At 38.2% G+C, this 143,721-nt stretch overlaps 7 protein-coding genes and 1 long non-coding RNA gene across 12 annotated transcripts; 7 read left to right on the forward strand and 1 right to left on the reverse strand.

The window, feature by feature from the left end:
- Positions 1 to 8,050: 8,050 nt before the first annotated feature.
- Positions 8,051 to 13,579, forward strand: LOC116709415 (Krueppel-like factor 11). Its single transcript, XM_032547928.1, has 4 exons — positions 8,051 to 8,228; positions 8,900 to 9,199; positions 10,495 to 11,431; positions 12,026 to 13,579. Exons 1-4 carry the CDS (start codon positions 8,214 to 8,216, stop codon positions 12,325 to 12,327), a joined length of 1,554 nt encoding a protein of 517 aa, XP_032403819.1. The 5' UTR covers positions 8,051 to 8,213; the 3' UTR covers positions 12,328 to 13,579.
- A 1,355-nt stretch (positions 13,580 to 14,934) lies between these two features.
- On the forward strand, positions 14,935 to 19,039 carry LOC116709413 (protein kintoun). The gene is made up of 2 exons (XM_032547925.1): positions 14,935 to 16,953; positions 17,604 to 19,039. The coding sequence occupies exons 1-2, from the start codon at positions 15,313 to 15,315 to the stop codon at positions 17,955 to 17,957; spliced, it is 1,995 nt and encodes a 664-aa protein (XP_032403816.1). The 5' UTR covers positions 14,935 to 15,312; the 3' UTR covers positions 17,958 to 19,039.
- A 423-nt stretch (positions 19,040 to 19,462) lies between these two features.
- Positions 19,463 to 25,948, reverse strand: lrr1 (leucine rich repeat protein 1). The gene is made up of 5 exons (XM_032547929.1): positions 25,766 to 25,948; positions 24,641 to 24,739; positions 23,101 to 23,353; positions 22,035 to 22,509; positions 19,463 to 20,476 (listed from the first exon to the last, which is right to left on the reverse strand). Exons 1-5 carry the CDS (start codon positions 25,946 to 25,948, stop codon positions 20,221 to 20,223), a joined length of 1,266 nt encoding a protein of 421 aa, XP_032403820.1. The 3' UTR covers positions 19,463 to 20,220.
- A 4,478-nt stretch (positions 25,949 to 30,426) lies between these two features.
- Positions 30,427 to 41,082, forward strand: ywhaqb (tyrosine 3-monooxygenase/tryptophan 5-monooxygenase activation protein, theta polypeptide b). 3 transcript variants are annotated; one of them, XM_032547940.1, is made up of 7 exons: positions 30,427 to 30,562; positions 30,971 to 31,354; positions 35,057 to 35,131; positions 37,791 to 37,914; positions 38,032 to 38,195; positions 38,287 to 38,382; positions 40,177 to 41,082. In XM_032547940.1, exons 2-7 carry the CDS (start codon positions 31,061 to 31,063, stop codon positions 40,246 to 40,248), a joined length of 825 nt encoding a protein of 274 aa, XP_032403831.1. In that variant the 5' UTR covers positions 30,427 to 30,562; positions 30,971 to 31,060; the 3' UTR covers positions 40,249 to 41,082. The 3 variants fall into 3 exon arrangements, with proteins under 3 accessions (XP_032403831.1, XP_032403833.1, XP_032403832.1); XM_032547941.1 differs by having other exon boundaries at positions 30,454 to 30,562; positions 31,038 to 31,354; XM_032547942.1 differs by lacking the exon at positions 35,057 to 35,131 and having other exon boundaries at positions 30,428 to 30,562.
- A 2,611-nt stretch (positions 41,083 to 43,693) lies between these two features.
- On the forward strand, positions 43,694 to 67,705 carry LOC116709412 (disintegrin and metalloproteinase domain-containing protein 17-like). Of its 2 annotated transcripts, XM_032547923.1 has the most exons (20): positions 43,694 to 43,918; positions 44,170 to 44,302; positions 45,541 to 45,674; positions 45,807 to 45,895; positions 46,521 to 46,707; positions 49,582 to 49,712; positions 55,954 to 56,040; positions 57,089 to 57,211; positions 58,122 to 58,266; positions 58,356 to 58,447; positions 59,260 to 59,409; positions 60,715 to 60,914; positions 60,984 to 61,087; positions 61,197 to 61,331; positions 61,689 to 61,816; positions 63,071 to 63,149; positions 63,252 to 63,340; positions 63,435 to 63,491; positions 64,701 to 64,737; positions 66,373 to 67,705. In XM_032547923.1, the coding sequence occupies exons 1-20, from the start codon at positions 43,813 to 43,815 to the stop codon at positions 66,771 to 66,773; spliced, it is 2,607 nt and encodes an 868-aa protein (XP_032403814.1). In that variant the 5' UTR covers positions 43,694 to 43,812; the 3' UTR covers positions 66,774 to 67,705. The 2 variants fall into 2 exon arrangements, with proteins under 2 accessions (XP_032403814.1, XP_032403815.1); XM_032547924.1 differs by lacking the exon at positions 64,701 to 64,737.
- A 2,565-nt stretch (positions 67,706 to 70,270) lies between these two features.
- Positions 70,271 to 73,915, forward strand: LOC116708639 (uncharacterized). The gene is made up of 2 exons (XR_004336729.1): positions 70,271 to 73,747; positions 73,828 to 73,915. It is a non-coding gene; the product is annotated as an uncharacterized LOC116708639 (long non-coding RNA).
- A 7,400-nt stretch (positions 73,916 to 81,315) lies between these two features.
- Positions 81,316 to 107,795, forward strand: rpap1 (RNA polymerase II associated protein 1). Of its 2 annotated transcripts, none has more exons than XM_032547882.1 (27): positions 81,316 to 81,409; positions 82,327 to 82,526; positions 82,605 to 82,753; positions 83,064 to 83,156; positions 83,735 to 83,867; positions 85,649 to 85,795; positions 85,898 to 86,122; positions 86,752 to 86,867; positions 87,694 to 87,792; positions 87,867 to 87,968; positions 88,047 to 88,214; positions 89,063 to 89,242; positions 89,321 to 89,455; positions 89,535 to 89,705; positions 90,325 to 90,482; positions 91,459 to 91,620; positions 91,707 to 91,902; positions 92,829 to 92,938; positions 93,017 to 93,212; positions 94,276 to 94,422; positions 94,573 to 94,715; positions 95,364 to 95,790; positions 96,245 to 96,363; positions 97,134 to 97,365; positions 97,455 to 97,631; positions 101,934 to 101,990; positions 107,173 to 107,795. In XM_032547882.1, exons 2-27 carry the CDS (start codon positions 82,331 to 82,333, stop codon positions 107,311 to 107,313), a joined length of 4,179 nt encoding a protein of 1,392 aa, XP_032403773.1. In that variant the 5' UTR covers positions 81,316 to 81,409; positions 82,327 to 82,330; the 3' UTR covers positions 107,314 to 107,795. The 2 variants fall into 2 exon arrangements, with proteins under 2 accessions (XP_032403773.1, XP_032403774.1); XM_032547883.1 differs by having other exon boundaries at positions 81,357 to 81,409; positions 82,330 to 82,526.
- Positions 107,796 to 122,293: 14,498 nt separating this feature from the next.
- On the forward strand, positions 122,294 to 126,710 carry LOC116709134 (uncharacterized). Its single transcript, XM_032547487.1, has one exon. The coding sequence runs from the start codon at positions 122,412 to 122,414 to the stop codon at positions 126,471 to 126,473; it is 4,062 nt and encodes a 1,353-aa protein (XP_032403378.1). The 5' UTR covers positions 122,294 to 122,411; the 3' UTR covers positions 126,474 to 126,710.
- The last annotated feature ends 17,011 nt before the right edge of the window (positions 126,711 to 143,721 follow it).

Consider the following 143,721-nt stretch of genomic DNA (forward strand, 5'->3'; position numbering starts at 1 on the left):
TCGTTACTTATATAAATTATTGTCATTTTGGTCCTTAAAAAGTACCAACATTCCCACTTAATTCTGTATTTTGGTCCATTAGATGATGCAATTTTTAAATATTAAATGGTTGATAATTTGGTCAGTCACTCAGTACTTTAGTAGACTTTTTACCCAATAGTATTTTACTCTTGGATGGCTACTTCTTACTTTTACTTTGGTAGAAGTACGTTGAAGTAGTACTACTCTTACTTGAGCATAATTTTTAGGTATTCCGCATATTAATCAAAGGTAGGTTTCAGTCGCAATAAACATTTTTTATGTGATTTGAATGTCAAACACCCTGTTATCTCTGTACAGCCATAATCCTAAACAATCACTGTTCATTGATCAGGAGATAATCTCTTTCGGTTACAATTTAACTAACTCTCCGTCGTCGTTGCCATGCAGCCGTGCTTCAGTGTGGCATCTGCTTTATTTTATTGTCTTGTTTTTTTGTTTATCTGAGTATTTTTGATTCCTCAGATGTATTCGTTGCTCTCCAACACATCACAGTCAACCTTTCACCTACAAGACCTGCTGTTATCTTTTAACTCAAAATAACCTTGTAGAACCACAGGTTGGGCCAAAACAAACTCTTTTTTTTCATCCCAGTGACGTCCAGAGGTCTTAGATGTCTGCAGACCAACATGAAGGCTTAAACACGGGTCTAAACTGAGCATAAAATAAAAAAATTAACACTTGAAGGTCAATTAGCTTAGCATAACAAATGCACTGATAAAAAGGTTTCTCTGTGGCATCGGAAAGGTCACAAATAAAACGTTTTTCCTTTCTAACTTGTATGAGTTGCTTTACACATTAAAGATACTTTAAAAACTTGAAACTATTTAACATGATAAAATCTTACTGTTTCAAATGTCAAAAGTGTTATACAATTTTTATCTTTAAACAAAATGACAAAAATAACACAAAAACATATTTTTTCTGACATGAAGGTTATATTTTAGCCAGTTTCTGAGTAAAAACATGTAATTAAAGTAGTTTCACACACAAAATGTTAAACACTAAAGCTAATATGCAATATTCTTTATTAAAAATAATTAATGTTTTGCTTTGTCTGTTATAAGAAAGTCCAATAAACTTCCAGGTTGAATTGCTGTACATCAACACAGGTAACCATTATGAGACTTAGCTTAATTCACAGAGAAAGACTGTTTATTTATCTATTCGCCAAAGTTTTTCAAACTGCTAGCGAGTTGGTTCTGAATCCAGAAAGGTCAACCATGTGGACATCCAGATTGCGCCAAACGTCCAGCGACCTTTGAACCTCAGAGTCACCTCCCCACACAGACAGCCGCTGCGTGAGCCCAGCCTGAAAGTCTGGACCGGACCCAACTGGAGAGATGCCTTCCTGTTCCACGTTTTTAGGGACCAGGATGTGCCAGACCAATTCCTCTGAATTCCTCTGTGTTTATTTTGCAATCTTTCTTTAAAGATAAGTCAAGCATTTAGAGAATCTCCATTATGCGCCAAAAGGTCCCCGAGTTTCGCTTTCCAGAGGATAGAAAAACAATTTGATGAAGTTAAAGCCTTTGATCAGTTAAAGATTAATCTAACCGATCAAGTTCAGTTACAAGAAATAAGTGTGTTTTTGTGTTTGTTTGTACTAACTTAATCAATCATTAAATATTTTATATTTGATAACTAATAGGTTTGATATTGATTCTTTTTAGTGATTAGGTACATTGGAGTTATTCAATTTACATTTGAAGAGTTAGTATAATGATTATAAGAAGAAAATATGGTAAGGTTTGAGGCGATTAAAATAATAATTTTTATATAAATTTTGGGAGGTGCCCCAAAGATTTTTATCTTTTTTATGAATGCATGTTTACAGATATTGTACTTTAATTAGCCCACATCAGGTGAGTTGCAGTAAGATTTTGGGATTTTTATTAATATATGCAACAATCAAGTATTTGAAAATTATGACATTATAATAATTTTGGGTTTAACAACAAGGAATTATTGACCAATGGATGTATTAAACCTAACACTATTAGTTCTTTATGTGAAGAACTACAGTACCTATTAATGTACTGTCATTTGCATTAGTGAAATATTGTTTTCTTTAGTGGACAGGGCATCAGGAACATTTTCCATCATTATAAATTCAGCCTCGATTGGACTGATATAATTTTGTTATAATTAAAAAGCCAATCATTTCCTACAGCTATTGACCCACCGTTAACGAGGTTTATTAGTTCACTACATATTGACGAGCCATTTCCATTTCTCCACAGATTTAGGTGACCAGACAAGATGCGATTCAAAGTGTAGATTTTATTAACCACCATCAGACCGCATCCTGGGAAGCTCATGCAGGGTGCGCTCAAAACCTGCCTCCTGCGTCTCCTGTTGACAAGACAACAGATTCACAGTCCACGCTCTCATGGCAACAGATTGGTTTCACTATCTGACCAATCAGAAGCTGCATACTTGAAGAGAAATCCCTGTTGTCTCTCCATTTGGGTGTGTAGGAGGAGAGGGGGTGGAATCACGTGTGGCGTTGTGCACAAAGCATCCTTCAGCAAAGTGCTGGACTTATGAGAAGGCTTGCACATGATATGAAATTATAAAATTATGAATTAAAATAGCTTTTCAGTGAAAAAACAGCTCAAGCACGCTGCTGAATACGCAGAACATTATGTTGGTTGCTGTCAAGCTTGACTAATACTGATGTTAAGAGGTTTATTTTTCCAGAAATGTTGTTGATTGGCACTAATAGAAACATTTAATACACATTTCCCCTCCAAAATCATAACTGAATTTCTCTTTGTAATTGTAAGAAAATAAAGCAAGATTATTATTTTAATTCTTAAGCAACACAAGAACTATACAGTTTGCAAATGCAGTAGGGAAACATAAGTTCAAGTGTAACATTTATGTTTTCAACCATAATGAAACTGGTTGTATTTGGAGGAAATAGGGGGAAGCTTGAAAGCCTGATAACATCATTATTTCTGTAAAGTGCAGTGGCAGCAGCATCATGTTGTCTTGGTGTTTTGCTTCAGGAGGGACTGGTGCACTTCACAAAATAAATGGCATCATAAGGAAATAATGAAGCAAGATAAGAAATAAGTCAAACAGGAAGTTAAAGCTGGAGCTCTAATGGATAAAGCCCCTAAACATACCACCAATTCAGTAACCTGTGCACAAAGCCTTGGACAAAGTATAATAGAAAGTTTCGGGGCAGAGGCACACAAGCAGGACGACCTAAAGAATCCGACCCAGTTATTAAAGTTCTGTCAGGAGAAATGAGCCAAACTTCCAGCAAACTGTTGTGAGCTTTCTAAGAAAACCTGAACTGTTTGTCCAAAGTCATTCAGCTTAAAGGCAATTCAGTTTGTAAACTGGTCTAAAGAAAAACAACTAAAAATGATGTTCCTCGTTATTCTGACATTCAGCAAACTGACATAAATGAGCTATATAATGTTAGAGGGAGAATAAAGGATTCTCATACAGTGTATGTAAATATTTGGTTCACCTGCATTTGGACAAATATTCAAGACTCTCTTTTCACAAACAAAAACGTATTTGGGTGTCACCATATGTTGCCCCCAAAAAGTGTATAAATCATTAAGAATCATTGGTGGCTTGGGAGATTAAGTTATTAAAGCCATGTAAACATCCTGCATCCTGTCACGCAACTGTGCACTGATAACCAGCTGGACGCTTTCAGTCTCTGTTAGCATGCTGGACGCAGCATCCTTTTCCAAAAACGGATTTAGTTTTACTCTTGGAAAACAAGGCAGTTTTCAGTCATTTCTCTATATCTCAGTGATAAATTCATAGACAGCAGTGTAGCTTTAAAAATTTGTTAAAGCTCATGCTAGATAAGCACACTTATTATTAGATCAAGCTTAAGTTAACCGACTCTTTTGTGTTTTCTTTTTATCAGTAATTTACTGAACTGTTGCCAGTTAAGCTGTCACATCGTCTTGAATTTCAAACAATTTTCATGATTTTTTTTAAACTGATGTTTAGCAAAGTTACAATAATACAACAAACAAGGTCAATGAATCTTAAAAGCAAGAATTTGATGCATAAATTTGAAGTTCTTGTGTGTTTTTCTCTCATTCAATCAATTAATTATACATAAAGTCTCATATACATTCACACTTCCCTGACAGTGTTGTGTTTTTTAAAATGAGGTGTCTCTATGGGGCGCTATGATGGCGGCCTCAGAAAATTTAAGGGAAGATGAGTAAAAAATGCAAAAATAAAAAAAATCTAATAAATTTTTATCATTATCATTTCAGCAACTTACTGAAATGTTTTTTGCTCATTTTTCTAATTGGCTGATTAGCAAATTTATCAAGCTGCCTTGCTCCTCAAGCTAGGGTAGGAAGCGCAATTTGACAAGTTTCTGACCAGAAAAATGGTTTTAAAAAAAACTCCCTGCTGCAGATAAAAACAAAAAGTTTATTTAAATATTGGAAAGGGTATCCCATTCCAGAAGCTAATGCTATCCATGGTGTGGAAAAGTTTGGGAACCTTTGATGTAAATAATAAATATTGGCCACATGCATTTTGTAGCCTTTACAAGGGAATGAGTATTAATCCAGCAGAGTATTTGACCACTGGTAGAGTTCCTTTTATTGGTTTGTTTACTACATAAATGTTGCTTTTGTTACAGTAGACTGAAAGTTTAATGTCAGCCTGCTTTATCCATTATACACTAGTTCAGATGTGTAATAGAAAGGTTTGATGGTGAGACAAAGATTGAGATGTTTGTTCATAGTGACAAAAGAATGTCAGGAGGAGTCAAAGTGACCCAGGGAACCAACTGTCAAGCACAGTGGCGGGAGGTTCAGGCTGGTGGGATGATTTTCTGTCAGTGGGACTATTACACAAATAGAGAAGAACAAAAATGTTTTTAAAGATGCATTTCAGGTGGATTAAACAATAAAAAAATTTAATTCGTTAATGTTACCTCAATTTAACAGCTGTCAAATGCAGTTAAAACATTGAAGGATTGTGCATAAAAGTTAAATTTGTGAAAGGCAAATCAACCAATTTCAATGATTCTGTGACAAACAGTGGCCAAATATCCAGACAGAAAGCTGCCAGGAGGTTGTTGATGGCTACAAAAACAGTGCAGTCATGGTGCAACTTGCTGAAAAAGATTGAACCAAATACTAGTATGGGTGTATGTTCTCTATATAGAGCCTGTTAATTTAAAAAACCGAAATAAATCCAAACTTGTTCACTTTCCAAAATCCATAAAGTTTCATATTGGGTAATAATTAAATCCTGGAAGCAGAATAGTTCAGATGTAAAATTAAAAAGCTAAAATTATTACAAATCTGACCATGATAAGTGGGTGGAAACTTCTGAGGAGAGCTGTAACCCAAATCAAAAGAAGTATGTACGCAAGCTTTTCATGACCTTTCACCTTAATTGTAACAGAGGCTGCTTTCTCAATCATCTTATATACTTTCAACACTTTATGTTTAATATCTGTGAAAAAACATTGATACAGAATAAGGTTAGGCAGTAAGAACAAAATAAAAAGAACAATATGATGGACAATAATGACCATGATGACTCTTCATTTTAAAATTGTAAACCCATTACATTTTATCATAAAATGTGCCTGATAATCTGTGAGAAAGGTATCAGATAAGTCCATGTATTGATCCTGTTGGAACAAGTGAAATGTGATGCTGGACATTTGTGCCTTTGTGGTCACTGTTTGTCTGTCTGGACTCTGATATATTTAACCACTCACGTCCCACTGAGCCTTTTCTAGGTCCTGGAGTTCCTGAACTGGGGGTGTGGACCAGATGGGGGAGGTGTCCACGCAGAGGCCCACATTAGGGCCGGTGTAACCTTTCCTCCAGATTCCCCGGCTCGTCTAAATGGCCTGCCCCACTTATATGACAAACAGACTGCTGTACTCAGTCCCAACTTCTTGTCATTCCTCTGAGCTAACTGGTTTTCTCCGTAGCTCCTCCCTCAACTGCTCACTAACAGCTGGCACTGAAACCGTCCCCAATGCTAACTGAGGTCATGCTTATGTGAGTCATACCTGGGTATGGCCTTCCTTCGTATCCGGCGCTGCCAGAGCTGGGAAAACACACCCACTGAACTCCCCTTTTTTGTTGCAGGCAAGCTGCTAACAAAACAACAGGTCAACAACAAAACGGACACGAGAAGCAATCAGGTTTCTCTCTGAAAAATAACAAAAACAGCACAAGTCTGCGCTCATAAAGTCCACACAAGGGTTGTTGAGCTCTTTGTTACGTTCAGATACAGACGTTATTTTCTTTAGTTACACATGAAGAGTTCATTTTGGATGTATAATGATTCATTTTCCACCAGTTTGGCATTTTAAGGAACATATGACCAGGGCCAGATTTACAGGCTTTTGGCTCCTGGAGCCAGTGTTGGTGCCCTCTCCACTGCAGAAAAATAACTCTACTGATACAAATTACAATACATTAATAGTCCTCAATGAACTGGTACAAGCCAGGTTTAATATGTTCCCTGAGCATCTTAAAAAATTACAATATCTTCATAATTTTCAAATACGTTAGTATTGTTTGTATTTGGAAAAATTGGGGTTGATGTCGATATCCGATGCTGTTATGGCCGATAAACGATATTTACCAATATTGTATATATTATATTTTAAATATTTATCTGCTATTTCTTTGTTGGACTGATACCTACATGTTTAAAAAAAATTACTAATATTGCCCGATACCAACTTTAGTATCAATATATTATGCATATATCGTAATATTGTGGGATTTTGTATTGAAATAATCAATAGAGAAAAACATATATATATGAATAATAGTATGTGATGTCATATTTGTATATGTACCCATGATTGAGCTATAGTTACACTATAAGAACAGGACAGCCAAAGGATTTACACTAAAGAAATAATTAAAAGAAAGAAAAATTATGACAAGAAATTATTAAAATTATGACGAACGAGAAACAAAACATTATGTTTTTATGTTTTCTGCAGAAAACATAAAAGATGTGTGTCTGCTCTGTCTTCTCAAACCCTCAACATATGTATCCCATTTTTATTCTAACAGAAATTAAAAACAATGTAAAATATTAAGACTTGTACAGTTTGTAACGTACATGCTTCAACAATATCTCATATGTGGTGGTGCAATTAACTGCAAACCAGCTGATTTTCTGCTTTTCGCTGTTACAGAGCTGCACAAACATCAAAACGTGACAGAAACCCGCGCTTTGCTTCGCTGTCAGTGTTGCGTTCAAGGGCAATTTGAACGTTCAAGAATCTCTTTCATAACAACACTTTCAATAGATCTTTTGGTAACAAGGGAAAGTCATGTTCAAGTTATATGTGTTTTAAATATTTATTTAAACAAATTGCATGTATTTTTTACATTTTCTTATTTATTTATGTACTCATTTATTTTGTCATTTAGTTATTTATTTATCTGTTGTCAATTTTGACAAAATTCCTAAGGACATATTGGCAGCTAGTGGCCAAATACACTTTAGGTTGGTTTGGATCATTTATTTTCCTCATTCCTTATCCATATCTTCCTTTTGAAATAAAATCATTATTTCAAAACCTATATCCTAAGTTAGTCAGGTAATGTTTGACTGAAAGCAAAATTTGTTTTTCACCTTTACAGAGTGAAAAATCATTAAGGGTGCAAATACTTGTTCACAGCTCTGAAAATAGTTCAGCTAAATTAATAAACTTCGCCTGAGAATGAAACTAATTCATTTCCAGATTTATTCCAACTGTCCTCAAACGCAGCATAGACCGGGCCGACCTTTCGCCCACTTCAGCGACTGCCAGTTCACTGGGTTCACCCTGACACTGCTGACTCTGTGGCCACGCCCACCAACGGCCACGCACCCTATTTCCTCCAACCGTCCAGCGAGCACGCACTGTTCACGCGCCCTCCGCTCTCCCATTGGTCAGCGCGCCGCACTCGCTGTGCGGCGATTGGCTGAGTGTTGCCACCGTTGAGTACGTGTTGTGAGTTTTGTTTTTCTGTCCCTGCCCATGTTTTACACACACGGCTCAGCTGAGAGGAAAAAAGAGAGACGATCTGAAGTCCATCCTGGACCAGGCTGAAGCTCCCTTTGTTCCACACTGGCATCAACAAAATTAACGGGACATTTTTTCTCTGTTTGCTTCAGAGGCGTCAGGAAATATTAATGACATGGACTTACAGGAGGTGAGATCATTTTAAAAATCTTTGTTATTTTGTTTTCCAAACAGTCACATAATGTTCTCTTGCTTACTCCCTGCTATTAAACCATTGTCAGGAGCTAATTTACACACATTGTCAAAGTTTTTAATGATATATTTTATACTGATCATAGTTGAAATATGTATTTATTTAAGAAACTTTTTTTCAGTCTTTAATACAAAATGTATTATTTCATGAATTTAAAAAATAAAAATAAAAAAAACAACCAGAAGGCAGTCTGATCAAAGTGGTTGGTGACTCAATAAAATAATTAGTGTTTTATGAGAAATGATAAGACAAAGTTGTTTCACTGCCAAGACTACTTCCTGATGCGAACCGCTTTATGGGGATTTCACATGGCTGATCTGGCAGCACGTCACTGTTGGGTCTATATTTGGGAAGGGGAGGCGTCCTGGCTTCAATCCAGAGGGAGTGCATGCAGGGTTAGGGTGTAGTCACCAACAACCCCCCTCTCTCCCACAGTGGTAGCATCATTCAGTTTGGCCCCGGGAAATTCAGCCACACCGAGCAGATACAGCTGCTGTATTTTACAGTACAAGACTCAGTTTCCTTTAGTCAGTCATAACTGATTGAACTCAACCACCATGGCATTTTAGAGGGTTAAAAACACAGCTTTGTTTCTTTGTTCCTCCTAGGCTGTACATATGGATCAGTGTGGGCCGTGCCTGAAGAGAAGAAGGCACGACAGCGAACAATCTGTCTCCAGTGGAACCAGCAGCTGTTCTTCTGCTTTGGAGTACACCGATCTGGAGGCGGCTGAAGCTCTGGTGTGTATGAGCTCCTGGGGTCAACCTGTGTTCCTCGGTGGCGGCGGCGGCAACAAGCTGAACACCTGCAAGCCCCGGCCCCTCACTCCGGCTTCTGATTCCTGCGACTCCCTCCTGCCGCTGGAGCTCCAGGAGTCCCCAAGGGACTTTGTGTCCCTCTCCTCTCTGGTAAGAGCTGGTCAAACAGTGCGATGCAAACCCATAAAATCACACTTCAGCTACATCAGTTATGCACCTGGATATCTTATGTGATACTTACAGTGTTGCAAAAAAGTACAAAGTTCCTTGATTTTTGGTTTTTGTCATGCCTAAGCAACTTGAAAAAGTACAAGAAACACTTTACAAACATATTTTATTTATAAAGTTCAAGAAAAAAGATTAGAATAGGGGTGGGCAATATGGACTTAAAGTTTTATTGCAATATTTTGTGGTACTATTTTGATATTGATAAAAGTGACAGTAAGAACTATTTATAACTTCTTTTTGAGGTAATTGTATGGCAATCAAAGACCCACAAACACAAATACTGCTGTTGAAAAGCATTCCAATTTGTAATACTCTTCTTTAGGACAAAAAAGTGTGATTTGTACTTTTCAAATGTATTGGTATTCATTGATGCTCGCATTTAACAAGCAGTAGAGAAACTGACAATAGTTTAGGTTTTTTTAAACATCATTAATTGGAATTTATTGCAAAAACCATAAATCTAAATTCTTATCATAATAAAAATGTATCACAATAAATGAGAAACAATACAATAAATGCACAGTCCTATTTTCAAGCCATCCAGGGAAAATTTTCATGAAGTGAAAACTCTAGAAACACTTACATTGGACCTGCCTGACAGCAGTAAATTGGCTACAAAATCTCTGTTCTTTCCACATTTTGGGACTCCAGTTAATGATGGTGATGGAAAAAAATACTGTGCAGTGGTGAACTCTCCCAGAAATGGTCGGCCTACCAAAATTACGACTCATCCAGGGTAGTACTCATGATTTAATAACTAAATTAAACCCATGGGAGAGTTCTAAGAACACAAAGGCTCTCTTACGTTTTTGCAGAAAACTTCTTTTTTGGGAAAATATTCTGTGCAATGCCAGGTGGAAGGTGAAAACTAGATCTGTTGTTTGGAAAATCATCATGCATACTCTGGATGCACCACATGGTATTGGCAGTATGATATATTGGGCTGTTTTGTTGCTTCATGACTGTGAAACTATAAATTCTCATCCAAACTTGGATTAAGCACCAAGAAAATGACCCAACAAGTCCACGTCTGAGTGGTTAAAAAGAATAAAAATCTAAATAGTCTCCTTTAATTGGTGTGGCATTAGCTTAAATAGGGTCTTCAAACTCTAAACACCTTTAGTTTGGCTATCTTTGTCTGATAGTCCAGCGAAACCAATTGTATTATGTTTCTGTGAAGTGTTTTTATAGCATTATCCTTCCTCATTTCTTTCCAGTGCATGACACCTCCCCACAGCCCCAGCTTTGTTGAGACCTCTTCAAGCGGCACGGTCCAGTCTTCCCCGACACCCACCGTGTCCACGGCATTCTCTGGACCTGAGCTCCATCAACCCAAGCTGGCCCACACTCCTGAAAGGACCCTGTCCCTGCCTGCTCCGCCGCACCCCTGCAGAGCCATGGCGACCAGCGTCATCAGGCACACTGCGGACAGAGACCTGTGCCAGCAGCGCCACATTCCAGTCACCTCCATTTCACAGAAAACTGTGAGCACAGTGACTGCAACAGGAACAATAGTGTGCATGCAGCAGCAACAGGAATGCATCACAAACACACCTCAGGCTCCTCCTGCAGCAGCAACAACACAGCACCCTATCAGTCCCTCTAAACCTTCCTTGGACATTGTCTCCACCTCCACAGTCAACACCCAACCACAAAACCCACCCACAGGCCCCCCACCCATCCTCTCTCCTACTTCAGTGACCAGTCCACAAATCATCTGCCAGATGTTTCCCATCTGCAGCCAATCGGGAATAATCTCAGCGTTCATCCCCAGTCCAGGTCAGACCTCCAGTACTGGAATTCGGACTGCCACAACACCCATCCTCCCCCACCCCACGTCGGCCAACAGCCCCTCCCTCCAGCAGCCCCTTATTGTGGGCTCAGCAGTGCCACAGGCCACGGTAATGTTGGTCCTCCCTCATTCCTCGGTCCCCCAGGCCCCTCAGGGCCAACAGACTGTCATGACCCTGGGCAACACCAAACTGCTACCTCTAGCCCCAGCCCCCTTGTACATGCCGACTGGGCCCTGCAGCAACACGGCAGCCACAAAAATAGACTTTTCTCGCAGGAGAAACTATATCTGCAGCTTTACAGGTTGCAGAAAAACTTACTTCAAGAGCTCACACCTCAAGGCTCATTTACGGACGCACACAGGTGAGGCCCTTTCTTGATTGGTGGCTGGCATAAGCTGCGTTTCCATTACAAATGTGTGCAAAACTTTGTTGATATTCCAGCAAAGTCAAAAAAACACAATTTCTCAATTATGGTTTTTCCATTAAATAAGAAACGCAATTGATATAACACGTGAATAAGTTTGTTCCCCCTATAAGTTGTTTAAAAATATACCAGGCCATCATCCTCTTGTCTTCTTCATCTTATCCGCCAGTAGTAACATCTGGTTATTGATCTCATGATCAATAACCAGATGTTCATGTGAAAAAAAAGTGTCTCCTTTTGTTTTCGATACAGCTAAAACACCACCAAACTCTAATGCTAAAACTTTTTTTCATTATTTAAAAACAGGATTTATTTTTTTAAATTGCCTTATTTCCATTAAGCAAGTTTATTTTTATAATTCCAATTTGCACAACTTTATTGTTCATGGAAACATAGCTTGTATGTCCGGGTATTTCATAAAGAACCAAGATTGAGTTCATTGTCCTATATTAGAATCGACGTGTTGAGTTTTGATGACAACATCGTGACTCATTTGTTTTTCCTGACTGTCCTTCTGTTTCCCTCCCGAAGGTGAGAAACCATTCAGCTGCAGCTGGGACGGGTGTGATAAGAGGTTTGCCCGCTCCGATGAGCTGTCCCGACATCGGCGCACGCACACCGGCGAGAAGAAATTCGTCTGTCCGGTGTGCGATCGGCGATTCATGCGCAGCGACCACCTGACCAAACATGCTCGCCGTCACATGACCACAAAGAAGATCCCCTCCTGGCAGGCGGATGTTCGCAATCTGAGCAAAATGGCTGCAGACAAAACTCCTCCCTCTAAAGCTGCCATTGGCATGCTGAGCATGCTAGTACCTGCCAGCTCCAAGTAGACACTGAACAAATGCGATCTTTCTCAGTCTGTGTATACTTTGGTATGTGGATGCTCTCATTGGAAACAAGTAATGAAAACCAAGTAATATTTTGATTTCAAAGTATTAGATTGAATCATGAGCCATTCTGCCTTTTTGAGGTCAAAAACAGGCGAGTTGACCAATTAGTTTGATATACTTTCATGTCTAAGATTTCAAAAAAATCACTTGACCCATTTTTATATCCTAGTCCAGAAGGTACTGGCCTAACTAGGCATAGCTCTGACCACTAGGTGGCAGAAAAGTGCTTCTAGTAAGATCCTCAGTATGTGTGAAACATGCATCAACTGACATTATTGGGATAGGAAGTGGTTTGAGGCCAAATCGCAAAAGTAATCTACATGGAGTTAAGTTTTTTTTGTGCTCAAATTTGTTACAAGTAAGCATTATTTCTCCCCACAGATATTTAGTTCCACATCTCACCACAATTGCTAATCCAGAGAAACAGGATTACATGCTGATATATGTGTAAGACATATATCAGCCTACTTCAACAGGCTGACCCATACCATATATGGGCATTGATGTCACAGGATGAGGCACGTACTCTAAAACACTCAACCCTTACCATATATGGGCAGTGATGTCACAGGGTGAATCGTGTCAGAATATGAGAAAAATGTTTCTTTCAGATAGTTTTTGACTACAAAATCAGAAAAAATGGCTTTATTTCAATTGAATATATTTTAAAATACTTTTTAAAATTATTACTGGTTTCTGATAAGAAAATCAATTTACCTAAAATAATATGCATGGACCTTTCTCACTCCTGAGACACCAGAGGGTCAAAGTGAGCAGCAAACATGGCTGCTTGCGTTTTACCTATAAAAGACTGAACATGCACTGGACTCTTCCTTCTCTACTGCTCATTTTGTACATGGATTTTCTCTAAAAGATACTTAGTTTACTTTTTTTATTATTGATCATTTGTATGCATCCTTGCCAAAGCTTTTGTATTGACTCAGTTGTTGACGTTTCATTTTGTCCACCTCTCCTACAAGACATTATCTCTGTCGTAATACTGATGTCAGTGTGAATGTATTGAGTATAAAATGCATTTTCTTTGTCTTATTTGAGGGGTAAAACATGACAAAAAGTGTACATTTGAAAGCTAATCACGAAAACTTTGACTCTACGTCAAATATATCTGCCCACCTAACTTTTCATATTATTTAATATCATGTTTGTAATTAAAAAAAAACACTTAAATGAGCTTTATTTTTGTGTTATTTCTGAGTGGAAACGAGGCGTAGTCAGCAGCGTTTTCCAGCCGAATGATTCAGAAACAGACTGAGTGGTGTCAGCCCACATCCTCTGTGTGTCACACTGCCTCCTTCTTTACCACGGCCTTTTTTGGTCAGCTGAGCCTCACTCATGTTCTTCCAAATGAGCTTACTACCCCGTGGGTAGCTTCCTGTTGGCCTAAACTGATTTCTGTGCGAGTGTGTTGTAAAAGCTCTGCAAGCAGTTCTGTCGGGAACATTGTGTTCTCCTGATTATCTCCGGGCCAGAATGGTTGAGTCAGAACAGACTGACGAGAAGTTTGCTTTTTATTAACCAATCTTTTGGGACTTTTTGGTTCAGTCTGGAAGAAAGAAGGAGATGAGGCTGCTATTTGAGTTTAAAAGACTCAAGCTTTCTTAAATCGAGACATTTTTTCACATTTTAGCCACACAAACTGGTAGAATTTAAACACTATCCTTTCATGAGACTTTATAATTATTAAGTATTGACAGATTTTTTTCCACATTTTTTATGAATGCTATTATAAGCAACATACAATCATGTAATGTGTGACTTTTTAACCCCGTAACACCAGTGTGATGTTTCAAGGAAAAGAACATTTTATTTTTCTGGACCTTTAGACATTCAGCATTGATTCTGATCCAAAAAAAGTCATTTTAAGTGTTTTTGTAATGAAAAGAACAAAAAGTAAGGAACACAGACCACTCAATTCATTTTAAAAGGCAGATTGTAAGAGTTTGGAAAAAAAAAAAAAGATAGATAAATTTAAACTAAATACACAAGCTGGTCAAATTTGATTCCGTTTGAATAAACACAGCTAAAATTATGCAAAAAGAAAGTTAAAAACACACCAAACAAACGTTCCCAGGGTCCCAGTAGAGATAAGATACAACAAAACTAGGATGGCTTCAGATAAACGTCAGATCTTCCTTTGTTTCCGCGTTTCTAACGCACATTTATCAGCAGTCGAACCACAAACGTTAACAGCATCTTCCTCCAATCACACCCTGGAAAATATGGACTGCTGGGGGCGCGACCAATCAGCGCTCTTCCCTGCAACCCCGCCCACCTGCCTCACTGACCGACTTACTTACTGGCCGAATGCCACAAGAAGTGTGATCCACAGCGACACCTGCTGCTCTGAGCAACTCATCACTGTAGCCACTATCGAAGAAAATGTAAGACGTGATTGATGAAAATTAATTTAAAAAAAGAAATGAATCAATAAATAACCAACCATTACAGTAGATTTGGTATTTACTGTTATTAATTTGATTAAACGACAGAAAAAAACACTTTTTTTCCCCCTCAGTGGCCCTAAACCTCTTCCGTAATTAATGGACACATTTATTTAATTTTTTTCTAAGGCTTAAACCTTTGATTAACTGTTTATTTGAGCTGAATAAACGGACTTAAAGAACTGGTTAGTGTAGCTTTTAAGACCTGCTTCAACTAAAAATGCCTCGTACAATATGGCGGCGACGTTGACGTACGACCCGGACGTTCTTTGCCCTCCCTTCGACTCCGTGTTACCATGGTGACATCAACAACACTAACGCCCGTTTTCTAAGGACTTCTACTGGGCCTGAAACGACAGCAACCCGCTTTCATAGATTGTGTGAGTTGATGTGTTTAAACTGAGGTAATTTTTCAGAACATTTAAAGTTTATTCCAACTAGTCGGTTTCTCGAAATATTCAAAATGGACATCAGCGATAAACTCGAAGAGCTAAACTTGTCGTCGGAGGAGATGGGCAGATTTACCAAAGCCTTTAAAGACTGTAAATTTAGGGAGATGTTCTGCGAATACGTCCAAGAACTATCCGAACCTGAAAACAGGGAAAAGTACGAAGAAGAAATCCGACAGTTGGAGCAGCAGAGAGGAAACAATGTGGATTTCATCCAGCCGACACCGTTCAGGGTGATCAGAACGAGCGGAGCTGGAAAACAGAAATGCTACATCAACATATGTACCAATGATAAAATCCAAAAACCTGAAGTAAAGATTGGAGTGTCAGATGATGGCCGCAGGGGGCAGTATTGGACTCTGCCTTACAGTCTTTATCCTGGGAGGACAGAGAAAGACCCTAAAGGCAACACATTCATGATATATGATGTTATTTTCCACCCTGACACGCTGCACATGGCCTCTAAAAACAAACCATTCATGGATATGGTGAATGACACAGCAATTGATGGAGTTCAAAAAGCATATAAAGTCAAGCTAGACAAAAACAACGTGAGAGAAATGAAGACGAAATACAAAGGTACCCCTCAGACATGTATCATCCGAAGACCCATACCCGGATTCAGTGCCGAGAATCTCAACTCTCCCCTGCCATTGTTAGAGGTTCCTGAGCCACGGATGAAGTCTGAAGAGTCACTTACATTAACAAACAGCAGAGATGTTCAGCAACAAATCCAATCACAGAACAACCAGGAGCCAGAAAAGCCAGAATACACTGTAAAATATCGATCTAAGGTTGATTTACAGGACTTCAGATGTTGTAGAGACTCCGTCCAGAGCCCCAGGCCAAAGGAAATTGTGATTACTATTGACCTGCCTCTTCTGAAGTCAGCTAGAGACACAAACCTTGAAGTAATGGAGAAAACTCTGATGCTAGAGTCCAAACAACCTGCCTACAGGCTACGTCTGCCTTTAGCCTACCCTGTGGATGAAGACCAAGGAGAGGCCAAGTTCAACAAATACACAGGACAGCTCACCATCACCCTGCCGGTCCGTCCACCTGATGAATCTCTTCATCAATCTGTTGGACCTTGTCCTTTGGTGAGCGATCTTCAAGGAGAAGATGAGGTTGAAGAAGAGAAAGGGATTTGTGAAAAGACCGAGCAAGAGGTTCAAAGAGATGAACAGAAAGAAAGAAATCAGGTCGAAAATGGTGTTGAAGAACAGAAGAGTGGAGGAGAAGAGGAAAAGTGTCAGGAAATAAAAAGAAAGCATGAAAAAGAGGAAGAAAAGCCAGAAACAGAGCTCCCAAACTGGGATTTGGACAAACAGCAACAAAGATTACAAATGAGCAAGGAAGAGAATGATGAGGAAGGTGGACTAATGACGATGAATGAAAACCAGAACCAAGATTCTGAGGAAGAATCATCTCTGGATAAATATTACTATCAGAAAGGAGACTGTCCAGAAGTTTACTCACAGGAAACTTCAGCTGCCTCTCCTGTAACGGAAAACCAGGATGCTTTAATGTCTGATGAACAGATTAGCTCCTCAGAAGAGGAAAAACAAGCTAAACTGACCTCAAGTCTAGAGTCTACGTCTAAAACAGCAACTTCAGAACTCCAGGAGGCAAAGAATGCACAGGAAAATATGCAGGTAAGAACCATTTTTGGTCAACAATTCTTAAAGGTTGTGCCACACTGACATTTTAAAACACTGTCAGAAAATTTTCCGTTGGTTTGTAGTAGATGCTGCGTTTTTGGTTGAAGCATGAAGTTTAAGTTGGAAAAAGTAAGTTAAAATAAAGTTGGAAAACATGAATAAGTGTCACCAATTCTGTCTTTAAAAACCAACATGGCCACCTTGCATAGGAAAACTACTGCAACAAAAACAGTGCAGGCATGTTAGGCAGCTATTATTATCTCATCACTTTTACAAAATTCAGAAATATACATTGTTATTAGCTAGCAATTAACCAGACCACTAAACATATGTAGTACTGTGAAAAATGTACTTGCACTCTTGCAGATTGTTTTTGATCATCAAATATCATACAAAGTGTAGTTTTCAAATAACGATTTCCTTTATTAAGAGGGAAATCCGCTACAACCTGGCACTATTTGAATAAAATTTAAATACTTTGGGGCAATTAATTTGCAAGAGAGTCTATAAAGTTTACACACTCAAAAGAACTCAAAAAAAGACATATTTACAAAATTATATCAGGACTCCAATTATGTAAAGTCAAGTAGGAGCAACAAAAAGTAACGTCAACTTTGTTTCTCCTCTTCTTTTTTATGCATCAGACTGGAGAAGAGGCTTCACTCCAGCAACTTCCACCCATTGAGGAACCCCAGATTTCTCCTGAAGTCCCACCAACCGCTCAAAGCCAGAGCAGAGTCATTATTTCAGGGGAGAAAATGGAGTCCTGCCAGGTGTTTGCCACAGACGCAGCAGAGAAAGGAAGAGAAACAGATGAAGATGACCTGCCAGCACATCAAGTTCTCCAGACACTGGAGCAAAACAACAAGCCAGCAGCAGACGCAGCAGCCTGGCCACTGAGGGAGATCGGTGCTGATGGAAAAGAGACGCTGATCACTGATCACTCCACAACTGCAGGTTTCAATTTCCACAACAAACTTATTTACGAGCTGGACTGATAAGTCCAGCTGTGTTTGATGTGTAAGCTGTGTTTTTAAAAAGAATGATGATGTTTAACCTTGTTTTTTATTTCCTATTATACTGCAGATGTTTTCAAAGATATGCAATTGTTCTGTGAGATTTTAATAGTTTTCTCCCAAAGTTAATAAACTAATACCAATTTAATAATAAATATTCATAAGAAAACTGTCTGAATATGTCAATTCTAAATGTTGTTATTCTGTGAATAATAATTACATAATCATAAAAACAACTGGAACATATCGTATCAAAAATCCTAACTTGCACATTTTTTCTGTACAAAATTATTTCTTATTCACCAAAGAAGTTCAAGCTTGGAACAAGTCACTGCTACCATGCAGATAAAGTGAACTTTAACGACTTTAAGTTTTTAAAGTTATTTAAAAACTTTACATCACGTCATATTCCTGTTTGTATCGGTCCTAACAGGTGGAGGCAGCTGATCCTGATCAAATTAGACCTGAAAGGATCCTTGATCAAAATTAGATATTTAATTTAAATAAAAAAATACTTTTTGAATGAGAGAGGCAAATTAAATGTAAATTATGTTAAGAATTTTTTTTTACACAGGATCTCTTGTAGAGGTCAGTATTTCAGCGGTTCTGAAGGAGCTTCTGACTTTGTTGTTAGTCTCATGAAGAAGATGCGCAGGGTTGTCTGCAATGTCCCTGATTTTACGAGGATTCGTTTGTCACACAATAATCTCCAGATGTTCCAGAGTCGCCCCAAGAACAGAACCAGATAAACACACTGATGTTTAGATACAGATGTTTTTCAAATACACTCGAAGTTGGGATGCAGTTACCACTAAATGCAACTTTTTAGTGATGTCTTAATTGTTATACATGTAGATTGTTAGTTTTGGTTTCTTGGGATTTTTCTCTCTTTCTGCAGATGCAGATTCAGTCTTCCAGGGTGTGGATTTGTGTTCTATGCTTCTTTCAATTTTTTTCCTAACATCTATTCTTCTTTGTCCATCTGTGTTTATTACATTTGAAATAAACCAAAAGCAATTTCTAATATAGTTTCATATGTATCAAGTGGAGCATCATGGGAAAAGCTGTAATGCTTTTGGACCTCACCTTGACAAACAATTCTGTCGGAGAGGATACGTAAAAATTTTTTATCTTCTTATAAATGTATATTTAAATGTCTATTTCTTAAATGTTTGGATATTTATTAATTTTTGCAGTAAAAAAAAAAGAGACCTAAAACCCAGATTTTGTTGATCATGAATGATTTATAAAATTAATAAAACAGAAAATCATCCAAGAGAGTGAATACTTTTTTAGGCAATGTTTTCATCTTCTACTATTAGACAAAAAGTGCAGGAGAAAAGCATAAAAAGCTGAAAATAATTTAAATAGTGCAACTTTATGGGACAAACTTTAGAAACCACTGAGTGACTTAATGGTTTATCTATCGTAAAACTTTACATTTTTATTCCCACATAATTAACATGTTAAAGAATAAGGCACACACATTAAACAATGAATACTTTTATTATTTATGCACTTATAAAAATTCTTGGACTTTACAAGCTTAATCACAAGAGATGCACCAACAAATCATCCAAATACTGGAAGTGACCAATTTCCCCTTGTTGGCCAGGTCAAATATGGAAAAATATGAAACTTTCATCTAATTATTAAATGGATCAAAGCGAAGAAATTCAACCATTTTTCAGTCTTCACAACATAAACCAACAGCATGAAGTTTGAGGCACTTTTTGGGTTTGGTAAAAACCAGTAAAAGGTAAAAAAAAAAAAAACTGCAGAACATTTGTTTTCCTCCTTTATGTGTAATTGACCTAAAAAAATGTTTTAAAAAAATCAATTAGGAAAAGCCTGACGAGTGCAGCTTTAATAATGGCCTCCTTGTTGGACCCTGATGTGCTGTGCTTATTTCTTTATTCCCCCGTCTCGTAGATGTAGGTCAGTAGAGGAACCTGAAGTCTGATATATGAGAAGGAGAAAAGGATGAAGTTTCAGATTTTCACAGCAGTGCAGTAGAAATGCATTGTTTTTAATAGTCAACACTACTCTAATAAAACCGAGCATGTAGGTGTAAAACCAGCTGAATAAAGCGCTGTTAAAACAAACAAAAAAAGTCATCTAAAGAAATCGTCAGGAAGATTCTAGGTTCTAACTAGCCCAGCTGCCTCCATATATTCTCTAAAACAATGTAACAAGGTCTTTTGCAGCGTTTTGTAATGTTTTTGACCGCTTAAGGTGTCGTTTCTCATCTCAGGCCTCGCTGAAGACAGCCGTCTAAAAACTCGGAGTAGCAGGAGAGGGAGCAGAAGTGCTGCTGCACCGGCGCGTCCGTGCCGCCCATGTCGTCCACCAACACGACCGTGTGAGACACTTGGTGCAGGTTCATGCTCACTGCCGTCTTGATGTGGAAGCTGACGCAGATGCGCCTGCACTCGCACATCTTGGCCGCTTCGAGTTCTCCACACAAGTGGGCCGGGATGAGGTGAGGACCGTACGGGATTCTGGGAGAGGAATCAAAGAGCGGGTCGAGTCAAGTTTGTTTGTATAGCAAATCTCAGCAATAAGGCAGTTTAAAGTGCTTTACACCATAAAAAATAATACAATACTGATGAGCAATAATTTTAAGCCATGATTTTAAGGGATGGTATTATGTGTTTTCCAGCCGCATAGTATCATTTTAAAGTGAAATAAAGTAACTACATTACCATTTGAAGTTCTCTCTTAGACCGCAACCCACTTCCTCCATTATTATTATTATTATTATTATTATTATTATTATTATATTCACAGTTCTGATTACAGACGCTCTTGGTGAGTGCCAGCTGGAAGCGGGTCCAAGTGGAAAACAAATAGTTTGGACCTCCACTGTGGCTTGTGGAGAAAAAATTTCACCAGCCACTGTTTCTCTTTCTTTCAATTACAAATCCCACCAGTACAAGCAAATGACATAAAATACATAATTTATTCTTAACTCTATGAAAATCAATTTACTGACAATAAGTTTACCATACATATGTACGTACACAAACTAATTTAACATAAAGCATGGACACCTTAACAAAGGTGTAGTGCAATAAGTTCACTTGTAGTAATTACTAACAGCAAGGAGGGTCAAAGAGGACTGAGGGATTTCATTGGATAAGCCCAATGTCCGTCAGTGAAATCAATCAATGGGCTGCCGCGGTCAATAAAAATTAGATTTGATATATATTTTTTGTTAAATTTTGACAGTCTAGGTCCGTCCCATATACAGTATGTGCATCAGTCTGTAGTCCAGTCAGCCACTCCTTCCCTGGACAGAAGTTGAAACTGAATGCAGCTTTTTTTTTTTCTGTTCAAATTGTCAACCCGCCATATTGCGTTGCTCCAATTTACAGGCCACTTCATACTTTTACCCGCATTTGGCCAGTGGCGGGTGCTAATTTCCACCCCTGCCTTCAGTTAGTTTAAAAATGCTATAAATGTAAAATGTGACTTAAAAGAAATTTTATGTCTTGAAATTGGAACTCTGTCTCTTTAAAAACTCCTGCTCTTTCTAAAACTTCACCTTCATGAAGCCAGTTCACAACATGGCTCCTCTATTAACCCTTTAACAACGTTTTTACCAGAATTGCACTGAGAAGTACGTAGCTCCTGTAATGAGCGCAAACGGCGGTAAAACCAGAAGACTAAATGTGTTGGAGTTCCGTTTGGGTTGCTAGGTAACGGGCCGGGCTCTGCCGGGGTTACTAGGTGATGGGAAGTGATGCTCATTTGTGACATTAAATTCCTTTTTTTGGAAACAGCTAATTTACTAGACACAAAAAAACAAACTTATTGCCAAAATAACAGCGAGGTGTTTTTTTGGGGGGCTGTTTTTAGAAGCAGATGAGACCCAAGCGGAAGTATAAAAATTTGAATTTTGTATAATAGATCCCCATTAAGTTTAGATACATGAATTTAAGAAAGTGAACACCATGGTATATCATGGTCAACAGTGTTAAATGCTGCACTTAGGTCCAACAACTTAGGAACAACAGAGATGGAAGATCTATCAAAGTAACAGAGTTATAACCTAACCTGAGATCAGCTACAGCTCTGGACGCGATCTCCTGTAGTGGAAGGGGGAAGGCGAGTTGCATGGTGTGGTCCAAAGGGTTGGGCTGGACAAACGGATTCCCAAACAGATCCAAGTTCTCCAGACTCAGCTTAAAGAAGTCTGCGGGCAGAACCGTCAGCTGGTTGTGAGCAGCGGACAGGAACCTCAGCTTCGAGAGCCGGCCGATTTGGAGCGGCAAACCCGAGAGTTTATTGTCGTCCAGCTTGAGGTTCATCAGTTCTCTGAGCTGGCAGAACCGGGAGGGGAGGGACTGCAGCCGGTTCTGGCTGAGGTCCAGCACCTGGAGGGTCTGCTGCAGCGTAGACAAGCACAGGGCTTCGCTAAAGGCCTCCAGGTGGTTGTTGTGTAGGATGAGTTCAGAGAGGCAGCCGAGGTCGCCGATGGTGGCCGGGAGCTTCTTGATGTGGTTGTTGCTCAGATCCAGCCTGCGGAGAGCTAAAGTCATATTCAGTAAATTAGAATATGGGTTCAGATGAAGCCTGTTTGTCAGATTAAAAGTACTTTTTGAAAACAACATTTAAGCAGGTTTCCTTAAGACCATACAGTAAAGTTCATGCTCTTTTCAAGCATTTTCACAGTAATTTTTCCAACACCAGTGCTTGAAGATAAAAAAAAAAAAAGATAAAAAAGTACTAAAAAATTACAACTTCAATTTGCTATTATACAGCATCATTTATTAGTGTTATTGGTAACATCTTGTGATTCTAACTTCAGATAGTGAGAAAAAATATATGTCTTTTTATTATCTTTAAATATCTGGTTTCAACTATAAATAATGCTTTCCGAATTTACGCATTTAGGTATCTGTATAATATTGAACATCCATATGAAAAGATGTTGAATATTTTTTTATTTTAAGACGTATTCACTGAATACAGAGAAATCTATAATATTAAAAGTTTAATAGTTAGTTTTAATTAAGAAGTTTGTCCAAAACCAGTAAGTTAGTGGGTATTTGTGATCTTGGTGTGCAATGAAAATGATTTAAAACAAAAATGAGCTTCAAGTAACAAATGACAGATTCACCTTTGAGGGACAGCATGCGCATGTCCACCCGGGACAGTTTGCAGTAGGACACCTGCAGCTGCTCCAGAGAATATGGGAAGTTGGAGGTGAGCGGGTAATCCTTCTTGGACATGACTGAGAGCTTCTTCTTCGGCTGCTCCACATCTCTGGCTCGAACCGGAGTAAGCGTGGACAGAGGAAGGCTGCTCGTGTCGCTCCCTCGGTCGGCCAAACGCGCTGCTGACAGGAAGTTCTTCAAACTGTTTGCATCGGCCTGAAATAAAATATGAACGAGATACAGGTGTGTCAGGATATGGGCCAGATGACGCAGAAAGCAGACGGATGTATTCTTGTGATGTTGGTTGTGTTTGACCGAATTCCTTAAAGTAAGTGGCCTGATTTTGTTGGACAGTAATATCCTGACACAATTCTTTTAAAATGAACCGTATTAGCTCCATACTGCTGGGAATAAAGTAGGGAACATATAGCAGAAGATTATTCTTAACATTTTTACTGAGTAAAGTATGATGGCGATTGTAGATAGGGAAAAAAAAGACTAAATTTTCACCAAAAAGCTCAGATATTTTTAGATTAATCTCAAAAATGTTTGGGGGGGGGGGAAAACAAGGAAATTTCTGAGTTTGAAAAGTAACCTTTATATTTTGTGAGAAAAAACTAAAATTGTAAGATTAATCTTTTGTAACTTTTGGAACTCTGGAATTTTCACGTTTTTCTACAAATTTTTCTAGAAAATTTGAGATAATCTAGAATATTTAGAGTTTTTTCTCACAAATGTTTGACATTTTAAACTCAGAAATGTTTTTGCTTTTCCAGAAAATTTCAGAGATTTTCTAGCAGATGTGCAATCCTTTTTTTTATCTAAAATGGCCCCAATCACTGTCATAGTAAAGTAATTAAGCATAGAAGCCTCAAAAAAAAACATGAAGGAAAAACTGCAGGATGGTCTGGATATTACAGGTTAGTTTTCCATTTTTCTCTGAGGCCTAACCTAGATTGGAGTTTATTCTTTACCAGGACTATTATCCATATAAAAAGGAAAATGTCCGTCCGTCAGGTTCCTTGCAAGAGTTATGAATTTAGCAGAACATTAAGGATTAATCCCCATTTGCTAAACTCAAAAACAAGGTTTGGATCATATGCTGTTGGTTGATGTGCTTACAGACCGAAAATGGCAGCAAATTTTAGTTTGATGCTTTTAATAGTTTGAATAAAAGTGAGACATTTTAGCTTGAGAGTCGATGGAGGTCTACTCTCCTCTGACCCATGATTGGTGCATCTTTCTCTCACCGGAAGCCAATTTTTAATACTAATTATTTATCTGATTTGTTCTTTTTGAAGACTTTTTATGCTGGACACTGTTTGGACACTTATTCTCTCTGGTTTTGGATGCTGTGCACATAGAAAGAAGTTTTGCCCTTTCTTTTTTTACTTTTGGACAGTCGTTATGATGCATAGAAAATAGAAAAGCCTTATTCCAGGGTAAAAAAAAAAAAAGATTGCCACAAGAAACACTTTCTTCCTCAAACTGTTAGTGTCATACCTTACTCAGACAAACATCAACAGCTGGTTCCTTTAGCCTCACAGTTGCTTTGCCCTCCTCCACAAACCAAGTGAAGAACTTCTCTATGTTGTCTCTCAGCTGAAAGAGAAATTGCAAAACATTCGTATGACAGACAACAGAGCAAAGCATCATAATTACATCAACAGTGAATCACTCCTTGAACAAGACCAGTCAGGCGTTCAACTTACGTCAACAAACAAATTAAGACATGTTTCGCCCATTTCAATCATCAGCCCAGGGGTTTATGGAGTCATAGATAAAGATTATAACATTTAAATCCTAGTTATAGAATTTGGAATATTGATAATTAATCAAGGTTGTAAAACGTGTGGCTCAGGGACAATTAGTGGACCTTGAAATGATTTTGATCTGCACCCGAAGCACACGTCAAGGACAGTAAAAATGTGTCCAACAAAACAGATAACAGTAATAAACCACAACTGCCCACAACTATATACAAATATGTTTGATAGTCTTATCTGACTTAAAACAGGAAGTTTTGTTGTATTTAATGTCAGATTGTGGTGAATAAACTCTTTTCTAAAAATGCAAGATATTCAAATATTTGATTTCAATTGTAGAATATGCAACATTTTTCCATTAGGAGAGAAAACAACCTTCCAATGGATACAAAAAGCTTTAAAGTTAAAGTAATTGGCAGACTTTGGCAGAAAGAAGTGTGACTTTAAAACAGTAACTGCACATTTATTGATATTTATTGATACTCTCATTGCACAAACAGTGGAGAAAACAGTAAATGTAATAATCTGGACAACAGAGACAGCTTTGGGGAATTTTGAACCTCAATCGGAATTTATCCTGACAATAATAAATCACAATCCTTATAAGAAATGTATCACGATAATTAAACGATACGGTAAATGCAAACAGTACATACAGATTTTTATTTTTTTTTACTGACTGACTTAAAAAAGGAAATGTTTTGTCATTTCATGTCAGATTGTGATCAACACAACCTGATTCCAACTGAAGAATATTTGAAATTTTCCGTGATGGGATACAAAAATGCTGGAAAGTTTTAGCAGTTGGAATCAGAGGACAGTCAGAACACTCTGTACCCTGCGACAGGAACAACTCACTGACCTTATATTTTGACCCAGTTCTGTCTTTGGCCGTGCAGATCATCATGTAGATGTTACTGCGCTGACTCGACTTGTCCAAATGCTTCCCGATGGAGACCACCGCTCTCACGCCCTTTCCCCTACTTTTCATCCCGAATGACGGGAGCATCCGGTTCACCACCTCCACATCGCACTGCAGCTTCATGGCTCCTGAAGGCAGAGGGAGGGCCGAGCATGGAGGGTTAGGCGCATACCAGAGGAAAACCTCCGCCAAAAAAAAAAAACCCGAAAAAAATAAAATAAAATAAACAAAAGGCAGTAAAAGTCTAGCCGCGGACTCTGCTAACAACAAACATCCGATCTGCTGCGATGCCAGCAGCTAGCTGCCTCCTTCATCGAGGAGCAATGGAGACGCGCTTCATCGAGAAGATCGATCAGAAAGTCCCGAACAGCTCCGGGTTCCCTGCTGGCACCGAAAAGCTGTTTTGGGGTTCGGGATTGTTCTCGCCTGTCAGCTGGATAGCAGCAGTTTTAGCATAATCCCGCGCGAGGGAAGTGACGTCAGAGAGGCTCGTTCAATACGTAGGACCAGGCGCGTTACACAGGAACGCCACAAGAGGGAGGCAGAGAGGCATCAGGGCGTTCCCGTTGCAAACGCTTGGCTTTCCAAATTTTTTTTTACAAATTAAGATCTGAAAAGTGTGGTGTGGTTTTGAATTAAGCCCATTTACTCTGACAACCCCAAGACAAAACAGAGTTCAACCAGTTACCTCCAGAGGTGATGTGTTCCAGTGTAAACACAAGAACTTATAGGTATGTTACCAACAAACAGCAATATTTTCATATACACCAAATATCAGTTTCTCTGATTTTCTTTAAACACAGTTTTATTAGTTTAACCAACAAAAGAATACAGAATTGTACATCATACTGCTACATCACATTGCATAAGAGGAGAAGATAAAGAACAAAATAACAAAGTGGAAAAACTTCTGCTGTACTATGTAACGTATTCATGTCATATTGTACACATATTTATACAAATTTAATGTCTGACAACAAGACACTGACAAAACAAAACATCCAATACTGGAGGAGGATGTTCACTGGTTAAGACTTTCTCTGGTTTTACTCTTTATAGTTATGTGTTTCAATGAAATTTTTGTTTTTGTTTTATTCTATCTAGTTCTAACTCAGGGGTCTGCAACTTTTATAGTCAAAAGAGCCATTTTTGTTCTTAGTTCAGCTAAATAAAAATTAATTTGACCTTTAAAAAAAGACAACGTATATCATATATTTAAAATATCACCTATAGTATTAGGAAGTGTGTTATTTTCAACTGAAGCACCATAATATTTCTATTTCTCTTTAGCCTAAAGGGGTTGATGTGTTTTACTTCAATAAGTGGGACATTATGTAGAAAAATAATATTTTTGAACATAATTACAAGAAAAATACCGTAGATGTCAACAAGTATTACTGGTACTTGTCATGCCATTTTACTGTGGAATAGCTAAACTATTTGTAAAAATAGATATTTTTAACATCTATTTTTAAAAACAGTTGGTTGTTCATCATGTTTAGCCAAAGTTACCAGTACCACTGGAAGATCCAGAGACATCTGCAGCGATCATTTTAAGTACAGTTGCGTTATAAACATTTTTGTGTGTGTTAGCAAAAAACAAACAAACAAACATCTAACCTACTTGAAAAGTTTTGTACGTTACTTCAGTGTTTCTTTTATGCGGGAAGCCTTTATTTCTGGCACAGGTTTCTCAACGCTCCACTCTTAATATGGCGGAGGCGTTGACGTGTCATTTTTTACTCTGACATCCATTTATTGCAGCCTGGTTGAGCAGGGAAGAGTATGGCAAGCCCATTTAACATAAATTCGGTTTTACCGCCCACATTCCAGATATCTCGAATTGTTTTATGACTAGACATTTTAGTGATTTAAGATTGCGATAATTATATTTTGACTAGACAAAATACCTATTTGAGATATATCTAATTACATTCTGACTAGTTGAAATTACATCAGATTTACCATTGAGTTGTATGGAGACTTCAGTTCAAAATATCTACAATGAATTACTCACTATCTGAAATACACATTTCAGATATCTACAATTAAATTATGACTAGTCATGAAGTAAATTCAAGATATCTCGATTTTAGTTTTGACTAGTCACAATTCTAATAAAATATATCTCTAATGACTCCATAATTCAAAATATCTTGAATGTACTGTACGTATTTTTGAATAGGAGATATAGTTTTGACTAGTGAAAACTAAATTAAAGATATCTTGAATTGTAATTTTGACTAAATTTCTTTTAAGCTTTTTTTCTTTTAAGATATCTTGAATTACTCAGCTTTTCCATTTAAGATATCTTAAATTAACATTCTGACTAGTCAGAATGCCATTACTGATATCTTGAACATGTATTCTGTATAGTCAAAACGTCCCTGACTTACGTGGCAATTTGAAAGTTTAATAAAAACAATGAAAACTAGAGAAAAAGAGAAAAGATGTTTGAAAATGCGCCACTTTCATGTTGAAAATGGTTTGACAATAGCAATTTTAGCTGTTCAAAGCTGTTTTTCAGTGCATTCGGTTTGTCGGAAATGAATAAACAGGAAATTCTTTACAGATTACTGAAGCAGTTTTAAAGTCCATGAAGTTTTGCGTTTTCCAAACATTGCCGAGCTCTTTCTACATTACTGTCAATTTTGTGCAGGAAGTATAAAATTCTGCAGACAACTGTTTGGACAGCACTAAAGGGCTTCCACACAATTCAGATATCTAAAAATGTAATTTTGACTAGTCATAATTACGTTCAAGATATCTTAAATTGTAATTACGGACGTGTGACCCTTCCAATGACGAATCCGGTGACGTCATTTGAGATATCTTGAAAGGAATTTTGACTCGTCAAAATTTTATTGAAGATATCTCGAATTATTATTCTTACTAGTCAGAATATAAGCGCAGATATCTTAAATTACCATTCCGGACAGTCAAGATGTCGTTTTGTCTAGTCAAAATGCATTTTTAGGCATCAAGAATGTAATTACGGATAATTACGGATAAACCGAATTTATGTTAAATTTTGTTAAATTTACGGCTTGCCATAGACAGACTCACCATGGCAATACGATGACGTCTCCATACGTCGCTCTGATTGGAAGAAACCCCGCGGTCCTCGTTTTCTGCAGAATTGAGGTTCATAGACATTTGGAAAATAGACGCCGCAGTAAGGGACGTCGCATGACCGTCAGTATGGAGCCATAGTCAGTATATTAGAAAGAACATTGCTTGCAAAGTTCATTTATTACAGTAATGCAATTCACTACTTAAACACTTTCTATGCATTCATTTTATACATGCTGATATTTTCAAATTATTGTTATTTTTGTGCTTACAGCTAATAAAATACATGTAAAATTAGAATATTACATAAGACCAATAAAAAACTTGTAGTTATAAAGGTTGTTTTCAAAAAGTAGCTTTGATCTAATAAGCAATTCCCATCAGAAGTCATGGTCTAATTCGCTGATATTTTTATTGTTATTATATTTTATTTTACTTACCTTGAGAAATTACCAACTGTAACTGAATTAATTGTTTAAATGTTTTTAAAGGTCATTTAAATTCATTCTAAACACACGGGCCGTCACCTTCATAGATGGACCAAATGGTACAGAGGAGCACAATTTGCTTCATAAAGCCCAATCTTTACCGGTAAATAACATGTCCTGCACTTAATCAGCATACTAAGCTTGTTCCTACAATAAGAGTAATCAGGTATATAACATTAAACATTTTTTACACTCAAAAAAGCATCAGGAGATGAGCCAGGAAAGGTTTATGGACCTCCAGTGTTCTCTATGTAAAATTAAATATGGCTCTTCTTGAGATCATAAGATGTAGAAATATTGGCCAGAGACTGGAACTGAGCTAATTTTCCCTTGACTGGTTTATATCGCTAAGAATTCCCACTATTTTCAGTTTAAACCAACACCATGTACACCATGTCTACTGTTTTGAGTTTATTAAAAATGATTTAAAGGGACATGTAGCTCATGTTTGTGTGCTCTTTAATATCTTGCAATTCTAGAAAACCACGAGGAACCCTAATGACAGAAATATATAATGCAGACAACTTGAATTTCTTTTAATGTTTGGTCCATATCAAACCGTATCAAGGACCAACAAATAAACAAACGGTTTAATTTCAAAGGAAGTGCAAAAAGTGAATGGCCCACTGCTTTTATCAATGAAACTTTCAGCATCTGGCCGTTATCAAGCACTACTGCACTTTCTTTATGAAGATATCAATGTTTAAAGCGCAACGCCCAAAAAAAAAAACACTCCAAAAACATGCCACATGTCTCTAGCGGAAAGGTAAGTAAGTTAATTGTTTACTTTATCCAGAAACCCAAATTCCCAGGAAGACTTAAAGGTTTGCGTTGAGAACTTTACCACTCACAACATGGCGGACGCTTCCTACGGGGCAACGAAGCCAAAGCACTGTCTGGTCTTCAATATCTATGCTCTGGTCATGATTCCGCCTACAAACCAAGACCCGCCTACTTCCCCCGCGCTAAAGCACGATTGGCTCAAATCAACAACTGCCTCTGTCAATCGAACCAAACCCCGCTTTCTGATTGGAGGATCAGAATCCAGATGAGCCTCCTTCTTTTTTAGCACAATCAGTCCGGGGCTGGGTTTTTTTTTCGGCTACTACGGTTTTGTGCTTGTTTGACCAATCCCTCAGCTCGGATCAGTTCGGGGAGCGAATTTGGACTCGATTCGGTGAGAAACAACGCGTTTTATATGTTTTATTCACATTTATTAACTTACCGTGGAGCTAATAAAGTATTGGTCTGTTCAGAGATTTAATTAACGAGCAGCTGACATGAAATTGAAAAAGGAAAGGAGTGGCTGATGGAGCTAACGTTAGCCGCCGCCGCAGACAGATTTAGCTGCTGCTTATAGATCTGATGCTGTCAGCAAGCACCTTCTTTAAATACAGATGAATAGTCTAATATTTTATTGTGGTGATTATGATTAAAGTGAAGCTAAACCAAATGGATTTGTTTATTTATCATTGATTTATGCCCTTTACATAATAGATATGCGTTTTAATTTTACATAACATCATTCTTTAAAAAAAAAAAAAAAAAATTATCACTCTTTAAGATGATTAAATTTCATTTACAGCTTGTGTAGAATAATCCCTCGTCCACCCCCACTGACTGTCAGCGACACCGGGATTTCTTCATCGCAGAGAACCCAACGGAACATAAAATAATGGACAGGACGGATCTGATCCAGAAGGCCAAGCTGGCGGAGCAGGCTGAGCGCTATGACGACATGGCAGACTGCATGAGGGAGGTGACGGAGATGGGAGGGGAGCTGTCAAACGAGGAAAGGAACCTGCTCTCTGTCGCCTACAAAAACGTGGTCGGGGCGCGGCGGTCCGCCTGGAGGGTGATGTCCAGCATCGGCCTGAAGACCGATGGCAGCGAGAAGAAGCAGCAGATGGTCAAGGAGTACCGGGAAAAGGTGGAGAAGGAGCTGGAAGACATTTGCAACAATGTTTTGGTATGTGCTGCTTACCCACCTGTCTTGAAAGTCCCTTATATAGGGTCTTGCTAGATTTCAAACGTACATTTATATTAGTAATTTAGAATCTGTATTTTCTTTAAACACAGAGTTAGGTTTAAACCTTTATATTTTACAGTTTCCGCTAATGGAAGTCTAACCTTAAAGCTACAGTATAACTTAAAAAAAAAATATATATATATATTGTTTTGTGTTTTTTTTTTTTGCATATTTATAGAAACTGTCACTATGTCTTGATAGTCTGGTGTGTGACAGATGATCTGTGAAAAAATCAAGCTCCTCTGCCTTCTCCCAGCGCTCCTAAGTGCTCACTAGAAACAAACCTGTCAGAGCTAGGAGGCGGGTCTTAGCGCTGTCAATCAACCTCATGTGCACTTGCTCATTTCTTCCTGAAAGGAGAGCCTGCTGTGAATGCTAGGCTAGTTAGCATGGCCACCAATGATAGCAGAAAAGAGTTTTATTAAACAGAGAGTTCAAAACTTTAAACATAATATATTGAACAGCTAGTACACTAAAGTTGATTGACAGCTCTAAGACCCTCCTCCTGGCTGTGATTGGTTGTTTTTGATTGGGAGTGGTGCATTTCTCCAGACGGCATTAACAGCGCAGGAAGGAGGTGGAGGAGATATATCTTTTCACAGATTATCTGTCTCAAACCATCACAAAATGGTGACAGTCTTAATAAATATGTAAAAAAAAAAAAAAATTAAGTAAAAGTTACATTCTGCAGCTTTAAGTATATCAGAAAATTTAAATAAGACTAATGGACAAAGAAATGTGATTCTCCATATTATTTTCTGGGCAACAACAGAGTTTCTAAAGTCAGAGGCTTCTTCAGATTCACTGTAATACTGACTGCTACAGGAGATCCTTCTTGAATACAGCTGTCAGCATCACCAGTTTTTTTGAAAAATCTAGAATAAAATAACTTACACCACCCAATTTTCCTTTGAGATCAATAAACCAGTTTTGAAATTTGAATTGAATGATATGTTTGCACCAGCATGGAGAAGAGAGCAGACATCTGGAGCTTCTATAAATCTAGATCTAGAGAATATTCAAAACTTTTAGAAATTGTATTTTGGGTTTTCATAAGACTAAATCAGCATAAATAGACTTGAAACATAAAATATATATGTATATCAGAGTTAACGTTCTTTGAATTTTGTAAATAACCTATTGATTATATTAAAATCAACTGAGATCAACTTGTACTTTATACATACAGCTTTATTATAGATACCCCTCAGTACATGATTGAATATAAATTAGAATAAAATGGTAAAGAGGAGAAGAATATACTTTAGAAATGCTAATCTCTACTGAACAAATGCTGAACTTAATCAGTACACTAAGCATGTGAGCGCTATAAGAGTCATCAGATATGTAATATTATACGTATTTAAAACAGAAGTTCATCAGATGAAGATGAATCAGAAAAGGCCGGTTTATCTACTTCCCTTATTCTTACAGTAAAATATGACTCTTCTTTGTATCATAAGATGTAAAAATATTGGCCGAAATCGGACTAATTGCTAAAAACTCCCAAAGTTTTCAGTTTAAAGAGGCAGTAACCAAAACTAATCCACTGTTTTTTGGTGGATTTCTATTAAAAATCATTTAAAGGTTCAAATTCAAAAAATACTTTTATTTATCCCAAGGTAAAATGAAATCAATTCTCCAATTTTAATCAGCTGCTCCCTGTTGTAAACCACTGTGTTGCTATAGTTACGCATCATAAAAATGTATGAAAGTATGAAAAATATTGCCAAAAATCACAGTTGTCCAAGAAAAAAATAGCAGTTTTGCCCCCAGAAAGTTTTGAAAAAGAAAAAAATCTCAATGAAAGTACAGAGCTACACTCAGCTCTAGAAAAGCATCTGCTTTAAAACATAATCTTGTAATTTCTTTATTTTTGTTGGGCTAAACATACAACCTATATCGATTAACCTGTAGCTCATTTTTTGTGTCCTTCTGAAAACCATAAACAATTACCATCTGAGTAATGAAGTCCTGCTTTTAAAGTTAAATAGTATTGAGTGTGTTTCCTGTGACCTTTCCCCTGTTGTATAAATAAAGTGTGTGAATCCGGGCCGGATAAGGAAGCACTACAGAGTCCTCCCCTCTCCCGTTCCTGCCTGTTGGGAATCTGGATTTAGAACAATGAACCTTTTTTTTTTTTGGGTGTGAACTGACAATAGGTTGTGGAACCGAGTCAGCAAGGTGTGTCTGAATAGACTGAGAGTGAATTGAGCACACACACACACACACACACACACACACACAGGAAGTGTAAGACACTCGGGGCCCCATCTGGCAGACAGAAGCCTCCTGTGGTTGCCCCATTGCAAGAATTCGCATCTAGAAATGAGTCAGAGCAGTTTCATACGTCGCACCAATGCAACGCCCTCCTGAAACCTTCATTTCAAGATTTAGCTTTAATGGATCACCAGATGATGCATTTTCACTTCTGGCTGGATTTTAAAACTTTATATTATTCCTGCTGTCAGAGTTGGGTTACTCTAGTAAGTAACTTTTTGGGGGGGGAAAACTTTTAGGAGTATTTTTGCTACGCAGTACTTTTTACTTTTATCTGAGTAATTTTATTATGAAGTATTTCTACTCTTACTTGACTGGAATTTGTGGGGTTTCTACCCACTGAATGAAAAACAAACATGTTTTAACTACAAATTCACCAGACACAGACAGTTTTTGTTAAATTTCATAAAAATTGTTTGAAAGAATTTTTTATTCTCATTTGTTACTTAAAATGGTCCTTTTTTTGGTCCTTAAAATGCCAAAATTTCCACTTAACGTTATATTTCGGTTAATCTGATTATATAATTTTTAAATATGAAATGATTGATAATTTGATCAGTTACTCAGCACATGAGTAGACTTTTTTACAAAATACTTTTTTACTCTTTCTTTGAGTAATTTATTGGTTACTTTTTACTTTTACTTGAGTAAAATTTGTGGATTTTCTTCCCACTGAATGAAAAATAAACATGTTTTAACTGAAAAATTCACCAGACACACACCTGAAATTTTGGTTAAAGTTTTATAAGTTTTCCATTGAAAACTGATTTGGAGACATTTTCTTTCGCCTGATTTTGTTACTTAAACACTTGATCCTTAAAATACCAAAATTTCCATCTAAGTTTATATTTTGGTCTGTCTGATTATATAATTTTTAAATATGAAATGATTGATAATTTGATCAGTTACTCAGCACGTGATTAGACTTTTTACCAAATACCTTTTTTCCCTTTGAGTAATTTCTTGGATGGCTACTTTTTACTTTTACCTGAGTAAAAATATGTTGAAGTAGTGCTACTCTTACTTGAGTACAATTTTTGAGTACTTTACTCACCTCTGCCTGCCGAGTCTCAGTCTGAGTAAATCTGCGTGGAAACGTATCTGTATGATGAGGATAATCTGGATTTTGGGAAAACAAAGAAAAGCTGTTTGGTCCAGCCATCGTCAAGCAACACCTGAAAATGTTGAATGCTGCCTGTGACTCAGCTTATCTTGTGTGTGTGTGTGTGTGTGTGTGTGTGTTTGTGTGTGTGTGTGTGTGTGTGTGTTTGTGTGTGTGTGTGTGTGTGTGTGTTTGTGTGTGTGTGTGTGTGTGTGCGTGTGCGTGTGCGTGCGTGCGTGCGTGCGTGCGTGTGTGTTGAGAAGAAGAGGATATGTTGGAGAAACTGCTGGTTCTCCCCTGTCTGTGTTGATTTCCTGCTGCCAGATGTTGCAGAGGTGCTTTGGTCTCCATCAGGGTTATGATCATTTTGTTTTTCATTATAATGTAGTTTTATTGACTTCTTTTGTAACTAATTCAGTTAGATTTAGTTTTCAGAGTGTGTTTGCTAGTTCTTATGTATTTGTTTAGTATTGTTTAGTTTTTATTGCTTGTAGCAGTAGTTTTAGGGGTTTTTTTGTTTCATTTTTAGGTGGATAATTCAAAAATGTCACAGTATTTTGATTATACATGTGTCGATTTGGTAATACTGTTTTCGAAACCAACCAACTGACTGGTGTTTTCTCCCAACTTTCTCTATGTTTTCGTTAATTTTACAAACTCACAATATAGTTCCAGTTATTAAACAGAAATGTTTTCTTTGTTTCAGTTTTCATTAGTTTTAGGTAACTATAACTTGATCTCTAATTATGGAATTATCTGCATCAGCTTCAAACTTAATTTCTATTACATTTTTTATGAGTAAATTAGTGCTATTATAAAGCGTAAACATTCAAACCTAGTCATTGTAAAGTCACCTGGATCCAGAAGAAATGCACAACAAAACTAAATTTTTCCTGCTAACATAATGCAGCCTATTAATTATTACAGTTGTATTTTCTAAGTGATTTATTTAGTATTTTGATACACATGGAGAGTGAGAAAATAAAGGTGAGTGACAGTAATTCTGTTTTTATGTAAAAATCTTCTGTTTAATATTCCTTAATTCAGTTAAAGATGCTTACAAAAATTAAGATTTATGATTGCGTGATAAATCAGGGCGTCCATTCATCCTTAAAAAGTCTTCAGTTCATCAAAATTTAAATGCATGGCCTTTATATTCATTTCTTGGCAGCACTATTTAGTTTTGTACATTCAAAAGCAAGAAACCGGCAATTATGTTCACACTATATTATAAAAAACCAGCATGTTGCGTTTTTATTTTTGTATTATTTGACCCTAACCTTTCTAAAATTGAACCATACCAATAAAGGGACCAAATGTTCAGGGTGGAACTGTGTAGAGTCATAAATAGAAACAACACAGTGGCCAATTAACAAAGTTTGAGGGGAATTTGGATTATTGTGAAACCTGGAGAGTCCCTACGCTTGATTGGTCGTGACATCTAAACTCCCAGAAACGCTCTGACTTGGATTTGAACCAAAGACCTTCCTGCTGTGAAGCAACAGCATCAAACTGCTCCGCAATGCAGCCTCGCTTTCTTCACATGCACAGCTGCATACCAAACATACCAGGACATTAACATGAGTTGTATGTGTAGTGTTGCATGTCGCGCTCACGCCATGCTGCAGCTGTCCTAATAACAAATCTACTGTTAAGTTGGTGTTGAAAAGGTTTTTAGTAACTGCATAGTTAAACTGAAATGTTCTTGATTTATATAAACTCTACCTAAACTCTAACTCTTTGTTCTCATCAATGCTTGATGCTTCATTTTTAGATAATTTCACATTTCTAAAACTGCAAAAAAAAAAGGATAAAATTTACTCTGTGTTATATTTTGTATCTCAGCTGTTTGATCTGCCCAACTCGACTGATTTTTCTCTTTTGTTGAAGTTATTTAACCTCTGTGTTAGATACAGTTTCACTGATTAGCTGATTCTGCATGTTCAAGGAAACGCTTGCATAAATGATGTAATTTCAGGAAGTGATTTACTCCTCATGTGATTTGCGATTTTGTACCAAAACAGCATATTTTGCTATTTAAAGCCTTTAGATTTACATTAGCTGCTGTCGAGGCGTCTCTTAAAGCTGCGGTACAGTTTTTGTTTTTGCAGATTCAGCATTTTGTCTGTAGTACCCAATCGTCGGATTTCCCAGGCAAGTTTAGAGTTTGAGTTTCACAATTCAACATAGACATGAATTTGATTTGACAGATGAGATTCACACACAAAAAGATGTAACATGATTAAAAACATGATAAAGCCAAATCAGAGTCTTATTAAAATGTAAGATGTGCCATAAAGTTGCTTTTATTTGAATTGAATGTTAAATAGGACCTTTACTGAAAAACACAGTTGGGTTCAACTGCATGTTAAGCTAAATAAATAAGAAATTAACCAAATCCTGGTCTTGTTGCTGAAAATGCAAATGAAACCAAATCTAGACAAAGTTGACATTAACATTTAGGGCATTTTATTCATTCAGTTTTTTATTTTTAAATTTCAAACCTGCAAAACCCTTTTTATGTTTTGCATCGATAATTATTTACAGGTTGCTTGATTTGTTGAAATGTTATGTGTTAATTTATTGTTGAGCAGGTAAAAATGGAATAAAATATTCCCACAAATACTCTCAATTTGACAGTTTTCTAAAACTTGCTCTGTATTCCTACGCAGTCTGAAATATTATTGAATTTGAGCATTTTCTAGGTTTAAATCAGTAAAACAATTTTTATATTTCTTGCCTTTTTCCCCTCCTTTTGTTTTCTAAAGAATATAAATCGTATAAGTCTGCTCAAGCCAGCGGTTTAATCTTTACTGCAAAGCTTTGTTCCACATCATAACTTCATTTTTGTCATCCATTTTAGTGACGATGTGCAAAAATAGCACGATTAAGTGATGCTAATCTATAGCTTTTGTATAATTTTATTAAAATTAGTTGGCTCCCAGTATTACTGCTGTACAATTTGATATTAAAATATTTCTATCTTTCTTGCAGAAACTGCTGGATAATTATTTAATCACCAACTCCAAAAACCCAGAGAGCAAAGTCTTCTATCTAAAGATGAAGGGAGACTACTACAGATACCTGGCAGAAGTTGCCTCTGGAGACAACAAATCGAGTAAGACCACAAAATTTCTTTAATTTCAGTAATCCATTTTATTTTAATCTGCTTCTAAAATGTTATTTACAAAGTTACATAACAGTTAATGGTTTTAATCTTTTTGGTTTGTTTTAGAAACTATTGAAAACTCACAGCAAGCGTACCAGTCTGCGTTTGACATCAGCAAGACTGAGATGGAGCCCACACACCCCATCCGCCTGGGACTGGCCCTCAACTTCTCCGTCTTCTTCTACGAGATCCTGAACTCCCCAGATAAGGCCTGCGAGCTGGCCAAGAAGGTCGGCACGCTTCCCGAACGCCGCCGCCGCCGCCGCCGTCTCTCCGCTACGTCAAATGAAAACTCTTGAACAACCATCTTTTCTTTTGCAGGCGTTTGATGATGCTATTGCAGAGCTGGACCAGCTTCATGAAGAGTCCTACAAGGACAGCACCCTCATCATGCAGCTGCTCAGAGACAACCTGACAGTAAGCTCTGCTTTCAAAGGAACTGCTGTCCTACAGTTTAATTACAATGAGGTGTCTAGAACGGCCAAAAAAAATAGAAATTTAGAGATTAATCTCAGAAATTTTCTAGAAAAAACAAGGAAAATTCTGAGTTTGAAAAGCTGAAAATTGGCTTGTGGAAATTTAGTAATTCTGAGATTAATTGTAGAGAATTTTTAGAAAAAGAAAAGAACATTTCTGAGTTTGAAAAGTAGGAAATTGGGCTTGTGGAAACGTAGTAATTTTGAGATTAATCTCAAAACAATTTCTAGAAAAAACATAAAAATTTCTGAGTTTGGAGAGTCGAACTTTTGCTGGTAGAAGCAAAGAAATTTTGAGATTAATTTAAAAATATATATATTCTAGAAAAAATGCAGAAATTTCTCAGTTTGAAAAGTTGAAAATTTGCTAGTTGAAACTTAGAAATTTTGAGATTAATCTAAAAAGAAGTTCTAGAAAAAACAGAAATTTCTGCGTTTTTGAAAAGCCAAATTTGACTATGTACAGTAACCCCAATATGCCGACACAGGTGTCTTAACCAGGTGCATCTCAATAAATAATTCCAGTAAAAATGGAAAATAATATTTTAGAGAGCCATGTTCCAAGTGTTTTATCTGTTAATTTGGAGACATCCCAAGATAACCCTACGGAAGAGGATTATTCCACTGAAAAAATAAATAAATAAACATTTCAAACTTTTTTTTTCTGATTGTGAAAACTTCACACTGCACCTGAAGTAACTTGGGTTATGAGCCTTCCCAAACTTTGGGACATTGATTAAAAAATAATAATAATAATACTCAACTCAAGGCATAGAGTTGTATTATATCCTGGATATGTCTGTGTGCTAGATTTTTTTTTTCCTTCCACTAAACCTTCCATCAATATGATTGGATACAGAAATTTATTTAACAATTACCATTTTGTGGCCATAATTATAAAAATTAATAAAGATAACGCTTTAATGAGTAGAGAATCTAAATTAGGAGTTTCACCTTTTGAATGGACTGACATTAACTTTTCAATGATATTCCAGTTTATTTTCAGTTATTTGGGACTTATTGGTTAAATAAGTAACACACAGCAGTATCGGCTTTGTATTAAAGTCACATGTGAAGTTTTCCTTCTGGTTTCACTTCCACCTTTTTATTTCCCTGTGCTTTAATTCACTGTTATGTGTCAGTCAGCACTGGTTAGAAAACCGTTTACTGGAAGACCTTTGGTGGGTTGTCTATAACAACACACTGCAGTACCACCAAATCCTACCAAGTATGTTTGGTCTAGTTTCTACTGCAGTTATATTTCCTCTACATACTAAGACAAAACTTGACTTATTTCAACAAAACTAACTTTTGTTACTAACAGGTAACTTTTTAGCAAAATATATGAGCTTGTTTTAAGTCAATAATTCCTTAATATTGATTTTTTTAAAAGTAATAGTTCAACTGGCAGATTTGTTTAATTTTAACAATTTTACTTGTTTTTCCAGTGGAATTTGTACTTTTACATCAATATTAATAAATTATTAGCTTTAAACAAGCTCTTATGAAGCTGAAAAGTTACTCATTAAATTAGTTTTCCTATTTCAAATAAGTTAATTTTCTCATTTCAAGTGTACTAAGAAACTAGACCTAATATACCTGGTAAGATTTTGTGTTTTTGCAGTTCAACAACCCCTGAAATCCTGAAAACACACGATTGCATTTGAAAATTCAAAAATAAAACACTTTCTGTTCTGTTTAGCTTTTTGATCAGATATTTTTTGCATCTCCACAGCTATGGACATCTGATAACGCTCCGGAGGAGGGCAACGCTGGAGAAGGAGAAGCCGGCGAGACGGAGAACTAGAGCATGCATGCCCCAACTGTTGGGAAAACGACAGAAATGATTTTAAAAAAAGTTTATGAATAAATCAACTTTCCTCATTATATGCTCCATAACACTCCACTGCTACATTCCATTGCTGAAAAATAATCTTAAACAACCAGAATAAAGTCTTTCAACAGATCAGATTTGGAGACTTCCTTCCATTCCTGTAGTTTTTCTCTCGGCCTTCTTCCCATCTTGTGCAGGTTCAGCTGTAGAAAAAGTAAATAGGAATCTGATTTAGGAGACCCCGACCCCTGGAAAGTTGAAAACCTGATCATCTCATTGCATCGTTTTGCAGTTTTTCTACCAGATTACGTGGTACTGTTACTTTTGCTCTGGGTTTAATTTGAACTAAATGTAATTTTTTATTCTTCAGGGAAAAGCCGGTGCACTTTCACTTGCTGGCTGAAGATGTTTGAACACAGCCAAGTACTGCCCAGTGGTTTGAACGTTCGCTCCCTGCCAGTTCTGATCCCAGTGATGCGTTCACTGTCGTCTGTTTAGGGTGAACTTATTGATGCCGATTAGTTTGTCAGTGGAGAGAAGCCATTCCTGCTCCTTCACTTCTCTTGAAATTTTACACTGTAATGGGTCAAATTTATTTTAAGCCACTCTACAGAAGTGAGATTTGTTGGTCTGTTTGGTGATGTACCATGTTTTGTTTTGTTTTGTTTTGTTTTTTCTGTTGAGATTTGGACCACTTTTTTGTTTTCTAATGAATTCAGTTGGTAGTCCTTGAACGCCTCATGGAACTGTTGAATCCTGATGCATCCACTATGTTAACATGAATAAAACATTTTATAAGCCACGTCAGTGTTCGTTCTTCATTTATACTTTTGGATTTAGGATTTGTCTTTTATTTAAAAGCACAAAACATCACTGCTTTATTTTTATTTATTTATTTATTTACATATTTTATTGCAGCATTAAAGGACTTTTAAGATGGAATTAATTTTGTTTTTATGTCCTAAATAAACTGCAGAGACAGAATATTAGGTCTACACTAACATTTAAAAAAATAAAATTACAAAAATAGTAATTTTACAACTTTAACTTTTATTTTATATACATATATATATTTAAAAACACGCTTTTGTAGACTTGTTCATTTATTTTAGTTAAGACATTGCTTTTTTTTTGGTCGAATATTACCATTTGGTTTCAGATGCTGTGCAGCTGAAAGTATTTTCGCTCTTTTGTTTTTTGTTTTTTTTTTTGGATGGTTGTCATGATGTGTCACCATGGCAACAAGGAGTTGGAAAAATATGCTTCATGGCTGCAGAGCTGAACCACAGAGTAGAAATAAGGGAGGAAATTCAAACCATTTCTTCCATTAATCATAATGGGGAAAGGATCAAATCCCTGACTCCGGTGTCTCTGCAGCTTTCTAACCATCCAGTCAGACTGACATTTAAGAGGCGGTTGAAGGAGCCAACATTTCTGTATTTTCCATCCATCCATCCATTTTCTTTCGTTTCATCCGGGGTCGGGGTGTTCCAGCTCCTCCGGGGGAATCCCAAGGCGTTCCCAGGCCAGCCGAGACAGAGTCCCTCCAGCGTGTCCTGGGTCTTCCCCGGGGCCTCCTCCCGGTGGGACGTGCCCGGAACACCTCACCAGGGTGGCGTCCAGGAGGCATCCTGACCAGATGCCCCAGCCACCTCAACTGGCTCCTCTCGATGTGAAGGAGCAGCGGCTCTACTCTGAGTCCCTCCCGGATGACTGAGCTTCTCACCCTATCTCTAAGGGAGAGCCCAGCCACCCTGCGGAGAAAACCCATTTCGGCCGCTTGTATCCGCGATCTCGTTCTTTCGGTCATGTCCCAAAGCTCATGACCATAGATGAGGGTGGGAACGTAGATCGACCGGTAAATCAAGAGCTTCGCTTTATGGCTCAGCTCTCCCTTCACCATGACGGACCGGTACAGCGCCCGCTTGACGGCAGACGCTGCGCCAATCCGCCTGTCGATCTCCCGCTCCCTTCTTCCCTCATTTGTGAACAAGATCCCGAGATACTTGAACTCCTCCACTTGGGGCAGGACAAACCCCCTGACCCGGAGAAAGTACTCTACCCTTTTCCGGCTCAAGACCATGGCCTCGGATTTGGAGGCACTGATCCCCATCCCGGCCGCTTCACACTCGGCTGCGAACCGCTCCAGCGAGAGCTGCAGATCACGACCCGATGAAGCCAATAGAACCACATCATCCACAAAAAGCAGAGATGAGATCCTAAAGGTGGGTAATCTGAACTGTCGTTCGGCCCGTAAGCACAAACGACAATCAGGACCCGTCCCCCCTCCCGTAGGCGGAGGGAGGCTACCTTCTCGTTCAGCGGGGTAAACCTGGCGCCGAGATGGGGAGCAACAAGTATGCCCACTCCTGCCCGACGCCTCTCACCCTGGGCAATTCCAGAGTGGAAGTATGTCCAGCCCCTCTCAAGGAGGCTGGTTCCAGAACCAGAGCCATGCGTCGAGGTGAGACCGACTATTTCTAGCCGGAACCTCTCAACCTCACACACCAGCTCCGGCTCCTTCCCCACCAGAGAGGTGACATTTCACGTCCCAAGAGCCAGCTTCTGCAGTCGAGGATCGGACCGCCAGAGCCCCCTCCCTCGGCCGCCACCCATCTCACAATGCACCCGAAACCGTTGGCCCCTCTCACAGGTGGTGGGTCCATGGGAGGGGGGACCCATGTTTCCTCTTCGGGCTGAGCCCGGCCAGGCTCCATGGTAAAAGCCTGGTCACCAGGCGCTCGCCATCGTGCCCCCCCTCCAGGCCTGGCTCCAGAGTGGGGCCCCGGTGACCCACGTTTGGGGGAGGGAACACGAAGTCCAAAGTTGTTTCTCATCATCAGGGTCTTCAGGCCGCGCTTTGTCTGGTCCCTCACCTAGGACCTGTCTGCCTTGGGTGACCCTACCAGGGGCATAAAGCCCCAGACAGCATAGCTCCTAGGATCATTGGGGCACTTAAACCCCTCCACCACGATAAGGTGGCAGCCCAAGGAAAGGTTCCTGTATTTTGTTTAAAAAATAAAAATTATAAAAAATAAAGACAGAAAAATATCTATACTTGCTTTAGTGGCTGTTGATGTTTCAGTGTTAGGTATCCAAAAGCCGTTATCCATGAGTGTCTGAATGTTTTTTATGTTATTTTGGATTTAGAACTATTTAAAGACGATTTGAGTTCATATCAGGTGTATCTCCATAAACACAGATAATGTTTAGACGTTATTCAAAGTAGCTCAGTTTAAAAAGAAATTTCATAGAAAACCTAATTATATAACATGATACAAGAGTTTATTCTCTCTCTCTTTTTTAGTTTTCATTAGCCATCAATCTCAATCGTCAATCCTATTTCCGTGAACAAACTCCTCCCCGCCGCTGCTCGTGATCTCCCGCCGCTTCACTGTCCGGCGAACCGTGAACGAGCGATCCCATTTCTTTCGGGCGGATGTTTTCCACTGAGAGCACTTCCGGATAGCTCCTCTGCTATCCTCACACTCAAACAGAACCAATTTCGACTTGTAAATGTGACATAGCTGCTTCAATATGATGAACGTTGTGTTAGTAGTCTCTTTTGCTTGTTTTTGGGTGAACGGTGTAATAACATCAAGGATTACCTCGGAGGATAATCACGAAAATGAGCGGGAGTTTGGTAAATATAGCAGTGGCTTTAGCTACCGTTAGCTAATTTCAAACCTCGGTTTTAATGGTATTTTAATGGTATCTGTGTTTGTCAGTTATCAAACACAGATAAAACATAATTTTACTATCTTTAATGCCGAGTTCTGAGATGTGTTTTAGATATTAAATCAATCTTTCTGTGGTCAGACCCGGGAGCTCTGTGATACTCTCGCTGCTACCCTATTTATTTCATAGCAGCTGTTTTCTGTTAACACATTCCAGAAACTCTGGACTCCATGCTGTCGGACTACGAGGTGCTGTCTGTGTCAGGCTTCCAGCTGCACTCTGTGAGAAAGAGGGACGTCCACACCCAGTCCAACCTGGAGCGCCTGGTTAGCTTCAGAGCCCTGCAGAGGTACAGGATGGACTCCCTCACACCAACACCTGTCCTCTGTCAGATCAGCAGAAATGTTCCGCTCTTATTTGTAATCGGTGCCTTTAGTTTTTAAGGGTCTAACTATTCCACATGAAGTAGCATTAAAATGATTTCTAAATAAACCCAAACTCACTTCTGCTGGTAGAAAGTACCTGAAACGTTTGATTATTTGTAGCAAAGGATGCATCTGCAGTAAATGGTTTAAAAAGTGAGAAATTCTGGGTGAGTTAAGTCCCTCAGTTTGAATTAGGTTTGCAGCTAAATGTTATTTTAGTAATTAGTTATTCTGACATCAATCGGATAAAAAAAGATTAGCACATTCTGTAGCTTTTTCATTTAACCACTTACTAAACATTATATTGCCTAAAATGCAATAACAACATTACTTTAGTGAACGCTTGATTATTTGTAGCAAAGGATGCATCTGCAGCAAAAACCAGCACTATTTTATAATCTGTTGATTATTTTTTGGATTAATAGCTGCTTAATAAGAGATTTTTTAAATCAGGTTTTGAACTATGTAAAGGTAAATCTGCAACTTGAGGGGTTTTGGATTGAACATATTTACAGACAAATGTGTTGTTTTTTTTAATCTTAAATGCAAAAATATTTTTATATTTTGTGCAGTTTTGGCTTAATTACTGCTCTGAATGTGTTGTTCTTTTAGGAAATGGCCTGTGCCATCAAAGTTGCACAAAAATAATTATAGTTTAATCAACTATAATGAATAGTTATAGTTATTCACTATTAAATGTCCTTTTAAATATTTAATTTTAAAGTTACGGTTTTAGTAGAAATGGTGGGTGGCACTCCTTTTCTGATTCTGACTGCCTGGGATTTTTGCAACTGCTGAATTTGTTTTGCAAAGCAAAGAAAAATAGTTTTTTTCTTTATATAAAACCGTACTAAATTCTGATTACTTTCTTTGTGTCTTTTCATCCACCTGAAGAAACTTTGTCAGTTTCTAAAGGAAGTTATGTAGATTTGAGGGGAAACTTAGCAACAGTTAACATGTCGCATAAGTCATGGTGCATTTGAATAAACATTTGAGGCCTCATATATTTATTTTGTTCTATTTCTCTTTCACTATGGCAATGGCAAAAGAAGAACTCTTCAGGTTTTTAAGTTTTAAGGACAGTATTTTGAGACTGTATCTTTAATCTCACATACACTAAACTTACTACAGTCTTTTTTGTCTTTTTCATTATTATCTTCAGAAATTTCAAGCTTTACTTGACCACAAACACTGACCTCTTTACTGACGACTTTAAAGCCGTGTTCGTTGATAAAAACGGGGAGGAGCAGAAATACAACGTCTCTCTTCAGAACTATTTCACTGGACATGTTGTTGGTGAGTTGATGGAGATGCTGTTAATTAAAATGCACTTTCCCTGCGTGCAGAATTGCCCAGATTAATTCCCGACAGTTAATTTAAAACTAAAATAGTCCATGAGGTATTTCAGATTCACGATTTGCTTTCCAGGAGAGGAAAACTCACATGTGCAGGCACACATTGACGGAGACGAGTTTTCTGCTCATATCCTGATGGATGAAGCAGAATACAACGTAGAGGTATGAAATGTTTCGACTTTTATTAATTAATTTTCATCTGTAGTCACCATCAACCTACTAGCCAGGTTGATGGTAAAAAAATAAAGAAAAACAAGTAACAACTTGTTTTCCTGTAATTTACAGCAAATTACAGGAAATGATTAATAGTAGAACAAAATAGCAAGTCACACCCATGAAAACAAATATTTAAAATATTTGTTAATTCAAAAATTTTCATTTGAAACATGAATGTTAGTCTCAAGACTTTTCTCTGTCTGGTCCAACCTTATGAAATGAAATGAAGAAACAAAGGCTTGTACTATTTCTAAAAATTGATTACAAGCATTAACTGCAGAAGCAGTGGATTTTTTAATATATGTTTTCAGTGAGATTATTACAGATACATTTATTTAAAGTCTATAAGGCAATAAGCCTGAACAGTAGCCTTACATTTTATAGATGTGGTGCGTTATAGTCTTAGTAGCTTTAAATGACATTTTTAGATAAATATGTTGATTATTTCAAGTCTGCAGTCATTTGTTGACATTTATTTGAAGACACAAGGTGAGAATTTGTTATATTTACTTTTTCTTTTAGAAGTGAGAACATCTCTAATTCATTTATTTTCCTTTTTTGTCCTTTGCAGCCCCTTTGGAGGTTCACAAATTCCCCAGTTGACGGCAGATTACTGGTCTACCGATCGCAGGACATCAAGAACCTGAGCCGGATTGCTTCTCCTGAAGTTTGTGGCTACATCCACGCAGAGGCTGACGACCTTTTACCTCATTCTGCCAGGAGACAGGAAGAACACAAACGTCTGGTTCTTGAAAACGGTGAGTTCTGCTGTCCAGTTTGCTCAGATTATGGATTAAAGCTGCTCATGTTAGCGAGTAATTGGTGAAAAGCGATGAAATGCGATAAACTATGAGAACATCCATAAATAAATCAGCCTAATAATCTGTTTAAAATCTTTCTAAAGGACAAAATGATTTAATTTCAGCTTTAAGTGGAAGTAGATTACTGTATATTTATCAGATTAAGATTAATTTAGCAGCAGTCTAAAGTACTATGCGATTAGGAATTCAGAGTTTAATTATTAAAATTAAATGTATTAAACTGTCTATTCACTAATTCTCTAAAAAGTTCTTCTATTTCTGGAAGATGACATTTTATGAATAAAAACATTTCAAATAAATAAATAAAACCAACTTTTAAGAATTGTCCAACCAGTTATGAAAAACTTTAATTGAAACTGGGGAACCATCGTCTTCAGGAATCATCTAGAGTTTTGGTAAAATCAAATTGAAGAATTATGACAGTTCACTGCAAAAAACACCAAATCTTACCAAGTATTTTTGACTAGTTTATTGTGCAAATATCTTAGTTTAGCCTTGTTTCAAGTGTAACTTACAGGTAATTTCTTTCATCAAGATTAGGCCTGTCACAATACGCAACAAATAAATTAATTACATGATCAAATAAAATGAGATCAATAATTTCCATTTGCATGATTTATCATTTCTCTCTTTTCTCTGGCGCTTTGGTCTCAATTAAACCCTTTTTAAGAACAAATTTATTTGCAGAGACTTTATAATTCATTTTATTTCTTTTCTGTTTTTAACTAATTGTATTTGTTTCTGTTTATTTATTTTACATATTTAAGTTCCTTCCAGTTCATGTGTTAAATGTTTATAAGGATTTAACATAGAGATCCAGTATTAATATCTGTATCGGTCCCGATATTGATCAAAATTCTAGATCGGGTATCAGTGACAACGTGCCTAATCCATAAAGGCAGATCTACTCAGTTTAATTCTATACGTTGTTTTCTGAGTCCTTCATTATTTATTTTACATTATGTTTAAAATTCATAATTACACTTTCTGAACCATTTGAAAGAAGTTGCAGTTTATTTTACATGTTTGTCAGTTTCAGTTTCTTCATTATTTGTTTTTCATTGGCTGTTTAACTCCTAATCGCACTGACTCAACAAATCAAAGCTGTTTTTACATGTTTGATCAAGCTTGTGAAGTTATTGGTGGATTTAAGCGTGACGTCCTGGTGCAGGGTTATCAGATAAATTTGTAATTCAGTACATTTATGTCTGTGTTTACAAAAAAAGTGTTTTAAGTCAATTCAGCAATGTTTTTCTGTATTGGATCGTATCGGCCGATAATAAATCTTATTATCGGTGTTGGTATTGGAAGTGAAAAAGTAAATCAGTGCATCCCTAATTTAAAGTTTATTGATCTTTGAGAATGTTTTTTTGCATTATTATTTCATTACCAATGTATTACTTGAAAATAGTCAGAAAGCAACAATATTATAATTTATCGCAGTAGCTTATAGTCTTGCAAGATTTCTTATTCTGCAGCTTGTTTTAAGTCAATAATTCTTAAATATAAATAAAAAGTGCCACTTATAACATGGAAAAATGTCTTGATATAAATCACCATCATCACAAAAGATCTTTGTGAAAACTTAATGCAGCAGACGATGGAAATAAATCTTGTTACATTGCAGAAGCTGATTGAAAGGAATGCTGTAATCAAAGCTAAAGGCGGTCCAACAAAATATTCACGTTTTGTTTAAAGGTTCCAGTAAGAAGTGGTACGCTTCTGCTTCAGAGGAGTAGTTATTATGTAAGGATCACATGACGGTGTGTTTATGTATCAGAGGAGATGTAAACCAATCCACTGTAATCTGGTAGAAAATCGCCCACAGAGGAGCTGAGCTGAGGTGAGGGTTCGTGTGGAGGAAGCATTAAGATTCATAAGGACGCCGCAGAGTGAGTTAGCTCTGGTCTCCCACAGCTCGCTGGCTGCGGAGGCCGGAGCTGGTCGCTCCCACTCGTCTGAATAATGTGGAGGCAGGTGTGTGATGTAACGCTCAGAATGGAGTCCTTTTGTTCCTCTGCTGTTCGAGGAGCTTTCGTTGCGCCTCAAAGCATTTTTCTATTTAAAACAAAAGCTTCAATGCAGAATAAGGTTGGCTAAATGTGACAAAGTTGTTATTTTATCTGATGATTATAATAAATCTGTTGGTTGTCACATTGCTTGATGATAATGTGACACTATTTTCACATATTTAAAGTCATTTTATTGTTATGTGAGCCTATTTATTCAATTCATACACTGTAAAAACACAGAATCTTACTACCTAATTTTGGTCTAGTTTCTAGTGAAAATATCTTAGTGCACTTGAAATAAAATAAAATTAACTTACAAATAACTTTTTAGCAAGATATAGAGGATTGATTTAAGTAAACAATTACCTAATGTTGATAAAAACCTACTTGTTTAATTTTTTTTGGGATCAATAAATTATTTTTGAATTTGAATTTAATTAGAATTTGTTCAATTTCATTTATAACAAGACATTTTTCTTATGTTATAAGTGAATTTATCTCCTTTTTCATCAATACTGAGAAATTAATTACTTACAACAAGGCTTTAAATTTGCTCAACAGTTCTTTTTAAAGTTATTTTTGTCTTATTTCAAGTGGACTAAAATATCTGCACTAGAAACTAGACTGAAAATATTTGGTAATATTTTGTGTTTTTGCAGTAAAAATACCTCATTTATCACAGTTCATCAGAGTTTTTCTTCTTCTTTGTTGTATATGCTGATGGCTTTTGGCTGTAGCAGTCAGTGTCACAGCCGCTCTGATGGAAGCTTCTGACTGTCCTCCCTGCTTTTTCTTGCAGAGCACCAGCACAGAGTGAAACGAGAAGATCACGACCACAGGAAGAACACCTGCCCGCTGCTGCTGGTAGCAGATTACCGCTTCTTCGAACACATGGGCCGCGGCCAAGAAAGCACCACCGTCAACTACCTGGTGGGACATCCTCAATTATTCTGCTTTTTATTTCCCCTAATCTGCAGGAAAACATTATATTTGGTATTTATCAGTCCCTACAGGAAGCTACAATCTCAATTTTCTTTTTTTTTTTGTAATTTGTATCTTTATTAACTTAAATTAACGTTTAAAAACAAAATGGCTTCGTGGAAAACTGGTCATCTTCCAGCGTGTTTGGTTTGAGAGAGTAAACCATTTTTCGAAGGCGTGCATTGTATAGTGGCGGTTTTTGATGTGGACTGTTGCCCAGGGCGACATCAGAAAGGGACGGCCAAGAACTAGAAAATAAAATATAGATTTTATGGTAGTTGTATCCTGAACAAATTTGCTTCTATTTGTAAGCATGTCTAGTGGATTATTGGGGCCTGCCATGCAAAGCAATGGCAGGAACCTATTACTATTGTCGGAGAGAAGCGTCTCTTTAATATTCTTCTTCTTTATTTTTCTTCCGTCACCGTTAATGCGGCTCATACCGCTGGGTGCACACCTACAAATGAGGTATCAAAACGTGCAGAAAATTCACGCCATTGGAGCTATTATTTTTGGTGGGATTTGGGCTTAACGTGTCGACATAATTCGCAAAAAACTGCGAAAAAAACCCCATTATAAGTCAATGGGAAAAATCCTGGAAATACCCTATTTTTGAGGATTTGCTGTGTCGTCACAAATTCACCTAGAAATGCCATTAAAATTTCATTTTGTAGATACGTCTGTGATCTCTTCGAAAGTGAAGACGGCTCGTCGATACCAGTTACGGTTTGTCCACAATTTGCCTCTAAGCGACCCAAAGTTTCTCATTTTTCCTAAAGTTAGAGTGCGTCTCTGGCTGCTTAGAGTGAGAGATGAAGACAACTTTTTCAACCCAAATCATTTTTGAAATCGCCATCACGCCCACAAATATCGCACGATTAGTATCAAAATCGGTCCTCACATTGATACGCCTGTCTGCTCCGGTAAAATGTTTTCGAAATTTATCTAGACCGTACGGTTTTCTGTCACGGTGCTTCAGAGCAAAGTCATGCGACAGGATTTTCTGAGGCTCTCAGGCTGTTTCACTAACACTTCACACCTTGGTGTGAAACTTATTTAACATAGCAACGGATCTCAAGAGGCTATTGGCTGCTGATTTGGACTACAAATACGCATCATTGTAGTTCTATCTATCCTCAGTTGAAACAGATCAGGACTGAGAACTGGCCTTTAGAACTACGTGCTGCTATGGGCTGTATATAACTGATTTAACTCAGTAACTGTTACACATGGGATTAGTTTGGAACTTTAAAATTAAGCATATTGAAAATTTCAAAATAAAAGCCGAAATGAAGCATACTGAAAATTTCAAAATAAAAGCCTTGAATATTTTTACATCATGTAATTGCTGTTTTTGGCTTTGTATGACTTTTTCATCCAAAGCACTGTTACACATGGGATTAGTTTGGAACTTTAAAATGAAGCTTATCAAAAATTTCACAATAAAAGCCTTGAATATTTTTACATCATGTAATTGCTCTTTTTGGCTTTATTTGACTTTTTCATCCAAAGCACTGTTACACATGGTATTAGTTTGGCCCTTTGAAATGAAGCTTAACAAAAATTTCAAAATAAAAGCCTTGAATATTTTTACATCAGAAAATTGCTCTTTTGAGCTTTATATAACTGATTTAACCCAGCAATTGTTACACATGGGATTAGTGTGGCAATTTAAAATTAAGCTTGATGAAAATTTCAAAATAAAAGCCTTGAATATTTTTACATCAGGTAATTGCTGTTTTTGGCTTTATTTCACTTTTTCATCCAAAGCACTGTTACACATGGTATTAGTTTGGCCCTTTGAAATGAAGCTTAACAAAAATTTCAAAATAATAGCCTTGAATATTTTTACATCATGTAATTGCTCTTTTTGGCTTTATTTGACTTTTTCATCCAAAGCACTGTTACACATGGTATTAGTTTGGCCCTTTGAAATGAAGCATACTGAAAATTTCAAAATAAAAGCCTTGAATATTTTTACATCATGTAATTGCTGTTTTTGGCTTTGTATGACTTTTTCATCCAAAGCACTGTTACACATGGGATTAGTTTGGAACTTTAAAATGAAGCTTATCAAAAATTTCACAATAAAAGCCTTGAATATTTTTACATCATGTAATTGCTCTTTTTGGCTTTATTTGACTTTTTCATCCAAAGCACTGTTACACATGGTATTAGTTTGGCCCTTTGAAATGAAGCTTAACAAAAATTTCAAAATAAAAGCCTTGAATATTTTTACATCAGAAAATTGCTCTTTTGAGCTTTATATAACTGATTTAACCCAGCAATTGTTACACATGGGATTAGTGTGGCAATTTAAAATTAAGCTTGATGAAAATTTCAAAATAAAAGCCTTGAATATTTTTACATCAGGTAATTGCTGTTTTTGGCTTTATTTCACTTTTTCATCCAAAGCACTGTTACACATGGTATTAGTTTGGCCCTTTGAAATGAAGCTTAACAAAAATTTCAAAATAATAGCCTTGAATATTTTTACATCATGTAATTGCTCTTTTTGGCTTTATTTGACTTTTTCATCCAAAGCACTGTTACACATGGTATTAGTTTGGCCCTTTGAAATGAAGCATACTGAAAATTTCAAAATAAAAGCCTTGAATATTTTTACATCATGTAATTGCTGTTTTTGGCTTTGTATGACTTTTTCATCCAAAGCACTGTTACACATGGGATTAGTTTGGAACTTTAAAATGAAGCTTATCAAAAATTTCACAATAAAAGCCTTGAATATTTTTACATCATGTAATTGCTCTTTTTGGCTTTATTTGACTTTTTCATCCAAAGCACTGTTACACATGGTATTAGTTTGGCCCTTTGAAATGAAGCTTAACAAAAATTTCAAAATAAAAGCCTTGAATATTTTTACATCAGAAAATTGCTCTTTTGAGCTTTATATAACTGATTTAACCCAGCAATTGTTACACATGGGATTAGTGTGGCAATTTAAAATTAAGCTTGATGAAAATTTCAAAATAAAAGCCTTGAATATTTTTACATCAGGTAATTGCTGTTTTTGGCTTTATTTCACTTTTTCATCCAAAGCACTGTTACACATGGTATTAGTTTGGCCCTTTGAAATGAAGCTTAACAAAAATTTCAAAATAATAGCCTTGAATATTTTTACATCATGTAATTGCTCTTTTTGGCTTTATTTGACTTTTTCATCCAAAGCACTGTTACACATGGTATTAGTTTGGCCCTTTGAAATGAAGCATACTGAAAATTTCAAAATAAAAGCCTTGAATATTTTTACATCATGTAATTGCTGTTTTTGGCTTTGTATGACTTTTTCATCCAAAGCACTGTTACACATGGGATTAGTTTGGAACTTTAAAATGAAGCTTATCAAAAATTTCACAATAAAAGCCTTGAATATTTTTACATCATGTAATTGCTCTTTTTGGCTTTATTTGACTTTTTCATCCAAAGCACTGTTACACATGGTATTAGTTTGGCCCTTTGAAATGAAGCTTAACAAAAATTTCAAAATAAAAGCCTTGAATATTTTTACATCAGAAAATTGCTCTTTTGAGCTTTATATAACTGATTTAACCCAGCAATTGTTACACATGGGATTAGTGTGGCAATTTAAAATTAAGCTTGATGAAAATTTCAAAATAAAAGCCTTGAATATTTTTACATCAGGTAATTGCTGTTTTTGGCTTTATTTCACTTTTTCATCCAAAGCACTGTTACACATGGTATTAGTTTGGCCCTTTGAAATGAAGCTTAACAAAAATTTCAAAATAATAGCCTTGAATATTTTTACATCATGTAATTGCTCTTTTTGGCTTTATTTGACTTTTTCATCCAAAGCACTGTTACACATGGTATTAGTTTGGCCCTTTGAAATGAAGCATACTGAAAATTTCAAAATAAAAGCCTTGAATATTTTTACATCAACTACTTGCGTTTTCAGCATTATATAACTGATTTAACCCAATGACTATTACACATGGGATTAAAATAGACTGTTTTGCATGAGCAGCAGATAGATCCTCTATTGCACATGTGTCAAACTCAAGGCCCGCGGGCCACATGTGGCCCGCTACGTCATTTTATGTGGCCCTCTCCCCCCTACCACCGTTTTACAGCCCCATTGATTGACTTAAAATAGGTTTTGAGCACGAATTGACTGCAAACTACATATCCCATAATGCCTTCCGATTCTTACCAACCAACATTACGGCTTCTCGCCACTAGAGTGCAGCAGAGTCACCTCAAGCTGATTATTAATTTTCCCAGCGAATAAAACTGAAACATCGACAAGCTAAGAAGCTAAAGAGCGAAGTCCCGTGATGTTTCAATCGAGGACTTTTACCGTCTCCTGCCCCCTGATTTGATGCCACAGCTTCGACTCCATGCAGCTCGTGTTTTGTCCACGTTTGGAAGCACCTATCTGTGCGAACAGATGTTTTCAATAATGACTTTAAACAAGACCAAGCACAGATCGCGCATTACTGACGAAAACCTACACGCCGTTTTGCGGATTGCCACAGAATAGAATTAAAACCAGACATCGACGAACTGACCAGGGGAAAACGGTGCCTGACATCCGGCCAGAAAACATTGGTAAGCACAAACAAACTACATTTAAATAGAATGAATGTAAAACCAAAACTCAGTATACTGGAATATGCATATAGTTTATTGATTTTGCTTGTGTTTTGTGTTTATTTACAGAACACAACACAATGAGGATGTGTGTGAGTTGGTGACAGGGTGAAGAGGGATCAGCGTTGTGTTCAAGGACAGGCAACGTCACCTCATTGTTTTGTTCTTATGTGAAATGCATGTTCGTTGCGTAATAAATAACGAAAAAGTTTTGTGAATGAAGTTGAGAGTTAATATCAAAACTTGTTTTTTATTATTTGTCTGCTTATCTTCAAAGCAGACAAAGAATAATTTTCCCAGCGAATAAAACTGAAACATCGACAAGCTAACGAGCTAAAGAGCGTAGTTTAGCTGAGCAGTTTAAAAATACTGAGCATATTTTTAAACTGCTCAGTTTAAAAATACTGTAATTTTTAAACTGAGCAGTAATTTTACATCCATGCAAACTCAAATGTAATATTTAAAACTTGAATACATAAAATCAGTTATTTAACAATATGAGGTGTTGTTTAAAAATAAAAAAGATAGCAATTTCTTTTTATTGCAGAGACATTAGATTCTTAAATTTATGGTATTCTTTAAATGTTGTAATTTTGGTTCATTGTAAACTTTACCTGTAAAAAGTTTGTAGAAATCTTTAACATAAGGTCAATATATATTTTTAAACTGTGATATGTTTTGTGTGTGTGCGTTATTGAAAATTTATATTTGTGACAATCATTAGGTAAATGCTAATGAACTGCCTTCCTGCAGTTTATGAGCATTGAACTGTTACTAAACAGTTCAATGCAAGGTTCATTAGCGTTAGCATTTTAGCTTCAATAAGCTATTAGCTATTTATTTTACTTTTTAGCAATGTTTAGTATACTGAATGGAGTAAATCAATTACAGAAAATATCCTAGTGATTTCCCACATACTGATGAAAGCAATGACGCTAACATTAGCGTTTCTGCTGATTTTAGCTGATATACTTACTTTATAATACTGAATGGTGCACGTCCGCCTCACTTAACGTTCTTGCGATTCTCCGCGTGCCAATGATTACGTTGCGGCGTTCTTTAGCGTCGACGCCGATTTGTGGCGTGACGACGCCGGGCCCAGACCCACGGGCGCGCCTCGGCAGGCCCCGGCTAAATTTCTTCCGAAATTTTCTAGTATTTCCCTCAGTTATTCTAATTACCTGTTTTCTGCTACAAAAAAGAAAATCTGATAATTGCTTGCATTTTCATTGGTTGGAGTGCAGCAGAAGGACGGAGTTGCTCAAGGAAAGAACCTGCACAACCTCGTGCATTTTTATATTTCAAGCTAACAAAGTTAGGCATTAATCGTGATTAATCTGATTTACCTTTTTTAATCAATTGATGGCACTAATTTCTACTTGAAATATCTTTTTTTTCGGGGAACAATATGTGCAGCAATTTTGACTTTTTTGTAAGATTTTTGAAAAATCTGTAATTTTAGGTGGCAACAATCCCAAAAAAAAACAACCATGTTTCAACATCCTGGAGGGAATGATTTATGTCCTGATCAGTGCGTTTTGTTATTTTTGTGTCCCAGATTGAGCTGATGGATCGAGTTGATGACATTTATAGAAACACAACCTGGAATAAGGAGTTTACAGGCTACGGAGTCCAGATCCAGCAGGTATGAAGCTCAGTTTGTTTTTTTTTCCACCGTGCATCACTATCGCTTTTAACGCTTGTTGTCTCAGCTGCATAATATCTTCGTTTTATGCAGCATCACTCCCGGAAACCCGGCTCAGAATTAAAAGGCTGTTTAGTGTGTGAACAGCAATTTCAGGAGGAGCTCTGAGCTTTTAATGCACCCCTGAGGGGCAGATTAATTTGCTCTGTGAATGAATAGAAACTCTGTTTTGTTACTGTAAGTCTGGCGCGTTCTCATAGTAGAATTGTCTTTTTTGTATTTTGACTCGTAGATGTGAAGAACCGCAGTCTAACCCAGAATATGTCACTGAATGAATGGATTCTTTGTCCGTTTTAATCTTGTTTTCTGTGTTGCCATAGTTCTCTGGTAGGTTATTTCTGGGAATCCACTGGATGATGTGATGGAAGAAACATTTTAGAGAGAAGGATATATGGCATCAGTTCTGATTAGCAATCCTGAATTATGTGTTTGTTAGCTATAACTGCATCTGTCCTCATAAAAAGTCTAATCTTTTAAAGATTGTTCTGATTCACAAATTATTTTCTCCTTATTACAGTTTCATTACACATTTAATGAAGCCAGGATGTTATTTAGCACCAATCAAAATTGATTACACTTAGTCAAAACAAACAGGAATATAATTGAGAATTTAACTATCGAAAGCCTGATAAAAGAAATTTAATATGTAACAAAAATAATGTTTGTCAGCCAGTTATATTTTACATTTAAAAATGTTCAATTACAGTAGACCTTATAGCCAATTAGTTATTTTTAATTAATTAATTTATAAATGTAGAACAGTTTTTATTTTGGCATCTGATGTAATATTCTAATGGTAAATGTTTGTTTTTCATCTGCTGAAAGAAGAAAATCATCCAAATTAACAGAAATAAAAGCATAAAAGCATAACACTGTGTGTAATTCATCTAAATAATGGTGACTTAAACAAACTCCAATAAGATTACCTGAATATAACTTTGCGCTACATTTTCTAAGTTGTTCTTACTTGTTTGGTTTGTGTTGCCAGATCATCATTAATAAAGATCCAACGCAGCCGCCCCCCAACGCCGGTTCTGGATGGGTCCATTATAACATGAAGAACAGCCCTGTGAAGGACCAGGATGTCTGGGACGTGAAGAAGCTTCTGGAGGTGGGAACCAAACGCGCTCCATCGACATATATCGATAACTTTGGATCGCATTTAAAATGTGAAATCTAAAAAACGTTAATTGTGATTATTGAAGTTATCCCATCTTGTAGCAGGTTATGACTGAAACTATTTATCAAATTAATCGTGATTAATCATTTATTGAAATAATTGTCAACTAATTTTGGTAAATATTTGACTTGCAGAATGATTCAAGTTCAGTAAAAACAACGAGGCTAAATGTGAATTAAATGTTACTGTACAATTGTTAAAACCAAAGAATTGCTGAGAGTAGGGCTGAAACAATTAATCAGATTAATCGATTAATCGATTATTGAAATAATTGTCAACTAATTTAGTAGCTGATTAATCATTAACTGAACTAAACAGACTCAAAAAAGATTATTTGCGGAAAGAACAACAAAGTCGGAGCAGTAATTAATCCAAAACTAAAAAAAAAATCATTTTAAGATAGGAAATCAAATTTTTAAAAACATTTTTGTAAATCAAAAAAATTATCTGCAGATTAGCCATTCGCAGAAATCGAGCAGAAAGAGCTTACATTTTCACATAGATTTTTAGTTGGAAGCATTTTTTAGCTGCAGATGCATCTTTTGCTACAAATGATCAAGTTAACACTGAAGAAATGCAAGGCAACAAAATGCTTATTTTATTATTTTTAAAAAAGAAATTCAATAATTTATTTGCATTTTTTGTGTGTATTTCTAATATTGTATAAAATAAGCTGCAGCTAAATGAAAAGTCTGCAGAATGTGGCCATTTTTATTTGTCCAGTTAATTGATTATCGCTATAATTTTATAGAAAACAATTGACTATTGAGGGACATTTCAAAAAATGATTATAAAACTGGAATGTCTTCCTCTTATGATTCACTATCCTTGCGTCCAACAGCAATTCAGCTCAGATATCGCCGATGCCGCCTCCAAAGTGTGTCTGGCTCACCTGTTCACCTACCAGGATTTCGACAAGGGGACGCTGGGCCTGGCCTACGTCGCCCCTCCCAGAGCTCATCCCCTCGGTGGCATCTGCTCAGAAGGCAAGTCGGTTCCGTTTCACATTTACATCTTGAGTGACAAAGTTGGTGTTGATCCTGAGACATTTCTTTGGTTTTTGTTACGCTTTTAGCTTACTACCCATCTCACACCACCAAGAAACCCAGTTACCTCAACACAGGCCTGACCAGCACCAAGAACTATGGCAAAACTATTCTCACAAAGGTCTGTTATGCTTTTCTGCTGACTTTTGTTTGTTTGTTTTAAACTTCTATAATTTGAATTTAAAAATTTTTTTGGGCTGCGGAAAGTTTTTTTGTTTTAGGTTCTAGTGGAAATATCTACGTACACCTGAAATAAGGCAAAACTAACCCACAAGTAACTTCAGCAAAATATAAGAGCTTGTTTTCAGTCAGTAATTCCTTAACATTGATGGAAAAAGTACTTATTCCACTGGTAGATTGTTTTACTTATAACATCGAAAAAATATAGTGTAATACGTTAAATAATCTACCAGGAAAACTATAATTTTTTCATCCGAATTAAAGAATTATTTATTTAAAACAAACTCTTTTCTCTTGCTAAAATGTTACTTCTAAGTTAGTTTTCTCTTATTTCAAGTGTACTAATATATTTGCACTAAAGCTAAAGAAAATACTTGGTAAGATAATGTGTTTTTTCAGTGTAAATTTTCTAATTAACAAAAAGAAGCCGCATTTTCATTTGAGTCACATTCCTGACTTTAAACCACCTAAGAGGTGAAAATCTGCCAGTAGAAATATTTTTATTTCCTCCGTATTAAGGAATTGTTGACGTAAAACAAGCTCCTAGGTCTTCCTAAAAAAGTTACTTGTAAGTTAGTTTTGTCTTATTTCAAGTATATTAAGATGCTTGCTCTAAAAGCTAAGCAAAAACACACAGTAAGATAATGTGCTTTTGCAGTGTAGATTTTCAAATCATAAAATATTAGCAGCATTTTAATTTATTTCATTTTTAACCACATGTTTTCCTCCACTGACGGCCTGATTGCTCTGCAGGAAGCGGACCTGGTGACCACTCATGAGCTGGGCCATAACTTCGGAGCAGAACACGACCCCGACAACAACGACTGCGCTCCCAGCGACGAGAAAGGCGGCAAGTTTGTCATGTACCCCATAGCTGTCAGCGGAGATCATGACAACAACAAGGTACATCACAGCTCTGTAATCCCACAAGCTATCAACTCAGAGAGACTGAATACATCTTTATCCTAATAAATGTGCTCCACTTTTATTTTAAATCCTATTGTGTTGTGAAAAAGTTGTAGGAGTATAAACACTTCTGCTAGCCACTGCGTGTCCGAGTCCATTTCACTGGTTTAAATTTCTTTCAAAACGTTTCAAAAAGCTAGACTGCTGAGTCGTGTTTGTTCCTGTGAAATATGACACATAGAAATGTTAACAGCCTCCTCCACTACTGGCCTCCACAGCACTTCGCAGGCAGAATCACGTTTCCTGACGGTCGCCTGCTATCTGATAACCCTGCACAAGCTGAGGGTTTTGGTGTCGACTTCAAATTCTTCTGTGTTTTCTTCTGAAACGTTTCAAGAAAGACGAAAGACTGGATTAGCCTGTGGAGACTCTGATGTATCAGTTTCAAGTCAGGACGTGCCTGAACTGTTGCAGAGACATTAATGGACGGATGGAAACAGTAGTAGAAATTATCAAACGTTTTAGCAGGGTGGCACATTTTTCAGAAGTTTTAATTAAACGTATGGGCTGATTTTTGGTGAAAGTAGCATAATGATGAAGAACGAGAGCAACCTTCTCTGATTTTGTTAGTTTAAGAGCGGCTTCTCTGTTTCCTGTTTTGTGGGGCCTGCCTCTTTTTGAATCAAACTCAAAGCAGAGTTCAAGCCGTGGGTGGAGATAAGAATTATTCTATAAGTTGAGTTTGTGGCATTTGACAATCTGAGACACTCCATAATTAACATCAGTAATAAAAAAAAAATACTAATAGAGAGCAACAAAAAATCAATTTGATTTAACAAATTTTATCATTAGTTCACAAAGACGTACAGGATGTTGATTGAGCGCTAAGACCCGCCTCCTGGCTCTGGTTGGTTGTTTTTGACCGGGAGCTGTGCATTTTTCCAGACTGCAATAGTAGCACCAGGAAGAGGTGGAGGAGCTCGATTTATTTGTAATTTTTTTCACAGATTATCTGTCTCATTCCAGCCTGTCACAACATGGTGACAGTTTTAATAAATATGAAAAAAACATATTTTTGTAAAAGTTACATACTGCAGCTTTAAGTTTAGACCTAATGTTTTTTAAATCAGTCCCTGAGCATAAACATCAACAGGAAATGTAGCAAAATTACAGGGGAATGTCAGAAAATTGTTTAAACATACATTGTTTTTGTCAATTTAATAACCGCTTTACTATATTTGCACAAATAAAACATTAAATTGTAGCTTTAAATTTGACTTGTTGTCTCTTCCTTCCCCTAAGCGTTTCTCCAGATGCAGCAGAGACTCGGTGGCAAAGACGTTGAGCCTGAAGGCTTCGAAATGCTTCAAGGAGAGGAACAGTAAAGTTTGTGGGAACTCCAGAGTGGAGGAAGGAGAAGACTGTGATCCTGGGCTCCTACATCTCATCAATGACAGCTGTTGCACTCCAGATTGCAAGTTCAAACCTGGTGCTATTTGCAGGTAAGTTATCATAAAAGTTTAATCTTCAGAAGAGCCTGTGGCAGTGGGATAAACTTTGTGTCTCCACAGCGACAGAAACAGCCCCTGCTGCAGGAAATGCCGGTATGAGGCAGCAAGAACAAAGTGCCAGGAGCCCATCAGTGCCACCTGTAAAGGGATGTCTTTCTGCACAGGTGATCGCCTCCTGCTGGTCTCACCGTGGAACTGCAGCATTCACATCCCAGTTGTGGTACAATATTTTGTGTAAAATTATGTTTATTAACCATTTCCTTCTTTTCACAGGTAACAGCAGCGATTGTCCGCCGCCTGAAAATGCTCCTGACAACACGGTGTGTGTGGACAAAGGCCGCTGTCGCAACGGAGAGTGTAACCCGTTTTGCGAGGCGGAGCAGAAACTACAGTCATGCGCCTGCAACGGTAAATGTTTGATTTGAGTTCAGTAAAAACACGGTGGCTAAAAATGTGAGTTAAATGTTACTCTACCATTATTATTATTAATAATTAATAATTAATTCTTCATTAATAGTCATTATACCCAAGTCTGAGTAACTTAAATCAAATTTTCTCTGCTCTCATTTATAGATTATATTTAGATTAACATATTTGCATCTGTTTGCTTGTTTATTTGTTTACTTGTTTATATTAATTATTTGTTGCTCATCTGTGTAGTTGTTAAGCTTTGATGAGGCTAAACTCTTCACTCTGATTGTTTTTGTTGTGTTTGTTGTGCTGAGAAAGTTTAAATGATCTTTTTTGGATGTTTTTCTCTTGCAGAGACGAGTGATTCCTGCAAGGTGTGCTGCAAGAAAGACGGGATCTGCTCGCCGTTCACGCAGAAAAACGGCACTTTCCTTTTCCTTCGCAAAGGCAAACCCTGCACTGTGGGCTTCTGTGACGGGAACGTGAGTGGGAAAATCTGCATGTTAGCTAGCTGCTTGGACAAGTCTTATGCTCATCTGTAGGGCTGCAACTAACTTTTGTTTTAGTAATAAATTAATTTATCGATTATTCTTACAATTAATCAGATAAAAAAGATTATTAGCTGCTAATATTTTTATACAATATTAGAAAAAAGCAAATAAAACAAATAATGAAATTCCTTTTTAAATAAGAAAATTGTTTTTTGCACAATATGCAATAATGTTGCATTTCTTGATCGTTTTCAGCAAAGATTTATGTGCAGCAAAAAAATAAAAAATACTTCTAACAGCTGTGTAGTGCTGATCTATTGATTGTTTTTTTTGAGTTAAACATTTAATAATTGAATAGCAAAAGGCTCTTAGGAGATTTTTTCTACAGAATTTAAACCAGGTGAAGCTGAAACTGCTGCTTGAGGAGTTCTGGATACAATATATTTACAGATAAATATATGTTTTTAAATCTTAAATTCAAAACGTATATATTTTTTGTGCAGTTTTGGTTTAAGTACTGCTCCGGCTATGTTGTTCTTTCAGCTAATAGATTTTTTTGTGGTCTGTACGCTCCAGTTAACGATTAAACTATTACTAAATTAGTTGACGATTATTTCAATAATTGATTAATCAATTAACTTTTTTGTTTAGTTTTTCTATCATATCCTAAAGCAAAAAATAATTTAATTAATTGTTTTTGCATAATCACACACGATTAATTGTGACTAATCACATTTTATTTTGATTAAGCTATTACTAAATTAGCTGATGATTTTTTCAATAATTGATTAATCATTATTGAAATATTCATGATTAATTGCGATTAATCGTTTTTGCATAATCAGGCACAATTAATCAATTATTGATTAATCATGATAATTGATTATGATTAATCAATTACTGAAATATTCATCAACTGATTTAGTAATCATTTTATCGTGATTAATCATGATTAATCGCGGTTAAGTGTGATAAATTATTACTAAATTAGTTGACACATTGTTTCTATAATTGATTAATCGTGATTAATCATGCTTAATTGTGTGTGATTGTGATTAATCATGTCCATACAGCTGTCACGATTAATCATGATTAATCTGATTAATCGTTTTAGTCTTACTGATTTTGTTGAAAATCTCTTCATCTTCTTTTTTTTGTTTTTCCAACATGTCCTAAAGGAAAAATTATTTTAATATCAGATTAGCTTTATCTTTATTTAACTGATTTCATTCTTTGATCAAACAGGGCAAATGCATGAAGCAGGTGCAGGATGTAATAGAGAGATTGTGGGATTTCATTGACAAGCTGGACATCAACACGTTTGGTAAGCCGGTCATAAGATCACAATGACAATATTTCCACTAGCGAGTTAATCAAGTTTTACGTCGTTGAGTATTTTAACTATCCTTTTGTTTTTATCGATCAGGGAAGTTCTTGGCTGATAACATCGTGGGGTCAGTCATTGTGTTTTCCCTCGTTTTCTGGATTCCTCTCAGCATCCTGGTTCACTGTGTGGTAAGAAACTTTTAATCTGAATTAAATGTGAATCCTTTGTTCCAGCCATTGAAATCACCGTTTGTCTCACCTTGTTTTTTGTTTCTCTCTGAAGGACAAACGGCTTGATCAGCAGTTTGAAGAAAACGCAAAGATTTACTTTGCTCCCAGCGTAAGCTCCTTATCTTTTTAATGATTGTTTGCATTCTTGTGCACTCGCCTTGTTGCCACACTAACCAAAACTAATCAAAGTCAAAAATGCCTTTTCAAACCCCGACTTCTTTACTAAGCAAGGAAAGAGTGCATGCGCCTGTTGAGAAATCGGTTCTTTAAAGTTTTGCTTTTAATTCGTTTATTTGAAGAAGCTAAAAAATATGAGTGGATTTTGTGAGCTTTTAATAGTTGAGCCCCTTTCACACCAGATTAACACCAAATTACGACGCTCTTTTCAGATTTTTGGCAATGTTTTTGTACAATTCTTGCATGTAGGCAGATTATTGTGGTTTATTATTATGATTGAGAAGTATATTCATTCTGAATTTGAATATATTTAAAGGGACAGTGCATATTAATAAACATGAATGCATTAAAACAACAATGTAAATATGCCAGATTTAGCCTCAAAGGTTAACTTTTATCTTTACTTCCTGGGCAGGTTGATGCACATAACATATCATTTAAAACAAATTATAAGAAATGATTAACAGTTGTGCATGTTAACAAATTAAAATGATAGTGCAGGATAGTTTGTTTAGCTGTAAAGAAAACCTGCATGGACAAGTCTGCATGCTGGGGATTGTTGATAAAATTATTCACAGCAAGGCTGAAACTGATGGTAGATTAACAGAAACCTCCCACATGTTCCAGTGTTCCTCTGACTGAAAAAGGCTTAAATAAAGAATTATAGGAGCATTTAAATGAATTAGATCTCATTTCTATAATTCAACTTTTTTAAAAATATATGTTTATTAAGTTTTTGCAAAGTAGAACGTACAGAAATCATACACAAGAGTATAAAATTTATGTAACAGACTACTGTATAAGAAAAAAAATTATGTACTGGTACCAAAAAGAGAAAATGACAGAAAAATAAATAAAAACAAAAAAGAGGGTTTTAATCTGGTGTAAAGTCAGGCTAAACACTTAATAAAGTTGTTTTTTGTCACTACAAATCCAAACTAACCGCCTAAGAACTGGTTAACAGCTTAGTTAATTAAAAAATATACATTTTTATTTTGTTACTGGTCACTTAAAGTGTCAAAACTTTGGAAATACCCCCCCCCCGTCTAAAAAGAGAGTGGCTGAGGTAGTTATAACCTGGGTCAGATAATGCCGGGCTTTCTGAATGACCTGTCCATCGCTCTCTGCCCTGCCGCTGCAGCAGATGGTGGAGGTTTGTAATAAAGCTCCTGCTGCAGGTGAGTGACTCTGTGCCACTGCCTGGTGTTGCCATGTGTTGCCATTGAGTGCATGGTCAGTGGCCCCAGTTCGGGATACTCCTGGACTCACGTTCTCTTTGACGTAATCACTGATCTGACGGATCGAACCCCACTCGTCTGACACGTAGACAAAGGCTGATCTGATCAGGAATTACTTCAAGGAAGCAAGACTGGTTTTTGGAGTATTCTGAGAGCAAAGAAGACTGAAACATGTTGTCTTTTTGTGGTATCAGGTGGAGTGTGTCACCAATTTAAGTTTGCATCTGGTTCTGTTAAAGCTACAAGAAAACACAGGTTTTTTTTATTTATGAGACTTTATTTTTATGGATTTGTTGTCTGATTTTAGGCTTGATTAGATCAGTGTCAAGACTGAGGCAACATTCCTCTGTAGCCTTTCTTTTTATTGACATTTTGACCCACCAGTTCATGATGTTTATAGTGACTCTATTTGGTTCAGATGTTTTCTGGATCCAAATACCCAATAGAACCCACAGCAACACAAAGTATTTGCTCCCTTGTAGATTTCTTCTGCTTTTACTTTCCTGTCACACTTACATGTTTCAGATTTAATAACAGAGAAAATAAGACAAATTCAGTTTTTAATTTTCTTTTGTATTTACTAATGTTGGAAAAGTGCAGTACAACCCAAACTGAACCTAACTTTAAAATCTCGGTTGAGTGTCTTTGTAGGATTATTTTAATTCCACCATGTTGGATGCTTTAATGGGCTTGTTGCCATGGCATCTCAATTAGCTTTTAATTGGGACCTATTATGAAAAAATTTACTTTTTGTTTGTTTTTAATCTTCCATTTGGGTCTCAGCTGCTTCTAAAAACACCTAGATGGTTTTTGGCATTAAGTTTATGCTTTTTTGGCAGTTTCAAAACTTTCCCTATTGTTAAATCGCATTCAAAGGGCACCGCTCCAAAAGCAGGAAGCGGACTACAACCCAGAGCATTCTGGGTAAATACAACGAGTAGCTGGAGTGACGTTTTTTTTAAGACAAAAGAGAAATCCTACAACAGGCTAAAATCTGACGCCACTTCATTTTTGTTTACATTTCAAGAAGGAAGTGTCGTCTTCGAAGGTTTTTGAGTTGTTTCCTTATGTAGTTCATGGTGCAGCGCCCCCACAGGCAAGGAGGGGAACAGGTTTCTAATTAGTTGAGATCATTTGATACAGTTCAGTGTGAAAGCTCACCAGCTAAAAATGTAACAAATGTTGCAACTTTTGTACCAAATCGAACCGAGTCCATAGGTGAAAACACCCCAAGAAGGGAGAGAAATACATTTTTAATTGAAAATAGATTGAAAATTTTAAGTGTGACAAGTAGTTCAAACAGAAATGATGTGCATGGAGCAAATACTTTCCACATCATCGTACGTTTGTCAACTCAAAATGTCCATAAGCAGAAAGGTTTGCTTTACTCGTTCCAACCTTAATATGAGGTTAAAACATAAGGATTATGATCATGAACTCATATTTGCTATAAAGTTTGGAGTTCAGGAAAGTTATCTGAACAGAATGGAGTAAACAAGGAATGGACCCCACCTCAGTCTACAGCAGAGACTCCTGGTGAACTTTTATCCTCACCTTTTTGTTTTCACTCTGCAGACTCAAGACATGCTGAGCAACCTCGAGTCAACGTCTGTGCGCATCGTCAAGCATCATCAGCCTCCCTCCTCCTCCTCCGCCGGCCGGACCGCCCCCTTCTTCCAGCCCCCACAGCCGCCGACCCAGGTCCGGCCGCCGGCCCCGGCCGCGGCCAGCAGTACCCAGGGCCCCGGCCCGAGCTGCGGCACCAGCCAGGGCAGCGCCGCGGACCTGCGGATGGCCACCATCCCGGAGGACACCAGCAACGACTCTCACCTGGCCGAGGAGGCGCGGCCGCGCGATTTCACAACCGCAGGAGTCTCCTCGTCGGCTACGAAATCCTCCTACGAGGATCTGACCGAGCAGAACCCATCAGCGAAGGAGCGGCGGCGCCTCCAGAGGCAGGAGCGCCTCGAAAGTAAGGAGACAGAGTGCTGAGAGAATAATGGCGCCGCCGCCATATTGATTTAGAAAACCTCAAAAAAACACGTGGAATCATGTAGGTTAGATTTGTTGAACGGAACCACTTCTTTGAAGCTGTGGGTTCCTTTTCTGTGCCTTTTTAAGATCTGGTGTATTTTGAGGGATTAAAACGGAAGAGCATTATGGCCGCTGGGCGAATAAAAGGAATTCTGACTTTAATGTGAAGAGATCAAAAGTCAGAATATGTGAAATCAGAATGCTAATCTAAAATAGTTGGAATTGTGAGATCAAAAGTCAGAATTCTTCTTTTTGTTTGGTTTTATGTTTTTTCAGTGGCCCTTTTCCTTTTCCGTAGATTAAGGACCAGATTTTGGACAACCTGTCTCTAAACCTTTACACATTTCGTCCCATCAAAACCACAAGCTTCGATATGTTTTACTGGGTTTTTATATGACAAACCAACACTAAAGGATGCATCATTGTGAAGTTTTATAAAAATAATTTGAATAATAGAAAAAGTGTTGTATCCATGTGTGTTCAGCCAGTGATAATTGTGAAAGAGTTAACCTAAAACAAGCTGCTGTATGTTCTGGAAAAGTCACACTCAGTTTTGTCTGATTTCAAGTGTACGAAGATGTTTTCACCAGACTAAAAATACTTGGTAAGATTTTCAAAGATTTTCTTTTTGCAGTCAAAGTGCTTCACAAAAACACAAACATAAAAACAAGAAGACACAAGTTGACGGAAAATGTAGCAGTCTAGTAAAAAAGTCCTTTAAAATAAACTTTGTCACACCTGACTGATCTTTAGCTACTTTCCAAAGAACAGGCAGAAAGTCCTGTCCCCCGATGTGAAATGCTGGTGGGCATGTTTATGAATATAAATGCATGCCACACTTTTCAGATTCATAAAACTTGTCGATTACATAAAATTCCAGTAAAATACACTAAAGTTTGTAGTTGTAATATTACAAAATGTGAATTTTATTTTTTTTGCATTAAACAAAATTTAGGTAATACTTTTAACATTTGGTTGCAAACCCTCACCTAATCTTCCCAACGTATCTTTATGCATAAAGATGCGATTAAACATCTCCAAAGAAAATCAAACCTTTTCTTTGTATTCTTAGGCTAGATCCTCTATAATCACGTTATTTCAGTGTATCATGTTACATATCAGTCACTCTGAATGGGGGATGCTATTGTTGGTCTTATTGAGGTTTGTTTTTTAATAAAAGCACTTTTTAAACACTGGAGAATTTAAGTTTTGCACACAGTCGCTTTTCTGAGGTTGTGTATTGAGCCTTTTACATGTATATCAGAAACAGCAAGTTTTTCACTGATCCTTGTGGCGTTTTTGCTTTAAGTTGGTAAAAATAACCTTTTTTCTCATTCCTTCATGAGTTTCCTGCTGAGCGCTGCTTGTGCTCAGATCTTCTCAGTTTGGTTTTATAAACTGGTGCCAATGTGAGCTCTGCACATTCATCTGTTTGGTGCAGACTCGTTACAGTTACCTGCTGTGTCGCATCATAATGCTGTACAACATTTTGTGTGTAAAAATAAATAAAACATTTTGCATTAAATACTGTGTGTAGTCTCTTTTCTACATTTGAGCGTTTTGGCTTGTATGAATGACATCTTAGTAAGAAAAAAAATCTTTATTGTACATGTTAAGCATTGACTTTTACAACTTTGTATTACAAACAGTAGACAAGAGTAATTTTTCACCAAAAGAATTCAGACATTTTTAGATTAATCTCATAGATTTTCAGGAACTTTCTTTTGGATGTTTGAGTTTGAAATGTTTCATTTTTCTTTGTTTTTTAGAAAAACTAATTTATATTTAATTAAATATAAAATTTTCTAAAGAAAAACAAAAAAAACTAGGACATTTCTAATGTAAAAGTTAAATACATTTGATAGGAAAAAATGGCATCTTAAATGTCCACGTCTTTTCTAGATAATTTCTGATTTTTTCTAGAAAATGTTAAACTTTTCAAACTCAAAATTTTCTATATTTTTTTGTAGAAAATTTGAGATCAATTTCAAATCAGAACCATGTAAAGGTTTCATTTGGACTGTTTCTCTTTCCCGCTGTGGTATGGCCCCACCATCTTTGTTTCTGTATCAACTGGCTCCTCTTAGGGATGACCAGTGCTGCCCTCTGCTGGGTGGCGGCCAAACTAAAACACTAAAAGAAGGTCTATGCTGAGGCTATTAGATAATTGATTGCAGCTCATTTTAATCCAATAAACCATTAATCGTTTGTGACTCTAATGAGACAATGTGGAAACATGTACTGCATGTTAATTACGTCCAAGATTGCACTCACTTGTCCATCTTTCTGCATGAGCGTCCAGAGGTCCAGGACGTCCGACCCACACTGACCAGCCGCCTGAACACATGCATGAGCGTACTGTCCTGCCCGAGTTTAAACTATTTTTTTCAGTTTAAATTTTCAGTGTTAAAAAATTCGGCATATGAAAAAATTCAACTTTTCAACATTCAAATGCAATATTTTCCAGTGTCCTCTAATTCAACTTGCTCAAATTCGCTGTCTCAAATTCATCGTCCAAAAATTCTCTGTAAAAATGGCGAGGTCACTGGTTACTTCAGGTCACAGACATTAGCAATGGATGTCAGATTCCAGCTCCCAGCTAATCACGTGACGCAACCGTCATATTGAAGAAATAGCAGCATCACCCAGGCTGGCGACCATGGAGGCGAAGGCAAACCCAACGGTGAGTTTAATGCTTTCATATTTCTGTAGTATATTTTATTTTGCGCATGAAGTTTGATACATTATCTTAAATCTTGATTTAAAACACGGGTTTGGGCCGTTGTTAATCTTACACCATGTAGTGCTGGCATATTACGTCTTGCTACCTCCTAGCCCCCCCAGCCCCCCCGCTGCCCCTCACCCAATTTCCCCTGTTTTATTTAAAAAAGAAATACCACTTGCGCCAAGTCTAGAATCTTTAAAGAGAACTGATGGGTGGCGACTTTCTGGGTTGTTTGTATGTTGTCTTAGGTGAGACTGAGACAGGCAGTCTTAGTAAAGTGTAATTTTTCAGGAGATGCTACCGCTAATGTAGTAAGCTAATATGGCTGCCTTGTATGCTTCAAAGAGGGGCTGTGAACACTTCCGACATTAATTATAACCACAACCCCATTCTGTTCAGCTACTGTATTGTTCAGGTGACTTCATTTATGAATTAATTAAGAAATTTGTTGTCATCACAACATCATCCAAAATACCAGTTACCTACCAAACTGTACATATACTTGTATTTGATATAGTTTCTACAATTTTAATGGGAGAAGAGCACAGTAGGATTGTCATCCTTTTCGTAACGGGATGCGATTTGTTCCGTATTTCTGTATGTCCGACAGTAACGCCTATTACACACATATAAACATTTAAGTGTAACAATAATTACAAAACTCAAACACAAGATTTGTTAAGGTCAGCTAAATTGTGGCGGGAGCATCACGCATATTGATGTCACATAGAGCTAGAGTGCTTCTTGTGCAGCGTCACACTCTTGAGTTCTTCAGTCAGAACCATTGCAGAAGAGAGAGAGAAAGCAAGTAGGATTGTCTCCTAACAAGAGTTTGGAAACTAAAACTTTTCAAGATTAAAAGGAAAATATTAACAAGCAAATAAAGGAAAACATGGGGCAGACTTTGTTCAGACAAAGATCAAAGGTGAATCAGCTCAATAAGGCTTCATCTTCTGATTCTTCGAATGAAGAAATGGCTAGAGAGACAGAGAACATCGATAGCGTTTTGGAAGAAGACAATATGATGTCGATTGAAAGACAGTCACTTATTAAAGAAAATGAGGAGCTGAAGATTAAAGTAATGGATGCAGAAAAAGCTGCACTTGAGAAAGACGAGGAATTTAAAAAACTGTTTGATGTAAACAGAACTTTAAAAGACGATAACAACACATTGAAACAGGAAAACACTGCACTGGAGTGCAGTGATTTCCTCTGCCTTGGAAGAGGAAAAAGATACATTGAAAGGGGAAATCACTGCACTGGAGCAGAAAAACACCGCACTACATCAGGAAAACTGCATTTTAAAACAGCAAAAAACCATCTCGGAGGAGGAAACCGCCATTCAAATCAACACGCTGGAGCGGATAATTTCCTCTATAGAGCAGGAAAACAACGAGCAGAGGGAGATAATATCCGCATTACAGGAGAGGGAAACAACACTCAGAGGGAGAGACTCTCTCATTCAGAGCGGTTAAATCGCGTCCTGGAGCGACGAATAAACCGTTTGGAACAGCAAAACTCTGATCATGAGCAGGAAAACGGAGACCTGGATCAGCACCCTGAATTTGAGAAGAAGGCAACAGGAGCAGGAAAAAACCAACCATCTGCTAGCCCTCACTACTCTGGAGGTGAAAAACACTGTCCTGGAGGATGAAAAGGCCGCACTGGACAACGAAAAAACCACTCTGGAAGAGGAAAACACCGTCCTGGAGCAGAGAATAACCCTCTTGGAGCAGAAAAACAAAACTTTGGAGCTGAAAAATGCCACCCTAGAGCAGGGAAACAGCCCTCTGAAGCAGGACAACAGCGCCCTGGAGCAGGACAACAGCGCTCTGAAGCAGGTGAACAGCAGCTCTGAAGCAGCTGAACAGTTCTCTGAAGCAGGTGAACAGCGCTCTGGAGCAGAAGAACACCACCTTTGAGCAGGAAAACAGTAACCTGCAGCTTGAAGTGGAACAGCTGAACAAAAGGCTGAGGGACAGAATGGAAGAGCAGAACCAGCAGCAATCTGAACAGGAAAAGCACAAAGACAAACAGTTGGTTTCAGACCAGCCACAGAATCAGCTGACTGTATTCAGACGTGTGATCAGAGGCATCTGGAATATACTTCTCAAAATGTACCTAACAAGCACTCTCAGGTATTGCATTGAAATATGGTACTTCTAAAGAAAGAAGTGTCATGACGGCTCCAAGCTTCATGCTTGATTATCGGTGGCCTCCAGACGTGCCTCCAGGGCTTCATAGCAAGTCCCGTTGGTCTGCAGGTGACCTCAAGGGCTTCGTAGAGAGTCCTGTCGGTCTCCGAGCTGACCTCCAGGGCTTAGTATTGAGTCTTGTTGGTCTCCTGGGCTGACTTCCAGGGCTTCGCAGCGAGTCCCGTTGGTCTCCGGGCTGACCTCCAGGGCTTCGTATTGAGTCCTGTCGGTCTCCTGTTCTGGCCTCCAGGGCTTCATAGCCAATTCCGTTGGTCTCCCGGCTGACCTCCAAGGCTTCATAGTGCATCTCGTTGGTTCCTCCCATGGGCTGACTTCCAGGGCTTTGTTGCGGGTCCCATTGGCCTCCTGGTTCCCGTTCTGCTGCCAGCGTCCACCAAGGTTTCTACTCTGCTGCCGACATCCTTGTGCTCTTCCTGTTTCTCCAGTTTGTCTTTGTTTTGCTTTTTTTTGTTCTCCACTGTTTTACCTCCTCCAATCCCTCTGATTGAAGCCGTTTCCTCCCATGGGTTGAATACGCTCACAATAGTCATATCTCTGCAGCCACTGGTTTCTCTCTTTTCGAAGTCTCTCTAGGTTACCAGCCACAATTGCTCTCCTCTCATGAGAACAACATTGCTGTCACATCTGTACAACATCACATTGCCGCTGCAAGAACATCTGGAAAACCACCATCGATGCCCTCAATAACACCTCCACCCAGAACAAGCGCCTCGCTGACTGGAGACTGACCCCGGCTCCCAGCTACATTCCTGGCCAGAAGGTTTGGTTGTCCTCCCATGATATTCCGTTTAAATCAATGTAATTTTGCCTTGTTTTCCACATTCTTCATGGGTGTTTCTAATTATGTTTATTTCTTGTTTCTAGTTATTTTCCTTTGTTCTAATTAGGTTCCTTTAGTCTACTTACTCCTTTGTGTTTGTATTTTTGTTATTTCTCCTTGTGTAATCTTTCCCCCTTTCCTTTGCCACTTTCTCTATCCCTTCTCAGTCTGCTTCCACTCCCTCCACTCACATCTGTTCATCAGCCCATGTCCTGGACAGTAGCGCATTTGGTAGCACTGTTGCCTTGCAGCAAGAAGGTCCTGGGTTCGCCCGAGACGTGGATGGGCATCCTGCCTACACTGTCCGCTGGATCGTGGACTCCTGTCGGCGAGGTCGTGGCTGGCAGTATCTCGTCGACTGGGAGGGCCACGGTCCGGAGGATCACTCATGGGTCCCAGGTTCTTTTATTCTTGACGCTTCTCTGATTGAGGATTATCGTTCTTCGCTCCCTTCTTGTTTGTCTCGGCCGCCAGGTGGCGACCGTTGGGGTGGGGGCTGGGAAGGTACTGTTGGGAACCGGGGTTTTTGTTCCCTTTTGTGGATTTTTTCTGTTCTCCCTGTTGGTCTGTGGCTCCTCCCTTCATCCACCAGATGGCACCAGAGGCTGTTTTCTGTGGTTCAAGCACACCTGTGTTTCATTATCCAATCATAGTGAGGCTTAAGAGGAGCTGACAGTCTGCACTTCATTGCCTGAGTGTTAGCCAGTAATGGTACTCTGAGCCTTCCTGAGTGTACTCTGAGCTTTATCCGAGAAGAACTCTTTGTGATCACTCTTGATGCTTCCCTGTTCTCAGGTTTTTCCTCATGATGCCAAGTATTCTCCTCGAGAAGACCTCGTTCTGGCTTTCTGGATTTCCCCTCCTCGTGACGCCGTGGATTATTACTCACTGGTTGCCCGAGTCCCACCTTTTCCTCCTCCGTTTGATCACAAACCGCTCCTGGACTCTCCAGCTGGCAGTCGGACTGCTCCTCTGTCTTCCTCCACGCCTGAACTTACCTGTCCGCCCTCCACCGCAGCCTCCACATTTCCACACGGAACCTCTCTGATTGAGCCACTCTCTGGAACCCGGTTCACCTTCTAGACCCACACAAAGGATTCATAATCCCGAGCCCTCGGTCAACTCTCTCCCCAAAGGAATGTTCCGTCATTACAAGTAAGATCAGTCTTCAACATTTTTTGTTGCTCTCATCTCCAACAGCCACAAACTCACCATCTCCCTTTACTGTCCTTCAGTGTACCGACGACTTCTGAACCTGCCCCAGGGATTATTCTCACCTGACCTCTCTTGCCTTATTGTATTAATAAACATCCTCTAACTAATTCCTGCTCTCCTGTGGTGTTCTGCATGTGGGTTAGAAAACTGGAACTAAACATGACAGTAAGTCTTGGTTTCGGTGTTTTTATGCAATTGAGGTTTGTTAGAATGGCCCTTAGCAGCTGGTTTACAGAGGAGTCTTGAGGCAGAGAAATAGTGCAGACCAACCGGGTGTTTATTCTCCAACATTTAGACAATCCTGCTTACAATGGCCATGGGTCTCAGCAGCAACCACACCTACCAACCTGCAATGTGGCCAACATGCAGGTTTGTATAGTTCCTGGCTGCTCCAATTAACAACCCCACCAAGAAACGGGGTAGGACAAAATGCATATACTCAAGCAATCTTGACAAAACAACCAAATCTTCAACACGATATTAACAAATGTTCTTCATTTTTAAGCAGCCATTTCATTTCTAAAAATATCTTTCTATAAATATAAATCCAATCATTAAATTTCTAAAATGCATAGTTCTATCACTTCCCCTCTTCCATCTGCAATGGTCTCTTCCGGAACCTTTATAAGGTGCTCAGGACCCTGGGGAATCTTTTAGCCTGAACACCCTGCAGAGGAAGAGACAGAGGCCACATCTACACAACATTTCAGTGTATTTCAAACAGTTACAAGACCCATCCATTTGTTTTATTTTAACAGGACACCATCAGTTCTATCAACAATGTGAATATAATTGTTCAAACCACGTCCGAAACCAAAGCACAGTTGAACAGTCATATAATTTATACACATTACGTTACGGCCACGGCCGCATGTCCTGTATTGACAGGATTCAATTATTGTGGAGAGAGTTATATTGGTGAGAAAATATTACTATCTAAAAACATTTATTGAAATGAGACAAATTTCTTATTGTTCTAAATCTTTATTGAAGTTCAAAACAAAAGAAGGTGCACATTGTACAACAGCTGAAAATCTGCAGAATTTAACTTGCACAATTAACATACGAAATGAATAACTGTTTGCTTTGTGGTTAGGTAGCTCACAGGTCCAGCGCAGGCCACAGTCATCAATTTAGGTGAAGTCAGTTGTCGTCTGAAAGAAAATTATGTAATATCTCATAAGGGAAAGCGGCACAAACTGAGCAGTAGCCCACTTTGGTTTGTTCTGGAGCAAGATCAGGGGATGGTGACATCATCAGCCAAAATTATAACTTTAAATATCTCATAAGGGAAAGCTGCACAAACGACAGTTTTAAAGGCACTAACGAAGTAGCCCACTTTGGTTTGTTCTGGAGCAAGATCGGGGGATGGTGACATCATCGGCCAAAATTATAACTTTAAATATCTCATAAGGGAAAGCTGCACAAACGACAGTTTTAACGGCACAAACGAAGCACTAACGAAGTAGCCCACTTTGGTTTGTTCTGGAGCAAGATCGGGGGATGGTGACATCATCGGCCAAAATTATAACTTTAAATATCTCATAAGGGAAAGGTGCATTAACGACAGTTTTAACGGCACAAACGAAGCACTAATGAAGTAGCCCACTTTGGTTTGTTTTTGAGCAAGATGGGGGGGATGGTGAACTCTGGATGACCTAAAAAATCATTTTTAATATTTCAGAAACCAAAGCTGCACAAACGAAAATTTTAACGGCACAAACGAAGCACTAACCACTCAGACTATTTGCTGACTTTTTTGACGTGGGTGGGTTGTCAGCTTCACTCAGCTTCATGCATCTTGTTCTGAGGAGTGACTGGTGTCTTGGTCTTCCACTTATTTTCTTCTTTTATTCCTTTCTCGCTCATCTTTTCTTTGCAAGCTAGTTTACTCCGCAGAGTGAGAGTATCCTGTTGAAAGTGTGTTGTTTTTTTTTTTTTGTTTGCTGTTTTTATAAACTTTAAGGCTTCTCAGTTGCATAAGGTTTGTGAAAGTCTGTATATTTTGGCTTCACAGAAGTTGTTCATACTAGGCTGAAGTCCAGTTTAAATAGAGACGTTTTAAAAAGCCATTTTACTGGCTCCCCACCTGGGTTTTTCTTTCACTCCGCCTGTTTTTCTCTCTCTTTCAGTCTCAACTATTGGTTTTTTACTTCTCTCCGTCTCGTCCGGCTGTATCTCATGCAATAAATTACTGTTTCTTTTATTTTTGCTTTGTCTGGGTAACCGCTCTAAAGCGTCCTCACTTTCATACAACGTTTAACGGTTGGTTCTTTTCGGAATTCCCCCCAGCCGCTTGTCGCTGACAATTATAGCAACAATCACCGAATTAACATCCGACACTGCTTTCAAACCAGAATCCTGCCGTCTCTTACTGTCATGTCCAAACACCCAACTCAGAAACAACTTATTTTGACTGCTAAGTTGTCCTTTTCCTCGCAGTAAGGTGAGACCGTTAGCAGCCAACGGTTCCCAACCGCCAACGGCTCTGTGATCTCGGGTTTTCTTAGCTTGATGGTCGATCTTTTTTCCTTTTTCTCCTAATGGGTGATGTTGAATATTTCTCCAACAGCAACAGTCAGACGATCTCTGATGAGTTTTCTCTTACAGTGAACAGAATAATCACTGCAAACACTGTAATATTCAGCACACACGGCAGAAACCCGTCTCTCCGCCTTTCCTCTATAACCGGAAGTCCGAGCGTCGGTTGAGTTTATGGAGAGCGGGAGTTAACGCAGACCTTTTTTGGTCAAAAGCAGAACAAAAACGCCATTAATTAGGGGAAAGCGAAGTGTCGCTATTTGAAAAGGAAGGACAGTAAAGTAAGTCATATAATTCTGGTTGCTGAGCAATACCAGCAGACCTGGGGACGGTTGACCGTTAGCCAACACAAGAAGGCTTGTTAAGTTGACGTCACCAACCTAGCTAAGCTGGACGTGAGGTTAAGCGGCTAAAAAGACAACTTATCGGCGCTCATCCGAGGTGAAAACTAGGTTAGTGCAGAAAGAGAAGACTAAGCTCTGTCTTAAGCGCAGTGACGGACGTGAAAATTGCTTCTACAGTTATAAAAGTTCAACTGACAGCGGGGGAATTCTTTTTTTCCATTATGGCGGATCGCAAGCAACTTTAAGGTGCATACCGCCACCTACTGTACACGAGTGTGTAGCAGCATTACTTTACATGTATCAGATTCTATTTTTAATTTTGTGTTCTGAAGATAAATAAATAATGTTTTCCTTAATCTGTAAATATCCATTATGTTTCCTTCATTTCCCAATATTAATTTAAAACTCCATTCTTGGCCTGTCCTTCCAACCATTCTTCTCAATTTCTTCCTTTCAGGTTCATATGTCTTACAGTTCATCAATACGTGTTCTACATTTTCTTTCTCTCCACATCTTTCACATTTATCATTATTTTTCCTCCCTATTAAATATAGAATGTCATTTAAATAGGTATGACCTACTTCTAATCTAATCATTATTATTTCTTCCCTTCTGTTTCTCTCATTAATATTTCTAATTAGTACCTACTCTTGTATTTTATATGATCTTCTTCCTTTCTTCATTCCACCTTTTTCTTCCATTTTTCCATTTCTTTACTCCTAAGTGATTTCCCTTCCCCTTTCCCAAAAGGTATTGTAATCGTTATTGCCCCCTCTGAAGCCCTTTTTGCTAATTTATCTGCCTTTTTATTGCCTTTTACACCTTCGTGTGCTGGTACCCAACAAAACCAAATATCAATGCCACCCCTATATAACCTAAATAGACTGTGCTGAATTTCTAATACTACATCTTTCCTGTTATTTCCTTCTCCCCAAATACTTTCGAAAACTGCTTTGGAATCTGTGCATACCACCACCCTGTCTGGTCGAACCTCCTCCACCCACTGTAAGCTTAATATAACTGCCCCCACTTCTGCTGTGAAAACTGATAGTTGATCTGATATTCTTTTAGAAATATATTTTTTAAACTCTGGTATATACGTATATATTCCTATTCCCACACATCTTTTTAAATTCTTAGAACCATCTGAATATGTTTTAAGGTAATTATAATATGAGTTTCTTAAATATATACCAGTCTTTATCCCTATTTCATTTAAATTCCAATCATTTTTCATTTTAAGAAGTCTCATATCTACATTTACCTCAGGAAATAGCCATGGAGGCATAACACTAATCGGATTAAACTGAGCTAATTTCTTATCCTCTAATCCATACATTTTAATCAATTTACTTACAATCCATCCAAATCCATTACTCTGGAACTTTGAATATTCCCAACGGTTATGTAAAATTGTTGAAGTTACATTTTCTTCCTTACTACTTGTAATTTTCATCCAATATACTAGAGCTAATTTTATTCTTCTCATTTCCAGTGGAGTCTCTCCAGTCTCTATTAAAAGAGCATTAATAGGTGTCATTTTCACTACGTAAAACCCTACTCTGTAACCTATCTATCTTTTGTAGTGTTGTTTTAGCTGCTGCTCCATATATAAAGCTGCCATAATCTGTTATTGATCTCATGAGAGCCCTATATATGTTTAATAATGACTGTCTACCTGCACCCCAGTTATTTCCAGCTACAGCCTTTAGTAGATTTATAACTTTCTTACATTTAGTTTCCAAGTTATCCATATGTGTTTTCCATGTATAAGAACTATCCAACCATAGTCCTAGATATTTAAATTCTGTTACCCTTTCTAAAGGCTGTCCATATAATGTTATTGTTCCTATATCAATATTTCTCTTATTTGTAATAACCTTAAATCAAGACCTCCTTGCTGATAATTTAAAACCCCATCCATAAGACCATTTTTCTACTTTACTAATTGCTTTCTTAATATTTCCTACCACATGTTTTATATTCTTTCCCCTCATCCATATGGCCCCATCGTCTTCATATAGTGCAGATTTTATACATTCATCAGTATCAGAAAAAATATCATTAATCATGATATTAAATAAAATTGGGCTAATTGCACTACCTTGAGGTATTCCATTTTCCACATACATTTTTTTTAATAATCATTCCCAATCGTCACTCTTATTTTTCTATCCAGCAAAAAATTTGTTGTCCAATTGGACAGCAAATTTTTTAATCAGATGGGACCCATCTGATTAATTTTTATAAGTAGTCCTTCTCTCCATAATGAATCATGCTTTTTCTATATCAAAAAATACTACAATCATTATTTCCTTCATTTTTAAAGCTTTCTCTCTGTCATTACTGACTCTAGTTGTGCATCCATTGTTGATCTCCCTGTTCTAAAGCCATGCTGATATCCATTAATTAATTTCTTATGCTCAAGAACATATCCTAATCTGTTGACCATTATTTTCTCCATCCATTTACTTAAATGAGAAGTTAAAGCTATTGGTCTATAATTATTTGGACTGATGGGATCTTTCCCTGGCTTATTAAACGGTAGTATTGTTGTCCTTTTCCAGCTATTTGGTATTAAACCTTCTTTCCATATTTTATTAAACAATTTTAATATTAATTTCAATGTTACTTCCGGAATCTCTCGAAACATAGCGTAACATAATTGATCCTCCCCTGGAGCTGAGTATCCTGTCCCTTCCAATACTGTTTTAATTTCTTTCATGGTTATATTCATGTCTAATGTTGACATATATTTTTGACATTTTTCCAATATATTTTTATGATTTCCAAGTTTTTGAATCATCTGCCGTCTATGAATGTCTGTAAGATGTTTGCCACTATGAACTGCAGCAAATGTCTCACCTAATAAATCTGCCTTATCTTTATTTAAAACTAATAGCTCCTGACCTCTACCTAAGGATGGTATTTTAACATCATTCCTTTTTCCAGTCATTTTTCTAAACATTGACCAAACATTCTGTAATTTTATTTCTGAACCTATTGAGGAACAATATTCTCTCCATGTTTTCATTTTTGCTTCCTTTATAGTTTTTCGAGCCATTGCTCTTTTCCTTTTATATTCAATAAGGTTTTCGGATGTTAAATTTATCTGTAATATTTTAAATGCCTTGTTACAATCTTTAACTGTTCTACTACATTTATCATTCCACCAAGGAACTACTTTTTTCTTAACTTTTTTTATTTTTGGTATGCTAGAATTTGCAGCATTTAAAATAAGTGATAATGTTAAAATATGTTATCTGACTTGTACATTCTTCAATGTTGCCTTTTAATGTAACCATATGACTGGTTTTCTCACAATTTATTTAAAATTTTAGCCAATTAGCTTTATTGAAGCACCGTCTTGTTAATACAAAATCATTTTGCCTGTTTATATTGTCATTAATTATTGTACTCACTGGAAAGTGATCACTAGGGTAGACTCCCAGTTTACATCCCATTCACATGAACTAACAAGACAATCGGATATTAATGTAATATCAAGACATGAAACTGTACCTTTATGTATATTTACTCTTGTACCTTTTCCATTATTAAGACAAACTAATGACCTTTCATCCATTATTTCTTCAATTATGTTACCATTATGATCTGTTTTCCTGCTACCCCAAAGACAATTATGGGCATTAAAATCACCACACCATACTTCACTTCTATGTAGTTTCCCTGCTACTTCCTTAAACATTTCACTGTCAAGATTTTTACATGGATTATAATAATTTATCATTTAAATATTTCCATATTTTCTTAAATTAAATATTCTATAATAACACATTCTAATTCTTTATTCATTGGGTTTTTCTTATAAGCTATTCCATCTTTAATTAAAGTGGCACATCCTCCTCCTCTACCATTATATCAATCCTGTCTTTCTATGCTATATCCAGGAATCTTAAAATCTAGGTTAGGTTTTAACCATGTTTCTTGAACACATATTATATCTGGGATTATTTCTAATTTGTAAACAAACTTTTTAAATTCTTGTCCATTGGCTATTAAACTTCTGGCATTCCATTGAAGAATATGTAGAACCATTATAAAAGCTTGGATCCTAATCCTGAGCATTTTCTGTTGTTTCAGTGACACTCAAAATGGTATGAATCTGGTCTGCTTGGATTTCTTTCATATCTAAAAACCTTTCAGCTGCTGTTACAATTGCTTTTATTTGATCACTTTTCTTCTTCATTTGTACTGTAACATTAATAATATGGGACATATGGCTACAAAGTTTTCTTTTTTCACCACCATTGTATTTCCATCCACTCTACTTTTATGCAAACATGTGTTTTGCATATTTGTTGTTGGTACCAACATTAGTCTCTGATAATTCTGCCCTTGATTTGTATTCCAAGTTGTGTTTCACGAATAATCACGAATTATCCCTAATTACTTTTCAAATCATCCAGTTAAATTCTTCTTTTTCCTTTTATTTTCAGTTAATTTACCCTATATAATAACTGCTTTGATTAAGATTGAATTGTTTGAATAATTAACTAGAGCACACCTACACATTATAGCAAAAACAAAAAAGGGAGAGAAAATACCATGGTTTATCTATTTCTTTTTCTCTCTTTTTATCTTCCCCTTCGTGTGCTTTTATTTTGAAGGAGGCGTCTCTTGTCCTACACTAAAAATCTTCCGTGTAAACTAGCAACCTCTGTTAGGATCCTCCAGGATTTAACTCTTAATAAAGGTTAGCTGGCACTACATTAATTATAAATATTATGAGTGAGTGTTTTTACTTGATGAACTGGAGTATAGTTGTGGGGTGTTTTGTCATTGACCGGAATTGTTTTAGGATTTAAAGCTAACGTTCGCCCAACGTTTACTCTCGCGCTCAGATGTAAGCTGCACGTGAAAACCGAACATCATCAACATCATTTTAAGAAGAGAATTTGTTTTGTTTTTTTTAACCCGATCAGATTGAGCTTCTGGGTTTATCTACAATATATTGTACGTGAACCCTGAATAACTGTAACATCATTTTGGAACGGAACGATAATTCGAAACTTTTACATTTCATAAAAAGCAAGGAACTGTTTTTACTGGCTTCAGCTCATTTATAGAAGCAGACGCAACGCTTAATGTCCAAAACATCCATTTATGACAGTCAGTAATATTTTGGACATGAATTAGATTTTTTTGCAAAGAGAGATGTTACTGGCACCTATTTATTTTAATAATTATAACGGAAACAAGTGAGCAGTCTTTGTAGTCACGTAGTTTATCGTTTGCTTTAAACTGATTTAATTCACTGTTTTCCTTTTTTGACACATATTATGTGGTACATGGCCTAAAAGTGAGGAAATAAAAAGGATGCTGTGAAATATAAAAGGCAATATAGATATTTAAAATACATGACGGGACATGTCTGCGCTGCTTTCAGTTCAGTACTGAATAGTGCACATACATTGAAATCAAGGGTGTAGAAAACAGTTCTGCTGCATTAAGACAGGGTATGTTACTTTTTGCTGCCAACTTTTATTTTAAATTCTTTTAAATACATATCTAAGAATCTCTTTACTACATGTATGCCTAGTAAATGTGAAATAATTTCCAGAAAAAGCTGTTTAATGTCACCTGTTTCATGCCATGTTCTGTGTGTTTTAGCAGGATGCTGCGACGCCCCAAACCGACCGACTCTGAGGCGGACCTCCTGAGGGAGCAGGAGCGCTTCCTGACCTCTGGAGCGCCGTCGGCTGCCTCTATGGTCCGCCGTCCTGACAAGAGGAGGGGAGAGGCTGGAGATGCTGAGGGAACGGACAGCAGTGAGAATGAACGAAATCAGAAGGACTTGGTCACCATAGAAGGTTAAAAACGAGCCTTTGCTATCGATATTTAAAGTTCCATCGGTAGAAATATTAAACCTCTGAATGTAACTGCTGCAGATCTTCCAGACCAGCTGCCCTCTTTAACACCAGCCCCTCCGAAGAAGTCTCGATTTAAAGCCAGTCGTGTCACTTTTGAGGATGAGGATGCTGGCGAAAGGCTGGACAGACACGACACCCACATTAGTGCTGTTCTCTCCAGGATTGTGGTGAGTGTTTTTGACAAATCATCCAAATGAAAGGTATGAATAGGAAGCCATGAGACATCAGTGTCCAAACTTTTTGTCATGTAGGCCCAAATCGTTGGGTCAAAATAAAAAAATGTAAGGATTTTGCACATATTTCTATTTAAAAAAGGCATCTACTGTAGTTTTTAAATTCTTTAGGGCTCAATTGAATAAATATAATTTCAGTAATGACACTTTCTTTCTTTCAAAACTTGAGATATTTAGCCAAGTTTAATAAATTAAATAAAAGCAGTGTTTTTGCTTTGGGCCTCATGAAATTGTTTACTTGAAGGAGAGAGACACCAGCTGTGCCCCAATATCTCTACCAGCGTTTACAGGCCTGGCTTTTCCAAAGGTTCTGCACCGCTCAGAAGCCAGCACTCAGGTACATAAATACATAAAAACACTCTGCAAAAACACATTACCTTACAAAGTATTTTTGGTCTAGTTTTTCAAATATCTTTATATACTTGCAGTAAGATAAAACTATCAAATAAGTAACTTTTCAGCAAGATATAGGATTTTGTTTTTAGTCAGTAACTCTTTAATATTGATTAAAAAAAAACTAGTTCCACTGGCAGATTATTTCACGTATAGCAAGATATTTTTCCCATGTTATAAGTGAAGTAATCTGTAAGTAGAACCAGTGCCTTATTTTTATCAGTATAGATATTTGCAGTAGAAACTACTTGGTTTTGCAGTGCATACATCAGTTTGAAGTAATTTTTCTTGGTTTTCAAAACATTTCTAAATACTTTAGCTGGTTGGTAAATGAAACTTGAATAATATATTCCCAAACAAAATTGAAATGTATTTACTAGAGATTAATATTTTGTAAATAAATACCATAACTTCTGTAAATGAGTTGCCAAAATGTGTAGAAGTTAATTTGGACTAAGTACTTTTTGCAAAGCATATTTACACAAATAAAGCGGATTTGGTTCTGTTCTAATGGACCTCCAGGTTCCGTCTTCGTCATCCAAAGGGAAGAGGAGCATCTTTGCTCGTCAGATTGCAGCTCAGAGACTAAAAGAGGACAAAACACTGAAACCATCTTCAGCTGAACCCAGAGATCAGATCCTCTGTTCCGATGCTGGTGAGTAGCATTAAAATGTAAGTCCTCTGAAAGCCTTAAAAATGTTTCCTTTCACTAAATAAAAATGTTTGCATTTTTATAAGGTGTTTTCAAGGTGCGGAAAGTGCTTGTTTTCTGCACAAAGTCCTTGAAAGTGCTTGATATTCAAACTGCACACTTTTGTAATAAAGTTCAATCTACTGTTTGATTAAAAGCCTAAATTTGTGTAGCATTACACTGTAGGAGAGCAGCTGTTAAAATGCCCTTATAAAGCAGCAAACAGTTATTTGAAGCTGCTGATGCCTCTGAAACCTCAAGGTGGGGGATCCTCCAGAGGCTTGCGGTGCATGAACCTACTATTGGGCCCCTAACCAGAGCTCACAAACAGAAACGGTCGCAGTGGGCCCAGCCGTACATGAAGATTAATATTCAAACAGACTTGTTGCCTGTGACTGCTGTGCAACCCTGGATGGTCCAGATGGACGCAGTAGTGGATTGGTGGTGGATGGCCACCACATCCCAACATGGCTGTGACGTCAACAAGGAGGTGGTGGAGTCAGGCTTTGGGCCGAAATCATGGGGAGAGAGAGAGAGCTGGTCGGCTCCTTCAGAGTCCCTGAAGGTGTTAAAATGACCTCAGCAAAGTATATGGACTTTCTGACTGATCACTTTCTTTCATGGTTCAAAAAGAAGAGACGTACCTTCGGTAGCAAAATCATCTGCACCATGACAATGCACCATCTCATGCTGCAAGGAATACCACTGTGTCATTGGCTGCTATGGGCATAAAAGGGGAGAAACTCATGGTGTGGTCACCATCCTCCTCTGACCTCTGACCTCAACCCTACTGAGAACCTTTGGAGTTTCCTCAAGCAGAAGATCTGAGGGTGAAATGCAGTTCATATCAAAACAGCAGCTCTGGGAAGGTTTTCTGACATCCTGCAAAGAAATTCAAGCAGAAACTATCCAGAAACTCACAAGTTCAATGGATGCAAGAATTAAGCAGGTGATATCAAAGAAGGTCCAATGTTAACATGTAACTCGGTCTGTTAAGATGTTTTTGAAATAGCTTTTGATTTTAGCTGTGCATAATAAGTTGGAACAGTGCATTTTGAGTTTTTGTTTTTTGAAAAAAATACTGTTCTCATGGGGAGCTTTGTTCAGTAAAATTGGATTTATACTGTAATAGTTAGTGTAATAGTTGAAAATTATACTGACCATCATTTGCCTTGACCATTTAAGAAAATCTGAGAAAATATCACGTGCATAATAATTTGGAACATGGTTTATTTACATTTGAGACCAGATATTTACATACACCGGATAAAAAGACTGATTTAACCTCACTGTCTGAAATTAAATCAGACTAAAATTTTCTTGTTTTAGGTTATTTCTATTTGAAAAGAAAACTTAGTGAAAAAGTTTTTTTTAATTTTTGAATATTTATTATTCCCAATTGATTTGTGTAATTGAAAATAAGATTGACTTATATTTTATATGTTAAACAACATTATTGAAATTGGGGGATTGTTTTGTTGTTAAATTTATTTTGTTTTCAGACCTCGTTAGTGTACAGGATGTGTGTGAGAGAGACTTTTCAAAACTTAAAATGTTATGTTTTAGTTTTACTGTAGAATACTACCACAAAATATTATCGATAAAGCTAATTATCAATAATGTTTTTTATCTTCAAAGTTTGGTGCTGGAAAAGTTTGAAAACTTACCTTGAAAATGCTTAAAAAGTGTTTGAATTTTACTGTGAGAATAGTGTATGAACCCTGTGTAAATGCATTTGGGTCAAGGTTCTAGGTTGGTGTCCGGTGAAGGCCTTCAGGGTCCGGACAGTTCTGGAGAAACCCTGAGGATCCACCAGGAGAACCAGACGAAGCTCCACGCGATGTCCAAATCTGAGATTCTAGAGGAGCAAAAGAAGCTTTTATCTCAGCTTGGTGAGAAGTAAAATTCTCCTGAAATAAAAATATTGTCTACATTGAATTAATTTCCAGAACTGCATGAAACAGATTTTATTGACGGTTAAACGTCCTTCCCAGATCCCAGACTGGTGGAGTTTATCAGATCTCGTAAATCTCAGAGTGCCGTGTCGCCTGGTTCCCCGTCTGAACACGCAGCAGCAGCAGATGCACGCAGCCAAGATGATCCTCCTGCTGAACACCCAGAGAGCGGAGAATCCTGCAGAACTGCTGCCGGGTCGGTTCAGAGTCCGGCGGAGGCGGAGATGGAGGAGGAAAACGAGGTGAAATCACCACCTTTAACTGGTAAGGTTTTACATTTTAGTTTAATAATCTTCCACTAGTAAGGTCCAAAAGTACCAAAATTTATTAAAGGAGTAGGTTGCAAAATTAATAATATACATGTTATAATTTTAATGATCTTATCTTGCATCTAATACATTATTATTATTATTATTACTATTATTATTAGGGCAGCAACTAATAATAGTTAGTTATAATGATTATTTTTATAATCATTATGTTGGTTATTCTGACAATAAAACAATTAATTGGTGGGATATATTTACACATGAAGGTGTTTTTTATCTTAAATGCAAAATGTACTTCTTTTTGTACAGTTTTGGCTTAAATACTGCTCTGAATATGTTGTGTTTCTTATGAATCTGTATACTCCAGGTAATGATTAATTGATTACTAAATTAGTTCATCATGATTAATCTGATTAATCATTCCAGCCCTAATTATTATTAAATCATTACAGATAGATTTTTCAGCAAACGTTAACTAAGCTGCTAGGTCTAATTAGCTAAACAACAAATCAGCTCATTTTGAAAGTATCTGCTTCATTTAGAAAAAGCTCCTTTTGTATATTTAATTTTTTTTGTCTGTTGGTTTTTTTTTGGCTCATTTTGTGTTGATATGTTTGAATTCAGGGGAGGACCTGCCGGTGAAACCCCAGAAGGAATGGATCCACATGGACACCTTAGAACCGGAGAAGTTGGAGTGGATGAGAGATTTGCCTTCACCCAGAAAGAAAGGAACCAAAAAGGTAATCAATAACCTCGACTGAACTTCTTTATTTATTGATTTCTTAATTCAAATCTGTGAACATTCAAATGTTAAGTGTTTTTACTGCTATTTGTTTCACTTAGGAGATTTTGGTATGGAAGTGCTGTCTTGAAATAAATGATTTTATTGTAGTTATCTAAAATTTATTTGAATATTTTATCGATTAATAATTAATCGGATTGAAAAAAATGCACATTCTGCAGATTTCTTAACAATTACCCTTTTTAGCATAATATAATATTTTAACGTAATATAAATCGAAGATGCAAATAAATAATTTTATTGACTTTCTAACTAAAACATAAGAAGGTTTTACTAGAATAGTATAGAATTAATTTTAATGGATGCTTGATACTTGATGTATCTGCAGGTAAATAATACTTCTAACTGAACAGCAACATGTGTAAAGCTCGAGCCTTTCTATTTGACTGAGCATCAATACAGCGTAGGGCTGATCTGTTGATTATGTTTTGGTTTAACTACTTAATAATCGGATAGTTAAAAGTGCTTAATTCAAAATTTGAACCAGGAGAAGTTAAAACTTGGTTAAACATATTTACAAAGTTTTTTTTATAATCTTAATTCAAAATATATATAGGTTTGTACAGTTTTGGGTTAAATATTGCTCTGAAAATGTTTTTTAAGCAAATTCCATTTTTTGAGTCTGTATACTTCAGTTAATGATTAATCGATTACTAAATTAGTCGACCCTTCTTTCAGTCTTCAATTAATCACAATTATTCCGATTAATTGTTTCAGCCCTGGTGTGTATTAGTCAACATCTTTGCTTTTTCTGTGTCCTAAAGGCCATGCAGGCTCGTTTTGACTTCACTGGGACCTTAATTCCTCCCTCAGAAGATCTGCCGACCCACTTAGGCCTGCACCACCATGGAGATGAGCCTGAGGTCTGTGGCATTAAACATAAAATGACTATCTTTATCTGTGTCGCGCTGACAGTGACTTATGGCTCTTCCCCCAGCGAGCCGGCTACTCCCTGCAGGAGCTCTTCCTTCTGTCTCGCAGTCAGCTCATCCAGCAAAGAAGTCTGGCTCTCAACACTCTCGCCTGCATCCTCACTAAAGTATAAAAACCAGCACATGGAGTGATTAATACCTAGAGGGAAACCTGCAGAGACCCAGTTTTATTTTTTATCCTGCAGGCGCGAGGTGGAGAGTACCAGTCGGTTCTGAAAGGCAGCGTGACGTCCACGCTGCTCGATGCCGGTCTGCTCTTCCTGCTTCGCTTTGCGCTGGACGACAGCATCGAAGGAGTGATGTCTGCAGCCGTGCATGCACTCAAAGCACTGCTTGTGTGTGCAGAAGATGAAGTAAGATCCAAATACACAGTGATTACTGCAAACATCGTCCTGGCTCAATTATAATTACTCTTTGAGATTAAATACTCAGGGTAGCGTGATAAATTGATTTTATCAGTTAATGGAATTTTGGGTTTTGAAGGTTTCATTTGTGGAAAACTGGGATTTATTTTTCACCCATTCACTCCTTGGGTCTCCATAGTTCAGAGAGATTTTATCATGTCTAGGCCCACCATCTTGTTTACAGCTTTTATTTACTTGGACTACGTTTTTTATTATAATGTTATATTACATAATATTTGAAATGCTGTAAGTCATATTATTACAAGAATAGAGTTGTCATATTAACAGAATAAAGTCCAAATATAACCAGAATAAAGTCATAACATTAGGAGAATGACGTAGTAATTTTATGAAAACGCCGACATGAAAAATAAGAAATTAAAATGAAGAACGTTGAGCATCTTAAGTCATATAAGTAGGATAAGTTTGACCAATAACACAATAAAAATAATGAATCTTTTAACACATCAGCATCAAATTATTTTCAATAGCAGGACATTGAAATGATTGTGCATTGCGTCAGTTCCAGATAACTCTGAGCTTCTTTTAATTTTAAGACATTTTTTCTGGTAAAATTGTGATTTTTTTTCTGATAATATTAAGACTTAATTCTCATAATTACACAAAAATTCTCATAGCCAGGGCCTAAAACTCCGTTGCACAACTCACAGAATGAATGATTGAAATGAAAACCACTTTTTTGAAAACATTTTCCATCATTTGTAATTAATTTTTTAGATAAGAAAAATAGGATCTGAGATTTTATTTTTACTTTACGAAGCTCCGGTTTGTTTCAGGAGTGCTTGGACTGCACGTTCTCCTGGTTTCGTGGCCTGGCGTCTTTCCCGCTGCTGCCATCCTCGCAGGAGGAGGAAGATGAAGAGGACGAAGGGCTAGAAGAAAGCATGAGGGAGACAGCCAAGGAGAAAGAAGAAAGGAAGAGTGATTATGATGTTGCCAGGCAGGATGTTATTAAGGTAACACTCTGCTTTGTTCACGGTTGAAATCTTAGTAACCTTTTTATGTTCTGCAGATGAAATCTGTCCATGTTTCAGGGTTTGTTGAGGATGAAGCTCCTCCCCAGGCTGCGCTACATTCTGGAGGTGGTCCGACCGTCCCCACGCGTGGTTCAGGACGTCCTGCACGTCCTGACGCGCGTCACACGACACTCCTCATGGTCTGCCACCCAGGTAAGACGAACATGAGCAACAGAAAGCGAGTCACTCATGGGACGTTTGGATTACACTGTGCTGCATCTCTCACACTCAGGTGTTGGACTGTCCTCGCCTGATGGAGACGGTGATGTCCGAGTTTCTTCCCACTTCCTGGACGTCTCCATCGTCCCTCAGTCCTCCGTCTGTTTACGGATGTCCCGTGGCCGACGCCATGAAGCTATTGAGGGTTTTGGCGACATCTGGGAGACATGCATGCGCCAGATTGGTAAATCAAATCAAAATGCTTGGATTTCAAGGTGATTTCAAGGTTTGGAAAGTGCTTAATCTCCAAACCCTGTAAATGTTATTTACAGTTAAAACCAGATATTTAAAGATAATTTTTCTCACTGTTTGAATTTAAAACTGATCAAATTTCTCTTGTTTTGGGTTTGTTAAAATTACCTAAATTATTTCCATTTGCTGAATGCCAGAAAAAAATTTTTTTGGTCACTTTTACAGACCAGTCAGGTCTCTTCAAGAGAAATTTCAAAGCATAAGATTTTGCTTTATTTTAGTTTCCCCGGTAGAATGTAGAAAACTATCAAAATGCATTAAGTAACAGTAATAAATAATATCATATAATAGTGAATTGAAAATTGTTTTTCTCTCCAAAATATGCTGCTGGAAAAGTTTGAAAACTTACCGTAAAAAGTCTACAAACCCTGCATAAATGTCAAAGATTGCTTCAGCAGTTAATTTTTATCACATTTTTACTGCTTTAAAGTTAGAATTTTAAATACTTTCCTTCTTACGTGTAGTTTAAATTTGTTTCTTATTCTAGTATTTTTCACCTTTGATGAGTTTGCTTTGATTTTAAATGTATTGCGTCTTCTCTTCTTCTCCAGTTAAACTCCCTGGGAGTGCGGGAACGCCTGTCCTGCCTCCTGAGTGCCGAGCCCAGTGAGCTCCTGATGGAGCCAAACGAGGCCCTCCGGATCGCCACTGAGGCCTACAGGCTGTGGACTGTAGCAGCCGCCTACGGACAAGCCTGCCAACTGTACATGTGAGCTACTTTCTGTTTATAGTGGCTGCTTCAGGTACAAATCTTTGCAAAAATGCTACAATTGTTTTTTTGCTGTTTATTTTATGAAAATTCAGTGTAATCATTCAGTCATCATAAAGGTAACCACAAGGAAGAGAACTAACTAAATTAATGTCCAATGGAAAATATTAACTAGTGGGACCTGTCAGAGTAAATTAGGAAAAGTTTTTAAAAAATTCATTTTTTGCAAGTTTTTGTTCTGCATTTAGGACTCAGCCGCTTCTAAAAACAACCCAAATGCTTAAAAAACTACCCAGATGGTTTTTGATAATAAGTTAATGTGTTTTGGTGTCTGGAAAATGAGCCGTTTCAAAAAGCCTCCCGATACTTAAGTCGCATTCTATGGGCACTGCGCCGTTACCTAGCAACCACAGTTACCTAGCAACCCCAGCAGAATTCTAGGAGGCCATCTTTACGTAACACAAAGGGCTAATCTTTTATTATATGCTGAATTAAAAAAAGAAAAAAACACATCTATGTTTGTGTATATATATATATATTTCTTTTTTTAGTATTATTATTTTTTTGTTTATAATTGTCAACTCTATTAAAAATTGATGGAATTAATAGAAAATTGTAGGGGTTTTCACATAATTTGACTTGGACATGTTTTGAAAATATAGAAAAATGTAAACCTCTTTGGCAGCTGAATAGAAAAAGAAAAGACGAAAATAAAATAAAACTCTCGAACAGGAAGTTATTCAGGTCGGCAGACTACAACAAAAACATCTTGAGCTTTCCGAGTGTTTATATTTCTTTGTTTGTCCGCTTAAGGGTGGCCAGTGGTGCCCTCTTCTGGATGGTGGCCAAACTACAACACTAAAAGAAGCTCTAAGCCAATAAGAGCCTTTATTGGAACTAATCTTAATCCAACAAACTATCAGTCAACAATTAATCGTAAGTTGTTTGAAGATGCCGGCCATTTTTTTCTCTCCAGAGACCTGTACCCAGCCTTGGTGCGGACGCTGCAGGCTTTCAACAGCATCCTGTCAACCTCAGATCCTCTGCAGCTGCATCGTCTCTCCGCTCTGCTGTCTCTGCTCACACAGGTCACACACACCGCTGGCTGCCATCAGGAGCTGCAGGCCGGCATGGTCAGGTACTGAGGAGGGACAAGGTGGTAACATTGTCATTATCTGATGAAAGTCTCACATCTACATGTTGCTGTCTCTGTCGTTTCCACAGAGCTCAGGGAGAGGAGTGTCCCCCTCCTCCGCCCGTGTCCTGGGGACACGTTACTGGTTTGCAGCCGCTCCTGTTGGGACATTTGAAGGGCGTAGTCAAAGGCCTCGATAATCCAGTTCAGAGAGACGGCGTCCTGACTCTGATACCTGCTTATCTAGTCTACCTACAAGCTCACTACCAGCAGCTCTCCAGACAGGTACGCTTACCTGGAACCTGTGTAAACGTGTGTGCTATTTGGAAATTTGGGTTTTTAATTATTTATTTGAACATTTTTATTTTCCATGGTATGAAGTATTAGGACTGGAACTAAGACTTTTTAAAATTATGTCAATAATGTCATAGTAATAAAGATGCAATATCACAAAAAACATCCTAATATTACAAGAAAAGAATTGTTTTTATGATAAAAAAGCTTTGGTAGCGTCATCAAGATCTGATGTGAAAAGCTTGGCAAGTTCAGGTTTTTTTCTTCAAAATAAACTCAGTCATGTTGGAATTATTATTTGTGTAGAACTTCTTATGAAACGGCTACTTCACTCTGGTTATATTACAACTTTACATCATTTTATTCTTGTATTATTAGGCTTCATTCTGGTAATATTATAACTTTAGTCTAATAAAACTGTGACTTTATTCTGGTAAAATAACTTTATGTTTATATTATCATAACTTATTTTTTCTATTATTATGACTTTCTGGTAAAATTATGACTTATTGTATTATGACAACTTTATTCTCGTATTATTATGACTTTATTCTAATAGTATTATGGTTATTCCAGTTATATGACTTTATACTCCTATTAAGATTCTAACTTATATTATTATGAATTTATTCTCATAATATTACAACTTTATTCTGGTAATGTGACCTTATTCTCTTTATTATGACTTTATTGTTGACTTTCTTCTCGTAATAAGAAACTTATCCGCATGGCTTTAATACTCCGTCATAATTTCACAACATACAACTGCAATTATTTTTAGAAACAAGAACAGGGTGTTTTAAGTTATTCTGATTTTTTCTCTAATCAGAATGATCAATACAGACTATAGACTGCCTGTATTTGTACTATGAAATGTCAGTTTCTGCTAAGACTGTTTGATACCTGGCGTTCCTCAGACCTGCTTCAAGCCAGTGGAGACTCTTCAGGACTTGGAGCTCCTGACGTCGGAGGTTCTCCTGCCTCTCATGTGTCACAATGTTGTGCAAAACCTAATGAAGAATCTCAGGTAATGCCCTAGTAGCGACAACACAGAAACGGTTTTTTAACAATGTTTTTATTTAACACACTCTTATGTTTACTCCAGGTCCTCCTCGGTTGTGTGTAACCTTCAGTCCAGTCCTCAGAGCCCAGAGATCACGCCCAGCCTCCCTGGTTTGGCATGTTCAGGATGGAGGGATCATCCAGGACTGGTTGCTCCCAGCTCTCCCTTCCCTCTCCTGACTGGACTGGGACTCGTCTTTGAAACCATCGCAGAGATCCATAAAGGTCTCAGTAGGAAGGTAGATCTTTGTCATGTTATCTACGCATAAATTGAGTTCAATTTTGTTTTTTTAAGATTAACTTTTGGAAAATCTCTTTGAATTTTCCTCAAATTTAAAAATACTTGATTGATCCCAACACAAGACAGAAGATAAAATATTACAAGAATAAAGTGACTAGAATAAAGTTCTAATATTAGAATAAAGTAGTAAATTCATGAATCCGGATAGGTGGAAGAAGATGGATGGATGGATGGATTAATGAGAACAAAAAATACCAAAAAATTACTATTTTTTGTTAACATCTTGTGAAATTATACTTTGGTGTAAGATTTAAAGATAATATCACTAGTAGGACTTTTAAAAAACTGTGCAAACAACTGAGTCCATTTCGATGAAAGATCAGATTCTGGTAACTCTATTGAAGCTTTTTTCTCAGAAAAAAAATCTTTTTTTCTTCTTTATTTATTTTAATTGCTAATTCCTAATCGTAATTAAAAATTCTCGGAGCCTGTCTGTAGCGGCTAAAATCCTATATTTTAGGCTACTGGTTGTTGTGCTTGAAGGCGTTGTTCTTACGTGCGTTCAGTAGAGATTCATCAGGCCGATCTTTAGTTTGACTTATTAAAAGGTCATTTATTGAACAGAACAATGTCCATTGTTTGCTACTTCAATGTAGCTACACGTAAATTCGACCTCAAAACCTAAACCAAACACAGTGGAAAACTGTTGCCTCTTCCCACTAACAACACCTGAACAGAATCACCATTGACCTTAAATACCCATCCCCCATCAGACACACAGAACTCAAAATGAAATTCGCCCCCTGGTGGCGATAAACACAGAAAAGGATAAATGGCTCCTACACTGTCTAATACTCCACTCACAGAGAGGATGATTGAAATGAAAGCCACTTTTGCAAATATTTTCTTCTAATCTCTTTTTTAGAGAAAAAAGTGAATTAACATCACATATAGTATGAAAAAAATCATTTTAGTTCTACATATTCTGGTTTATGTTTCCTCCATTTTGGGCCTCAGATTTAACAATGTTTTCAGCTCTGATCCATTCCTCACCTTTGCAGTTCTCAGGCCTCCTGCTGTCAGAGCCTGTGATTGGTTACCTGCGCAGCTGCAGCCAGGCCACGCCCACTCTGTCCCACAGCAGGTCCTGGCTGCTTCGCCACGAACATCACTTCCTCTACCTGCTGCTCCGGCTGGCGCACAGACTGGTGAGTCTGGATTCAATTTAAACCCGACTCCTGCTCGACTGTTGAATAAAAACAATGACATTTACAAAGTCTGAACCTGCAGGACAAATAGTTTGCACATGAGATTTATATATTTTACATATTTCCACTCTTTATTTTTATGTTTTTCAGGTTCCAGATGAGCCTGAACTAGCCAAACATGCCTCGCTTTACCACCAGGTGGCGCTGGTGCTTCTTCCCTGGTTACTTCCAGGCAGTGAATACCTGGCACACGAGCTGCTTTCCACTGTTATCTTCAGCAAGGACTTTATATCGTAAACCAAACCTTTAATTTTCTCAGTTTAATCATTGAAAAGCTTCCAAGAAGCGTCATCCGTTCTCTGTGTAACCGTCTTTAAATGAGCAGAGTCATTAGAAAAGAAGGCATGATTACTTTTGGAGAAGTAAAGCTGAGTTACAGAGTTCAGTCTGGATTCATTTATCTTTTCCTTGTTAAATTAAGATTCTCATAATTATGAGAATCTAACAAAGAGCATTTCTTCACCTAGAGATCCAATGTTTTCAATAAGCAGTTCTTTGAATCTGTTTGACTCAAATATGGTGGAAATAATGACCAGAAGCTGCAGCTTATTAATGTAGCTTAAAGCAGTTGAGGAGCAACAACAGATTAGAAGCCAAATTAAACCATCGGTTAAAGTGACAGCAGCAGCTCGGCTTTATTTTGTTATAAAGTCGAAATCAACATTTTTGTGAAATTAGAGTCTGATTATTCTGGTTAAAGATTAATCAATTACTAAATTAGTTGACGATTATTTCAATAATCAGTTCAGAAACAATTAGTCAGATTAATTGTGTCAGCTCTAGTAATTAGATCCAAACCCGTCTGATTTCAGCATTTAAATATGATCACTTTTAGGTAATGATGGTACTAATGTGTTTAGTTTCTGTGTGTTGGTTTGCAGGGAGTCCCACAGCGGCGGACCAGAGGCTGTGGAGCTCGGGGAACTGAATCTCCACACCCAGCATCAGACGTCTCCCTCCCTCCAGACTGTCGGCGCTCTCCTGAGAGAAGCCTGCACCCAGCTGCCCTCCATACGAGGCTGCTACCTCACCCAGCTGGCCCACCTGGAGCAATCAGTGATCACATCCCGAGTTGTTTTCCTGGGGCGCAACCCTTGGATCGGGTCCCATTTGCTCCCGGAGCTCACTGGCCCCACGCTCCCGTCTGACTGGCCGTTCATCCCGCTGATCGGCCTGTACGAGCGGACCGGGGTGTCTGACGGCGGAGGGCTGGCGGTGGAGGAGCTGCCTTATGGATCTCTGCAGACTGTGACCCACTGTCTGCAGTGGCTGCTGCTGCTGGAGTTCTGGAGGGAAGAAGCTCTGAAGGTACAAGTCAAACCAATTGGATCTTAAGAGCAATTTTACTAAAAAAAGATTTGAAAGGATTTTCATATTTTGGTCAAAATTCAAGCTTTAGATTGGCTGCAATCAGTTATTCTGATGATTAAGAGCTGATAAGATCAACTTCTCATGTAAGTTTTGGCCGACCAGCGATCTTCCAAAATTAAGGGAATCGGCGGCAATAAATCAGTTCACCCTTAATTAATAGGATAAAAGAAATTGGCACGTTCTACAAATTCAACATTTAACCACTTAAGCCTTTTTGTAAAATACATTAGAAGATACGAATAAATAATGAATTTAAAAAAAAGAAAAATGATAATAAATATTTAAAATCTTTATATCATGCAGCCCTTCTTTGAAGTGCATAATAATTAGTTCAGTTTATGTAAAGTTATCTTCAATACTGATCAGTTCTGGTGCTTCTCTTCATCTTCAGGTCGTCCTTCCTGTCGCCAAACTCGCCCGCCTTTCCTGCGTCTTCCTCTGTTCCAGCGATCTGTTCCTGGAGAGACCAGTTCAGAGGCTGACCTGGGGTCTGTTCAGACTGCTCACCAGGTGAGAGCAACTCTGTGAACCTGAAATAGCACTGCGATCTCCGAATAAACTACGAAACGATTAATTGGATTAATCGTGATTAATTGTGATTAATCACTTATTGAAATAAGTGTTAACTAATTTAGCAATGAACTGATTGTTAACTGGAGCATATAGACTCAAAAAAGACCATTTGGTGGGAGAAAACAATTCAGAGCAGTTTTAGCTTCACCTGGTTCAGATTTACTAAAGGAATGCTATGTTGCTGCATTTTAGGCAAAAAAATGTTTCTTTTCTTATTTAAGAAAGCAACTATATTATCTATTGATTTGCATCTCTAATGTATCTTTAATATTGTATAAAATATGCTTAAGTGGTTAAATGAAAAATCTGTAGAATGTGACTTTTTTAAAAATCTGATTAATCGTCAGAATAAATGATAGATTAATCAATAACTAAAAAAATATTTATTTACTAAAAAAAAAACATCTTTGTATGTAAATATGTTTTAGCTAAAACAGTTTTAGCTTCACCTGGTTCATGTTTACTAAAGGAACCCTAAATTATTGCATTTCAGTCAATAAAATCTTTGTTTTTGTATTTAAAAAAGAAATTAAGTTACTTGTTTATTTGCACTTTTTAATGAATTTCAAATGTATAAAACGGTGTAAATGGCTAAATGAAAAATCTGTAGAATATGACGTCCAACTCCATTAATTGATAGATTAATTGATTTCTAAAATAATCGTTAGTTGCAGCCTTAGAGTAAACATTTCTCTTTTTGCTTTTAGGGGGTCCAGATTGGACTCTTTGGACCTGGATGTGCCTCCTCCAGGTCTGGCCTCCTTCCAGGATCTGTACTCGGCCCTTCTGGCCCAGTATGAAGCCGTGTCGTTTGGAGACCGGCTGTTTGGCTGCTGGGTTCTCTTGCCTCTGCAGAGGAGGTACAGCGCCTCCATGAGGCTGGCTGTTTTTGGAGAACATGTGGGGATGCTGAAATCGCTGGGTGTCACTCTGGACCAGGTTTGGTTATCACCTGCTTTTTAAATATCAGCCATGTGAAAACAACCTGCTTGGTAACCTGAGGCAATGATTTATCTCCTGATCTGAAGCTGTCCGTCCCCATCGAGCGGTTCACCTCGCCGCCTGAAGACTCCCTCCCTCTTCTTCGTCTGTACTTTCGCGCTTTAGTGCTGGGATCCCTGAAGTTGTCCTGGTGTCCCGTCTTATATGTGGTTGCCTTGTCTCACATCAACTCCTTCATCTTCTCCCAGGATGCCGCGGTGCAGGTACAGCACATTTTAGTCCACAGACATAATAAAGAATGGATGCCTCATGGACTTGTGTCAGATAATCTAACTCAATGTTAGGAAATAGTTAGCCTTCATAGTGGTATTACACCAAGCACTATAGCTAATATTAGCTGACATTTTGCTGGTGGACATAAATACAGTATAGTAATATTCTATTCACAAAATACAAACAATAATTTGTTCATCTAACATATGAAAAGTTATCACCGGAGTCCTCAGGTCAATAGTCTGTTGATTTGAACAAAAATATCCAGCAATGCTCAGGCTTCTTCTGCTGTTTTGGTTTAGCCAAGTAGGAGGGACAACCACTCCAAGATGGCCGCCGTATTTCCTGCGCCAGAGCAGCCAATGTGTTGTCTACTCTTTACTATGTCTACACGTCTAGTCTCTACATGAAGAAATGTGGGATCTGTCTGTGAGTTATCGATTGAGTTAATCTAAAGTCGATTGATCTTATTGATCAACTAATGATTAATTGAGTTTTCTCTTGTATCAAGAAGGGCTACATACACTGCCTGGCCAAAAAAAAAGTCGCCACCAAAAAATGGTCACACTCTCTAATATTTTGTTGGACTGCCTTTAGCTTTGATTACAGCCCGCATTCACTGTGGCATTGTTTCAATAAGCTTCTGCAGTGTCACAAGATTTATTTCCATCCAGTGTTGCATTAATCTTTCACCAAGATCTTGTATTGATGATGGGAGAGTCTGACCACTGCGCAAAGCCTTCTCCAGCACATCCCAAAGATTCTCAATGGGGTTAAGGTCTGGACTCTGTGGTGGCCAATCCATGTGTGAAAAAGATGTCTCATGCTCCCTGAACCACTCTTTCACAATGTGAGCCCCATGAATCCTGGCATTGTCATCTTGGAATATGCCCATTCCATTTGGGAAGACAAAATCCATTGATGGAATAACCTGGTCACTCAGTATATTCAGGTAGTCAGCTGACCTCATTCTTTGGGCACACAATGTTGCTGAACCTAGACCTGACCAACTGCAGCAACCCCAGATCATAGCACTGCCCCCACAGGGTTGTACAGTAGGCACTAGGCATGATGGGTGCATCACTTCACCTGCCTCTCTTCTTACCCTGATGCGCCCATCACTCTGGAACAGGGTAAATCTGGACTCATCAGACCACATGACCCTCTTCCATTCCTCCAGAGTCCAATCTTTATGCTCCCTAGCAAACTGAAGCCTTTTTTTCTGGTTAGCCTTACTGATTAGAGGTTTTCTTATGGCTACTCAGCTGTTCAATCCCAACCCCTTGAGTTCCCTTCGCATTGTGCGTGTGGAAATGCTTTTGCGTTCACAATTAAACTGCTGTTGTTTTTCTTCGATTTGATTTGACCAAACGTTTAAGTAATTGCCGACCACAATCATTCAGGATTTTCTTCTGACCACATTTCTTCCTGGAAGACGATGGTTCCCCACCATCCTTCCAGTTTTTAATGATGCGTTGGACAGTTCTTAACCCAATTCTAGTAGTTTCTGCAATCTCCTTAGATGTTTTCTCTGCTTGATGCATGCCAATGATTTGACCCTTCTTAAACAGACTAACGTCTTTTCCACGACCACAGGATGTGTCTTTTGCCATGGTTGTTTAAGAAATGAGGAGTTACTCATTGCATCAGCTGTTAAATAACTTGTTGCCAGCTGAAAGATAATGGCCTATGCAGTACTTATCCAATAGGAGGCTTGTACCTATTTGCTTGGTTAAATCCAGGTGGCGACTTTTTTTTTGGCCAGGCAGTGTATTTCATAATGTGCTGAATTAAAGAAAAACATAACATTATTTTCAGTTGTCTTAAATACTGACTAAATAAGCAGAAAATTGTTTTCTCATATTATTAAACCTAGACATATTTATAAAATATAACAAAACAAGAACTTCTTAACTTGCTGAATAGAAAAATAAGACATAAAAAAAATAAAATACACATAATTCCCCACGATAAGAAATATTCATACTGTTAACTCCAGTGCATTAACTCTCCACATCCATCAAAATCATGTTTTTGTTCTATCATGTTAAATTTTTTCTGTATTATTTCCTCCACTTTTCTGTCTCTACATCTTTATCTTCGTAGCACATCAGTAATTTTTTAATGAGAAGTTGGCACTACTCAACTAAATAGACATAGATGAAGTTTATTTTCATTCAGTTGTACGTTTAAAAAATTTACAAATTGAATGAAATTTTGTTGCAAGGCTCCAATAATAATAAACAAATAAGTAATAATAAAAGTATTCATGTAAATATATATAATATATGTAAGAAATATGTATAATAAAATATTAAGTAAGCGCTATTTGGAGTGAAACTTAACTTAAGGAGATTGTTAAGTGTTTGTATTTCAAAACAAAACTACATAAATGCATTTTTAATCCCAAACTGTTCTGGTATGACCGCCAGCTTTGTTTCTGTATGAACTGGATAAACCTTAAGGCGCCATCTGCTGGATGGAGGCCAAACTGCCACACTAACAGAAAGACGTTATCAGCTAATCGACTGGAATAAATTTTAATCTAATTATTTGCATCCCAGACTGGGCTAAAAATCTTTATTTCCCTTTAAAAGGGAACATGTCTTTGTCGTGTCGCCACATGATCAAGGTTTTAATTTGGTTATTTTTACACACCACAGTGAGGTGAGCAACAAAAAGCAAACCGTGTAATTATTTCCGTTCCAGTGGGTGCTGTTGCTGCAGTGAATCACAGGCTGAATCAGACCTCAGGGATTTTACATAATGTCACCAAATTAAAAACTCAGAGTCAACATTTAGATGACTCTTAATGTTTTCTTCCTGTTGCGACTTCTTCATATCCTGGCATTTGGTGGCTCTTCAGGCCTTTAAACGTTCCTCGTTTCTTGGAATGTTTCTCCATTGGGGTTTACGTTTCCCATTGTTTCTGGCTTGTTGGTTACTGCCTTCAGTTTTCATAGCTGCTCCTATCATGGATCAACTTTTTCCAAATCAGACAAGGACAGAAACTCCTTCAAAAACAGAAAAATAAGTCAAAACAGTCGTTTTTTGAAAAAAAAAAAAAAGCTTTAATAGCATGATTGTTGTTGATTGTAACTATTTTAAAAAAAGTGTCTTTTTACTCCACGAAAACTCAAATTTCACGCAAAAATCTTTTGCCACTTGTAGTATTAAGGTCGTCCACCAGAGGGCACCAATATAAATATAGGAATTTATACGTGGTGTTATAAAAAAAACCATCACGTATAAATTATCTTTTGCTGCTACAGGGTTAAACATTCAGGATGAAAAATTTAACAAACACTGTAAGTTTTTAAAAATATAAAAAAATGTTTTAATATTAATACATATAAACAAATCTATAAACAAATAGGTTTACCTGAGAAAGAACGCATGCTGATGTGTTTTTCTGCAGCGTTTTGGTGTTGTTCTGTACCAAATGAAGGGTGAGAGCTGCTGTCTAGAAGTGATAATAGTTTGTCTTGCACCTGGCTGTCTCAGACGGAGCTGACCTCGTTGTTCAATTCAATTCTTTTTCTGGTCTTTCAACTGTGTCTCTACAGTTTCCTGAAAAAGTATTCACACCTCTGGAATGCAAACTTTAATTGTATGTGACACAGCATGAGTGTGAAGTGGAAGGAAAACATCGCACAGCACTTTGACTCAAAAGCAGTAATTGAAGTCAAAACTGTACAACAAATATGTATATTTTGCTTTTGAGGTACAAAAAAATACACTTGGTAAGTATCTTTTAACCGAAAACTGATCAAGCGGCAGTTTTATCTTCACCTGGTTGAAATTCTGCTAACAAAGAAAAATCTCCTATTAAGCACCTTTTACTTTCCAATTATTAAGCAGTTTAAGGAAAACAATAATCAATAGATCAGCCCTTGATTTTAAGTCAAGCAGAAAGACCTGAGCTTTTCACGTGTTGATGTTAGAAGTAGTTTTTTAAGTGTAGATGCATCTTTTGCTACAAATGATCAAGCGTTCACTATAGGAATGGCATTTTATTGCATTTTAGACAGTGAAATGTTAATTTCTTTGTTTAAACAAATTAATTTAGTTGTTTAATTGTGTCTTTCAATATATTTCCAATCTTGTTTAAAAAACACGCTGGTGGTTAAATGAATAATTAGCAAAATGTCCTTTTTTATGATTAATCAATAGAAAAATGTAATTTTTAAGGATGCCATGTAGATTTGCTGCACCGGTTTGTTTCCTGTTGTTAAATTTGACCGACATTTCTCCAGCTTATGATGACTTGGATTCAAATGTTTTGTTTCCAGGAGGTCGAAGCAACTCGACTGACTATGCTGAGGAAGATCTACTACCTGACTGATGAGGTACTCCTACACTTTCTGCACTCGCTGCTCGTCGTCTTGTTTTTACTTCGCTCTGCTCTTCCTCTGCTTTTAGGTGTTCATTGATTTCATCGACTCTGGCCTTTCAGTCTCTCCCCACATTTGTGGAAAACGAGTTTGTTTTCTAATGTTTCTCAGCTTGTTGACCTCACTTCTCATTTCTTTCAGTTTGCTCAGCTGTTTTTCTTGCTGTGCATTGATATCACAGCTTAGTTGTACTCTTATTATTATGCACCTACAGTTTGTTAGCTGGTCTCTTTAGTTCTGCAGAGTCTCCACACACTGACCTAGGATACGATCAAAAGGTTTATTTTAGTAATTCAATCCAAATGAATATACTGTATAGATTTATAACATTAAGTGATAGAGTTGAAGTATTTATTCTGATGGTTTTTCCATAAGGAAAATATGGAAGAGGATTAGGACCAATAAAAAAATAGGATTTTGACTTTTTTCTCAGAATTGTGCAACGGCTTATTAAGGCCATTGAAGACAGAAAAGAAATAAAAGGTGGAGGAAATTTCTGCCAAAAAATCTCAGAAATTTTGTAGAAGAAACCTGGAGATTTTTGAGTTTCAAAAGTTGAAAATTTGCTAGAAAAAATTCACAATTTTTTAGATTAATCTCAGAAATGTTCTAGAAAAAAATTCAGAAATTTCTGAATTTTGAAAATTGTTAATTTCCAAGAAAAAAAAATTCTAATTATTTCTATAAAACTCTTATTTATATTAAATTATTTATAAAAAAACATTTTTCTGTATCCATGCATGTCAAAATCCAAACAAAAACCAAAACATTTTCATGTCAATTATGTTAGCAAAATAATCACAACAGTTTCTTCTTTTTTATAGGATTTGTAAACTTGCACACTCAAAGTCCGTCCCAAATTAATTTGGTAGATTTGAGATTTAAGTCTAGATTTGCCCTGATCTTCTTCCATATGAAAAGAATATTATAGAAATTATACGAGAGCACCTAAAAAGGGTTTTCAAAAGAGAAATGTTTAGTTGAAACCACAAAAGTTCATTTTTAAAGAAGCTAGGTTCTCAGAATACTGCATCCAATCATATTATGGGAAAGTTGAGAGGAAGGAAAAAGTGGAGCATATACTGTAAATATGTATAAACAGCACTTAGAGAGAACCAGGTCATGATCCAGAACTGCCACATTTCTGGTGTTGCATCTTATTTAGAGCAAAGAGATAAAAAAACTGAACTGTTACTCAGTGGTCCAAACTCTTACTGTTGAGGTGAAAGTTTTGCTTTTTATTTAGCCGCCAAGCTCCTTCTCTATATACATTTTTTATAGGTATTATGTAATACTTTACTTGCCAAAGAAACAAGATTCCAGATTTTAATTAGCTATAGAACATAAACATCAAAATTAACAAAAGTAAACACTTGAAAATCCGAGTTTTCAGTTTTTGAGCTGAAAGAATTTAACTTTGTGATTAAATTCTGATTTATTTAGATGGACCTGTGCGTGGTTGGAGAACGTTATGATGTAAGAATAGTTATTTTAATGCAGAAACATTTAATTAATTTGACTCATTTTATGCACCAGCCCAACCTTGTTCACCAGCTCCTCCATAACATCTCATTAGGTCCCGCTGTAATCACATTTAGTGACTGACTGAAAGAATTTATTCATCCCAGAAAGCGTCTAGCCTCACAGCTGATTCAGTATTTTATGAAAATCAGATTCAAACCGCATTTGGAAAGCTTATTGAAACAAATTATTACAAATAAACAGTAACTCAGCCGACATAATGCTGATTATATTTGTCCTTCACCCCTGCAATTGTGGGTAAGAAACGCCTGTGGCTCGAGTCGGAGCGTATCCGTTCCGCGTGTTGTTGTCCTTGGTTGAAGCACCGAAGCTCACGTCTTCCTGATGCGTTCAAGTGTTCGTGTGAGAATCAGGAAGAGTGTAGAAGGAGTGTTTGGGTGAAGTGATTTGTTAAAGGCGTTTGAGTCTTCAGCCAGACAAAAACATGCAACAGTTGAAGACAGTTGAAGCTCAAAGAGGGGAGAGCGACGTGCAGAAGGACGCTGAGGACAAGTGAGATAAAAGTCTCGTCTGAGAAATGAAAGAGGTTGATGTCAGACATTTTGATCTAAGGATGAGTGAAAAGACGGTGGATTTTCTGCTGAAATGTTCACTACACTGCAAAAACACAGAAACCTACCAATTATTTTTGGTCCAGTTTCTAGTGCAAATATCTTAAAGTAAGAGAAAACTAACTTACACGTAACTTTTCAGCAAGATTTAAGAGCTCATTTAAAGTTACTAATTCCTTAATATTGATTTTAAAATGTTCCACTGGCAGATTATTTTACTTATAACAAGAAATTCTTTCATGTTATAAGGGAAAAGATACTTGCACTAGACCAAAAATACTTGGTAAAATTTAGTTTTTGTAGCGTAGATTGAAGGAAATATGCAACTGAGTATGATTTTAAAAATCATGTTTAAAAGAAGCATCTATATTAGTGCAAATATCTCAGTACACTTGAAATAAGACAAAAGCTAACTTAGAAGTATCTTTTCAGCAAGGTTAAAGAGCTTGTTTTAAATCAATAATTTCTTATATTGATGACAAATTTTTGTTCCACTAGTAGGTTATTTCAGACATTTTCCCCATGTTATAAGAGAAATTATTCTGCCACTGGAACTAGTATTTTTTCACCAATATTGAGGAACTATTGACTTTAAATAAGCTAATATATCTTGCTGAAAAGTTACTTCTAAGTTAGTTTTGTCTTATTTCAAATCCACCAGAAACTGGACCAAATAATACTTGGTAAGATTTTGTGTTTCTCAGTGTGAATTTAGGGAACCAGAAAGTTTGAATCCATGTTGATGAACTAAAAGTAGGATTGACAGCAGACTTACACTGCAAAAACACAAAACCTTACCAAGTATTTTTGGTCTAGTTAATAGTGCAAATATCTTAGTACACTTGAAATAAGACAAAGCTAACTTAGAAGTAATCTTTCAGCAATATATAGGCAGCTTGTTTTAAGTCAATAATTCCTTAATATTGATGAAAAACTACTAGTTCCACTGTCAGATTATTTTATACAAACTATGGGAAACTGCCTTATTAGTATAAAAAAAGGATTTTTTTTAAACTTAAAACTAACTCATATTTCTGGCTAACAAGTTACTTTTAAGTTAGTTTTTGTCTTATATCAAGTGTACTAAATATTTGCACTATAAATTGGACCAAAAATACTTAAGACTTTGTGTTTTTGCAGTGCAAATATACAAAACGTTAATTTAGCTACTTTGTTTGCAGTTCTATTTACTGAGACCCATTTTGTTTCTATTTTTTATTTTAGAAGATTTAAATCTTCTAAATATTTATTTAGACCTTTATTCAACAGTATAGATAATTTCGTCTTTCCTGGTTTTGTTGGGCGTAATTTAAATGTAATTTAAGTTCTAGTTCCCACCTTCAGACATCACTAGTTAGTTTGGTATTTTTGGGAGTAATGATCCTCTTTTAATGCATTATTAATACCTGACCCAAATACAATTTAGGATTTATTATTTTTTACCAGTATAACCTGTTTTTGATTCTGTCTTCTGTATATTTTTTCCACAAACTCTTTCTCTTTATGACTCTTTCCACCTTGCCAGGATTCCCAGTATCAATCAAACCCTCTGAAACATCCCTTATGTTACCAGAAGACAAGCTACCAGTAAACATAATATTTCTCCAGGGTGTCCTTAACATATTTCAGGCTGGATTAAAGGTGTCTCTTTCACAGAAGTTGAGTTTTTGCCAGTTTCCCACTTTAACTCCTGTCTTGACTTAATGTTTTCTCATTCTTCATCCGAAAGCGTTGAAGTCAGATTTCAACGATCGAGCCACACGATGAAAATTTCCAGGCCCGGGCCGAACTATTTCTCACAATGCTCTGTGGGACGTGTTGTGCCATCGGTTACACTTGTGGACGTGTTTCACAGCAGTGGTTTCTGCTACAACTCAGTAATAAAAAAGCTTCGTTTTAAAGGGGTAATTATATTAATCCTGACCTGTTTAGTTTTTCTGTAATTGTTGTTTAAATGGTCTTTCTTCAGCAGCCTGCATGCCCATTCAGCTTTCAAGTATTTCAGGAACGTCTCATCATTAATGTAACTTTTTAGAAATGCTGATTTAGCGTTTAATAGTTTCGCTGCTCTTAGCGCAACTTGAACACAACAAGAGTCTTCCCCAGCATCCAACGAGATTTTTTTTTTTTTATATTAATTTCCAGTGGTCCAAGAGAACCACTTTATTATCCATCGCTATTGTTTACAGATGTGCGTCAGATTTATTGGTTGTACCAGAAACAACAAGCAGATACAACGGTTCTGGTTGGAGCTTTTGTATTCTCGTGTGTAAATGAGTTCAATTGCTTTAAAAAGAAAGCTGGCCTTAAAATCTATGATGTTTGATTTACATCCGTATTTCGAACGTATTACAGCTGGAGTATGTAACATTTATAAAAAATATATATTTTTAACGTATTTGTTGAAACTGTGACGTAACAGTAAAATATGAGACAGATAATCTGTGAAAAAATGAGCTCCTCTGCCTCGCCCAGCTAATTAAACAACCAATCAGATCCAGGAGGAGGGTCATAACGCTGCCAATCACACTCGTGTGGCGCTGCACATCACCTCATTCTACTCCCCCATTTGACTTCTGCTACTCTGCAGCTAGCATAGCCACTACTGACAGCAGATAAACTGTTTTCCTGTAATGGTAATTTGTTTAGCAGCATGTACACGAGGTTGATTGGCAGCATTAAGACTCCTGGTCCTGATTAGTTGTTTTTGGTCGGGAGCGGTTAATTTCTTCAGACGGCAATAGTAGGCTCATGGAGGAAGTTGAGGAGATTGATTTTTTTTCAGATTATCTGTCTCACGTTATACTGTAAAAAGCGAATTCTTTATAAACGTTGCTGCAACTTTAACTGAGAAAAATCTCAGTGTTCAATATGTATTTTCCCCGGTGTGGGGGATTTACCAATTTGTGCGGAGAAGTTTGTTATTCTTCTCCATGCTAATTTCAGGAGGTCACTTTAAGTCTCTGTCCTCCTTCTGAAAAGCAGGTAAAGACGAACACCTGCTGCTTTCCTCACATCCTCCTCACTCTGTTTTTCATTTCCAGGTGTTGAAGAACCACTTGCTTCTTTTCCGTCTGACCCAACAGCACCTCCAGCTCGGCTTTGACATGTACGAACAGCTTCCCGCCATCAGGGCGAAGCGTTTAGAGACCGTTCTCGGTCTGCAGGATGACAGCAGAACCTGACTGGATGCACACCAGTAACATAAGGGGAGTTGGAATAAAAAGAGACATGATGAAGGTATAAACATGTGAAATTACATGTTGGGAGGGAAAGGTAGCAGTGGGAGATTGTGTGATGTCTCATTGCCCTGGAAATGGCACGATCGGCGAGATTTTTCTGCGTTCTGTTCCAGCAGCCGAGCAAGAGAAGAATCAAATCCTATCCGGACTTGGCCCAGCTGTGCAAATAATTCAGGGAACACCAAAGTACAAAAATCCCTTTTCAGCGACAGCCAAAGGCCAAATACAGACGCTGAGAAATGAAATGCAGATGGGACAGAGCGGAGGTGCTGCAATCCTCGTCTCCATGTGACTCCAGCTTTTTGCCAAAGGGTTTCTTGCGCTTGAAAAGCCGCCCAGGAAGAGTTTGGCATCTGATATCCTGCTCTGCAAGTTCCTGAAATGTTCTTAACAGTGAATAAAACGTCCCTCTCCGACGACCGTAATGTGAGATTCTGTTTTTATTCAATAGCTGTGCTACAACCTTATGAAACATGTTTATTTGAATTGAAACCAAAGTGAAAACTAGCAAAAAAAGAAACACCAACCTCTGGCAAACAGCTGTTTCAACAAAATTCATTAAAACTTTACTGACTCACATTTTAAAATGCAGCTTCAGGCTCCAGCTTGGTCAGGTGTTTTTGATTAAATCGGCTAAGTTCAGTTTGATTTCATGGCTTTAATGTCTAGTCACATAATAAAGAAGAAAACACCCTTTAAAACCCATTTTATGTTCAGTTTAGCAATTAATATCATCGCAGATGGAAGTATGGAGGCCCATTGCTGCCTTAAATCAACATATGGCTCAATAAATTAATTACTAAGCCAGCAAGAATAAACAAAACACAAATTCTATATTAATTGCGTTAATATATGCCAAAACGTTATATATTTTAATTGGGAACTGTGAAAATGTACTGAAATAAAAATATGCATATATGTACAGTATATACAGTATATATATATATATATATATATATATATTTATTTTCATTTCTCTTTTTCCTTCCTTTGTTTTGTATTTATATCTTATTTAAATAAATCTGAGGGCCAAAATTGTCACTATCTAATAAATAATTTGTTAAGTTGACATGTTAATTTAAATGAAATAATTGTGTTGAATAACTAAAAATATATATGTAAAGTAAATGTTTCCATATATCAATGTATTAAATGGTTAAGTAAGTAAAGTTTTAAATAATCATTTAATTTTAATTATGTGTAATTATATGCATAATATTAACATTTTATGCATTTTGAAAAACCTGTATAATTCTCCTAATATTTCTTTCATATTTTTTGTGCTGTAATCATTTTAACTCTGTATAATGCTAAAATAAATACTCAGCATTCAACATGTAATATATAATAAAATTATTTTATTTTCACATTTAATAGATTAAAATGTTTAAATCCTAAGGTATCAAAATCCAGTTTTATTTAAATGCTCAAATTTAAATATTGAATTATTCAATTGAATATAAGGGTGAAATAAAGTAAATGTTTTCTATCATTATGCCAGATTTTATAGACCAAAAATGATTTAAGTGTCTAGTTTACATTGTTGCCATAATTAATTACTTCATTAATCTGCTTATTATTATTTATCTTGGTTACGGGAGCTTTTTTTCATGCAACATAAATGTTCATGTAAATTTCTGACATTATTTTGACAAAACTTTTATTAATTAGCAAAACAACATTATAAAAAGCTTATTTGGTAACTGATGTGCTTTGTGTTTATATTCTGTGTTGGTATGTGAGCAGTAAATATTTAACTGTAGAACATTAAAAGCTCTGTAAACATGCTTATAAATTGATTTATGAGTCTCATAACTCAATACCAATACTTTTTTAAAAAGTGACTTCTCTTTCAAGTCAATTCTTGGTATTTATATGTGTTTTGTCCTGACTGTGCTGTGTAATTATTTTGTACCTGGTTAAAGACAAAGCCTGCCTGTGGATGCTAATGCTGATTACAAGCTTCGCTCCACATCTGGTCTTAATTCGGCCCCATAAATTGGGTGAAACCTGTAAAACTGGTCTGCAGACGAGAAGCGAGGAGTCTGCCAACTTAACCCCCAAAGTGGCCCAGTGCAACTCAGAAAAGATCATTTCTATGTAGAAACTACAAAGTTTTCTCTTCTTATAAAGTATAACTGGTTAATGGACAAATGTGTGTTTGACTCAGAAGGTGGAAGCTGTCAAATATGATACTAAACTGTTTTAAATGTTCATTTAAAGCCTGAAAACTACTTACAATTATGGGAAATACAAGTAGAGTACAACATGAATATTTTCTAATACCTTAAATCACATTTAATTGATCAATGTGTTTAAAAGTAAATGGAAGCATGCGTATTTAATATTAGGTAAAAGAAAAAATATTTAAATAATGTACAATTTTGTAAATTTTTCTCAAATTTACAAGAAAAATAATACAGTGCGCTTATAAAATAGCAAGCATACACAGCAAAAATACAAAATCTTCCCTAATATTTTTTTCACGTTTCTAAATAAACCAATTAAATATCTTGTTACACTTAAAATAAAAGAAAACTAACTTACAAGTAACTTTTCAGCAGCATGTTGGAGCTTGTTTTAAGTCAATAATTCCTTAATATTGAAGAAAAAGTATTTGCTCCACTGCAGATTATTTCACTTATAACATTTTTCTTCTAAATGAAATGATATTTGCACTAGACTAGTAAGATTTTGCATTTTTGCAGTGCAGATTACAGTGTTTGATTTAAAAAACATGTTTAAAATAAGCATCTATATTTGTGCCACGCCACAACTAATATGAAGTACAAAAAAAATAATTCTTTGCACAAAATATTTAAAATATTTTCCTTATTTTCAAAATAAAGCATGAGGAAACATCTCAACGTTGCTTAAACGTGTTTTAAGTTAATACAAACGTTGTTGAAGGGGACTGAAATGTAAGTTTTGTGCTTTTTAGTGATTGTGACCCCATTTCTAATGCCGCTCTGAGCAACTGTCAGAAACTCTAAACTAATCTGTGTGCACAGATCAGGAAAAAAAACATTTTCTGCTTTTGGTTCATTTGGTTTCAGTTTCTCTGCATTTTCTCAGAGTAGAAAGACAACTTTTTACAAGATGTGAATTAGAAGAACAAAACCTCCTTGGAAAGTTTAGTCAAAATAATTCAGCACATCAAACTGTTGTTGCACAAAACTTTAATTTTAATGACTTAAATACCTGTCTTTATGTCAAGTTCTTGTGAGAAAAACATCCTTGTGATGCAAGGAGAAACGCAAAACGAGCTGCAATATGACGTTCCGACATTTTGATCGGTGTTTTTACTTTCTGAATGAGAGACTGAGGAAAGACGACACTCAAAGATGAACAAAAATATATGACATCCAACTTCTAAAGAAAAGGGGTATGAAAAAACAGTTTTTTATTCCCTCTTTTTTCTTGCTCTGACAAGAAAAACGAGGGAAAGGGGAAGACCAGAGATCACAGAATTGGAGGAACTCAAAGAGGTAACATCTGGGAGCAAATTAAGCAATAATACAAGAAGGCACTGAGAAACAAAGAGAGATTTTGTCTGCAGCGTGGAGAGAATTTATAGACGGCTCTAAGTGATATAAAAGAAGTGATACTGCACACTGGTCCTTTTTGTTAAGTTTACCCCAAGGGAAAGCACTAATTTAGGGAAGACGCACTTTTTTATGCTTACAATTCCATAAAACTGAGCCAAATTTATATTTTCATTTCAGCTGTTTCAGATGTTAGGACATATAGTTGCAGTAATAGATGTCACATTGGAATCGTTGAACCATTTATGTCAAGTGATATTCAGATTCGGCATAAGATACCAGCAAACTAATCAGACATTGAGGAGACACTGTTAATGCTCTCCATGTGAAATCTGTGACCTTAAATGGCAGAAATACATATTTAAGTCTAAACACAACATGGAAAACATTTTCTCATAAATCCGCACAACAGTTTCTGAAATGTTAATTTCAGCATTAAACATATTTTTTTTAATTTAAGGAGCTATTCAGATTATTTGATTGTGAAGTACGAATTGAGCTTTTTGTCTTTGAAAACATTCTCAATTTTAAGTCCAAATCTCTGCTTCTGTTTTTCCACCTCACTCACGTAGAGACAGACACATTAAGGTGACCAAAATAAAGATTTAAATAACGCTTTAATAAATAAAACTGAGCTTCAGTGATCATGATAAATAAATTGATATGTAAGAAGGTAGTGGGGATAAAAACAATTAATCGACGTCTGATTAATTGTGAATTAATGGTTTAATAGATTAAAATGAATCCAATCGATGAACTAATTACATCCTTGTTTTAATGTCGTAGTTTGGCCGCCATCCAGCAGAGGGCGCTGCGGGTTCATCCTTAAGCGGAGCGACATACAAAAACAAATATGGCGGCTGGGCTAATCCAGATCAGGGAAAGTAAAACGGTTCAAACAGAGTCCGTTATGAGATGTAAAATTCACTTTTAAGCGGCTCTGTTATGAAATATAAACACTCGACAAACTTTGTAAATTTATCATCTCAATAGCGCTAATTTAGCCGAGCTACCTGGCGGAGCAGCTTCAATTTCTGCTACTTGACCTCAAACTTTCGGCTTTTCTCGGAGCTCTTAAAATCCCAGCTGTCGGCCACTTCCTTACTTGAGATGTTTGCAGTTCTGTTGATAAACCGTAAGCTGAAAGAGAAACGAACACTGCTGGATCTGCTCGCTCAAAGGCTGGTGATCGATGTCTTAACCCAAAAAGAAGAACTGATGCTAGGCTGGTTCCCATAGCAGCGCTGTCGATCTCTGCACCCTCCAATGGCCATCAATGCATTATAAGTCAACATACATTAAAAAGGTAAGGAAAACTCGAGCTGAATATCAACGTATAATACTGAACACATATAACATTAAACACATTTTAATCTGCCTTTTTTCCCCCACAGCGGACAAGAAGCAGAAACCTCCTCAGGAATCCGGTGTGCTGCATGCAGGGTGAACTCAATAAATGTATTTTTATCACAATACTGTGCAGGGAAAAAAAAAATAGATGGATGAATGTGCTTCCCTTGAATTACACTTGGCATTGAAAATATACTAGATATTTTTGAAACTCTGATTTAAAATGTGAATTTTCTACAGATGAGTCATATTTGAAGTTGGCTGATTTCCTAAATTCACAGGAGAACAAAAGCTATACAGAAAGCACAGAATTAATAATAATTAAAAATATATATATAAATCGAGGCTGCACAGGGATGCAGTTCGTAGCAGTGTTACTTTTGAGTTTTGGGTAGAATATATTTAAATACAAAAGTTTTGGGTGGGGGGGGTTGTCTTAAATAAAAAATGTATATATATTTTTTGTACATTTTTACTTAATTACTGCTCTAAATACATTGTTCTTTCACTAACTAGCCTTTTTCTTAGTCTGTATACTCCAGTAATATAAGATAAGATAAGATTTATTTGTCATTGTCATCAACAGATTACAACGAGATTGAGATTTGCTCGACTCGAGTTAAGATGCAGGTTATGTGTATATACAGTAATATACCAAGATAAAGAAATGAATAGTACAAAATGAGAAATAAACTTAGATATCAGAAGATGGTTGCAGCGCCTTGAGGTGTCGCAACAGAGTTTACATTTATAACAAAGTGGTGTCAAGAGCAGAAGTCCTTATGCCTTTGAATTTAGTGCCATGATTGCCATCGGGTAAAAACTGTTTTTTAGGCGATTTGTCCTGGTTTTTATTGCTCTGTATCTCTTGCCTGATGGCAGCAGCTGGAAGAGACCATGGCCAGGGTGTGAAGAGTCATTTAAAATGTCCAAAACTTTCTTGTGGAGCCTGGAAGTGTAAATCTGTTCCATAGTGGGGAGGGGGCAGCCTATGGTTCTCTCTGCTGCCCTAACAACCCTCTGGAGCGCCTTCTTGTCCGCGGATGTGCTGCTGCCGTACCAGACACACAGACTGTACGTGAGCACGCTCTCTATGGAGCAGTGATAGAAGGCCTGCGGCAGGTCTGAGGGGAGACGGTTCTTCTTGAGTATTCTCAGAAAGTAAATGTTTAATTGATTACTAAATTAGTTAACGATTATTTCAATAATTGAATCATGACGATTAATATGATTAATCAGTTTCAGCTCTAACCATTTTAAGCTTTACTTTCCATTAGCAAACACAATTCTTAATTTTTTTTATAGTTGCAGGCGCTACATGTAACATTGATTTTAGACGCAATAGTAACATATTGATATTAGAAGTATATTTTTCACTGCAGAAGTTACAAATGGTCAAGCATATAAATGACTGGTATGTTATGACATTTCAGGTGCTAAAATGTTTATTTTTTTTCTAGAAAAATAAACATTTTAATGTATTCCTAATAGTCTATATAAAAATGAAATAATAAATAAAATATCTGCAGAACTTGGCAATATTTTTATCCGATTAATCACCAGAATAATTGGTAACAACGCAGTTGTCTCGGTTCTGACTTAGCAATCATTGTTGATTAACCAACTCCCCTGGATCGACCATATTTGTGTTGTGATGATATTAAGTTCTTTTCATGAAATTTGAATAAATATATCACTCACGTTTTTAAAAACTGGTAGCCTAAGACCTCCATGAAATATTAAACAAAGTTTCTGATCTAAAAGCCCAATGTCAAGGCCACCTAGTCTTAAAAAAGCAGCTTTTTAGATTTTACTTTCTTCTCCAAACTGCGGCCACTTTAAAACAAATGTTCAACAATACAACCTATGGATGACGCAGACTCGCTTGTGATTGCTCTCTGTCTTGAAGTTTCTCTTAGTGCCCGCTGAAGGACTCATTTGAGAGTTTCCCCTACGTCATATTAAAATATCCCCCAGCACATATTGAGTCTGTCTCTGCTGGCTTGATGATTGCAAAACAGCAGGAAACACATGAGTTTGTAATCATGATGCACACATAGCAATAAACCTTTAAAGACGGTCTTTCATGTTGTTCATTGCCCGCATAATTACCCTCAAAAGAAAAGACAGCAAGACCCCACGCTGACACCTACTCTGAATGTTTGGCCAATAACAGATAGCTGGAAGTTTTCACTCTAACAGATGTGACTAGTTGTTGCAATTTTCAATTGTTTACACAGATAAATAATTCAATCCAGACAGTTGGAGGCACCATAAGCATGTTGCTGTTCTGAGCATATGAGGATGCCAAATATCTAAATTTTCATTTCTAGAAAGGGAAAGCAGACCCAGACAGTTCATGAAGATGTTTCAGTTCTTACATCTGCAGCATGCAACTTTTATAAAAATAAATGCTGTTTACATATTTGTTACAAATATGTAACAATAAGTTACATATTTGTTGTTACAAATTACATATTGCAATTTTTCACAGACAGTCTGTGAAAAAATTGAACTCTTTTGCCTTCTCCCAGTGTTCCCATTACGAACTGTGGAAATACACCACTCAGTCAGAAACAACCAATCAGAGGCAGGAGGAGAGTCTTAGCGCTGTCAGTCACTCACATGTCACCTCCTCCCGCTGCTCTGTACTAAGCTAGAGCTGGTTAACAACAACATAGTCTGCCACAAATGCTAATGCTAGTTAGCATAGCCACAGTTTTCCTTTAACGGTAAATTGTTTTTCCACCAGCATATTGAGCAGTGTACATGAGCTTGATTGACAGCACTAAGACCCGCCTTATGGCTCTGATTGGTTGAGCACCGGAACCACCAAGGAACTTACCGTATTTTAAGCACTATAAGGCGCACCTAAAAACCGGTGTGCCTTATATATGGACCAATATTGAGCCACAACAGGTCACGCAACTACGGTAAGCAGCCGCCGACTTCATTTTCCCCCGTAGAAGAAGAAGCGCGCGGTGCACGCTGGGTTTTGTGTAAAGACCCCAAAATGGCTCCTATTAAGAGACACGCTTATGACGCAGAGTTTAAGCTCAAGGCGATCAATCACGCAGTAGAACACGGGAATAGAGCAGCAGCGAGAGAATTTAACATGAACGAATCAATGGTTATAGCGGAAGTGGATATATATTGTGATTGCACTAACATTTGATTTACCGTAACAGTATCAGACTGTTTTTTACGTGTTTATTGAATCGAGGAAAAGTTTCCCTCCACTATATGTTATACCTTGCTGTTGTTAAAAGATAAACTGTGTCACGAAAATACCACATCACTGACTTTACCTCGGGGAAAATAATAAAACAGCTGTTAATTCATTTTGGGAATGAACGGAGTTTTCAGAACCTATTAATCAGAATCTATTAATAAAGTTTGACTGACCTATCTGACTATTTTGTTGACATTCCCTTTAGCGCAGCTCCATCTAATGCAGGGGTCTCAAACTCCAGTCCTCGAGGGCCGCAGTCCTGCAACTTTTTTTTTTTTTATCGTACCGCAAGGGGTCTTTTTGTGGGCTCTAGTGTCCCTTTTTCAAAGTAGGCTGACAGGAAAGGGGAAGAAGAGGAGAGAAGACATGCGGTAAACGTCGTCGGGTCCAGGAGTCGATCCCGCGACAGCCGCGTCGAGGCCACAGTTGCCTCTGAATGTGGGTCGTGCTAACCCCTCCGCCACCACGGCACGCCCCAGTCCTGCAACTTTTAGATGTGCCTCTGCTGCACCACACTTGAATAGAATAATTAGGTCATTAAGGCTCTGGAGAACTGATCTACACAAGGAGGAGGTAATTAAGCCATTTCATTCCAGTGTTTTGTACCTGTGGCACATCTAAAAACTGTAGGTCTGCGGCCCTCGAGGACTGGAGTTTGAGACCCCTGATCTAATGGATGCAGAACGTAACCCAGCTTCTACTGTAGCGTCTATTCTATGAGCCATATAATGCGGTGCGCCTTATATATGAAAAAGTTTTAAAATAGGCCATTCATTGAAGGTGCGCCTTATAATGTGGTGCGCCTTATAGTGCGGAAAATACGGTAATTGATTTTAGAGAAATCAATTTACCTAACAGTCATGCTTTTGGACTTCGGGAGGAAGCCGGAGTACTCGGAGAGAACCCACACATGCATGGGTAGAACTTGCAAACTCCTTGCAGAAAGAAGGTCCTGGGAATCAAACCCAGGACCTTCTTGCTGCAAGGCAACAGTGCTACCAAATGCGCTACTGTCCAGGACATGGGCTGATGAGCAGATGTGAGTGGAGGGAGTGGAAGCAGACTGAGAAGGGATAGAGAAAGTGGCAAAGGAAAGGGGGGAAGATTACACAAGGAGAAATAACAAAAATACAAACACAAAGGAGTAAGTAGACTAAAGGAACCTTATTAGAAGAAAGGAAAATAACTAGAAACAAGAAATAAACATAATTAGAAACAACAATGAAGAATGTGGAAAACAAGGCAAAATTACATTGATTTAAACGGAATATCATGGGAGGACAATCAAACCTTCTGGTCAGGAGTGTAGGTGGGAGCCGGGGTCCGTCTCCGGTCAGCGAGGCGCTTGTTCTGGGCGGAGGTGTTATTGAGGGCATCGATGGTGGTTTTCCAGATGTTCTTGCAGCGGCGATGTGATGTTGTACGGATGTGACAGCAATGTTGTTCTCAGTAGAGGAGAGCAATTGTGGCTGGTAACCTAGAGAGACTTCGAAAGGAGAGAAACCAGTGGCTGCAGAGATATGAGTATTGTGAGCGTATTCAACCCATGGGAGGAAACGGCTTCAATCAGAGGGATTGGAGGAGGTAAAACAGTGGAGAACAAAAAAAAGCAAAACAAAGACAAACTGGAGACACAGGAAGAGCACAAGGATGCCTGCAGCAGAGTAGAAACCTTGGTGGACGCTGTCGGCAAAACGGGAACCAAGAGGCCAATGGGACCAGCAACAAAGCCCTGGAAGTCAGCCCGGAGACCAATGAGACGCACTATGAAGCCCTGGAGGCAGCCCGGGAAACTGACAGGACTCAATACGAAGCCCTGGAGGCAGGCCGGGAGACCGACACGACTCGCTACAAATCCCTGGAAGTCTGCTCGGAGACCAACAAGACTCGCTACAAAGGCCTGGAAGTCAGCCCAGAGACCAACGGGACTCGCTACGAAGCCCTGGAGGTCAGCCGGGAGACCAATGGGACTTGCTACGACGCCCTGGAAGTCAGCCCGGAGACCAACGAGAGTCACTACGAAGCCCTGGAGATCAGCCCGGAGACCAACGGGACTTGCTACGAGGCCCTGGAAGTCAGCCCGGAGACCAACGAGAGTCACTACGAAGCCCTGGAGGCCTGCACGGGAGATCTACGGGACTCACTATGAAGCCCTGGAGGCAGCCCAGGAGACCGACAGGTCTTAATACAAAGCCCTGGAGGTCAGCCCAGAGACCAACGGGACATGCTACGAGGCCCTGGAAGTCAGCCCGGAGACCAACGAGACTCGCTATGAAGCCCTGGAGGTAAGCCCGGAGACCGACGGGACTCAATGCTAAGCCCTGGAGGTCAGCCCAGAGACCAACAGGACTCGCTACGAAGCCCTGGAAGTCAGCCCGGAGACCAACAAGACTCAATACTAAGCCCTGGAGGTCAGCCCGGAGACCAACAGGACTCAATACAAAGCCCTGGAGGTCAGCCCGGAGACCAACAAGACTCAATACAAAGCCCTGGAGGTCAGCCCGGAGACCAACGGGACTTGCTACGACGCCCTGGAAGTCAGCCTGGAGACCAACGAGAGTCACTACGAAGCCCTGGAGGTCAGCCCGGAGACCTACGAGACTCGCTACAAAGGCCTGGAGGTCAACCCGGAGACCAACGAGACTCGCTACGAAGCCCTGGAGGCCTTGTTAAGGAATCATGGCTATTTTTCATGGTTTAATATAAGTTAAGCTAATGCCATGTGTGTTTAAGTAGACCAACATTCCTTTGGACAAAAGCAGATGCAAGCAGGAGTTCACAGATAAACATTTTCTGGCAAGGTTGTAACTTAGAGCAGCCATAAAACACTATGCTCTTGAAAGGTTTTAAATTAGGAGGCCATAAAGAATATCTTCCCCGGCTCGCAGGTCAGAGGTCGGGGGTGTCTCAGGAGTTCAGAGTTGCATCTGGAGTTGATCACAACTTAGGAATCTTGGAAACACTGAGGTTTAATTTCTGATACACCTTTTTAATATTAATAGCAATAGTGTGTTAGATTAAAATATATTACCCAAGATACAAGTACTAATCTAGTTAAATGGAATGTATTTGAAAATGTACTAACTATGACAATATCGGAAACCAAAAGGGAATGGTTTGAATGTTATGTTTTACAGGATGAAAAAGACTTCTATCTCATTATTGTTTGTGATAAGGTAAAGATTCAAATCTTTGGAGAAGCTGACTGCAGAGGAGCAAGATAGGTTTTGTGAAAATAACTTATAACTTTAATAACTAGAATGACTCTTGATATTTGTCATTAAAACTCAGGGGAAGGTCTAAGTATTTTCCAAGGTAGCTCTTGGTTGGTCAAAACAGAGGTACGCCCTATTTGCATATATTAACAAAGAGAAACGCCTTCACTAGAAAAGGGAATGCTCAATAATAAGAATTCAGACAACTGCCCTGTTTTGCTTTTAAGCATCAGCTGTCTCCAAAGGTGCCTTTGTTCTTTTTCTTTTAATTCTTTTGTCTCAGGTAAAGAATGTACTTCTGTGTACTCTGAAGTTTTCTTGTTAAATTCATACGGTGTTTTCTATTGAATTAAACTCTGCATTTCTGTGACGTCATCGTGCCTTGCCGTTTCCTTGCCGGCCGTGACGACATCCACTCGGGACCCGGGCATCCAGGAGGAAAAGGAGAGCCATGCTGTTTCCAAAACTTAAGCTAACTTATTAACTTTCCTCCTTAATAATTTGGGGGCTCGCCGGTTACGGATTCTGAGCGGGTGGCTCTGTCACGCGCTGGCCCGGTTCGGCTCGGACGCTACAGTCGGGTAAGACTCTTTGATTTGTTTCCGTGTCTGCGACACGTGGGCGATCGGTGCTGGCTGTTTTGGTGTGTGACTACAGGGCTGGAAGCTGCAGATGTATGTAGATGCTTTTAAAAGATTTTGTTGTTAATAGCTTTGAATAGACACGGGTACAGAGGATCGTGGCAGGTCCAAGCAGTCGGCTTAACGTTACCGCTGTTATAAGGCTAGGTTTTAAGTGAATTTTTCCTGAAGGCTTAATTCTGTCCCTTCGAAAAAATTGGGAAAGTTTGTGTCTAGGTTGAATCACCTTTCTGTGGCAGGATTAAGGACTGAGATTTGAGTTGTATCACTCGGAGGACTAAGATAGAGTTGTATCACTCGGAGGACTAAGATAGAGTTGTATCACTCGGAGGACTAAGATAGAGTTGTATCACTCGGAGGACTAAGATAGAGTTGTATCACTCGGAGGACTAAGTTTATAAGTTTGGAAATAACTGCAGTTTTTTGCCGGCATTTTATTTTGATTTTTTATTTTATTTTTTCTCCCCTCTGTCTTGTACGTTTGTCCGAAACTGTGTTTTGTGTCTCTGTGTTTCTCTGTGTTTCTTTGTGTTTCTCTGTGTGGAGATCTGTGCTTGTTGCTGAGACACGAGGCTGTTTGAATCTGTGTGCGTATCTGCGTGTGTGTGTGCGTGTGTGTGTGTGTATGCTAATTGCCTTGAGCGGAACGCTGTGTTTAAAAAGCGCTGCTTGTGTGAATTTGCGTGGTTTTTGCTACATTTATTGTACAGTTATTATGGATACTGGGTTGACAAATGATGTTATAGGCCATTCATATAGTCTGGCTCCGTGGAAAACTCTGCGGGACCAGATTGCGGACTTCATTTGTATTTATGATAAACAACTTGGTCTGAATTCGCTTGATGTGACGGCGGAGGAATTGAAAGTCAGGTTGGAAAATGCGGTCAGCAAAAACAATGAACTCCTAAGTGCTGAAAAGCCGTTAGGACTGATTCTGAATGCTTGTCTAAGTCAGGCTTCAGCTGATAGGGATGCGGTGCGTGGTGAAAAGGATGGGGCTACTCTGTTTCGCAGAAAGAAACTAATTAAAAAGCTGGAGAATGCGGAACAGGATAGGCAATTCTGGGCTAAACTTCTGGTGGGTTGGCAAGGGACGGATCACCTTTATGGAAAGGGTTTGGTTACGAAGGCTTCGGACTCATTACACGCCCCGGTTGATCTTTCGGGGGTTTCCTCTGACCGGCCGAAACAGAAGTTTAATCCATCTGTTGCTTCACCCCCACCCCCATATAATGACACTAATCCCTCTTGCACGGGGCTGTATCCAGTGTTGGATGTTCGCAGGGGCACCGCTGAATGGGATCTCCTGAGGGTTCCTCCTCAGAGTTCTTCTGCTCCACCGGCGCGGGAGGATCCCGATTTAATGACGCCATGCCCGGCGTCACCTCTTGCTGTTCGCTCTGTTTCTGATAGTCTTCCTATGGCGGATCGGGTTCTACGTGAAAAACTTTGTTTTTCTAGATATCCTTTGGCGACTTCTTCAGGTGTGGCTCAGGTTTCACGTCAGTTGAGCAGCCCTGCACCTTCCTTAGACTCTTCCTCACAAGAGGGGGAGCAGGGGGAGGTTCAGTTGAATGTAGATGTGTCACTGGTTGGCCGTCTGGTTGAGGAGCCCCCACCCATTCGGGGAAACTCAGTGTCTTCTCCTCATATTTTGAAAGATCATGTGAAGTTTACCTCCGCTCCGATGCAGCTTCGGAGTGGACGTACACTGTATGACATGCAGAGAAGGGATGTTAGTCCCTCCCCTCGTGGGGTGAGCACACCACGGAGGGGCGGTGCCACCTCTAATGCTGTCACTTTTCGGGAACGACTTTCAAGTTTAGGCAGGAAATCACAGGGGGGTATGGATGATTGGGACTCAGACCTTTCAAATGGATCGATTCATTCTGAGGACCTGTCAGTACGTTCTGACAGTTCTTCTCCATATGCTATGCCTTTAATAGTTTCACGCCAAGGACACAGATACAAGCCGTTTTCTTTTGGAGATTTACAGACCCTTATTGAAAAATTACCATCTTTGGTGGACGGTGCTATTCCTTGGTTACATGCATTAGATTCACTGACAGGGGGGTTGACCTTAGCATTGGGGGATTTCAGGGCAATTTTGAATCGTTCAACAACGACAACAAATTGCCGTGATGTCGAGCTGTCTGCGGGAACTGTGAACTTCCCTGATGAGACGCCTCTTACAGCTGTTCTGACTCCTGTGGGTGCGGCCTTGAGGGATATATTTCCTCCTGTGTCGCTGTCACTTATTCCAAAGTTTTTCTGGGATTCCAAAGAACACCCAAAGGTATTTTTAGACAAAGCCATAGATATTTGGAGGCGACAGTCTGGGGTTCATCCAGCTGTTGCTACATTAATGAGGGAACATTTTCGTCAAGCTGTTTTAAATGGTGTCCCTACTTCTGTCGCTGCTTCAATGGGGACAAACCCGGAGTTGAGATCTTGTGACCATGCGAAGTGGGAATTGCATTTGTTGCATAATATGCAGGTTTTTCAGGATAAGGAGAAAGAGAAGGAGAGAGAACAAGAAGATCTTAAGAATCAATTATTGAAACTTCAAATAGGAGAAGCTAAACAGAAATTTAATCTTGCAAGACAGGAAAGACAGGAGGTTAGAGCTATGTTGGCGGCTGTTGCACGCGCTCCTCTTCCGGTGTTTCATTCTGGTCCTGGCGTGTCAGCTCCTCGTTTTCGGTCTGGTCCTCCGGGGTGGCGTGGGGGCAGACGGGGAAGGCCTGCAGTGTCGGTCGCGCGAGGAAGGGGTGGACGCGGCAGAGACAGGTGTTTTTATTGTGGGGAGGAGGGTCACTGGGTTCAACAGTGCCCTCACTATATATCAGATGGTACGTTGCCAGACTTGACATCACAACAAACTCCGAATGCTGCATTGCTTCCGCAACGTCCAGGACAGTTTTCTCAGGCTGGACAGTATTGACACACCCCGGTGAAGAACCTATGTCAGGGAGCTTTGGCAGATCCCCTGATTGATGTGACAGTTGATGGACAATCATTACCATTTTTGGTGGATACAGGGGCAACATATTCCACCATGAATGCTGTCATGCCTTCACACAAACTTTCTGATCAGACAATATCAGTGGTTGGTTTTTCTGGGGTGAAACAGACTCTGCCAATCTCCACGCCTCTGCACACGGTTGTGGGCAGACAGAAAGTGACGCATCCTTTTGTGTGCTCCCCCTCATCTCCCGTTAATTTACTAGGGAGGGATTTGTTGATTGCTCTGGGGGCAACTATTTTGTGTGGACCTGATGGATTACTTGTCACTTTTCCAGATGGATCGTCTCACGCCTGTTCTCCGGTTTATACCCATGGACAGTTTTTGCTGCAACAAGCTGAGGAGCAACTGGCTGACATATACTGGGGGCGTTTACAGCCGGAAAAGACTGATCATGCTGGAATTCTGTCTTGTTTTCTGCTTTGGAAGCCCTGGATTCAAGCGCTTGCTCCGTATGGTCCGACCCCTGATCTGCCCCATGTTACTTTGTTTTATGACCGAGACCAGACTGAATGGTTCCAGGAGCAGTTTGAGACACATTTAGCCGGTGGTGACTGGACTGTATTTTCACAGGACATTTATGTGGCACCGGAGGGGGTGGCTGCAGCTGTTGATCTGACTCAAGATCAGTCGTTTTGGTATAAAATGCAAGATGAAGCTGTTCCACATATTTCTTTGGCTCTCCATCCTGGCCATCAGGCCATGGAATTAGGGGGCGTGGTAAAGCGCTCCCTGGCAGTCTTAGACTGGCAGGCAACTGTTAATACAGACCTCTTTTTCTCTCCTTCTACAAACACCTACAGAATAAAGTGTTCTGCTGTAGACTCTGTAGTTTTGGAACATCTTCAACTTCCTAGGCATCATGGCAGGGAGTTGACTGATCATCCAACTGCAGCTGCAATGTTGGCTTCTCTGCCTGAATGTCTGTGGGCAACGGGTCCTACGGATGTGGGGCTCGTTGATGTCACACCTGTCACTTTTGATTTGCGACCGGGCCCTCCTATTTGGAGGTCTCAGTATCCTCATAAGCAGGCGGCGGAAGAGGGACTAGCGGAAACTATTGGGGGTCTTCTGGAGGCTGGTGTGTTAGAATCTTCCACCTCTTCCTGGAACACTCCTATTTTACCAGTCGAGAAGAAAGGGACGGGTAAATACCGCATGGCACATGATCTCCGGACAATTAATTCCGTTTTATTGACCCCTACGGTGCCAGTCCCTAATCCTCATGTTGCATTAACGAACCTTGATCCCTCTCAGACTTGGTTTTCTTGTGTGGACCTTGCTAACGCTTTCTTTTGTCTCCCATTGGCTGAGGAATGTAGGGATGTGTTTTCTTTCACCTACGGGGGTCAGCAGCTGAGATATACGCGTTTGCCTCAGGGTTTTGCTCTCTCCCCAGGGCTCTTTAATCAGGTTTTGAAACAGCAGTTAGCAGACTGCTCGTTACCGGACGGTGTGACTCTGATTCAGTATGTGGATGATCTCATGCTGGCAGCACAGTCGTTGGAGTCCTGCATTGAGGCCACGCGACGTTTGCTGTCACACCTTGCTGACAGAGGTTTTAAAGTGAGCAGGTCTAAATTGCAAATTGCGAGGAAGCAGGTTTCTTTCTTGGGGCGGACTATCACTGCGACTGGCACTCAGATGTCTGCCAGTCACAAATCTGCTATTCTCGATCACCCTAAACCACACACGGTGAAAGACATGCTGTCCTTTCTTGGTTTGACTGGATATAGTAGGAACTATGTTCCTAACTATACTGGTTTGACAGACCCTTTACGGGCATTAGTCAGGGAGCATGGGACTCGTAAGCTCAACCAGGCTTTGACTTGGAATGTGGAGGCGGAAGATGCTTTTATCTCTCTGAAACAGCAATTGGCTGCTGCTGCCCAGTTGGCTGTCCCAGATTATGCTTCGCCCTTTTATTTGGATGTTTCTGTTACAGAACTGACGGTTAATGCAGTTCTGTTTCAGAAAAAAGGGGGAGACAGGAGAATCCTCCAATATGTCAGCGCAATGTTGGATCCGATGGAGAAAAGACATCCGACATGCACAAGACATGCAGCAGGTGTGGGAAAAATGATTCAAAAGACAGCACACATTGTGATGGGTCATCCATTACAGGTTATGACATCACACAGTGTGGTGGCATATGTGAATTCACAACATTTCACATTAACTACATTGAGACAACAAAAACTGAGCAAAATTTTGGAATCACCTAATATAACTTTTGTACATAACGGAGCGAATATGGCTGACAGGATGCAAGATGGACAGCCACACAACTGTGACGAATTAGTATTGAAGGAAGAAAAGATAAGACCAGACCTACAAGCTTCTCCTCTAGAAGGTGAAGATGTGAAAAACTTTTATACAGACGGTTGCTGTTTTAAACATGACACAGACGGTTTGAGAGCAGCATATGCGATAGTGGAAGACTTGGGCAGTGAGTTTCATGTTTTGAAGGCAGAAAAGCTGCAGGGTGCCCAATCAGCACAGAGGGCAGAAGTAAAAGCAATGGTCGAAGCACTGAAACTAGCTGAGGGAATGAGGGTGAATCTTTACAGTGATTCAGCTTATGTGGCTAGCGCTGTACATGTGGAACTTCCTCAGTGGCTCAGGGCAGGATTTATGACTGCAACACAAAAGCCCATAAAACATGAAACTGAAATGAAAGAATTGGCAGAAGCATTACTCTTGCCTCAATCTGTGGCTGTGATTAAATGCAAGGGACATGATCAGAGCAAGACCAGAGTTGCAGCAGGAAACGCAGCCGCAGATGAAGCCGCTAAGAGGGCAGCGGGATACCTGACATCTTTGGTGATGGTGAGTACTGAACTTGAACAGGTCGAACAAAATCACCTTGAAAAAATTATTTCTCATCAGAAAACCGTGTCACCTGAGGAACGATCAGTCTGGAGAGCAAGAGGTGCCGTCTGCAATGAAGGACTCTGGCGGGGACCAAATGGTAAAGTAATTCTTCCTCCAAATATGAGATTCCAGGTTTTCCAGGAAGCTCACGGACTCGGACATGTGGGTATTGCACAGATGCTGAAAAATCTAGAGCACTGGTGGCATCCATTTTTGAGAGACATGGTTAAGGACTATGTGAAAACATGTGAAATTTGTGGACAACACAACGCAAAACCAACTATTAGGCCACCAGTGGGACATTTCCCTTGTACTACACAACCGGGTAAGGAAATAATTATTGATTTCACAGACATGGTAACACCCGTTAGAGGATACAGGTATGTATTAATGTGTGTGGATGCATACTCGGGCTGGCCAGAGGCGTGGCCAGCGAAAAAGGAGGACAGTAAAACTGTCATAAAGTGTCTGATCAATCATTACATTCCGACCCATGGATTTCCAGAGAAGGTGAGATCAGATAACGGCACTCATTTTAAGAATCAAGATCTGCAGAAAGTGGAGCAGCTGCTTGGATTGAAACATTCTTTCGGTACAGTATACCATCCCCAGTCACAAGGCAAGGTCGAGAGGTTAAACCAAACTATCAAACAAAAATTGGCCAAAGTATGTGCACATACCAAATTAAATTGGGTTGATGCTTTGCCTATTGCTTTGATGTCTGTTCGAATGTCTATTAATCAAACAACAGGGTTTTCTCCATTCGAGCTCCAGACCGGACGGATTTTTCCAGGACCTGGGAGTCGCGTGCCTGGATGGAAAGGTGAACTTGCACATTTATCTCATAAAGATTTCTTTACTGAGTTACAGAGTCTGGCTGCGGAATTTGTGAAATACCAGACGGCACAGGAGCGTCCAGCTTCAGGACCAGTTCCAGGAATCGACTGGGTGCGCCTGAAGGTCATCAAACGGAAGTGGTCTGAACCTCGCTACACCGGACCATACCGAGTAGTGGAGAGGACGTCTCATGCTGTTCGTCTACAAGGGAAAGGAGACACCTGGTTTCATTGGAGTCAGTGCACAGCTGCCGAGGAGCCACAGCGTGCGCTCCGTGATGTACAGGAAGAGCTTCGACTTCAATCTTCGGACGAGGAGCAACGTCAGGCGCTTCCAGGAGGGAGTGTAGCAGGAATTCCTGCCACAACCACTTCAGGTTCCTGAAATTCAAAGTTTAAAAGGCTCGGACAGGCATAATAATCCTGTTCCGATGTCCTTCCATTGAGGAAGAAGGAGATTTCATACTCTCCTTAAAAACTCACTGGAATATTGGCATAATAATCCAATTTTCAGTGAGCAACGGCTGCGAAGGTGGAAACTTGAGGTTTCCGACCGAGAAGGATCAGGCTACGAGAAGATCCACATAAACTCATTTTATTGCGAGTTTCGTTTTTGCGAACTGTAAAAGAACTTTCGTCTTTGCGCGTAATTTTTATCATTTTTTGAAGAAGACTTCATATTTTGTTTTTTACAGACTTTTAAAAAAAAAAAAAAAAAGAGAAAACTATTGTGTAATTCTTTATCTCTGCATGTTTTTGATTGGTGGCGGGTATATTTTTAAAATTTCCAGAATAATTTTTAGCTATTGTTATATACATATTTTAGTCTTATTTTTGCATTTTTACATTTGGGGCTGTTCTGTGTACTGTGTTTTTGGGTTGTATTCTGATAATTGAGTTTATGATTTTTTCATATTTGTAGAAAGATAAGTGCCTTTCACGCTTAATTATACCGGTGCAACTTTGCGGTTAAAAGGTGAGTATTAAAATTGTTGAATAACGCAGGATTACATTTGACAGGTTCGCAGGATGGGGTTCATCTTAAGATACATGAACTGGGAGTGGAAGTTTTTGCTAGGTGTGTTTCTTGTACTCAATTTGTTGGGAATGTGGGTTTTCGGAGGATCCACGAATGGACTCATTTCCTCACAGACACTTAATCTCCGACCGAGTCTTGTCGAGTGCGGAGTGTCTTGCGGAAATGCGACTGTTCGTGTGGAGCGTTCTTTAAGTCCTCCTGTTGATAAGTGCCTCACTAAATATCGTGGAATTGAGTTGAACTATACTCTGGGTACTGTAACTAATTATCAAATTGATCTGTGTGAGGTCATTCGTCGCTGCTGGTCGACCCCTCAATCCTGGCAGAAGACTTCTGTGTATTTGTGTGGTGATCTGACCTTCCAACGACATTGTATTACTCAGGAAAATGGGGTTCGACACTTGTGTCCCACTTGGAAATCGGCCTTCAGATGGGTGGGATCAAGTTGGAGTCCACCGTATGCTCATAAATCTGTCACTGAATATGACAAGGTTACCATAAGACGAGGGACTTTAAGACATTCTCCACCGACGGGTAAAAATCCTTTAGTGCTAACCATTTCCTCGATGCATGATGTTTTCTTTAAACAGTATCCGGCAGATTCAGCTGTTTATTTGACTCTAGGTGCTTCGGTTGATGATAAAGATCCACTTGGGGTTATTAAAATTAATATGGTCAGACCTGAGGGGGAGGAAGACAGGGATATGGCAATTCCGGATCAGCATGCGGCTAAGATTGATTACACAGCAGTTTCACCATTGGACATCATTCAAACAGCGACTGGATATAGGGAAAAAAATTTATGGCTGAATTGGATGGTACAAACGGCTAAAGAAACTAATATTGGGAACTGCATTGCATGTGCTACAGCTAGGCCTCATCTGTATACTGAACCTGCCCCATTACACTTGGGAGATAGTTGGGGTTTTAATTGCATGCTGAGATTAACAAATGAGGCAGATCCTGTAAATTGTGATGCGCTTGCCAAAATATATCCACCTATTAATAACTATACTCAGACGGGGACTTTTCTTCCGGTTAAGGGTAACGGTTTATATGTGTGTTTTAATTTTACTCATCTTAAGCCCGATTTTAATATAGGACAGATTTCCAGTGATTGGTGTAATGTTACTTTAACAGCGGCCGGACTCGGGAGTTGGGCAAGAGCTGGTCTTTATTATTTTTGTGGGGGTGATAGATTATATGTGCGTATTCCTCCTAAGACTGTTGGAGTATGTGCTATGACTCGCCTGGCTGTGCCGCTTATGGTTGTGGGTGAAAGACTTGATCCTGTGGGACCGGAGCAGGTGCTCACCTTACAGATACAGGGGCACAAGAGACAGGTGCGTAATACACGTTTTGATACTGCATTTGATTTGACTACTAATTCTCCCACTTATGTAGATGCCATCGGCGTGCCGAGAGGGGTCCCGGATCAATATAAATTGGCGGATCAAATTGCAGCAGGGTTTGAAAATATGCCAGTGTTATCAGCTCTTTTTCCTATCACGCCGAATAAAAATGTTGATAGGATAAATTATGTCCATTATAATCTTTTGAGGCTAGCGAATCTGACCAGGGATGCTGTTGGGGGTTTGAAAGAGCAGTTAGCTCCTACTTCTTTAATGACAATTCAAAATCGGATGGCGCTGGACATGCTGTTGGCCGAAAAGGGTGGAGTCTGTTTTATGTTCCAGGAGAGCTGCTGTACTTTCATTCCGAACAATACGGCCCCTGATGGATCTGTCACTCGAGCGTTGGAAGGTTTGAGAATTTTGAGTAACACTATGCATGAACATTCAGGTATTGATGGCGGCTTGGACAGGTGGTTCTCTACTATGTTTGGTAAATGGAAAGGGATTGTTATGTCATTGTTAGTTTCGGTGGCTACGTTTGTGGCCATAATAGTCACATGCGGATGCTGCTGTGTTCCGTGTATACGCTCGCTTATCATTAGGCTTATTGCAGTTTCAATTGAGAAGGGAAGCAGCGGCCCACCGCCTCCACCGCCCTATCAGATGCTTTTTCGGGGAGCTGCTGATGGGGGGGTTGTGGAGCTGGGCGGTTCTGTTTGAACAGGGGGAATTGTATTTGAATTGTTATTTCATTTAGTATAGTACGTAGTTTTAGTTCCTCTATTAGAATGCATAATCGATTTGTTTGTGAGGTCTGATTTATATAATTCTCAGACCTCAACAGGGGGAATTGTTAAGGAATCATGGCTATTTTTCATGGTTTAATATAAGTTAAGCTAATGCCATGTGTGTTTAAGTAGACCAACATTCCTTTGGACAAAAGCAGATGCAAGCAGGAGTTCACAGATAAACATTTTCTGGCAAGGTTGTAACTTAGAGCAGCCATAAAACACTATGCTCTTGAAAGGTTTTAAATTAGGAGGCCATAAAGAATATCTTCCCCGGCTCGCAGGTCAGAGGTCGGGGGTGTCTCAGGAGTTCAGAGTTGCATCTGGAGTTGATCACAACTTAGGAATCTTGGAAACACTGAGGTTTAATTTCTGATACACCTTTTTAATATTAATAGCAATAGTGTGTTAGATTAAAATATATTACCCAAGATACAAGTACTAATCTAGTTAAATGGAATGTATTTGAAAATGTACTAACTATGACAATATCGGAAACCAAAAGGGAATGGTTTGAATGTTATGTTTTACAGGATGAAAAAGACTTCTATCTCATTATTGTTTGTGATAAGGTAAAGATTCAAATCTTTGGAGAAGCTGACTGCAGAGGAGCAAGATAGGTTTTGTGAAAATAACTTATAACTTTAATAACTAGAATGACTCTTGATATTTGTCATTAAAACTCAGGGGAAGGTCTAAGTATTTTCCAAGGTAGCTCTTGGTTGGTCAAAACAGAGGTACGCCCTATTTGCATATATTAACAAAGAGAAACGCCTTCACTAGAAAAGGGAATGCTCAATAATAAGAATTCAGACAACTGCCCTGTTTTGCTTTTAAGCATCAGCTGTCTCCAAAGGTGCCTTTGTTCTTTTTCTTTTAATTCTTTTGTCTCAGGTAAAGAATGTACTTCTGTGTACTCTGAAGTTTTCTTGTTAAATTCATACGGTGTTTTCTATTGAATTAAACTCTGCATTTCTGTGACGTCATCGTGCCTTGCCGTTTCCTTGCCGGCCGTGACGACATCCACTCGGGACCCGGGCATCCAGGAGGAAAAGGAGAGCCATGCTGTTTCCAAAACTTAAGCTAACTTATTAACTTTCCTCCTTAATAGCCTGCACGGGAGACCGACAGGTCTCAATACGAAGCCCTGGAGGTCAGCCTGGAGACCAATGGGACTTGCTACGAGGCCCTGGAAGTCAGCCCGGAGACCAACGGGACTCGCTACGAAGCCCTGGAGGCAGGCCGGGAGACTGACAGGACTCAATACTAAGCCCTGGAGGCCAGCCCAGAGACCAACAGGACTCGCTACGAAGCCTGGAGGCCAGCCAGGAGAACTACTGGACTCAATACGTAGCCCTGTAGGTCAGCCAGGAGACCTACGGGACTCGCTATGAAGCCCTGGAGGTCAGCCGGGAGACCAATGGGACTTGCTACGAGGCCCTGGAAGTCAGCCCGGAGATCAACGAGAGTCACTACGAAGCCCTGGAGGTCAGCCCAGAGACCAACGGGATCGCTATGAAGCCCTGGAGGCCTGCACGGGAGACCTACGGGACTCACTATGAAGCCCTGGAGGCAGCCCAGGAGACCGACAGGTCTTAATACAAAGCCCTGGAGGTCAGCCCGGAGACCAATGGGACATGCTACGAGGCCCTGGAAGTCAGCCCGGAGACCAACGAGACTCGCTATGAAGCCCTGGAGGTCAGCCCAGAGACCAACAGGACTCGCTACGAAGCCCTGGAAGTCATCCCGGAGACCAACAAGACTCAATACAAACCCTGGAGATCAGCCCGGAGACCAACGGGACTTGCTACGACGCCCTGGAAGTCAGCCTGGAGACCAACGAGAGTCACTACGAAGCCTTGGAGGTCAGCCCAGAGATCAACGAGACTCGCTATGAAGCCACGGAGGCCTGGAGACCAACAGGAGTCAATACGAAGCCCTGGAAGTCAGCCCGGAGACCAACAAGACTTGCTACAAAGGCCTGGAGGTTAACCCGGAGACCGAGACTCGCTACGCATCCCTGGAGGCCTGCACGGGAGACCGACAGGTCTCAATACGAAGCCCTGGAGGTCAGCCCGGAGACCAATGGGACTTGCTACGAGGCCCTGGAAATCAGCCCGGAGACCAACGGGACTCGCTACGAAGCCCTGGAGGCAGGCCGGGAGACTGACAGGACTCAATACTAAGCCCTGGAGGCCAGCCCAGAGACCAACAAGACTCAATACGAAGCCCTGGAGGTCAGCCCGGAGACCAACGGGACTCGCTACGAAGCCTGGAGGCCAGCCAGGAGAACTACGGGACTCAATACGTAGCCCTGGAGGTCAGCCAGGAGACCTACGGGACTCGCCATGAAGCCCTGGAGGCAGCCCAGGAGACCGACAGGTCTCAATACAAAGCCCTGGAGGTCAGCCCGGAGACCAATGGGACATGCTACGAGGCCCTGGAAGTCAGCCCGGAGACCAACGAGACTCGCTATGAAGCCCTGGAGGTAAGCCCGGAGACCGACGGGACTCAATACTAAGCCCTGGAGGTCAGCCCAGAGACCAACGGGACTCGTTACGAAGCCCTGGAAGTCAGCCCGGAGACCAATAAGACTCAATACTAAGCCCTGGAGGTCAGCCCGGAGACCAACGGGACTCGCTACGAAGCCCTGGAGGCAGGCCGAGAGACCGACAGGACTCGCTACAAAGCCCTTGAGGTCAGCTGCAGACCAACGGGACTTGCTATGAAGCCCTGGAGGCATGTCTGGAGGCCACCGATAATCAAGCATGAAGCTTGGAGCCGTCATGACACTTCTTTCTTTAGAAGTACCATCTTTCAATCCAGTACCTGAGAGTGCCTGTTAGGTACATTTTCAGAAGTATATTCCAGATGCCTCTGATCACACGTCTGAATACAGTCAGCTGATTCTGTGGCTGGTCTGAATTCAACTGGCTGTCATTGTGCTTTTCCTGTTCAGATTCCTGCTGGTTCTGCTCTTCCATTCTGTCCCTCAGCCATTTGTTCAGCTGTTCCACTTCAAGCAGCAGGTTAGTGTTTTCCTGTTCAAAGGTGGTGTTCTTCTGCTCCAGAGCGCTGTTCTCCTTCTTCAGAGCGCTGTTCACCTGCTTCAGAGAACCGTTCAGCTGCTTCAGAGTGCTGTTTACCTGTTCCAGAGCGCTGTTATCCTGCTCCAGAACGCTGTTCAGCTGCTCCAGGGCGTTGTTCTCCTGCTTCAGAGCGCTGTTGTCCTGCTCCAGGGCGCTGTTCTCCTGCTTCAGGGCGCTGTTGTCCTGCTTCAGAGCGCTGTTGTCCTGCTCCAGGGCGCTGTTGTCCTGCTTCAGAGCGCTGTTCTGAAGCTCTAGGGTGGCATTTTCCTGCTCCAAGAGGGTTATTCTCTGCTCCAGGACGGTGTTTTCCTTCTCCAGAGCGGTCTTTTCATCCTCCAGGACAGTGATTTTCACCTCCAGAGTAGTGAGGGCTAGCAGATGGTTTGTTTTTTCCTGCTCCTGTTGCCTTCTTCTCAAATTCAGAGCGTGATGCAGGTCTCCGTTATCGTGCTCCTGATCAGAGTTTTGCTGCTCCAAACGGTTTATTCGACGCTCCAGGGCGCGATTTAACCGCTCTGAATGAACGAGTCTCTCCCTCTGAATGTTGTTTCCCTCTTGTAATGCAGATATTATCCCCCTCTGCTCGTTGTTTTCCTGGTCTATAGAGGAAATTATCCGCTCCAGCGTGTTGATTTGAGTGGCGGTTTCCTCCTCCAAGATGGCTTTTTGCTGTTTTAAAACACCGCACTCCTGATGTAGTGCGGTGTTTTTCTGCTCCAGTGCAGTGTTTTCCTGTTTCAGTGTGTTGTTGTCGTCCTTTAAAGTTCTGTTGACATGAAACAGGTTTTTTAATTCTTCGTCCTTTTCAAGTGCAGCTTTTTCTGCATCCATTACTTTAATCTTCAGCTCCTCATTTTCTTTAATAAGTGACTGTCTTTCAATCGACAGCATGTTGTCTTCTTCCAAAACGCTATCGATGTTCTCTGTCTCTCTAGCCATTTCTTCATTCGAAGAATCAGAAGATGAAGCCTTATTGAGCTGATTCACCTTTGATCTTTGTCTGAACAAAGTCTGCCCCATGTTTTCCTTTGTTTGTTTGTTAGGATTTTCCTTTTTATCTTGAAAAGTTTTAGTTTTCAAACTCTTGTTAGGAGACAATCCTACTTGCTTTCTCTCTCTCTTCTGCAATGGTTCTGGCTGAAGAACTCAAGAGTGTGACGCTGCACAAGAAGCACTCTAGCTCTTTGTGACATCATTATGCGTGATGTCACAAACCCGGGTCCAGCGGTGCAGTGCAAAAGGGGCTTAGTGTCCGTCTCTAGGCAACCGTGACATCATCATTGGTCCGAAGCGTTCTGGGGTCCTTACTAGCTCCCGCCACAATTTAGCTGACCTTAACAAATCTTGTGTTTGAGTTTCGTAATTATTGTTACACTAAATGTTTATATGTGTGTAATAGGCGTTACTGTCGGACATACAGAAATACGGAACAAATCGCGTCCCGTTACGAAAAGGATGACAATCCTACTGTGCTCTTCTCCCATTAAAATTGTAGAAACTATATCAAATACAAGTATATGTACAGTTTGGTAGGTAGCTGGTATTTTGGATGATGTTGTGATGACAACAAATTTCTTAATTAATTCATAAATGAAGTCACCTGAACAATACAGTAGCTGAACAGAATGGGGTTGTGGTTATAATTAATGTCGGAAGTGTTCACAGCCCCTCTTTGAAGCATACAAGGCAGCCATATTAGCTTACTACATTAGCGGTAGCATCTCCTGGAAAATTACACTTTACTAAGACTGCCTGTCTCAGGAAAATAATAAAACAGCTGTTAATTCATTTTGGGAATGAACAGAGTTTTCAGAACGCTGGTTTGTAATCTATTAATAAAGTTTGACTGACCTATATGACTATTTTGTTGACATTCCCTTTATCGCAGCTCCGTCTAATGGATGCATAACGTAACCCCAGCTACAGCTCTACTGTAGCGTCTATTCTATGCGCCTTATAATGCGGTGCGCCTTATATATGAAAAAAGTTTTAAAATAGGCCATTCATTGAAGGTGCGCCTTATAATGTGGTGCGCCTTATAGTGCGGAAAATGCTGTAATTTTTTTTCACAGATATCGTCTCATGCCATACTGCCACAACATTGACAGAAAAAACAAAGTTATATACTGCAGCTTTAAAGTATTTTTAAAATGTTTACCATCTAAAATACTTTCCAAAAGGATTCATACTCCATTAGTGATCCCAACTTTTTACATGTTGGGATCAGTAACATTTATCTTTGTAGGCTATGTAACAAACTTACATACAATAGTTAAAATTTAGAAATAGGAAGAAAATTAAGTTTTTCTTTCATTTTCTTTCTATCCATACATTTTCTATACCAAACCATGACGGATTGTGGGTATTTCTCTCAAGTGGTCATTGGGTGAGAGGTGGGGTACACCATGGACAGAACAAACAAACTCTCAGACACAAGCAGGAACAGAAAAGCACGTCAGAGCTAGTCAGAAGATTAATTCAGGGTTTGAAAAGATTTGAAACTCGGATGAATATTCAGCTTCCAGCAGGTCAAAGAGCCTAAATATGCAGCCTGAGCTACAATGCTTTTAGATCAAAGCATGTTCATGTGTCAGAATGACCCAGAAAGATCCTGTCCAAGTTCAGACTTTTCAAAATTTGGACCTGATGTTCCTAGTAGCATTCAATTCAATATGTCTTGAGCTATTTGCAAAAAAAAATAAGAAGGTAAATATTTGGTCTGTAGATGTGCTTTCAGATGGAACAGAAAAAATACTCGGTCTTATTAAAAATTGACTCAACGGCTCAAAGAACAGCAGCACACCACACTTTATGCACTTCCACGAATGATTTCTCTAATTATGTACTACTTTATGATGATCTATTATATAAAATCCACAAAAATACAATAGAGTTTTTCATTCCTTGTAAGATTAATTGATCTAAGTTGTTATTTGTCTCACTTGTGTCTTTGTTGGCTTCATCAATAATGGATAAAAAAACAAGTCACTGCATGGATTTAACTAAGTAAATAGATACAAGCCTCTTATTGGATCATTACTGCAGGGTAACTATCTTCCAGCTGACTAAAAGTTATTTATCCCCGACTGATCCAATGAATACCTTGTTATTAAAAAAAGATATGTTTTACATTCTTTGGTCATGGAAAAGTCCAAATAATTTGCATGCATCAAGCAGAGAAAAGCTCCTAGGAGATCACAGGAATGAAAACAGTCCAACGCTTTGTTAAAACTGGAAAGATAGTGGGGTGACATTATCTTGGAGGAAGAGCTTGGAAAGAAAATGCTAAAATTGGTAGAACTTGAAGGTATGTGTAACAGTGAAAGTAAAAAACAAAGCATTTGGACTGAGCAGCTGTAAGAAAACCACTAATCAGTGAGGTTAACCAGAGAAAAAGACTTAAATTTGCAAGGGAACATAAAGATTGGACTCTGCGGCATCAGAAAAAGGTCGTATGGTCTGATGAGTCCAAGTTTACCCTCTTGTACATCAGTGGCCATTTAACAAACACTCACGGACCACCAAACTTGAAATTGCCCCCACAATAATGTAACATAACTTAAAATATACAACCTGGAATGAAAATGTGAGTCTCTTAACTCGTTGTCTTTGTTCCTCCTACAGTGAATGGTGATGCTGGTTTGTAAATGTGACTGGCCACAATAAAACAATAGTTGACTCTGAGCATTTTGAATTATTTACAGATCCTGAGAGTATGGGTTCCAAAAATAAAGAAAATACATGGAAATCAAAAAAGTTATTTTCTGTAGTTTAGAAACATAATAAAAGTAAAGTAGACTTGAGTTGCGTTGGAAAAAACAAACATTTTCTTTCAGCCCAACCTAAATAATTTTATTTTAGGTGTTAAGATGCAGTTAGTCGGCGTGGGGCGCAGCGCTGCTCACAGCCTCGTCACAGGAATGTCACATTCAGCACAGCAGCAGACACAGATCTGTATGAAAAATAAAAAAAAACAACTTATGTTTAGCTTCTCCTGAATAATAATATCCAATTATTATTTGGTTGATCAATAATAAGAATAATAAATCAACACTACACTGCATAGTTGTTAATTTTCACATGTTAATGTTAGATTTGTTAGAAATATTTTAAATGATTGAGCATTCGCTAAAGAAATGTTTTTATTGCATTTAATAACATGTCTATTTTCCTATTTAAAAATGAAGTAAAATATTTATTTGCATCTTTAATTGCATTTCTTATATTGTATGAAAAAAGGCTTTATAAAAAATCTACATAATGTAGATTTATCAGATAAGTCGTAGGAATAATAGATATATTAATCAAAAACTAAAATAATCAACAATGAGTTGCAGCCCTAATTATAAGTTTAATAATAATAATAATGCATTGCGTCTAATAGTATTTTTCAGATTTTTTTATAATCTGATGTTTTGATTATTTTATCTAAGATGGTGAATTCGATTCAACCAAAAAAGTGGGCCACAAATTAATTTTTGATGTATCCAGTACTTTTCTACAGAAACAGCTTTCTGCTTTTTAAATTTTAACATTTTTAGGAAAACTTTAGTAGGTAAAGGATAGTTATTGAGGTCAATAACTCAATAACTTTTGAGTTATAGAGATTGCTGCTCCCTCCAAGCAGCAATCTTTTGGAGGGAGTCCAAATTAGTATTTTCCTGAAAAAGTGACTTTTGGCAATACAGTTTGTTTTCTATTTTGGTATTTCTGTTACACTTTGAACAGGATTTTATGTTTTGTCATAGCTAAAAAATGTATTCAAAGTATTCATCCACCAAAATTTGGATCGTTTCCATTTGAGTTTGGAAGAAATGTCTCAGATTGACATGATGTAATGAACTGGAGCTTAAAATGAAAAGTGTTTTTTTGTAGATTTACCATCTTGATCGGTCGTCAGATTCAGGTTTTGTCTTTTTACTACCTGAAAGTTAAAGGAAGTCTGAACCTCTCAGCAGATGCTGGTTTTACAAACAGCTGGATGTGAACCTTGTGTTCTCTAAATCAGACAGATCGATGCTCACAGAGGTGTGTGCTTCAGTGACATAATGGAAAGGTTTTATGTCTGGGTGCAATCTTTGCCCTGAAGATGTGCCAGGTGAATATACGACCCAATTTAGTGACATGACAGGATTAGAAGTGTGTTTCACACATTTAAATAAACAGTTTCTAAATGTTTCTCTTTATTTGTTATTTCTGCACCATCTGTTGTTCTGTTGCCTGCAGACTCCATGTTTATTAGGCTGCACTTCACGATCGATAGCAGCTTCGCTCCCTTTCGCTTGGAGCTGCTGACATAATTGCTGTAATTAAAATCAGGTCAGGCGAGGCCTTTGACCTGTTAAGACCTCTGCATTTTAGAACAAGCACCTCCATTAATACATCAATGGGACGGCGTGGAGGCAGCTTGCTGCTTCGCTGAGAGAAACATGGAGCATTTAGCATTTAGTTCCCTTAGATTGAGTCAACTCGCAGCAAACAGAAATATCTAATCAAGTCAATTTTATTACAAACACAGATTCAGAATCAGTTCAATTTAAGTTGCTATTCTAGGTAAGAATATCCCAAAAATATCCCATCCAGCTACAGAGCATGTATATGGTGACAGAGGAAAGGAATAACTGATATTTTAGGATATTTATTAAATATTGGTTCTATGTATCAGGAGGTATAAGAAGTAAAAATGTTCATTTTGGCAGGGAAAAATGTTACAGGCATTTTCTTCATGAGTCTTCAGTCAGAGGCTTGTAAAGAACCGCTGCAACACGGACTGGTACAGGAGATCCTTCTTTCTCATACCTATCAGTTTTTACTGATGGCTGTGACTCTTTGAAGAAAGATGAATAATATGAGTTACAAGAAGATTTAATTTCCCTCTGGATTAAAAAGCATTTTTTAATTTAGTTTAACTGAATACACTGCAAAAACACAAAATCTTATCAAGTAATTTTGACCAAATATCGTAGTGCACTTGAAATAAGACAAAAATAATTTACAAATATCTTTTCAGAAAGAGTTAGGAGCTTAATGTTGATTAAAAAGAACTAACTATCTTGCTGAAAAGTTGCTTATAGGTTAGTTTTGCCTTATTTCAAGTGAACTAATATATTTTCACTAGAAAGTAGACCAAAATTACTTGGTAAGATTTTGTGTTTTTGCAGTGTATAAAATGTAAATTGTAAACAATGTAAACAGACAGAAATTAAGGTTACTGTCTTAGCTTTTACTGCAGTGACTTTTAACATATAAATTTATTCAAAAGTGTCACGTTTTAGGCATAAGATCTTGGAATAGGTGGCGGAATTTGGGACGGTTAAATCAAATATATTGGTAGTTTCTAAAAGAATGAAGTACAATATTCCAAAAGTAAACTATGCAGGAGATTTATTAATTTAGTTTTGTCAAAATATCAAAAAAAGTATTTCAGTTTGGTTGAGTAATGAGGCAATGGGAACATTAATGACCGGATGCAGGCAGGATGGTGAACATGTTCGTCTTTCACCTCATCTGACTCTCTGTCCTCTCCAGGATTTGCCTTTAAAACAGAGAATCAGAAAAAAATACCTCGTTAGTGATCAGAGGAGCTGCTGCCAGTTCTTCTGAGTCAACGTGTGTGTGTGTGTGTGTGTGTGTGTTGCTGTGAAGTGTATAGCTTATCGATTAGTTACAACCGTTCTGCAAGACATTGTGTGCAAACGATTAGAAGGATCTGTTACCTTTTGGTTTTAAAGAGTCTATTTGTTAGGATTTAATTTGGGTTTTAGCCATTACTGCTAAAAAGTTCCAACATTAAACCAAAAAAAATAAACAAATTTGTACCTCTGGTAGATTTAGATGTAAAAATTGTTTCATTCAACCGAGAAGCTTATTTCTCACAGGGTATGAGACTGACATCTCTCAAAAATAATACAACATTGTAGAAAATAAACTGTTTTTAAAAAATCAACAGCTAAATCTTGGTGATTTGGAAATCAGATTCTTTTTAACTCCAAAACTCGCCCAAAATCTTACCCAGTGTTTTTGGTCTAGTTTGTAATGCAAATATCTTAGTACACTTTAAGTGAGACAAAATTAACATAAAACTAACTTTTAAGCAAGATATAGGAGCTTGTTTTAAGTAAATAATTTCTTAATTTAGATAAAAATAAAAGAGTACTAGTTCTACTGTCAGGTTGTTTCAGAAACTGTCTTGTTAGAAGTGAAATAATATGCCAGTGGAACTACTTCTTTTTATTTTTATCAATATTAAGGAATTATTTACTTAAAACAAGCTCCTATGTCTTGTAAAAGTTACTTGTAAGTTACTTTTTTCTTATTTACTATTGTACTAACATATTAGCACTAGAAATACTTGGTAGGATTTTGAGTTTTTGCAACTGCTATCCAGGTTTTTGCATGTTTCCACTCTCATTTTATTGATTTATTTTTTGCAATGAGCTTCAGGTATTAAGTTTGGAAAGGCCTTTTTGGCATCGCTGTAGTCTTTAGCTCCCTCTGCAGAAGAAAAATCATGATCAATATTAAAGAGATTACCGTAAGCCTAATCCTGGCAGGACTATGAGGAATGTCAGGCTTAACTGTGCTTTCAGTGTAGAAACGTTTGCATTTTTGACAAGAAAGAGGTGAATGAATCTTGCTGTGGATCTAGATTTTGACGTCAAACCTAACAGGATTTATTATTGGAGAGTTTTAAAGCTGGAGTCAAAAGTTATTGAAGAGTTAGATCACTTGTTCTTATTACTTAATCCGGTTCAAATATAGTTTTTGCAATGTAAAATACTTCTTTGAAAAGCACAGCTATTTAAGTACCACATTTGTTTTAGCCTTTTTGTTGGAGCAATGCTCTGACCTGGTTCTTTCAAGCAGCTGGTGCAATGCAGACGCACAGATATTCAGAAACATACAATAGGTCTATAATAGTTTCTGAAACTTCAAACTACCATCCAGCTCCTGCAAATCAATACTGAAAATGGCATCTGTGAGATTAGATGGTAAAAGTATTTTCTTTTTTGCAGAGTTTGATGTAAAGACGGCACTTTTCTTTTGTGTCTGCTGGACATCTTCAAATAGAGGAACGATCTCACACTTGTGGAGATATTCTGAACTTGCAGCAATCTTCTTTGTGCACCTTCACATCACATACTGACTATTTATTGGTCAGCATCTACAAAATACATTTAATCTGTTTTTACAGATTAGTTGGTAAATATTCCTTGGTAAACTTCTTCTTATTCTTTCAATGTAAAAGTCAAAATTTTTACACCTTTAATTGTTTTTCTTACAATTAAAGGTGTAAGAAAAACATTAAGATCCATACAGTATGAAGCGCAGGGAACCTATAACTCTTCTTCAGAGAAGCAGAGAGGAAAAAAAAAGTTTGGTCTGAGAGGAAACAAAAAAATCTGACTCTGCTCTGCTAGTGAAAGCACCCTGCGCTCAGTGGGATTCATTAGCAGCATATCTTTGCCTGTATTTAATACGCGGCCCTGACAGCAATGCTGCCACTGGGGTTATTAATGACCTGATGATAAGAATAGTGCAGCCAACTCTGGGGGAGAAGCCCTTATTCTGAAATAACTTCTTGCTTCTTGCAAAGTTATTGCAGAAAAACGGGAATATGGAGACCACAAGACTCCATGTTGAAATGATTAAAAAATGTTACTGTTAAAACTATAAGTTTAAACACAAAAATAAAAACACGCACATTTTGTTTCACTATCTGAAGTTAAATCAGACCAAAATTTTCTTGTTTTAGTTCAGTTAGAACGACAATAATTATTTTTATTTGCTAATTGCCGCAATACTTAGAGAATATGAGTTTTAGTTATTCAGAACATGGGAGATAATATCTGTGTTTCCATTGCAAATTGTTTGCAAAACTTTGTCAACACTCCGCTAATGTAAAAAAAAAAAGCCCTATTTTGCAAATGCAGTGTTGCAATAAGTTATTAAAAAACCATGACTACTTCCTGTCTTTGGCTTCTTCGTGGTTTCTGCCAGTGGCAACATCTGGTTGCTGATTATGTGACTCATGTAATGCTAAGAAAGTGTTTTCATTGCAGTTTTGCGAAAGGAACCAATTTCAATTCAGCGACCTCATTGTAGTGGCAAAACTTTTCATCCAAAAAAAAAAACAAGGAATTTTTTTTTACTGGTGTGAAAAAACCTCTAAATTCCTCTCTACTTCATTTTTTAAATATTTTTTTTTATTTAGAAATTTAGCAAATTGCAGAGCAGAACCAGAACCAGAAGACCTGAGGGGTCTGGAAGGTTGATACAACAGCAGATCTTTAATGTGGTGCTAAGCCGCTCAGTGATTTATAAACTAACAGTATTTTAAAGTTTATTCTCTCAGTGTAGCGGCTGTACAGTAGAACTGGGGTTGTGGAGGTTCCTCCATCTTTTCCCCAGTGTTAGTATTTATTTAAATGTTTTCACATAATATACTTGGATTTTTTTTTACACAATACATTTATAATTTCATTATTTTTGTGGTGGTTATTGCATTAGGTTGTTTACTATTATGGGTGCACACATTTAGTAAGCACCTTATGTTTATTTGAATCATTAACTACTGTGTTTTTCTGAGTTTGGAGGACTGGCTGGGGGAGAGGACTGGTTGAAAGGCAAACCAGGAAGTGGAACAAACCATCAGGCTGCTGGAAGCAGGGGACTTGTGTTGAACAATCTGTCTCTCTCTACTAATGGCATAACTGCTAAAACGTTTTTGGTGTTAGGTTGCTTTAGTTTTTACAGTTGTGTTGTAGTCTAAATGTGTTGGTTTGAATTAGTTGTTTAAGTTTATGCATCGTTTGTCTTTGTCTTCTCTCCCACCCCTCCGTGTTTGTGTAGGCTAGCCTTTGTGTATAAATTTCCCTGTGTGTTCATTGTGTGAGATCAGTTTTTGTTTGTTATTCTGAATTAGGTGTGCCTTAGTTGATTTCTTTTGGGCCCATTTTGCTATATTTTTTAGATTTGTTGTTGAAAGCCTTTTGTTAAGAATTTTTGGGGAAAATAAATAGAAAATATTTTTATATATCCCTTTGTCCTTGTGCCTTACTGGTCGGACTGTAACAGGGGTGATGTGCTCTATCTTCCTGGTTTTAGTCAGAACGCCAGCAGCAGCGTTCTGGATCAGCTGCAGCTGAGGATTGATTTGTTTTTAGGCAATAATCAATGCAACTAAAGATAAATGCATGGATGAGTTTCTCTAGATCTGGCTGAGACATAAGTCCTCTAATCCTGGAAATGTTCTTCAGGTGATAGAAGGCCGACTTTGTAACTGTCTTTATGTGGCTCTGAAGGTTCAGGTCAGAGTCCATCACTACTCCCAGGTTTCGGGCCTGATTGCTGGTTTCCAGCTGTAATAACTGAAGCTGTGCGTTGACTCTATGTCGTTCCTCTTTACGTCCAAAGATAAAAACTTTAGTTTTGTCTGAAGTTTCATTCATGAAGCCTCCATCATGTTCCTGACAGTGTGATGTCAGTCTTATGCATACAAATCAAGGAAAGTTTTACCAAAATATGCAGAATTTTTCTTAATGACACGCGGCTCTGATAGATCAACAAGTATAACTGCTTTCATGGTGCAGGACTACAAAGTGAGAAATGTGAGTTTTTTAACCAATAACTGTTTCACTCTCACACTTAAACACAGAAAGCCACATTTGGCTCTTTACTTGTAAAGAATGAGCGTCCTGCACATGTTTTCCCTGCCCACATGGTCAATAATCTGTCTAAACTGTGTCTGTGTGTGTCGCATCACACGGTGTGTGAGTGGTAATGATGAACATAAAGAGGCTGTGTCAAGTGATCACTACAGTATTGATGTTTTTAATGGGTTTATAAGAACATCCATAAGCTCACTGACCCACACACACATCCAAACACTCGCAGGGATTGCTCTAATTAAGTGTGTACCGACTCATCCAGTCTAACCTTCTGCTCAACCTGACGTCCTCGTTATGGGCGGAAAAATCTTCATTTAGATTTAGGCCTTTTTTCCGTTTAGGTTAATGTGCTTTAGCGGTCTAATGGGTCACATGCACAGGTTAGCTGTCGATGTTTGACACGGCGGCGCCTTGTGAACCAAATTAAACTGTTTTTGTTGTTTAAACATAATTGAAATCAGATGTTTAAAAGAGAAAAAACAGGTCAGCATAAAAATCACCTAAAACCATTCTTAATAAATATGGAAGCATGGAATACAATATAATTCACATTTATACAATATATTATGTTTGTACAATATGCTATCACGTTTTCACAATATAATTATTAAATTTTTACAATAAATTGTTTGTAGAATAAATTATCACAATCTTTCAATATCATTATTACGTTTTTACAATATAATTATACG

This window comes from Xiphophorus hellerii, chromosome 19 (genome assembly GCF_003331165.1).
Source record: "Xiphophorus hellerii strain 12219 chromosome 19, Xiphophorus_hellerii-4.1, whole genome shotgun sequence".
In the NCBI taxonomy this organism is placed as follows: domain Eukaryota; kingdom Metazoa; phylum Chordata; class Actinopteri; order Cyprinodontiformes; family Poeciliidae; genus Xiphophorus; species Xiphophorus hellerii.

What these genes read in the sequence shown, in the direction of transcription:
- LOC116709415 (XM_032547928.1), top strand. An exon ending in TTGTGTCCCTCTCCTCTCTG is followed by an intron (nt 9,200 to 10,494) that starts GTAAGAGCTGGT and finishes ATTTCTTTCCAG; the next exon opens with TGCATGACACCTCCCCACAG. An exon ending in TCATTTACGGACGCACACAG is followed by an intron (nt 11,432 to 12,025) that starts GTGAGGCCCTTT and finishes TCCCTCCCGAAG; the next exon opens with GTGAGAAACCATTCAGCTGC.
- LOC116709413 (XM_032547925.1), top strand. Translation starts at nt 15,313, where the DNA reads ATGGACATCAGCGATAAACTCGAAGAGCTAAACTTGTCGTCGGAGGAG. An exon ending in ATGCACAGGAAAATATGCAG is followed by an intron (nt 16,954 to 17,603) that starts GTAAGAACCATT and finishes TTTATGCATCAG; the next exon opens with ACTGGAGAAGAGGCTTCACT.
- lrr1 (XM_032547929.1), bottom strand. Translation starts at nt 25,948, where the DNA reads ATGAAGCTGCAGTGCGATGTGGAGGTGGTGAACCGGATGCTCCCGTCA. An exon ending in GCGCATGCTGTCCCTCAAAG is followed by an intron (nt 22,510 to 23,100) that starts GTGAATCTGTCA and finishes ATATGACTTTAG; the next exon opens with CTCTCCGCAGGCTGGATCTG. An exon ending in AGAGCTGTAGCTGATCTCAG is followed by an intron (nt 20,477 to 22,034) that starts GTTAGGTTATAA and finishes TTCCTCTCCCAG; the next exon opens with AATCCCGTACGGTCCTCACC.
- ywhaqb (XM_032547940.1), top strand. Translation starts at nt 31,061, where the DNA reads ATGGACAGGACGGATCTGATCCAGAAGGCCAAGCTGGCGGAGCAGGCT. An exon ending in ACATTTGCAACAATGTTTTG is followed by an intron (nt 31,355 to 35,056) that starts GTATGTGCTGCT and finishes GTGTGTGTTGAG; the next exon opens with AAGAAGAGGATATGTTGGAG. An exon ending in TGCTCAGAGACAACCTGACA is followed by an intron (nt 38,383 to 40,176) that starts GTAAGCTCTGCT and finishes GCATCTCCACAG; the next exon opens with CTATGGACATCTGATAACGC.
- LOC116709412 (XM_032547923.1), top strand. Translation starts at nt 43,813, where the DNA reads ATGATGAACGTTGTGTTAGTAGTCTCTTTTGCTTGTTTTTGGGTGAAC. An exon ending in AAACCTGGTGCTATTTGCAG is followed by an intron (nt 60,915 to 60,983) that starts GTAAGTTATCAT and finishes GTGTCTCCACAG; the next exon opens with CGACAGAAACAGCCCCTGCT. An exon ending in TGGGCTTCTGTGACGGGAAC is followed by an intron (nt 61,817 to 63,070) that starts GTGAGTGGGAAA and finishes TTGATCAAACAG; the next exon opens with GGCAAATGCATGAAGCAGGT.
- rpap1 (XM_032547882.1), top strand. Translation starts at nt 82,331, where the DNA reads ATGCTGCGACGCCCCAAACCGACCGACTCTGAGGCGGACCTCCTGAGG. An exon ending in CTGTTCTCTCCAGGATTGTG is followed by an intron (nt 82,754 to 83,063) that starts GTGAGTGTTTTT and finishes GTTTACTTGAAG; the next exon opens with GAGAGAGACACCAGCTGTGC. An exon ending in TTGTGTGTGCAGAAGATGAA is followed by an intron (nt 88,215 to 89,062) that starts GTAAGATCCAAA and finishes GGTTTGTTTCAG; the next exon opens with GAGTGCTTGGACTGCACGTT.
- LOC116709134 (XM_032547487.1), top strand. Translation starts at nt 122,412, where the DNA reads ATGAATGCTGTCATGCCTTCACACAAACTTTCTGATCAGACAATATCA.